Source organism: Clupea harengus, chromosome 3 (assembly GCF_900700415.2).
Source record: "Clupea harengus chromosome 3, Ch_v2.0.2, whole genome shotgun sequence".
NCBI lineage: Eukaryota > Metazoa > Chordata > Actinopteri > Clupeiformes > Clupeidae > Clupea > Clupea harengus.
Genome location: NC_045154.1, coordinates 2,782,184 through 2,925,204, shown reverse-complemented (window position 1 = coordinate 2,925,204; position 143,021 = coordinate 2,782,184). Strand labels below are relative to the sequence as shown.

Sequence of the window (143,021 nt, the reverse complement as noted above, 5' to 3'; positions counted from 1 at the left end):
TGTACAATATTTCTCTACAGAAGATTATACCAGGGGAACACAGGAAGAGCAGCAGCCCCTTCAGGGTCTGTGCTCAGTATACTGGTCTCTCTCACTGCTCCTCCTGGACCCTTCAGGGTCTGTGTTCAGTTTACTGGTCTCTCTCTCTGACCCTGAGCCTGGACCCTTCAGGGTCTGTGTTTAGTATACTGGTCTCTCTCTCTGACCCTGAGCCTGCTCCTCCTGGACCCTTCAGGGTCTGTGTTTAGTATACTGGTCTCTCTCTCTGACCCTGAACCTGCTCCTCCTGGACCCTTCAGGGTCTGTGTTCAGTGTACTGGTCTCTCTCTCTGCTCCTCCTGGACCCTTCAGGGTCTGTGTTCAGTATACTGGTCTCTCTCTCTGCTCCTCCTGGACCCTTCAGGGTCTGTGCTCATTATACTGGTCTCTCTCTCTGACCCTGAGCCTGCTCCTCCTGGACCCTTCAGGGTCTGTGTTCAGTTTACTGGTCTCTCTCTCTGCTCCTCCTGGACCCTTCAGGGTCTGTGCTCAGTATACTAGTCTCTCTCTCTGACCCTGAACCTGCTCCTCCTGGACCCTTCAGGGTCTGTGTTCAGTTTACTGGTCTGTCTCTCTGACCCTGAGCCTGCTCCTCCTGGACCCTTCAGGGTCTGTGTTCAGTTTACTGGTCTGTCTCTCTGACCCTGAGCCTGCTCCTCCTGGACCCTTCAGGGTCTGTGTTCAGTATACTGGTCTCTCTCTCTGCTCCTCCTGGACCCTTCAGGGTCTGTGTTCAGTATACTGGTCTCTCTCTCTGCTCCTCCTGGACCCTTCAGGGTCTGTGCTCATTATACTGGTCTCTCTCTCTGACCATGACCCTGCTCCTCTAGGACCCTGGGACTCTTACATAACACATTCTAAGGGCAGGATGGCACACTTACAGTGGGCAGAGTCCAGCACAACGCAAGCAAAGCAAATGATCCCAAATCTCATACCACACCAGGCGTACAGCTACTGAGAAAGTAACACAGTTTATATAGTGATTCTGGATTGCAGGAGAGGGTTAGGGAAATTTCCACTAGGGAGACAATTTATGTGAAGACTTTCTCTCTCTCTCTCTCCCTCTGTGTGTGTGTGTGTGTGTGTGTGTGTGAGGGAGAGAGAGAGAGAGAGAGACAAACCATCAACCAGAGATAGAAAATGGAGAGACATCAAGAAGACAAAAACACAAATAAAGAAAGAGAAAGGAAGAGGGTAAAAAATAAATAAAGAGAGAGAGAGACTAAAGTATGACCATGCTGGGTCGTCGTTTTTCTTCCCCATTCCTCTCTGACCCTGTCACAGATGCATCAGTGTTTGTTTTCCAGGAACAGGAGTGGAGGGGAGAGGGGTGAGGGGGGAGGAGGAGGTGGCAGGAGGAGGGCAACTGACTGTCACAGCACTCGCCGCTGTCAGCTGTCCTGGTTCCTTAGCAAGAGCAAGAGCTTTGAATAATTTACAGCCCTGGAGGGGAAGTACTGCATCTCCTCTTCAGATCAGGTTTGCAGCCACCTGCCAATACTATCAATGTGAAGATCCTTGCTACTGCAACCACACCAATGAGCCCGTTAAGTGTTGCCTTGATGCTGACCACTCAGACACACACACACACACAACATCACAGGGAGCTTTAGAAACCTTTCTCTCAGATTCAGGTGCTGTCTAGCCATGTTCTCAAGACTCAGGCCTGGCACAGCTCCCACCCCAGGATTCAACTGTGGACTGACCCAACATCCCAGAGGTATGACCTGGGCATCACGGACTGGACTGACCCAACATCCCAGAGGTATGACCTGGCCATCACAGACTGGACTGACCCAACATCCCAGAGGTATAACCTGGCCATCACGGACTGGACTGACCCAACATCCCAGAGGTATAACCTGGCCATCACGGAGTGGACTGACCCAACATCCCAGAGGTATAACCTGGCCATCACGGAGTGGACTGACCCAACATCCCAGAGGTATGACCTGGCCATCACGGACTGGACTGACCCAACATCCCAGAGGTATGACCTGGCCATCACGGACTGGACTGACCCAACATCCCAGAGGTATGACCTGGCCATCACGGACTGGACTGACCCAACATCCCAGAGGTATGACCTGGCCATCACGGACTGGACTGACCCAACATCCCAGAGGTATGACCTGGCCATCACGGACTGGACTGACCCAACATCCCAGAGGTATAACCTGGCCATCACGGACTGGACTGACCCAACATCCCAGAGGTATGACCTGGCCATCACGGACTGGACTGACCCAACATCCCAGAGGTATGACCTGGCCATCACGGACTGGACTGACCCAACATCCCAGAGGTATGACCTGGGCATCACGGACTGGACTGACCCAACATCCCAGAGGTATGACCTGGCCATCACGGACTGGACTGACCCAACATCCCAGAGGTATGACCTGGCCATCACGGACTGGACTGACCCAACATCCCAGAGGTATGACCTGGCCATCACGGAGTGCTCACTTACCCCCTGTCCACCCACGCAAACGAGGTGCTAGTGCTGGACTGGTGCTGTTGGAGTTGAAGTTGGTTCAACTTGCGACCCTCTGACCCACGTCATTACATCGCTGTGTACCTCTCCGCTTTCTCAAGTGCCAAGCACAACAACAACAATGGCTGACTAGCAAGCAAGCATAGCTACTGATTTCTCACATCATTGATTGGGTAATGTTAGCTGACCAACAGCTAGCTAACAAGCCATGAATGTTACAGTCACAAAGCTTTAGTTGGTTTTGTTGGCCCCCACCCCTGACAAAAGTGGTTCTTGGTTCTAGACCAGATTTGGTGCCACTCTGGAACCAGTTTTCCTGTCCGAGAGCCAGTTCTTTGGCTGTCAAAACACAAAGGATTGGTTTAGAGATTAGACACTGGCTCCGAACCAACTCTCAAACTGCCTGGGAAGAAAAGGGGTAACTGAGGACAGTGCAGGCCTATAGCCTGAGCAGGGTCAGGGGAAAGGTGGAGGGTCACACATTAACACACAACATTAACCTCCATTCTCCCTATGACAGCTGAGTGTAGAGTGCTGTATAAGGACATATCAATCAGCAGCATTCCAGTGACTAGACGAGACAGTATGTGTTTCAGACAGAGAAGATGAATAATCATTTATCTTGCCTTTATTTGATCTGATCATTTCATTACTGCCTAATATTGCCTAGTAGGGAGACATATATTCTTCCTGCTGCATCTCTCTCTTTCTCTGTAACACACACACACACACACACACACACACACACACACACACAAAATATAACTACAGATGCAACTGTAAACCCTGTGATAACTTCTCTGCTGACCTTGGCTAGAAAGAGAGAACTTGAAGGAGACAGAGGGGAGAGATGTGATCAGCTTTTGGGCAACAGTGGGAGTATTTCAGTGGCACATCTGTGCCCTTCAGGCAAACTAATCCTGCCCGCTGGGAGAGAAGAGCTTTGAGTGTACGAAACAGTATCCTGGACATCGGCAGCTCTGTAAGCCATTACTATCAGCAGCTTCGGGATTCTTGGGATTGCAAAAATAACGCTTCTATAAATCTATTTCAGTCCAGCATTTCATTGATCTCTTAACACAAATGTTCAAACATAATTCTAAGTAACATCTTTGTTTTGGACATTTTGCATTGCGTTAAACCTTCTACATGCTATTTTATGAATGCCATAAAACCCTACATACATGTGTACTTTGATTCAACATCAAATCTGAATACTTTCATGAAGTCTTCCAAAGTGACACATGACAAACTACAGGGCAGCAGATCTGCGGTCATCATTAATGTGATGCTCCAGGAAGGAACACAGATATGGCCATGTCACATCTATAACCCACATCGTCAAGCTGTTCATGCTGATCTCAGAACAGCCACATCTGTAGTAGGAGTACACTCACCAGGGTGCTGTGAAAACATCATCACATGACTCAGAGAAGTAGATGTATCTCACAAATGCATCAACACACACACCATATCGCTCTCCAAAGAGCAGCAAAGGGCAGCTGAATGAGTGGTCGAGGGCAAGGTAGATTTGGGTCATCTAAATGCAAATTAGAACATGCCACCCTCGAATTTCATTTCAGGTTACACGAAAAGATCATATTATTTTTTCCTAACAAAAGAGCTAGGGAACTCTGACAGAGACAAGAGAGACACAGGCGAGAGCTGCCTTCCTAATACTGGTCTTTCAGGTTGGCACATTCAACACATCCAACGTCTCTTGGGTTCCAGATACAGAACAGGGGGGGTTGGATATTTCTCTTCATTGGGGGGCTGACTAAGAGTTTAACACACAAAGGCAAATACAGCCGAAAGCACTTTTTCAATACTACTTCTCTCCCTAAAAGGAGCAGCCACAAGGGTGACTGCCAACCTGGCCAAGCAGTAATGGCTTTTGATTCCTCTCCTTTAAAATACTGACTGCTAAAGGCTGTTTGCGCCTCTAGAGATCGGACTGACATGTACCAGGCGCTGGTATAATGACGGGCAGTCCTGGCTGTGCCACTCTCTGGATGCCCGTTGGCCCACTGCTGTGCCCTGCTGTTTACCCCATTGCGGCCGAGAAACGACAACTCACATGGGCCCATCGATCTGGGTCCCAGCGATGCCCATCATCAACCTTGGTGGCGGCAGCAGCTGGCAGCAGCAGCCTTGCGAGCAGCTTGACCGGCGTCAACGAACAGTCAGCCACAATCAATCTCCTCTATCACCTTTCAGAGCCCCAAGATTGCCTCGCTATTTTTGCAGGTGTGCTTCTGAGGCTGCGAGACTTGGGAGGTGAACACAGTGCTGCTCCCTCTCGTTCAGGCCGCCCGAGCGTGATGAAATCGGCGTAATAGAGGTGTGCAGATTTGTGTGGAGGGTTATTTCTCAGCCCCAAAACAAAAGCCTTATTATGGATGTGGGACGGAATTACATCCGGGGCCTGGGGCTTTCACAAACAAACCCAAACAAATACATATCCCAGCAATCCCATCACACACTGAGCTGCCAACAACACCCCCCCCCAGCCTCCCCATCACAGAGTGTGAAGTGAGCTAGGACACCCGGGGACTCTTGAGGTTCTACAGCCAGCCTAACATTGACACCATGCTTTATTTAATTATCTGCACTTTGTCTCTCTCTCACTACTCCCTCTATTCCCCTATTTCTTAAATGAACTCCATAGTTCACAATGTCACTGTTTATATTCATGGATAGTATAGATAGTGTGGGTTCTTTGTATAGCACAGATGCAGTATGCTGACGGTGTCACTAACATTGGCAGATCAACAACTCACCCCACGGCTGACACCAGCAATGTAAGTTTATGGCTGTTTTAAGTGATGTTTTAACCAAAAAGCTTGTCTGGCACACTAGCTCCACTGCCTTGAGTATACAATCCCGCCTTTCAGAGTTCAGGAGTGAGCGGTGTATTGAAACGTTTCCCGGCCGCAGGGACTGTGTAACAGCACGCAGCTGCAGCGTGTGTCATGCGGCCCAAACCTCAGCCGAGCGGGAGCAGGAGCGGGAGCGGGAGCGGGAGCGGGAGCGGGAGCGGGAGCGGGAGCGGGAGCGGGAGCAGGAGCGGGAGCAGGAGCGGGAGAGCGCGCGCGAGCGAGTCGGCCTCCTCACACAGATGAGATCATGTGGCTTTGGTGAGGGCTGTCGGACAGCGGCGTGTTGTATTTCAATAACTCCAGCGGTGCTCAGGCCCCCCTTTGACCAAAAACCGCGGCTTTCGGGCTGCGAGCCAGAGGCCGTCATGACATCATCATCGTTGGGGTCGCCCCAAAAACCCCAGAGATGTGCTCTAATGGAGTCTTGAGGCCGCAGAATTACAGGCTGCAGACGAGCCTCCTGGGGCCAAGCACTCGGGACACACCGGGGTCTAACAAGCTCACAGGGACGAGTGAGATCCTGCCCATGGTGACCAGGGCCCGGTCCTCTCCAGTCACTGCTTACAGGAGCTTAATAATCACATCAACATTCCCAGCTCCAATGCCAACACAAGCCTAAGTCACCGCCTCAGCTCTTTGAAAAGTTTTGTATTTTTTCGTTTTAGTGGGTGACTGGGGGAGGGGGGAAGGAAGTCAGGTCTGACTGGTAGAGCCTTCAGGGAAGAAACGTTGTTTACGTTGGTGCTTCAATGCTGACATCATCCAGTTGGGTGTGAGGGCCAAATTCCAGTAATGTGGTGTTTTTGAAACCACTAGAATGTTCCATGCCATGTTTCCTGTCAAATCAAAGGATTCTATGGCACTAATGCCACTGGTTTTGGTCAGCTATATTAAGCCAATGCAGCATTGCAAACACCCTAATGACAATAATGACATAAACATTATCAACATAAGACGCTATCCAATTAACCTTCCAAACAGGATGCTAAATCATTAGATGCACCTAATGCCCAAACCTGCAGTCCTACATAAAAGTGTAAGTACTCTATAGCTAACTTATTTTTCTTCTATTTCTTCGTGATTTATCTTCTCCTGTGTGGACCACGAAGAGTCTTACTTCCATGGGAAAATGCCAAATGACTCAAGCCATTAAAAGCGATTAAATGAAAAGTTTCATAATGATTTCTTAATGCTGATTAAATAGAGCTTAAGCTTTTTTCAAGCTCCGCTGGTGGCAATGAATAACTAAATTAGCAAACGATGGCAAATGAGCCTATCGAGCACATTGCCAGCTCTGTCTATAAATACACAGACCAGGCTGAACCTAGGCACTTATAAACCACACATGCACACACATACACACACACACCCATGTTCACACCCAGTGCTTAATTCAGATTTATTTACACAAGATCTTGTGAGAGATATTTTGGTTTACAGCCAGTGAACATTTCATCATCTGTGTGTGTGTGTGTGTGTGTGTGTGTGTGTGTGTGTGTGTGTGTGTGTGTGTGTGTGTGTGTACGTGCATTGAACTCAAGTTATGAGTAACCAATGAGTCTATCACGAATCATCACATTAAAGTCCCATCTAATTCTATCATCTTTACATATGCAGAAGCAGCCATTACTATCCAGAACTATAAATAGCTGCTTTACATTGAACAGCAGAGCATTTTTGCTCTTAATCTGCCTTAAAGGCCTGTCTTGCAAAGCCTGACAACCGAAAGTAAGTGAGTGAGTTATTGAGCGGCAGCGTCCTGAAACCTAAACACTCGGCCAGTGGACCCCGCCGAGGCGGAAGCGGGCAGCGAGCAGTTTATTTTGGGAGCACAGGGGCCACAACCGCAGGGCAAATAACTGCTTAATGCCCCAACACCTCTGACCTTGTGTGCGGCAAGCGGTGACTTCATGCATCTGATTGATTTTAAAATGACTCCATCTCACATGGAAACGGAAGCGATCGTGCTGAGGGGTTAAAAAAAAATGCTGTTTAAGCGAACAGTAAACAATACTTTCGGTTGCTGTTTACAGAATGGGCCTTTTCCGATGGGATTACCTCACTGAACTTGGTTTAAGCCTGCAGGTCTTATCATAGAAAGAGCTGATAAGGATAATACACATGCACACGCGCAAACACACAATCACATAAACAAACCTTCCCAAACACATACAGACGGATTAGACGTAATTATGCAGAATGCTGCTTGTGTAAATAGACTGTGTGAAACCCCTTCATCGCACTGGATTAAAATGTCATCCACATGAGTGTTTTGTGAATGAATTCTCCAATGCATGTCTTTACATAATGCCAGGGTGATCTGAGTTTCAGCTTGTGGGGAGGCACATGTGAGCCTGGGAGATAACGACTTTGGCAAAGGAAACAGCATGAAGGCTGCTTCCGAAGGTAAACATCACGGCACCCCATCTGCATCCCAGAGTCTGAGTGATCCTCTAATATACTCCAATGTGACCTTAGCACCGCAGTTTCACCTTGAAAATCATTGTTGGATGTACTCAGCATTTATGTATTTATGCTACAAGGAGAGGTTTAATCCTCTACGAATATAGCCTACGGTACATAAAAGAAACAACAATGCTGCACATTAGCATAGTGTAGTTCTCTGAATCCATGTGTGTGGCCTGAAAAAAACTCATTGGCTGACTGCTCATGCCATATGGTGTAGTGTAGTGTACAGTAAGGCACCCCTCTGTTTCTCCTTCTCACCTTCCTTCTCTCTCTCCTCCGACCTCTCTCTCTCTCCTCCCACCTCTCTCTCTCCCTCTCTCTCTCTCTCTCCTCCCACCTCTCTCTCTCTCTCTCTCTCTCTCTCTCTCTCTCTGCCTCCTTCCCACCTGCCACTTCTCCTGTATAATTGAGCGTCGGCCGGCCCAGACCAGCCTGGCCAGGCCCACCTGTGTAACAGATTTCTGGCCGGGGTACATGTGGGGTTCTCTGGCAGGCCGTGTGGAAATTAAGAAGCAGGGCAGGAGGGCCTCGGGGGAGGCCACGGAGGGCAGATGGCTGGAGGTAGGCGGACTTGTCCCCGAGCCAGGCGGACGGACGGGCATGGGCATGCTCTAGTCGGCGGCACACAACAATACATGCCCCGACACTGCTGATGATGTCTTAAATGACGTCTTTTCTTATCCTGCCATTACCCAGTTTATGCTCTTATGTCATGTGATTTATGATCTTATGTCATGTGATTTATGCTCTTATTTCATGTGATTTATGATCTTATGTCCTGTGATTTTTGAATCGCTGAATGCCAGAGTATTTTGGCCACATCTCCTTTTCCATTGATGGTGACCAGCACAGAGCAGAGTGCACAGTATGCTTTGGATGAGCATAAGCGTCTCCTGCACCGAGGGTCCTGTTTGTTTCAGTGCCACCCTTCACCCTTCTCCAACACCCCTCATGGTGAACATCCTTCCTGTAGTACACAATTCCCACTAAATCACACACGCAATTGGGCAGACATGTTTTTTTCTCTCTCTGTCATGCCGTTTGCCAGTCACTCCTGGCCATGGTGTGCGTTGGATGCCAGCGTGCGGCGGCCCTGGCGTGACTGAGGGGGTCATTCGGCATCTGGCGCAGCGGCTGCATGAAGCATGCCTAACCGCTGGCGGGGCGCTCTTCTCCGCTCAGTGAGGCATGGCCTGCTGCTCGCCCTGCGGGACGCACATATGGCCTCAACAGGCTCCGGGCCCAGCAAGATGGAGCATGGTGCGTCACACGGCACGTCACACACACAGTGGAGGAGTCGTACAGGCTGGGCTTGAAATAGGAGCGTAGTGGCTTGCTGCAAGAGGCCTGGTGTGTCTCAATGGAAGGGCAGATGGTTCAGAAGAACTTGTCTGTTGCAAGGCGTGGACTCATTTCTTGAGATCCTGCAGACCCATAAATGTCGGTGATCATGTAGGTGATCTGGGGTGGATGTGGACACGGTCCATATAAGTCAGCAGGACGATCATGTTCGAGTGTGAGGGCCAGCTTGTGTTTATCTAGCAGGATGCTCATAGATGTGAATATGACTTGAGGCAATACCAGGATCCCATTCCTTATGTCTATTCTTCTTAATGTGATTTCAGCCACCAATGGTTGTTACGGTTCACTGGTTGTCAAAGTTCTCATTGGGTAAGAACAGAAACCTGTTCTTCTATACCAGCAGCATGACTCACTACTGTCAGGAACCAGGTGTGTCTTTTCCCAAGACGGTTGATGTCGTGTGGAAACAGCCATTGAACACATTTCATTTCGCCATGTCCCTGATATGATTGTCCTGTCACTCAAGACGGCCCACTCACATGAGAACTGTGTTTTTCCCCCTTTCTGAATGAGGAACTTCCTCCTCCAACTTCTTCTCATCTCATCCAGACATCTTTGCAGAAAAGCAAAAAAATCCAGGGAAACTTGCGAAACTAAACTTGCGAAACTAAAACTGAGGATTATCCATCAATCATTGGCACATCTACTTGAACAAGCACGTCACTGGAAGACAGGCCAACCTAATCCCTGCAAATCAGGCCATGAACAGAGCATTAATAAAGCGTGAGAAACTGTAGCAGATCAGGTAGAGAGTAGGCGGTTTGCCCTCCCTTGGAAGAAAGTGGAATGTGGGAGTGGGTGGCATTTATCTGTACAAAGAGTGAAACCTTTCACTGATAAACTAATCTATAAACCTTTTTTTCACTCCTGCCTTTATTTCACTGATAAACATCTATAAACCTTTTTTTACTCCTTTTTTACTGCCTTTATGTCTGGTGACTGCTACCAAACTACTGGAGTGTCCCTGTCATCGCATGGATTGTTATTTTTCTTTGATAGTACCTGCACTAGCTGAAGACATTAAGCCATTAAGCCTTACTTTGTGAACAGTGAGTAGGGGAGCAATTTTCCACACAGGTGTATGAATCACAGCCAAAGAGCATCTGGGAGATATTTAACCTACCCTTCAATAATTGCAGAGGAACTTACATTTACTTTGTGCTGAGTGGGACGGTTTGAAAGGTTATCACAGTGGCATTTGGAATCTTTGTTTAATGATTGACATGGCGGTGCTGGCAACAAAGGCTGCTTGGAGCGGTGTCCCTGTCACAGCCCCTGTCCCTGTCACAGCGCTCTTCTTCCTCTGTGATGGCTCCAGCGACCAGCTCACCTGCCCTCGCTTCCCCAGCGCTGGCCCCTGTCATGTTAGGGTCTCCCAGCAGCCATCACTCACCCATGGATGACTCGCTGTCTGTCACAGATAGAGAAAATAGAGGAAATTGCCTGTGTGGGCAGCCACCGACTGCTCACCGTCCTTTGCTGGCGGTATCACTCAGGTTAACAGGGGGCAACTGAAGGAGGGTTTGTTGTGACAAAGCAACAGGGAGTAGTTGCTCACAACTCCACCAGTCACAGGGAGGACACTGGAAGAAGACTTTTGAATGAGGAGAGCCTGTTATGGTGTGCTGATTCAACTGGCCATGCATAAGAGTGTCTTTTAACACCACACCTACACACACACACAAACACAGATCAAATCTGTCCTCGAAACATTGTTCACTCTCCCACAGTTAAGATAAGAGTTTCACACGGTAGGAAGAGAATGGCGACTTCCAGAGGCAATCGAAGCCCAATTGACGTTGCCAACGTTTGGTCATGAATAGCACACCTGTCCTTTCAGTGGTGACTCAGACTGTGTGATGCTCTCTGTGCGTGGCATGGCTCATGTGGCCTTGTGCATCGTGTCCTAGGGCCTGATGTCCCCTATCCCCTTATTTGCCAGTGTTAAGTCCAGAGAGCGATGCGAATCCTGCCTTTGATTTACGTGGTGGATACCACTCTCTATGGACATTTCTACGGAACTAAAACTAAATTGCATAAAACTGCTCCAGGGAAACCACCTGGTAAAAGGACCATCAGTGGGATTTAACAGATCAGTACAGGTGTAGAGACACCACCTCAAAATACACCAGGACAGAGAAGAAGGTAAAAGGTCCCTGCTTAGCACAGCTAACTAGTCAATAGAGCTCCAGGTTCCCTGATCATAACACCTCTCACTACCTCACAGAAGAGCTGACATCAACTGAACAGGCCCAACATGGGAGGGCTTCAACAATTTGACTGCGGTATATTACATTATATTACATCACACTTTTCTGGTTGTTTTTTTCTTTCAGAATGAACGCAAACCAAAATGCTGCCGCACAAAAGGTAGCTCTGACGTCGCTCTGTGTGCTCTCTTCACATTAGCTCCGTTGATTCAGAGGCGTGTCTCGGGACAAATGGTGACAGACCTGTATGCGATACGCAACATGCAGTGTCAGCTTCATGTGGCAGGTTGTCAGAGCCGGCTGTCCTTTTATCCCTCTCAAAAGAAGACTCCCTTGGGCGCCTTGTTCTGTGCTGTGCTAATTTCACTAGCATCTCTCTTTTAATTGCCCATTAATTCATACTGTTAATTTCCTGTTGACACACATATCTCATCTTCTTGTTTTGTCATCCATCATTTTAATCACAGACTCAACACACAGTGGTTGCTCCCCTCTGAGGGACTCGGGGAGATCATGGCTGCTTTAATTACGCTTCTAGAACGTTCCTTTAGGCAGTGCGTCGTATTCTCCCTTGTCCCCCTCCAGAGAGAGAGCAGGCAAACCAACAGAGCGGGGCCGTTAGAGGTGCATCTTTCTTGGAAATTAAGAAGTTTGCATCACAGGTTTCATCAGCTCTGGTGCCCTGAGGGGAGGTGGGGAATCTTCTCTTTTATGGTCGCTAATTTGATGGGGAGAGTATGAGACGTTTCCCTGCTGCAACAACAGCCTGCTGTTGTCTGGAGTGTAAAGTGGAACTGAGAGAGTTGCTGAGGGCTCTGAGAGAATCAGGAACTAATGACACAGTAATAATATGAGTCATATGGGGCCTGTTAGTCGGACAAGTACGCCAACCGAGCCTGAACTCCAGGAAAACCAACGTCATCAGTCACTCTGACACCGTTGTACCGAATCCATGATTTCAAACTTGTAACAGAAAGCCAAACCACTGTGTGGGACAGCCCAGGAAACTGGCTTCGAAACAGAGCACTCCTCAGTTAATAGACAGACATGTTATATGCGTGTGAAAAACCAGGCAGGGGAAAGATCCAAAACACAACGCAACACATCACACAAAAAAATATCTGAATGTGATTGCTGGATTTCAGTCACCTAACCCTTACACACACACACACTCCAGTAGAGAGGAAGAGTGGATCTGTGTCATTGTACTTGACGACAATGTCACGTGGTATTGTATCACCTTCACTCTCCATTCATCTCCCGTAGACCTTGGCCCGTCTATTCCTCAGTCCCTTGCTTTCTTCTCTCTCACTCACGCTTTCATTCTCTCTCAGTCCCTTGCTTTCTTCTCTCTCACTCACGCTTTCATTCTCTCCATCCCAACTGGAGAGAAATGAGGCCCATAAAAGGCGAAAGAGAGTGTGAGTGTGTGTGTCTGTGTGTGTGTGTGTGTGTGTGTGTGTGCTCATGTGTTTGCAATAAAAATGTCATGGGGTCTGAAAAAAAGACCGACACACACCTTGAAGTAATGTGCGCCAGATGCCAAGAGCAGCTCTACACAAAACTCCAGCAATCAATCTAACAAGACCCCTGAATTATGCCCTCTATTTCTGATACCTTTCCATACTTGCTGTAAAAGGGGTTCTGTACGGTATATGAACAATTATATAACATATAACAATTTGTATTATTTTTAGCTATGTTGTACAGGGAATATGTTTCAAACACTAACATTTGTGCGTGTATGAAAGAGAGAAACCCAGCGAGCGATCTGGAGAATGTATTTGTGTTTTAGGTTCTCTACGATCTTCTTTCAGCCGTGGAAAGGTTTTTTGCCTGGCAGGGGCCTCTACAGTCTGAACCGGCAGTGCTGCTACAGCTCCAACAGAGAGTAGGGAGGAGGCAGAGTCTAAGGCTTCACCCACTCATCCTCCAATACACACACACACAACCACACACACACACACACACACACACACACACACACACACACACACACACACACACACACACACACACACACACACACACACACACACACACATTCATTCACACACACACACACACAACCACACACACACACACACACACACACACACACACTACAACACACACACACACACACACACACACACACACACACACACACACATTCATTCACACACACACACACAACCACACACACACACACACACACACACACACTACAACACACACACACACACACACACACACACACACACACACACTACAACACACACGTACATGCCACAACACATGTTCCTCTACTGGGGCTTACAGCACACTGCCTACAGCTGCCTGAGCTGAGTGGGTGTGTAGGGGACTCTCCACATGCATTTATCAGCACGCACATGACAACTCAGAGATGCTCTTGTGGCTAGCTAGTATCTGTCAGCCTGGTGGTCATTTTAACCAGTGGGCGACAAATACTGTACACGTGATGTTCTAAATACAAACCAAGGTTTTCCTGGTGCAAAACAAACCCAGTGAGCCTGAAATCCTTGCTGCAGATTTGTCTGACGCTCATGCTGGTGTGCCAGGCTGGAAATATTTCTGTCGTGTAAACTGGAGTAATTAAATGGAGACTCTGCTAGTCCAAAAAAACAGAAGTCTCTGGAGCTTCGAGTGACTTCTGAGTTCAAGCCAACATGTTCTGAAATGTGGACTTTTAAACAAGGGATTCGTTTCATTTGTTCCAGCCCAGTTATGGCTGTCAATCTGCCTCAAGGGCAGTGCCCCTTTTTCCGTTGTTTTAGAAGTCAAAAGTGCACAAGTCAATGGGGCTCATGTTGATGAAACAGAGTTTGGTCACTCTGGAGCAAAGAATGCTTATTTTGTTAAGATGAAGTCAGATTGACCTCTTAGCATTGATTTGCAGCACTGTGTAGCCTACACGATGTGACTTATTTCCTGACTGGTTAAGCCCTATCCAGATGCCAGTTATCGCATGTGGAACCTGCATGATGTGGACCAGCAGAGTCCCGCACTGTGCAGGCAGGCGGGCGTGCTAGCAAGGAGGCTAAAACCCATGGGTGCTAACGCCTGTCGTTAGCACATCTCTTAATGTGTCGGTAAGTGAGGTTTACTCGCTGCACAACATTATACTCGCTGGCTACCAATACACACATACATGGACACGGAGAGATATTTCCGTTCAGTTTCTCCATCCTGTCAGTCATTCTGCCCTTGTCCTTGCTTGCTCTCAGCAACAGGGGCAAACAAACAATGAAACAGGCCTACAGCTGCGGGGCTGTCAAAGGCAAAAACTCACACGACTCCCTCCCACACGGCGACATCAACATGGGGCTGATTCTGCCAGGATGGCAGGGTTTATTTCTGGAGGTATTTACACATCCAGAGTACACACTGCATTCCAAACAGGTGTTTGTCAAGAAAAAAACCCTCACACATCCATGGCAACCACAAGCACACTTGTAAAAAAAATGTTCACTTATTAACAGACACACAAAATAACAAACTGCCACACAAAACACACAAAAGCAGATAAGCACACAAGCACACAAGCACAAGTCAGACGCACACAATACAATTACATTGGATGTTGTACATAACCTTCAAATGTAAGCTTTGAGATTACAGGTTAAAAGAGCATAAAGGTCACCATGCAGCTGCCACTGTTTGTGGAGACGCGTGTAAGGGATTAGCAGAGTGAAGGAATGGGGGATTCCAGTGGAAACATCCAGGCCCCACAGCAGCCCACAGGCAGCTCCCACACTGCACCAGCCAGCCTGTCACATCTACCTTCACCCAGCCCCCAGTCTGCCCTCACTACCACGCCACCAATTCTGTGGACTGGAAAACAACAACAGCCATAGTTCCGGAGCTTCCTGTATATGGTGCTGGTTGTGATTGCTGTGGGTTTGCGGTGGTGGAAGTTATGGTTAATCTGATGCGCAGTGCAAGAGGCTAACCTGTGGAAGGCTAGCGCACTGCTGTTGATGCTGGACCAGATTAGAGATTATCATCTGTTTGAATCTGCTTATGGGTTCAAAATGTAAACATGATGACATGATTCTCCACTCTCTCTCTCTCTCTCTCTCTCTCTCTCTCTCTCTCTCTTTTCTATCTCTTACTCTGTACTGTGTGTGTGTGTGTGTGTGTGTGTGTGTGTGTGTGTGTGTTTGGATGTGTGTGTGTGTCTGTTTGTGTTCATCAGTGGGTGGGCTGTGAGAAGCTGCGTAGATGAATGTGTGTGTATATCCGTGTTCACTTCACACACACACATGCCAGTGTGTGTGAGCGGACTAAAGAGGAGTGTTAAGTGTGTGTGAGCGGACTAAAGAGGAGTGTTAAGTGTGTGTGAGCGGACTAAAGAGGAGTGTTAAGTGTGTGTGAGATGAAGACATAAGCGGAGTGTTAAGTGTGTGTGAGCGGACTAAAGAGGAGTGTTAAGTGTGTGTGAGCGGACTAAAGAGGAGTGTTAAGTGTGTGTGAGCGGACTAAAGAGGAAGACATAAGCGGAGTGTTAAGTGTGTGTGAGCGGACTAAAGAGGAGTGTTAAGTGTGTGTGAGCGGACTAAAGAGGAAGACATCAGAGGAGTGTTAAGTGCTGCTCTGAGTCTGGAGGCAGTACCCTGTGCTCATGACCTGGCAAATCAGACATGCTGAGAGAGCCATCTGTGTTGGTAAAGCTCCAAATCTCTCCCTTGCATACAGCAGTCCCATCACACACACACACACAAACACACACACACACACACACACACACACACACGGATGACGAGACTTATTACGTGTCATTTCATTTGAAGAGCAGAGTCATACCCACAAGACATACCTGCACATAGTTTGAATCAAATTTCACAATCAAATGATTGTCCATGGTTAGAGCAAAGGCCTAAGATGGCCGCCATATGTAGTCGGTTCTGTTTCTAGAAATTACAAACATTCTGCCAACTGTCTGCCACCAACTTTCGTTCAAATCACATGCTTCTTCAAAACAAGTCTGACCATACGCAGCAATGCCAAGCGCCACCCTCAAACTTGTGGAACTATGGTGTTCGTACGCGGTGGGAAGGAAGTGTACCTTACACGGTGAAACTGGAAGATCCAAATGAATAACAATGCCTCATGTGATAAAGCCAGACAATTACTAATGCAGCCAGTCAGTCAGCCATTGGTCACCTGAGGCTGCTGGTCAGATCAAAACTGGTTGAGCAAAACATGTGACTCACTGGTGCTTGTTCAGTTGGAGCTTGTAAATTCCTTTTACCAAACGATCCACTCATCCTCCAGTGCACATGTGTGCATGTCACATACACACCATGACAGACTGTAAAGTAAGACAGGAAGTTCTCTTAAAGGGTACGTCTATTGTGTTGGATTTTCCCATGTCTGACATCACCACCCTCGCTAGCTTCATTCCTGCAATGAATTCATACTGGTTTCTGCGATTGTTATCAGCAAACCCGCTCATGGCAGACCCTTTGAGGAAACATTCCACTGCACTTAAAAGGGTCTTAAATCGAAGCTTCTCGTGAACGACGACGAGGTCCTATGGCAGCTAAAGACTAGCTGACACTGCCAGCTGTGGGGCTGGAGAGTTTCAATCCGAGAAGGAAGCACAGCAACAGATGAAAGGACTCGTGACGCCTGCCTCTGGCAGCTGTATCAGACAGAGACTGAAGAGGTTACGTTTCTGACTATATGTGTAATTGAGGTCCAGGACGGAGCACCAGCGGTCATCTCGGGGTCAGTAGGTGGACGGCTCTAAGAGTCCTGTGGAACTCGTTATCAGAGAGGGAGGAGGAAGGATGCAGAGGCCATTAAAGGCCCACTTTTTATTTTGGATTTTTCACAAGGCCACCACGCTGAGGTGACCTCAGCCCGACTGTTGCAGCTTCTAGTTTCCTGTCAGTGTGTGTTCTTCTCTGGCGCTTTAAACCAACCCTGATGTCCTTTGACCAGAGACAGAGAGGCCTTTTTACAACCCTCAAAATCTCACCATACTTCCACGCTGCGGATAATCTCACCCTTCCTGAGGGACATCCACAGAGATATAGCCATATATATAACCCCACACATTACAAATCAACATATGGCAATGTCATTGCGCACAAACTTGATTAATGACCTCACATTATAGAAAAATCCATGTACGATTTAGAGTTACTGTCTTGGTTATGGGCTCTAATTTGACTCTTCTGTATATGAGTAAAAATGACATTAAAAAAAAAGATTCACACACCTTAATCAAACATCCATGGTGAATGGATAGCTTGCCTTAGCTTGCCTTACCTTGCCTTACCTTGCCTTACGCGGTAAGAATTACATTTATATACATCACATTACATTACATGAAGATCTCTGGTGCCAAATAGACACGTTGTCTAATGTTTTACTGCTTGCTAGCTTGCCTGGACTACAGCTGCAGACTGAGTCTTGCATAATACTGAAACTAAAGCGATGAGAAAATGTGTAGGTTTGCTTCAACACCGCGCACACACACACACACACACACACAGACACACAGACACACAGACACACACACAGACACAGACACACACACACACACACACACACACACACTCACACACACACACACACACACTCACACACACACACACACACACACGTGGTGCAGTGCTGCTCTGAGCGGTTAGTACCAGGCTCCTTGAGTGACATGCAGTGTGGGAGGCACAAAGAGATCAACCAGGCAGGACAAGGGGATGGAGCTGTACCAGGTTCCTCTCTCTCTCTCTCTTTCTCTCTCTTTCTCTCTCTCTCACACACACACACACACACACACACACACACACACACACACACACACACACTCACTCACTCACTCAGTCTCTCTCTCTCACACACACTCACTCACTCAGTCTCTCTCTCTCTCTCACACACACTCACTCACTCTCACACACACACACACACACACACACACACACACACTCACTCAGTCTCTCACTCTCACACACACACACACACACACACACACACACACACACACACACACACACACACACACACACACACACACACACACACTCACTCAGTCTCTCTCTCTCTCTCACACACACTCACTCACTCAGTCTCTCTCTCTCTCTCTCACTCACTCACTCACTCAGTCTCTCTCTCTCGTTCTCTGTCTTTCCCTCTCTGTCTTCTCCTCCCTCTTACTCCGCTCCACTCTCTCGAATCCTCATCTACTGTATCCACCGAATCACACCCATGAACACACACACATAGTCCTGGTCAACATGATCCATTCATCCTGGGTCTAGTGAGGACCGCCTAAAGGGAGCGGCTGTGACACAGAGGGGAAGTGAGAGGCACTCGAAGGGCACCTGCCTCCACACAGATTAGCATCTCCAAAACTCACACCTTGCTAAATCAACCAAATAGCACAGTGGTCCAAACACACAATGCTAGAGCTGGCTGCAAAAGGTCTGACAAGACAGAAAGACATGTTCCCAGTGTAGCTGACCATAAATTATCTTGTTCAGCCTTGGTCAACTAGGACACAACACTGAGCACACACTCATGCCCCTTTAGACATTACCCAGCCCACGGCGTTTTGCTCTTTACTTCTATTCACTGTCAAAACCATCTTTATCTATCGCGGCTGCAGGCTGCACCACTGTGTTACATCAGCCTTCACTGCGCTCTTAAAAGCAGAGGCCTGCATCGCTGAAGCTGTGCCCTGCTGTTTGCCACTTCTTCATAACACATCTCTTCTCATTTCAGCAAAGTTAATGCTAATAGCCCCACTGACAGCGGGTCCTGTGCTGGCGCTAACCGACTCTATCCCCGCTCGCTATAGAGCTGTGCTCACTCTTGTCTCGCTCTGCGAGAGGCTCGTGTCATTGCTCACGGTAAAACCTAATGTCACTCCTCACGCTAATACCTGTCAAGCGGAGATCCTTGTGATGGAAGACATGTCTTCAGGCTTTGTCAAGAAGACGGATAGATGAATGAATGGATGGCTTGGTGGACTGGCAAGAGACAGGGAAAGAAATGGGGATGGAGAGACAGCAGAGAGAGAGAGAGAGAGAGATGCAGAGACAGTGATGGGTACAAATATGAAAGGGGAGACGGGCAAAGCGGAGGGGGATTGAGCGAAAAAGGAGGTGACAGAACAATAGAGAAGGACAGATACCACATGAAAAGTGTACAGCTTATCAGCAGTCCAGACTATTTTAATGACAAAGTTGGCTTGCTGGGAAGATACTGCTGGGAATACTATCATTTTTCCTGCCAGATACCGCATCTCACAGCTGCTGAGAAAAGACCTGTCCAGTCAGACCACACCACAATCCACTCATGGCATGGATGCAAGATCCAAACTCTGACACATGGACTGCTAAATCAAACCTTGTGTTACCCCAAATACACTCCAAACTCTCAGCTTACACATGGGATGGACATGACTCCAGCTGATTGCACACTGAAAATGAAGTCCCAGTATGTTTTTGTGAGTAAACATATTGTGGGCATATTTCGAGCCTACATGTGTTATTGTACAAAGAAGGTTAACATTCATACAAAATTGATCTATTATGCCCTGGAATGGTGTAGTTTGCTGACTTATTACAGCGAGAGAGTAAACAACATAAAAGAGAAAAGCTAGAAGAAACATCAGAAAGTGGACTTGTAAAAGATAGTGACTAAAGAAGTGGCTTTAAGACAAATCCGTGTGACGGATAAGAGCAAGGCCTTTTAATTAGGGAGCTCACCGCTGGCGTTCTTCCCGCAGATGAGGTGCTGATAAGGCAACAGGAGGCCCCATATCTCCGAGTCGTTATTAATGGACTGCTCCAACGACTCGAGCGAAAACTTTGGGATTCCGTTGTCTTTCTCGACCAGGGCTGTGCGCAGGGCGCGCGTGAACACCTCTCGGAAAAGGCTCTCCATGCACGCACACAGGTAAATGGCTGCGTGCTCGTGGACCCGCAGTGCGACCCTGCTGTCCACCATCCACCTGAAGAACTTCCCCACGGAGAACACCAGTCCACAGCGCTCCGACTTCCCACGGCTGAATTTATCCTCCGTGCTCATGTTATACATTGACAGTGCGCTGAGCGACGCAGTGATACAGTTGACGGAAATTGTCCAGGATAGAACAATCTTGATGGCACTTTGGATCTCATATTTAGTGCATTTGGCATAGCGCAAACTCAGACGCTGTGCCTCCTTGGCGATCCTCACCAGTGCTCGACTGACCAGCGCGGAGAGCCTCGCCAACAGGTCGCCAGGAAAGGCTCCGTCTCGGAGCTCCTCTTCCTTTCTAAGCGCGGTTTCCACCTCCCCGAGACTCCAGGGTACATCCTCAAGCTCGGGAAGTTTCGCACAGTGTCCGGCGCTCTCCAGGTTCTCGGCGTCTTCGACCAGAACGGTGTTGACAGTGTCAAGGCTGTTGTGTCTACTATGCATTGAGTCTGTTAGATGCCAACAGTTCCCTCCATGCGCGTACGATGTGTGCGCGTCAGAACAGCACAGCGACAAGCTGGACGACCTGAAGGAGTCTGCTGCTCCACCATAACCCGAGTCCAGCGTCAAGTCCTCCAGGGTTCTCACAACACACTTACCCCTTCTTGCCATAACTGCACATCATACTGTATCCCTGTATGAAACCACGGTCCCAAAATGCTCCGCTTCAAAAGAAAAACGCACAGTATCTGTCCTTAAGCGTCGGAAGCTGAACAGACTCAAGTCCCTTTAAAATGTGTGTAGCGTTCCAACAATGGTTATTTTAACTTTGTAAAGGCAGCAGCTATCAAGGCAGAGCCGCGCGAGCACCACTGCACCAAAGCCGCAAAGCTTTCTCTGTTTGGAGGAGGAGCCGTAGAAACGCCTACATCCAATGAACTTGCGACATAGGTCTGATTGACAGAACCTCTTGCCATGGATATGTTGCTTCTGTTGTGGAACTACAGCAGAGTCACTCTAGTTTTGAGAAGTCAAGGACTTTTCCGTAGTGTAATGAAAACATTAATGCGATAGTATCCCATCCCTGCTAAAAAAAACAAAAAACAATAGAAGCCATCATATCGAATGGTTTTCACTTCAAATATCATAATAAGCTGTTGTTATTAGACACATTCCAATTAGATTTACTGGTTTGCAACTGTTTACATTACATATTTGAACTGGTTTCCACTCAAAATGTAAATTTTAATACATACATTTTACCAATAAAGACCAACAGAGGGCATTACAAAGCCCATTAAAACCTATACAATTTCCATTGTAACCACAAATACCATGATGAATTATATTGCTATCATTTTATTTTGTAGTAGAGGTGCTCGTACCCATCGCAACGAATTAATGCATTGTACATGAAGTATACATATCATTGTATTTTAATGTTTTTAGAAATTAAGAAACGGTTATATGTACAATAAACGTCATTTTTCCAGCAAGGCGTATTTCAGGTATATATTCTACCTGGAGGCCTATGTATGAACGACAGCTTGATCTTGAAACGCCTTCCAGTAGAGATGCATATGTGTTGTGACTCAGAACATCTCGGCTACACCTCCCTCGCCTTTACACACTCCCTGTGCGATGCGGCGAATGTAACATGACGCGCCGTCATTAATAATGTATAGAATGTGTAATGGATCTCCATCGCTCTAGTCAAGGTCAGTCCTCTTAAATGATGAGACTCCAGCTCTAGATGTTCAATAGCTCCCATTCTCGAAACGCAGGATGAGAACGTGCTGGTGAAATGGTATTTTTCTTACCTTTTCATACCCTATTGAAACGTACGTCAAAACCAAAGTTGGATTATAGTATTGTGAGAAATGGCTAGAGTTTATTTTAATTAAATGCAGGACAAAGTTAATTGACACCTAAAGTGTTCTCACTACTGATATCAACCTCAAGTGGGTCCTTAAGTTATTGACGTGTCCTTTGTCAACAGCGACATCCACAGATAGCAAGTGTAAGAACATGATTTAGAGCAGTACAGTCTTTAGCTGACAAGATACTGCCACCTTATGGTTCTTTCGAATTCAAGAGTTAGGACACTACTCTAAATGTTTAATCACATCACAACTTTTGAGTCAAGTTGGGTTTAATGGTATTTTCTATTAACAGAATGGATATATAGATGACAGTTACAATGTAATGAACATAATTTGTCATGTTCCAATATTTTACCCAACTGGCTTACCATTGGCATAACATAAGGATGTTGTGCTGTGACGGCCTTTCTTACATTTTCGCGAGGTGTTCCATCCCGGACCACTGAATAGAGCATAAGACGGCAAGGAGAGGTGTATTTATCTATTTCCTATTGTAATGAATTTGAAGATGATCCCAAAAGTAGGCCTAGTTGCCAAAAATAGCATACTTCAAAAAGTGTCAACTTTTTGCATAGTGTTGCTTTTATGGTATGGTATGTTTCAACATGGGCCCTATTTTTAGATCTTTTGGGGTCCAAACGTTTACTAAGGACAATTAACAATCCAATTCGGTCCAATATTGAATTAGAACGCTTTCTAGGGATCCTTCCCATGTAGTCAGACACTTATTGTTACATTGTGAGTCTTGTCAGTGGCGGGAAAAGCGGCTTACTTTGACGTGGATGCATGCCTCGTGGGATTAACCATTGTCGGTTATAGCGTTCTATCTCAGCTCTGCAGGATATCAATAATAACTCTGGATGAAAAGGTATGAATGCATTATGATTTATTGATATTATTCATATGTGTAATTCAAAAGTCAACAGTAATTATTCTATACTGTATTCTATATACAATACCTATTAATTATGTTATACATGTTTATAGAATGTGGAATACAACATATCCTGTGCTTGCACATCTTGTGTAGGAGGCTGAATACTGTTGCTCCTGAAAATGGACACGCTTAACTTCCTACTATCTGAAACATGTAGCTGACATGTAGCTACATTGGTCTGTAAAGAGCTTGAGGCCATATTCCACCCTTAGAGAGTTGTGCAGAGCACAGCAGCAAAGCGCCAGCTTGTCCACTGAAGCTTGAGGCAAGTTAATGGTGGTGAGAGGGATCCGCCAGTGAATGGCTAATATGCCAAAGGCATTCTCAACTACTTGTCTTGCTCTTGACAGGTGATAATTAAAAACTCGCTGCTCTGGAGTAAGGCCTCTGTTTGTGTATGGCTTGATAATGTACTATTTAAGAGGGAATGCCTCATCAGCCACCCTGGCAAAGGGAGCCACCTGGTCAGTACCCCTGCAGTGGCTGAGGGTCTGGAAGGCTGGCTGTCTACCCTTCCATTGCAGCAAACATACAACAATCTGTAGTGACTATCAGCAAGGGCCATAAGAGCAACAGAACAGTTCAATTGATAGTTGTAAAGGGTAGAGCCAGCGGACGGTGGAGGTCTGATGGAGATTTGGACACTGAAACATAAAAGATGCAAATATGTGATCATAAAAAGATCCCTCCTATAATCCACCACCCATCTTTAACCTACTAGACCGTCTGATCTGTCTCTGTATGTCATTGTCGAATCAGGTAACAGTCATTCAGTCAGGCTAAAGTCGTGCTTCAAATGGCCCCGCCCCTTCTGGGGCTATTTGGGGCGAAATGAAAATCGCCCCAGACCTCTCCCATTGACTCCCATGTTAAATCCATTTTTTTCACAAAACAGAGCTCTCAATGCAAGCCTATACAAACGTCATACAGCTCGACAGAGGCATATTCGAGTGCAATAACTCGATTCGCTCTTTGACAGAAACTCCTTTTTAGTCGGCGTACTAATGAAGATAGATTGACAACAAAACATTTAGGACTTCCTAGACCAAATGTATTCATTCAACAGGTTTCTACAAAGGGAGGGAAATCCTACATCCAATAATTGGAACAAAAGAAAATCGCGGTCGTGAAGTGGCTAACGCGGTCTGTATTTCATATACCACTGTCACTTTTCATAGGTTTCACAGTATGTTTCACAGTTCGCTTCTTGCACTAACACTGAATCATTTTTTATGTGATGACTTATTTTGCTTTTGAAGCCAATACTTTCAAGATCAGTCAATAAATATTGTTGGTTTTGACTCATGTTACCCCTTCTTTATGTTGTTACTAGACATATCATGTGTCCTGTTAAGCTATGTTACATCATACAACATTTGAGACACGTGGATAATGAAAAAGTGGGATAATTTAATGTGGAGCCACATCATGTTTGCTTATGAAGGCTCCTGGATGCAACTTTCTTCCATAGCTTTCCACCTGTAACTTGCTACTCTAGCTATGTAGCAAGAGAGGACATATTACTGTTGTGTGCTGCCAATAGTGGACAAAAAGGTATTGCTGTATGAGTTAATCAGCTAACTTAATGTACCTACTGAATGGGTCGCCTTAATCATTATCAAAAAAATTGCCCCCCCTGAGAATTTCTTCAGGAGCCGCCACTGGGTTGGGGGTGTGGTGTTGAAGAGGGTTGCCTAGACACTATTCAGGAATTTCTGGCAGATCTTTATTCTCTCTTGAACTCCTCAATGGTATGATCATCATAGGGTGCAAATCAGGACAGCCTGCAAACTCCATTTCAGCATTTCCATTTGAATAGCTGTGGCTATCATGTGTTACACTAATCCCGCAATCACCAATGAATGAAAGTGGTGGATGGTGGATAACCTACATGAGTCCCACAAGCACCGTTGGCCTGGTGAGTTGGGGTGGAAAATTGCTTAGTCTTTTTGGGCCTATGTGCTCCATTTTTATTTAAAAGTCATACCCTGAAACATAAGCTTTGGAAAATTGTGCATGATCAAAACCGTTACTGAATTCTCTTCACCCATTGCTTGGCACAGGGCCTTCACTACTTCACACCATGTTAGGGGGTCATGGGCCGCCCGTTTGGCTTCCTCCATGTCATCCCTATATGGAGCGCAGTTCTGTCTCTAGGGTTCTCCAGGTGATGGCTGGTCATCCTCTCTTCCTCTATCCTTGAGGATTTCAGTCCAAAGTTTATCTAATGATATTTCTTCCACGCAAGATGTGGCAATCCAGTACCATTTCTTTTCTTTTATGGTGTAATAAATGGGCTGTTGGTTTGTCTTCTCCCATAGAGCTTTGTTCAATATTTTCTCTGGCCAACGTTATCTTTAGTATATTGCGTAGACATCTAGCCTATTTATGATGACCTGTAGCCTCCGTTCTACTTGCTTGGTGTGTTTAGATGTTTTGAACAGTTTTCACATTTGAGTTGAACATGCTTGGTATGCCTACCTATCCTGATCTTGACATCTTCATCCGATACTCTCGTTTTGTTAACTGTATGATATGAGCAGCTCTACACATCTTCAAAATGATCAAAAACTACCTCACTCAAAAAACAGCACAAATAGGTAGGCCAATATGGTAGTTAGCTGACTTTGCTGGGCAGTGGTTATGTTTTATGCTGTAAGTCTGGGAGATGTAGCGGGACAGAATATGAAAGGTCATTATGATCTAAGCTTGTCAAAAAAAAAGCACACACATCACGTTATATTTTGCACATATTTGTGCTGTTTTTTGAGGAGGCAATGCTTGTTGAAGTTGGTATCCTAGCATAATTTAAAAACATTATTACTGAGCTTGGTTGAGATCATATTTCAGCAAAGCTTGCTAAAAGTTAGATCAATGTTCATTTTGTTCAGTGGTAGAAAGTTTGGTATTTGTGGCAACCTTGAACACCCCACTGGAGAATGAATAAGTCTGACCTGACCCCTTGTGGACAAAGCATGATAAAGGTGAGCTTTGTTCTGTACAGTCTACCAATTTTTTTTTTATTAAAAAAATGATCGTTAGTGTGGCCTATCGGGTTTGATTACATAGCAATGCAATCGAGGGCATTCATAGTTATATGTATATTACATACATATATTATATGTTTATTAAGCTTAAAGTTTCCAAACCATTGTAAAGAACAGAACAGAAATACAATAACACAATGACTCGTCTACAGTATTTAAACAAACTGTTTTCACTCCATCCTAGTCAGATGCCCAGACAGTTCTGCACCTGAACCTTGGGAACCGCCTATCTCTATGTCAAGTATTACCATTGGTTAATTCTACTGTTTCTCCATGTCTATCAAGACGTCTACGTCATACGATAAGACAAATTGAGGAAGTTGAAGTTGACAATGACGTGAAATTCATTCCGCATCCAAATGTCAGGCTAACCGCTGATATTTACTTGGTGATATATCCTACTGGTTTAAAAACAAGTAAATGTAGTTGCTATAATACCTGAAACAGTATAAAGGTAAGCAGTGGCGGCTCCTGAAAAAATTCTCAGGGGGGGCAATTTTTTTTATAATGATTAAGGCGACCCATTCAGTAAGTACATTAAGTTAGCTGATTAACTCATACAGCAATACCTTTTTGTCCACTATTGGCAGCACACAACAGTAATATGTCCCCTCTTGCTACATAGCTAGAGTAGCAAGTTACAGGTGGAAAGCTATGGAAGAAAGTTGCATCCAGGAGTCTTCATAAGCAAACATGATGTGGCTCCACATTAAATTATCCCACTTTTTCATTCTCCACGTGTCTCAAATGTTGTATGATGTAACATCGCTTAACAGGACACATGATATGTCTAGTAACATCATAAAGAAGGGGTAACATAAGTCAAAAACAACAATATTTATTGACTGATCTTGAAAGTATTGGCTTACAAAAGCAAAATAAGTCATCACATAAAAAATTATTCAGTGTTAGTGCAAGAAGCGAACTGTGAAACACACTGTAAAACCTATGAAAAGTGACAGTGGTATATGAAATACAGACCGCATTAGCCACGCGATTTTCTTTCCTTCCAATTCTTGGATGTAGGATTTCCCTCCCTTTGTAGAAACCTGTTGAATGGATACATTTGGTCTAGGAAGTCCTAATTGTTTTGTTGTCAATTTATCTTCATTAGTACGCCGACTAAAAAGGAATTTCTGTCAAAGAGCGAATCGAGTTATTGCACTGGACAGGGCAGCCATCTTGACAGAATATGCCTCCGTTGAAGCTGTATGACGTTCGTATAGGCTTTTACGTCCACTACTTATGACAAGACCAGGAGGGGCGAGCCCTCCCGGAAGCCATAGAGAATGCATTGAGAGCTCTGTTTTGTGAAAAAAATTGATTTAACATGGGAGTCAATGGGAGAGGTCTGGGGCGATTTTCATTTCGCCCCAAATCGCCCCAGAAGGGGTGGGGCCATTTGAAGCGCGACTTTAGGCTGACTGAACGACTGTTACCTGATTCGACAATGACATACAGAGACAGATCAGATGGTCTAGTGGTAGAATCCGACAGAAAAAACATTATTACATTTAAATTTACGTGTCATTTACACGACTTTTTTTTTTTTTTTTTTTTTCCTTTTCCCCTAGGCAGTGCGTCGCCCCAATCGCCCTTATGGACGAGCCGCCCCTGAAGGTAAGTATGGTTTGTCGATTGTTGCCGTAATAATTGTGTCAGTGTGTTGGGTAAACGTTGGTTTCAGGGCCCAGCTAATAGTCAAACGTTAATGCGAGACAATGTTCAACGAGCTCCTGTATTACCTTATTGGTACAGCAACATCAAGTAATGTGGCGTTTTAAATAATGTAGCGTCGACCGCTGTCTGCAAAGCAACCCATTTTTAAGTGTCTGAGTCGTTGTATCGAATGTTGTTAGCTTGGTTTGGTTATATGAGTATTGGCAGGACACTTGATACGGAACTTTGTTGTGGCGGTGTGCTTTTGTTATTAGCACAAGGATTTGGTCCCATGCACCTGCTTCTTCCGTAGGTTAACCAGGCTCATAGACATGCAGAGTGTGACTCAAATGTAACGGTTATTATGTAATTGAATTTGTTGCCTCTTAAGATCTTGTTGGGCAAACCCAGATAATGTTATTATGTTCATGTAGCGGTAATTAAACCGAGCAGAAACTGACTTCTTGTAGCAGTGGAATGCAATGAACTATTATATACACAATAAAGTGCTTACTCCTTCAGTCACTTAGGAAGTGACTGTAGCTTTCGACCAGGAGAAGATGTCATCAGGTGGTGACCAACTTTCATTGGACGTTTCGACCCTGAACCACAACGCCCTCGAGTTGGCGGGCCGGCAGTGATGGCCAGTCACTGCCCATCTTCTCCTGGTCCCCAGCTTCTCTCCTCCCTCCTATTCCAGAGCCAGCAAGAAGCTCTCTCTGCGGCTTCCCCCAACCTACGGACAGCTGTCTTCCTCTCTCTTCCATTTATTCCCAGAGCTGTGAGTGTATTCCACACAGACTGTGCCGGGAAGCCCCTGCATCCGACCTCCACTGGGAATAGCCAGGCCTGCCATCCCTTGTCCCTGCATTGTTGGACAAGGTCCTGGTACTTGGTGGCTTTCCTCTCGTAGGCTTCACCGCATCCTTCTTCCCACGGGACAGTCAGTTCGATCAGGATGATCTTCTTGGCCTCTTCTGACCAAATGACCATGTCAGGCCTCAGGGAAGTTTGGACGACCTGGGGAAAGTGTAGTTTCCTTCCCAGGTCTACCCTCATCTCCCATGATGGTGCTGTCTGCACTAGGGCCTTCTTGGTCTTCTTGGAGGATGATGGTTTCTCCCCCTCCCTGATGAACTGGATGGATGGTGTTGGTCTCGATTGAGGCTGGTGCTTTTTCTGTCTCTCCTGCTCCAAGATGTCGGCTAGTACTCTGAGGACCTTGTCGTGGCGCCACCGGTATCTCCCCTGGCTAAGAGCAGTCTTGCATCCTGCCAGTATATGCGCCATTGTTCCTCTCTCCCCACATAACCTGCACTGTGGGTCCTCCCTCATTCCCCACCTGTACATGTTTGTTGGTGTTGAAAGGGTGTCGTACACTGAGCGGAGCAGGAATGAGATTCGGAAAGGCTCCAGTCTCCAGAGTTCGGGCCAGGTGATCTTACGCTTTGGTAGTTCCCACTTCGTCCAGGCTCCTTGTAAACCAAGCTCCACAGCCCTAGACCATCTCCCCTCCTCCTCTAGCTGCCGGACCTCGGCTTGGACCATGACTCTCCTCTGCCTTGGGTCGGCTTTGGTCCATTGTTGGAAATGGGTGGACCCTAGTCCCTGCCGCCCAGTGCACGGGTTCCCGATGATGTCCTTCAACTTCAGCAGGCTTTCTGCCTGTTCCACTTGTGTGGCTGCTGCCCATTTGCGCCCAGATCTTGTGGTGACGCCTGCACCTCTAACCATCTCGTCGGTGGAATCTCTGAGCATCATCACAATCCTGCACTTTGCCACCTTGAACTCCTCAACCACCGATGATACCGATGAGCTGTAGCTGTCCCGACCTGATGTAGAGCCCTACTAACGTGAAGCTTGGTGGAATACCAAGCCACTTGCGGAGATGTTTGTTGACTTTCCTCTCGATCCCTTCAACCGCTGTCATAGGTATCTCGTAAATCTTCAGGAGCCACAGGAGTCTTGGTAGCAGGCCATGCTGGAACAGCCAGGTCTTGAACTTGCCTGGTAGGCCTGAGCTCTCTATCTTTTTAAGCCACTCTTTTGCCTGCTTCTTGGTCCTTGAAACACTGCCTTTGTCCTTGAGAGATGAATCGTACCACTTGCCCAGGCATTTTATTGGGTTCTCCTCAATCCGTGGTATGACTTCCCCCTGGACTTGAAGCTGGAACCTGTTTGTAACCTTACCATTCCTGATCACCATGCTTCTTGACTTCTTTGGCTTGAGCTTCATTCGAGCCCAAGTTGCCACGTCGTCGAGTGCCTTCAGGATCCACCTTGTTTGCACATGGGTTGCCGTTGTGATGGTGAGGTCATCCATAAAGCCTCTCAGTGGAGGTTGGCGAATGCCAGACTCCATTATTGGCCCTCTGGATTCCTTCACTGCCGCTGTAATGAGTAGGTTCATTCCCATAATGAACCAGATGGGGGAGATGGTGCAGCCCGTTACGATCCCCTTTTCTAGGTCCTGCCACTGGGTTGTAAACTGGGTGGTCTGGAACCGTAACTTGAATCCACTGAAGTAGGTGGTGATCATTCTCCTGATGTGTTGGGGGATATGGTAATGCTCCATTGCTGTGTTGATGAGGTTGTGAGGAATTGATCCATATGCATTGGCCAAGTCGAGCCAGACGACTGTTAGGTCTCCTTTGCTCTCTTTGGCCTCACGGATCAGCTGGCTTAGGATGCTTGTGTGCTCCAAACATCCAGGGGAGCCTGGGATGCCGCCTTTCTGGATTGATGTGTCGACGTACTTGTTCTTCACCATGTACATGGTCAGCCTCCGTGCCAGGACTGAGAAGAATATCTTGCATTCGACGCTCAGGAGAGAAATGGTTCGGAATTGCCCTATTTCAGAGGAGTCCATTTCCTTTGGTACAAAGCACCCTTCTGCTCTCTTCCAAGATGTTGGAGTTATGCCCTTTGTCCATATCCTCCGCAACAGGTTCCATAGCCTGCGCAGAAGCATTGGGCATCTCTTGTATACCTTGTAGGGTATAGAGCTAGGACCTGGGGCAGATGATGACCGGTCTTTCTGTACAATGTCATGGACTTCTCTCCATGTTGGCTCTTTGGTGTCAAGCTCTTCCTCCGGGGTTTCACTCCTTCCAATCCTTGGGTGTACGTCCAAGGCTTGGCCTCTAAGAGTGTCACTGTGGCTTTCTTTAAGGAATTCTTCCACAGCTTCTTTAGGGCTGGTCAGTCTCCCAGATCTTGCTTCACCCAACAAGGTTTTGGTGAACCTGTATGGGTCCTTGATGAACTGAGCACGCTTGACCTCCTTCTCTTTTCTCAGTCTCAGAGACCTCTCAGCCCTTCTTAGTCTGCGCAGTTGCCCTCGAAGTTCAGTGGTCAGGTCTTTTATGCCCTCCTTCTCTTTGGAACTAGCCTGTTTGTATTGCTTGTTAAGAGTCTTGATTTCCCTTCTCAACTGCGTAATCTCTCTTGCCCTTCGGTTGGTCCGTTTTCCGGGGGCCTTGCTGCTTCCTTTCTTCTCCTCAGTGCCAAAGCGCTCTTTGGCCATGGTGTAGACAATTGCAGTCATGCTGTCCAATTTCCTTTCAGCTGATCCTGCCAATGCGGCCTCTAGAACTCTGTCGAGGTCTTGGTCTAGTTGGTACCAAGCAATGTTGTTGTTAGCTGGGGGCCACTTCACTCTCTCTCTCTCGTAGGTTGGGTGCCTGGGGTAGTGTTAGGAGAGACCCTCTGGTCTCCTGTGCGGTGGGGTGCTTCCTGACAGGAGTCCTCCTGCGTCTCACTGGGTGTCTCCACCATGCGCTGCATCTGTTTTTCCCCTCTCCCACAGGTGGTCTCAGATTGATGTATCTTTAGTCCCCTTGCGTTTTTGCAGATCTTCCCGCAATGGCACTTCACTTCTAACACTTCCCCTGTTAGTGTGGTCTGGGTGAGCCGTCTCGTTGTCCGTGTGATTTATGGTAATGATTTATGGCGGTCTTCCCATTTCTAAACAGTTGTATGCATTCCAAAATAATTTCGTAGAATACTATAATTTAGTAGAATATGTATTACCACTTTTAGTTGCTAAGCATGTGATAAATGGGTTCCTAAATTTGGTCAAATCAAACTGTTATTGCTTCAGCTAAATTAAATTAAATGTTAGATGAAATGTTTTCCACCTCATTGGACTTACCTCCCACCTGTCTTTTATATTTTTAGAATTGTTGAGGGTGGCTGCCTCAGTCTCCCACACTTACACAGGATGCTGATTTCTACACTGCTTTGGTTAGCGGTCTGCTGTGGATTTGCCGTTTCTGAGCACAGGGGAAATGACGCAGTTAAAGAAACCACACAAATGACCCATCCCCTACTGCTTGTATCCTTTGACGGTTTCCGGGCTGACTACTTGAAGATGTATCCCTTTCCTCACTTGCAAAAGTTTTTCTCCGATGGTGTTCTTGTGGACTACCTCACTAATGTCTTCTCAACAAAAACATTTCCCAACCATTACAGCCTGGTCACTGGGTTGTATGCCGAGAGCCATGGAATTTTGGCCAGCCGTATGTATGACCCACAGACCAAGAAGAACAGCACCGCTACATACTTCTTTCCCTATAACCCCAAAGTGACTTTCCAAGAAAAACCTAACCAAGTGGCTGAAGGATGACCCGGCAGTTAGATTTGCCGCTCTTTATTGGGAGGAACCGGACCACACAGGCCACATGTACGGCCCAGACAACACTTTAGAGATGACCAAGGTCTTGAAAGAGGTGGACAACAACATAGGCCTGCTCATGGAACAGCTCCAGCAGGCCGGCCTATGGGGGATCATTAATGTGGTCCTAACCAGTGATCACGGCATTGATTTGCCTCAGACATTTACATGGGCTTTGGGCCTTTATTAAAATGAGCTCTGCAGGCCCGGCCAACGTGCACATGCATCTGCGTAAAAGGAAGCTACTCTACCAAAACCTAAACTCGTGTAAACTGAAATGTTTTTTTTGCAGTTACGAAGCGGTACTGGTAACTTGTAATGACTGGTGACTTAATTGTCAACTGTCAAATATCTTACCAGCAGAACTTCTTCTGCACATTTAGGAATTCAAGATGAACATGTCAACACATTGCACCCAAACCACAAACTATGTTGTTGTTGACAAAATACTAGCATGTACAGGTTACTGTTTTCATGAGATGAGTAATGACAATGAGCAAGGATGGCCAACTGTGTGTCAAACAGTTTTCTGTTTGTCTTTTTTGCATTTGAAATGATAATTAAATCTACATTTACTTTTCATGATTGTCAGAGAAATGTTAATGATGTCAGAATCTTGTAGATAACGTATTTAAATAACCTTGAATGGTGTACTCTTACAAGTGTAAATGTCTTGGTTAAGTAGTATCCAAAACTCTGAGGAATGATTATGCATTGGAATTTTTCTTGTTTTATGCTTGAACCATGTCAACATCCAGACACCTCTTTTATTCAACAATGTGCACAGATGTTTCCAGGGTATACAGTCTACTGAACAAGTGCAATACCCATATGAGGGCCTACATGAAGGCAGACATACCACAGAGATTGCATTACAAGGACAATGAAAGGATTCAGCCCATCATCCTCGTGGCAGATGAGGGATGGACCATTGTGCAGAATGGCTTACTTCCTCGACGTAAGCCTTTCTTGCTGCCTACTATGATTTTGCCACATGTTGGTAGTGCTACTATCTGTGATGATTCCTTCACAGAATATCCACTCAAAATCCACAGAGGAAATCCTCATCAGATTAATTGGAGGTTGACTTCACACAATTGTACAAAATTGTAAAAGGACATAACAGATTTTTTTTTATCCTATCATCTAACTGCTTTCTATAACACAAACAGAAAATATGTGTTTTTGACATCACATCCTAAGTCATTATCAATTGTATCCTTCAGAAACTGCAGTCTAAATGAGATTGAAACAAATATGGAATGTTCCTTTAAGGGGAAACTAGGCTCTTATGGTTTAAATAGATTAAACTGACTCGCATGCTCTGTTTACTAGTGCCTTTTCATTTGCCTTTGCAGTTGGGGACCATGGCTATGACAACACCCTTCCTAGCATGCACCCATTTCTGGCAGCTCATGGCCCTGCTTTCCGGAAAGGTTATCACTTGTCCAGCTTCAACAGCGTCGACATCTACCCTCTCGTGTGTCATCTCTTGGGTGTCCCCGCCATGCCCAACAATGGCAGCTTTGTCAAAGTTCGCTGCATGCTCGTGAGTGAGACCTGTGCGGATCTTGCAGTGACAGTGGGCATTGTGATTGGAGTCCTCATCGTGCTCACCACACTGACCTGCCTCTTCAGGCTCATGAAAAGCAGAGGCCTTCGCTCGTCTTGAGCTACAGGACGACGACGATGATGATGATCCTCTACTGGACTGACAAGCACTTTTTTAATTAGGTACCCACATTCAACCAATGTTTCCAACCTAGTTTTCATCTCTGTCAGACACCATTCATACCAGGCTGCTGACTTGCCTTATTCCCAGGTCAAGGGTATTTACACCATGACCAGGGCCATTCAATAGCTAAATATTAATATTCCAATACAATGGGGTTACTTCAGTGTGCAGTATGGTGTAACTTTGTACAGTGCTTATGTTGTGCACAAAACTGCTATTAGTCGTGGGTATTATAATATTCTGTTAGATCACTTGTAAACAAATATTTAGTGTCAACCAATAAGTTTGTGTTGCATCTCACAAGCAATAACTTGGCAGAGGTTGATTCCTTTCAACCATGCTATATGGATTGATCCAAGTAGATCCTTTTATAGTAAGATTTGACCCACACAATGGAGTTTCAGCTCTTTCTTTGGAATGAAAAAGATGAGATCCCACTCCAACCAGAGACTTAAGTAAGAAAGTAAGTTTCTTGTGTGATAAAACCTAGCCATGTCAGTGAAGTTATCAGAAACAAACATTGTTTTTGTGTTGGAACAGTAATAACCATAGACATATATACTGTATATATGTCTATGGTAATAACCCCTCAATTGAAAAATTCAAGCGAAAATTTTGAAATTGCTATTTTCTTTTCTACTACAACTATGGTTTATTTTAATGGACTACAACTCAACTACGCCTTTCGTGCGCGCCTTTTATGCAGCGCGCCGCGCATCGCGTTTTCCTAGCGTTTTTTAGGCGTGCATAAAAGTTACAATATTCTCAACTTTTCAGCGCAAGGCGAGTAGATGCACAGCTCATCAATGTCACACTCGGCCCAGGCAGCCAATCAGATCAAGCAAGAGGCGGGCTTTACCATAGACATATATAGATGTGTAGATAGATACGACCTATATATGTCTATGGACTTTACCACTTTACCAGTTCCTTCCTGTTTTGATGCCGGTAGATGTGTAGACATATATAGGTCTATGTATGTCTATGGGTTAATGGTCTTTTTGGACATTTACATTTATCAAAATCCAGAAGTGGTTGTGACCATTTTGAGCCTAAAGGCCAATACCCACTGTCTTAATGTCTATGGTTGAGACACCGGCACAGGACTCTTGACACTCGAGACCCAGTCAAACAGTTCAAACAGGATCAAATATGGAGAGAATCAGAATCATCAGAATCAGGTTTTATTGGCCAAGTAAGTTTGCACAAACAAGGAATTTGACTTGGTAAAGTGGCTCCCAGTGTGCTTACACAAAATATACATTACAACACAATACAAAACAAACAGTGCAACAGTGCAACGGTCTAAGAAGTTTAAGGAAGTATATACAAGGCGGAATGGCTATATACAGAAGCTGTGAAATGTTACACAACAATAGTGCAATAGTGCAAAGAAGAAGTGCAGAGTGCAAGAAGTGCAGGGATAAATATATATGCTATATATGCTACAGTGGGTTAGCTGTTCAGTAGTGAGACGGCGAGGGGGAAGAAACTGTTTTTGTGTCTGGAAGTTTTGGCGAACAGTGATCTGTAGCGTCTACCAGAGGGGAGGAGTTTGAATAGTTTGTGTCCGGGGTGTGAGTGGTCTGCAGTGATTTTTCCTGCCTGTTTCCTGACTCTGGAGGTGTACAGGTCTTGGATGGTGGGCAGGTTGGCACCGATGATCTTTTCTGCAGACCTGACTGTCCGTTGGAGTCTGTTCTTATCCAGTTTGGTGGCCGATCCAAACCAGACAGTGATTGAAGTGCACAGAACAGACTCTATGACTGCGGTGTAGAACATGATCAGCAGCTCCTGAGGCAGGTTGTACTTCCTAAGCTGGCGCAGGAAGTACATCCTTTGCTGGGCCTTCTTGATGATTGTGTTGATGTTGGGTTCCCACTTCAGGTTCCAGGCGATTGTGGATCCCAGAAACCTGAAGGATTCCACAGCCAACACAGTACTGTTGTGTATGGTGAGGGGGGGCAGTGCTGGGGGGCTCCTCCTGAAGTCCACTGTCATCTCCACGGTTTTAAGCGTGTTCAGCTCTAGGTTGTTGCGACCGCACCACAGGACCAGCTGTTCAACTTCCCGCCTATATGCAGACTCATCATCATCACGGATGAGGCCGATGACTGATGTGTCGTCTGCAAATTTTAGGAGTTTAACAGATGGGTCTCCTGAGGTGCAGTCGTTGGTGTAGAGGGAGAAGAGCAGTGGGGAGAGCACGCATCCCTGAGGTGCACCAGTGCTGACTGACCGGGTGCTGGATGTTGTTTCACCCAGCCTCACCTGCTGCTTCCTGTCTATCAGGAAGTTTGTGATCCACTGACAGGTATATGTATCTATATATCATCATCATCATCATCATCATTGTTTATTCAGGGAGAATTGACTGAGCACAGGGCTCTTTTGCAGCAATGCCCTGATTGAGGCTACATAGTACAGAAGAACAATAAATAAACAAACCATAACAAAACAAAACAGACAAAATAAATAAAAAAAAACACATTAAACAACTCAGAAATTAAGTATAAAAAAAAATAACATAAAGTAAAAAAATGAAATCAGATAATCATTTAAAACAACAGCATTGAGGCACATCGTTATTATCTAAAAGGCTCTTAAATTGGTTGACAGACAAATACTTGGTTAATTTCAACTCCACTTGAACAGTGTTCCATTTATGGGAAGCAAAGAACTTAAAAGCTATTTTACCTATATTAGTTTTTGTAAGGGGGATTTCAAGGGAGATGAGGCTCTGTGACCGTGTATTATGACAGATGGATTTAAATTTTAAAAGTGACATGAGATAATTAGGCAGTTTTCCCACTAAGGCTTTATAAACAAATAAAAGACAGTGTTTTTCCCTCCTGTCTGCTAGAGGGGACCAACCAACATTCTTGTATAAGTTACAGTGGTGGGTCTTGAAAGCGTCTCCTGTAACAAAGCGAATAGCACTATGGTAAACAGAGTCCAGGAGTTTTAAGGTAGAGGGTGCAGCATACATGTAAACAATGTCACCATAGTCAAGAACTGACAAAATTGTTGATTGCACTATTTCCATTCGGTTTTCAAAAGTAAAACAAGATCTTATTCTATAAAGAGCACCCAGTTTAATTGTAACCTTCTTATATATGACATGTCTATGGGTAGATGTGGTAGGTCATAGACATATATACATGTATGTGTATGGGAACGGTGGGTCAATGGCAAATAAAGGCGAAAGGTTGATAATAGCAGTATTTCATTATGATGACTATATAATTAAATTTGGTTCCAGCGTCCCGATTTGATTTGGTTGCACGCAGCCCCGCTTCACAGGCGCACCAGGTTGTTTTGCCCGGCGCGCTTTGGCAAGCCATTTTTGAAGCGTCTGTGCCTGAAGCAACGCGTCTCGGTGTGAATGCGCCCGTGCACACAGGGCATATAACCAGGCGTAATTCGTCAGGTGAAATTTCATCCTGGGAGGGTGGTCAGAAAAATCACGTTTGGGCTCCCGAGACACCGCCATCTTGATTCGATTTTTTTGATTACTCTCGCCCCTCTGAACAACAATCACACACACCACGAACTGATTGGTTTTTATCGCGTGGTTCGCATTTGCATAAAGTTAAAGAATCGCCAACTTTGAATCGGGAGCAGAGGTGTATTCTTCGCCGTGACGGGCGGACAGCCGGGATTTCGTCTCCGTTTCAATCCCAATGAGAGCAAACGAATTAGGGCCGAAACACACCAAACGCGTTTTTAAAAAACGGGACGCTAGCAAATGCATTGTTTCCTATGGTACGGAAAATCGAATTTCTCCGCCACGCGTTGCGTCTTTCTGGCGTTTTTTAGATGCGCTTAAAAGTTGAACTATTCTCAACTTTCCAGCGCAAGGCGCGGAGGCGCACCGCTCATCAATGTCACACTCGGCCCAGGCAGGTTGCGCACGCAGCTCCGCTTCCTAGGCGCCGGGCAAAACAGCCTGGTGATCCTGCGAATGTTTTGCCCGCCGCACTTTGCCAAGGCGTTTTTGAAGCGTCTGCCGTTTTAAAAACGCGTTTGGTGTGTTTCAGCCCTTACGCGCCTGGGCATATGGACTGTGTGCACGGGGTTTACGAGGTAAATGGAACGCAGCGTTTCTACCAAGCAGACATCCAACCCAAATATGACGTCATGGAATATTTTTATTTAAATTTTTAATAACTGCATGATGATTGACCAGTAAGAAAATACAACATAATCCCATATCTTAGAAAACAGTGTTTTAGAAAAGCACGACGTTACGTAGCATAGCAAAATTATGACAGAAAACATACAAACAACTTCACAGAGCCATAAGGGGAAAATGGACGGAGCAGAAAGCATTAGAAACTGCTCAATTTTTCGAAAAATCACCGTACTGCCGGAGGTTAACAAGTCCACAATCAACATCTATGGCAGCAAAGCAGCCTTTGCAAAAGAAACAAAGAGGGCTTGTATGCAAACGACCTGGGTTATGCACCCCTACAGTTCATTCAGGTTAGTAGGCTAGGCTTAAACACAATGATTGTCCATAAAGTAGCTAGCTAGCAATGTAGATAGATAAGTGAAACAGAATTAATAGTCGTGGATGTTCTCTCTGTCTGGATATATCTGCGCAAGGAATTGGGCATGGTTCATACATTTGTCTATGTTACTAATGGTATATTGATATGGTATCCTAATGGTACAGAATCCTGTGGCATTAAGATTAGCACTACTGTCACAGTTATCAATAATAGTCTGCGTCTTTTATTTTTCAAGTGTATCGGCGATGCCGTGTTTGGCAGTTATGCTCTTGATACAGTTGACTGGGTTGACCCGCCCTCTTAGTTACTGTTGCTACGTCCGACACAATTCCCGGAACTGTCAACCCAAAAGCCATGGCGAGTACGGGGACAAGCGCTATAGCTATCAGTGTGAGTGATGATTTTTGGAGTAATACCTCCGCGATATCCTCCAGATCCAGGCAAAAGCGACTGCAATATGCAGTGGAAGAATATATCCAAAATATTAAGATCAACAACGAAGGGGACACAACAATAATCGAAGCAAAAGCATACAGGTCTCAATCAAAAAATGAGAAACCCCACGACCTCTTCATTAAATACAACCAGCACAACCTTTTAGACTAGTCATGTTCTTTCACCACTGGGTAAGATATGTATATAATATTTCAAGCTAGCTAATAACCTACAAAGATTCTTTATTCTTATTATTTATTCCGTCTCTGGCGAGAGACTGTGGAGATGTATCTATCTAGCTAGCTAGGATGGTGACAATCTAGAGAACAGTACAGTAACTTAGCAGTGTGGAGCAAGATAGCTGCTAGTAACGTTATTGTTCAAGGGATGTGTATGCATTTTGCTGAAAGTATTTCACAGTCACTGTAACTTGCTTGTAAAATGATGATCCTGATGTAATGCTATGGCTTTGTATCAGATCGCCAGGTTATTGCTCTCAGGTTGTGCCTTATGCATACCTTGGGATACTCAGGATTCAGGAGTAGGTTGCCCATAGCCTGACGATGTCATACTCATAATTCTAGTCAGAATATGAGTCTGATATCGCTCCATTGGGCTGTGATTATGGGGCGTGTTTCAACCGAACCAGGAGAAAAAATGCCTCTTCGCTCAATTGGTTACCTACAACCGATCAGAACAATGTAGTATGTGACCAGGGCCAGCTGATAAATTAAACTTTTACCGGATCCCGTAGGAAGGAAGGCAAAAACATCTTTTTGATTGACAAATGCCTTGATCGCGTTTCTTTGTTCCTCTTTCAAAATGAATGCACTGTCAATGTCTAAATGGACTCGAATCTATACATTTCAGCTCTCCAGCGGCAGCCATGTTTGTTGTAAACGAATTCAAACCAAGCGCCTTTTTATGACGTGGTTGGTTACGTTACTGTTGATCATCTGTCCATCATCGTATAAAGCCCGCCTTGACAATTTGATTGGTACGGCAATGTCTGTCCACAGATAATTTCTCCTCAATGGAGTAATGCCAGACCGAACTTCCCAACCAAAAAAATTGTGGGCGGGGCTAAGTTCGGTCTGGTATCCAGGCTAGGTTGCCCATTCACAAAATGCTACAAAAATTTAAATAAGTTCATAATGGCCTTTTGGGACGTTTTGTCAAACATTGATACTGTATGTTAAGCTAACGATCTTCATCCGTGGAGTGGACTCGACTCTGTGCGTTATAGATGAACTTTTGGAATTTAAATCAAAGCATGGCACAAATACGGGGAAAGATCTCTTTGAAGAGGTATCCAAATGTGTAAATTAAATGGGGCTGCCTTGACAAACTTGTTGGACTGACCACAGATGGAGCGCCTGCGATGTGCAGAAAAGAGAGGCATAAGAAATGAATGCCACTGATGTTTATTTTATTTTGAAATTTGATCTCTGTGTTTATAGGCAATAACTAAAAGGCTTAAGCTTTAGGCAGCCCATGTTAAACTTAAGTTCATGTTTACATATGAAAAAATATAATATATCTTTCTTTTTTTTCAAATAAATATTGAATATGTCCGGCCCTCGACTTGGAGGCAGTTTTTCATTTTGGCCCTCTGTGTATTTGGGTTTGACACCCCTGCTCTAGATTGTCACCATCCTAGCTAGCTAGCTATGCTAGATACCTCTCCAGAGTCTCTCGCCAGAGACAGAATAAGAATAAGAATAAAGAATCTTTGTAGGTGATTAGAAGCTAGCTTGAGATATTATATACAGATCTTACCCAGCGGTGCAAGAACACGACTAGTCTACAAGGTTGTGCTGGTTGTATTTAATGAAGAGGTCGTGGGGTTTCTCATTTTCATGATTGTGACCTGTATGCTTTTGCTTCAATTATTGTTCGTTGTTGATCTTAATGTTTTGGTATTCTTTCCACTGCATATTGCAGTCCCTTTTGCTTTGATCTGGAGGATTTCGCAGAGATATTACTCCAAAAAGAATCACTGACACTGACAGATATAGAGCTTGTCCCCATCCACGCCATGGCTTTTGGGTTGACAGTACTGGGAGATTTTGTCGGTCATAGCAACAGTAACTAAGGGGGCAGGGCTTTTGCGAACAAGCCATTATCAGTGGGAGTGAAGGATTGACTGACAGATGATGCCAGGACTGAGTGCCCCAAACGTTGCCAGCAAAAAAACAGCGTCTACGATCATAGTACTTCAATTATAGCCCACTGTTAACTGTTATATAAAGAAATAAAATAAACGTGGGTCAAATATTTCCAGTGGGAGTGATATGTTTGGATGTTCGATATGTTTAACTACATTTTAATAATAATAATAGCAATACATTATTATTATTATCGTCATTATTGTTATTCATTCATTGTTTTTTATTTAAATGTGTATTTTCTATTGCTAGTTTTGTGGAGGGTAATGTTCTTTTTTTTCTTCTTTTTTTTTTAAGTCGCTTTGAACAGAAGCTTCTGCTATACCTTAACCATAACCATATCCATGTTTATTATCTTGTATACTAATATCGAGCTAGCTAGCCAGCTCACTGTTTTTTGCACTCAGACACTTAACCCATGGGCCACAAATATGGAGGATACCTTGGCAACCAGTGCAAAATTCATCACCACAAACCACTCGTCCACTCTGGTCATTGGTCAGATGTGTCAGGGGCGGGATCAAGAAAGTAAATACAGGAAGAAGGTCCTGTGTTGATCATGGATCGATGATCTTTCATCCGTTGTCACTGCTGGCTGGCTGGGGATCGCTGCTTTTGGGGTCTGAAGGCTGTCACTCACTGCTGCTTATCGTTGGAAAGTCGTCATCACTTGAAGTGGCCGCTCGGAGGGCAGTCACCACTGGAGTCACTGTGTCTCGCTCTTTGCTGAACAATGCCGCCACTGCTCTTCTTCGCATGGCCGCCCAGACAGGGTGTCTGCATTAGCGTGGAGACAGCTTGGTGACGAGTTCTTGAACGTCATAGTCCTGCAGAGTCTAGAGCCATTGGGCCAGCTGCCCCTCCAGCTCTCTGAATTTCAGCAGCCAGGTGAGAGAGACATGGTCATTGCGCAGTAGAACCGTCTGAAAAAAGACACTGGTACCAAGAAAAAAAATTGACACGCACCCTGGCACAGTGGCTCCACCTGCTGCTTCTTCCCACTGGTTCGAGCTTCGTTAAGCCTGCCGGAATATTGCGCTTTAGTCGTGCTCCACTCCAGTGCAGTTCCCTGATGAGATCTTCAATCATCGGCGTCTCCATTCCTCTAGCTGGTGCTTTATCCCACTTCTGACACCAATGTAGCAAAGACACAAGAGTCAGGCTTTTTTTTTGGCTCTATGCTGTTTATTGGCGCAAGGCAATACAAGCTTCAGACTGATACCAAGCAGGGGAAAGGATCAGGGATCTTGTACGCAGACAGAGGTTACGAGGCAAATCATTCTCCATGCATTTTCTTATGAGATGAATGTTGGTTGCTACTGAACTAATGTTAGCTAAGTTACTCATTATACCTTGTCTGATCAACAAGAAAAGTGTTGACTTGAAAAGCTTACTGAAAAAATAAGAAAGCTATTTAACACATTGTTACTTCTTTTAGGAAATACTGGCTTGTCACTATGATTCTGGCAACTTTTGGGAATGTGGTTGTTATTCCTTTGAGTGTAAGCTTTTTCACTGAGGAGGTTTTCTACAATCCTGCATGGATTTCATTAAATGTAGCTGTGGACTTTTTGTTCATCGTGGATCTATGCCTAAATTTCCGCATTGGGTTTTTGAGTCATGAAAATGGAGTAAGTGACCATATTAATTTATTAGTATTTTGTGACCAAATTAAAGTGATGAAACTGGTTTCTGAAGTAACCATCTGAATGTATTATTATGTACTATTTAATGTTCTTGCTGTACCTTTTCTTTCCAAGATTGTTGTTTTGGAAACTGAGAAAATAAAGAATAAATATATTAAAACATGGTTCATCCCAGACTTAGTAGCTGTGATGCCAGTTGACTATGTCATTCTAATTACTGAGGTAAGTGCAAATTATTTGTTCATGACACTGAATTTGGAGTTTAGGTAGCCTCTTTGCTGAATGAGAATTTGTGTTCTCCAGGTTTTGGAAGTCCACACCAGTACAACTGGAATTGCAGGTGCAAGAGTGGTAAAACTGATTAAACTCACCCGATTATTCAGCTTGTTACGCCTACTGAGATTTTCCAGGCTGCTGCGATATGCTCACAACTGGGAAGAGGTAAGTGGATCTCATGTGTTTCCTTTTGTTATCATTACTTGAACATTTACCTTTGCACCTCGCTTTTGTGATGTAATACAACAGGATTTTCAAGCGTACTTTCAAAACTGCACACTTCCAACCTCTTCCAAGCTTGCAAGTCTCTTGTCCTCCTCTGCACTGTGCACTGTCAGAAAAGTAGGCACCCTAAAGGCCGCAACAGCAAGGAATTAGGTGATGGGGTTGTTTGTTTTGTTGTCACAGACGCTAACACACAAGGCCAGACATGACTTAGGCACTTTGTTATGAGAGTACGAGTTTTAGGACAGCCTCCATCTCAGATAATTTTGGTTTGTTGTTCTTTCCCTTACCTGCCCTTACCTTGACAAAAAGACTTGCCCAGTTTTATGTTTGAATATTTTAAACTCAGTCAGCACAAGATATTGGTTTGATTTAGACAATGCAAATGCTATAAACATGCCAAATTCCATGGTTGTACCTAGACATGTAATGTACCTCCGGTTCTAAGAGACTAGCTAGCCTATAACCTGTCATGTCTCATTTATGTATTTTACTGCATTTTCTTTTATTTTGATTAGTTTCATGGCTTGGATGTTGGAGCCATTGCTACTCTCCTTCAGTTTCTTCATGTGATTGTAGTCATTGTTCTGATGTGCCACTGGAGTGCTTGCTTCCACTTCATGGTGGCTTCAATCCAAGACTTCCCAGAGAATAGCTGGGTCACTCGGGAAGGCCTTCAGGTTGGACTCATTATAACAAATTGAAATATATATATATATATATATATATATATATATATATATATATATATATATCTTTTCTAGAGAATTTTACAAAACTGCTATTTTTTTCTTTCCTTTTTTTTTAGAACAGAAGTATGATTAGGCAATACACAACATGCATGTTTCGTTCACTTTGCCACATGACGACCCTTAACTATGGATCTCGTGGAGTTCCCAAGGGTGAGAAATTGAAAAATGTCTGTAAATAGTAAAATGTCCTTCAAGTACCTTAAATGGAAAGATAGATAAAGATCACTCAAAGAAATTGACAGACATAAGTAGAGAAATAAGAGAAGGCACATTTTTTCATATAACAAATTTAAAAACACCATATTGATCAAAGTGCTGCACAGTGAGTCACAAATAAAATGTAAAAAAGAAAGTATAGTAAGATTGAGTAAAACTGTACAATCATCATGTTCAATCATAGCCCACCTATCAATAGATATACCAAACGTTTGAGCTCCTCTGTTATTGTTTGTATACATGTTGCGGGAGATAATGTCACCACACCACAACTGCCACCAACCTACCTACCTGCCTTCATTGGTACATCTTATTTTGGAAAAACCATATAGGTACTCCTTCGGAGCGTACCACAGTGAATTGTATTGTACCATTCTGTACTACAACTGTAAATTTTTAGTGCACCGCGACTGTCATTTAAAAAAGGTTTTTAGTGCATCATTTATAAATGAGGCATCATATCCATCCTACAAATTTCATCCAATTCCAGGGGCTTTAACATTTATGCTATCTGACACTCAAAAACGGATGCATTATTTGGTGGGGGGTTATTGAAATGTAATGGGGTGCATGTACACGTGTTTAACAAACATACTCAAACCTGTAAATCAAAGAAACTACTCTTGTGGTGCCAGATGTTTATTACAATATTAGAAATATATGTCTGGGAGACTTTCTGGTTAAGACCTATTAGCATGTGAAGTGTATTTCAAACATTCTAAATCAATAAAGTGCCAAGTAAAAGGAGATTTCAGTGGTGGTGCATATTCAAGCAGATCATCAGTAAAGGTTAGTGGTGCCGTTACCAAGATATATCCCCAGGCAAACACAACCACAAAGGTCCAAAGGCACCTGTGAGTCTACAAGAGTACATAGAAGTGTCTGTACTTTGTGTTATTTCAAGGTTTGCCATGAATCCTTATCCTTTTAGGTATCACAGATCTGTGGGTGGATATAATCAGCATGATGGTGGGAACGGTTATGTATACCCTGGTCCTGGCCCGCATAACAGCCCTGGTAACTCACTCCAGGGTCAGTGAGAATGTCTACAAGAGCAAGGTGAGGTGTACCCTGCTTCTGTGTACCAGATAGATTGAGAAATGAGAAATGGCTTACTCTGTGAAGGTCTCTGTTAAAGCCGTTTCAGCATTATGGTTACACTTCAGCTGCAGTGCCCTTTTCCAACACATGAGGCCAGTATTAGAATAGTAAACAGATGTTTGTGAGTGACTTTGTGTATGTCCTATTTGGGAGATGGTATATTCCTCCTTTATTTGAGATGTGCTCATATGTTGATATTCTCTGGATTAATTTCAGCGAGCATTTAAATTCACACCAAATACACACAGTCTTAGATCTGCAGTGTCATAGGATGTACAAGAAACTGAACTGGTCACTGAGCATGATGTCATGAAACTGTGGTTAATCTTTAGTCATTAGATGTTCATTTGCTCCCTGAACTTCTTTTTCTCACACATCTGTGGTGACATGGTGAATTTGGTGCATGATGTGTAATCTCTGGCCGTTATGAACCTTCTAGGGGTGATGTTGCTGGAGCTGATTTCAGGCTGATTAGAAAGGCTGATCTCAGAATGTCTTTGTGTTTCCAGTGCGATGAGTTGTGCCAGTACATGCGTCTGTATCGCATACCAGGTGCCCTGCGCGAGAGAGCCATTTGCCATTTGGCTAGCCGATACCAGGGAAAGTGGTTTGATGAGAAGGCTATTCTGATGGAGCTCAATGAACCTCTAAGACGGGTATGGGAACTTTGTTCATGTCAGTCTACACAGATTGCCCTGTACCTTACCTGGTAAAGACACTTAGGCCAGTAAAGGTTACATGTCATGCAGTGTCATGCAGAGTGATAGAGACTTTTTTTATCTTTACCTCATGGTAAGATATTGCTTTTGTAAGGGCCTTGATTAATATGCATGAAATGTAAGACAAAAGCACCACCTTTTAATCACAGGTTACAATGTTTTTACAAAATAAAATTCTCTCAACGAGTTTGGACAGACAAATCCATTTGGGAACAGTGCATTTCACATTGAAAGTTAGGATGTTTATTCAAATAAATACAATTTGATTGAATTGAATATTCTGACTGAATTATTGAGTGGAAATTCCCCATACATTGAAATCAATTTGCCTATGTTAAGATGTTAACATATAAGTATGTGAAATGTGTGTGACATGTGCCTGGTTCTCCAGTTAAGCGTGAGAAAAGTGTATGTGTGCATGTGTGTCAATGCAAGGCTTACCAGTTAAAGTCACAAATGAATTGCCTCATTTGTATGGCAGACTGAATCGAAATTGTACTACTTGTCAGAGTGGCACTTGCAGGCACTGTTGTTAATGATTACTCTTTTTGAACATCAAGCGTATCATACTCCCTCAGAGAGGTTAATTTCACCTGCAGTGCCTGCATTTTTGCAACAGATAGTAATAATGGAGCAACAGTAACATTAAGGTCCTACAGGGGTATTATGCCTTCCATTAAACAGATATGATTTATCCTATATGGTTTGAGCCAAATTACTCTCTATGTGCCAGTGATCACAGTTTAAAAACATTGATTCAGATATAAAATAGATGCTCCTCTAATTGTGGATGATAGATTGACTCAATATTGTGGATGTTATTCTATTACATTGTGTTATGGCAACTGTACAGCAGTTTTCAGATGGGTGTGATCTGTTGTGTAAGGTGGTGTTGGATAGCATTTAAGAATGTATACTTCAGTTATAGGTAGGTGTGCTTTGTTACACAATTTAGTGGACAATTTTAGTTTTAACATGAGTTCTTGTTGCTTTTTCATGTAAGGGACATGTGTTATAAAGAAACACAATGGTCACACATATGTAAATTGGGTAATGAAGAAAAAACGATCTTGTGGTGACAAACCGCCCATATAACTTTTTTATCAGTGTGTCTTCTAATGAAACATCCACTTATATTTCTTCTGTTCAACAGGAAATCATAAGCTACAATTGCTCCAATCTCATCAAAAAACACCCAGTCTTCAAAGATGCCAATCCTCTCTACCTGTTAGAGCTGCTGGACAAGTTGGAGTTTGAATGCTATCAACCCGGGGAACTCATCATTGGGAGAGGGACCATGGGTGACTGCATGTATTTCATTGACAAGGGCGATGTTGAAGTGGACTCTCGTGGTTACACCCAAATACTGTCAGATGGGTCTTTCTTTGGAGGTAACGGCTTTCAACCACACAGCTTTGTTTTTCAGTTCCTTCCCTCAGTTTATGTCTTCCACAAACGGTCCACGCTGGAACTCAATCTGTCTGCCGCTCTTCTCCATTTTGATGTTGGCTTGAGAATTAGTAGACAGATTGGCTGAAGATGAGTGCACCCAATTCTATGGTTGAGGGATCAAGGGAAGACCTCTGCCTTCTCTCAACCTTTCAAATCAGACTTGTTCCACAGAATTCTATAGGGCATGTGTGAATATTAGCAGGTTAGAGGTTCAATAAGAAGAGCATTGCCTTCCTGGTAGCTGTATTCAATTTAGGTGTTCTTCACAAAGGGGGGTTGCTTGTGAGCATGCATTATGTCAGAGCAATACATTCATTTTTTGATCATTACAGAACAAAACAGAATTTTGCCAACTTAAGGGCCCTGTTTTGACTGTGGAAACGACTGGTGGAAACGGCCTATTCTGCCCGGGTGGGTTGTTTTATATTAAACCTTCTTCCGAGGCATGGATTTGTATATAGGCGTGGCGACATGTCATCTGACCGGGAACATTTGCATGCGCCAATCGCAAACCATCACTACTGTCTGTTTTATCTAGTGAAAATTATTACATTCCCTTTATTTAGAAGGGCTCCTTATGTCTACATATTTCTGCATTAGCAAGCAAGCAGGAGCAACCCTGTGCTATAGGTTAATGCAATGAATCTATCCTCGAAGTTAGCACATATCCTGGCAGGCTTTTAAAAAAGAATAAAATGTTTGTTTAATAGAATAAACCCCTTAAAAGACCGGGAGGAGGTAGTCTGTTCTGGTCGACTTGATTTAAATGCTCAGTCAGCTGTAAACGAATGTCATTCATACACAATAATGACGTTTCATGATATTTCTAATCACATATTCTAGTCTAATTAGACTAAGACAGAATAAGAGATGCCATGTCACACCAGTGCATTTTTCACGAATGATTTTGTTTTCTTGGCGCCAATGGAATGCGTTTTACGCATCAGGTTCTTTCCCTGTCTCTGGGATATCTCATCGTCAGTATATCAATACATACAGTCACCAGTAGCCTTGTGTTACGCAAATATATGCCTTTTGTATGTCCTCTCCTTCCCGTTAATCCAATGGTGAGCTAAACTGGCTTTCACTCACCTGTTCGGTGCTGCTTGGGTTCTGGATGCTTCGACTGCACCAGATAGTTTACAGTTTGTACCCAGAATAATTATAACTAAAAAAAAAACAATGTAAAGGATACAATTGCAATCTAATTAACGTTGAATCCCATAGTTACCTGAGGGGAACCTAATATGCAGTTGAAGTAAAGGCTTAAGATCCTTCTTTCGAATCACCACACCTTAGGGTGCTATTGCTCTGAACCTGCATAACCTGTGAAGATGCATTGGTCCTGTTAAAGATGAAAGGGTTTAGGGATCTAAAACTTAAGGGACCATTAGAGATCAGACGGAATGACAGCCAAGCCAAGGTGTCACTTTTTCACTACTTTAAGCTAAGGCTTTTACCCTAATTTAGGAGATGATAATGATCATATCAGGCTATCTGCCACATACAAATGATTTACACACTTTAAACACCATGTATTTCTCACCCTAATTTAGTGAGTGTTGAAAACATGATATGTACGTCCATGTTTTAAGTAGTGATAGAGAATACAGACAGAAAAAACTATGTTTCTTTCTTTGTCAACGTATTTCCTAGCGCTGGAAATAGATGCATTAAAATATAGAATGAAATGCTCTGTTCATTTGGTTTGTGTTTGTTGAAGTGTCAATGGAATGGAGTTTTATTTCATGGAAGAGTATGGTGGAAGAGCTTTAAAAAAAAAAAAAATTCTCATGGCAATTCTATTTGTCATCCTGTTGTTTCAATGAGAAGGCTGCAGCAATTAGAAACACGGTTACTGTGCAATTAAAACGGCTGCTTTCATTAATAATTTTGATATAAATTCATCATAACGGGAGAGAATGTTAGGCGCTGCAAAGGCGTTTCAATTATGTTTCTTAATTAGAAATGTCAATATTAAGAAATAATTAAACTCTGAAATATATATGTACTTCTTAAAAACAGCATGAGTATCTCTTGCATCTTGGCCCTTGTGGGATCTGATAGTCTCTATAAGACATATATCAAATATATACATACTTACTATATACACACTATATACATTCTTTCTAGATATACATACTCTATACTTTACATACTCTTTATATCTGATCGAATGCAGTGTACAACACATGTGATATTGTGATGTCTCATTCTTTCTTATCACATGAGCATAAAGAAAATAAATTGTTACTAAATTAAATATTCATGTCAGCAAATAACAGTGTGTGTTTGTTTGTTGTTCCCTCAGAGCTGTGTGTGATGACAGACATAACCAGACGCCAAGCTGACGTGAGAGCATTGACCTCCTGCCGCCTGTACAGCCTCAGTATTAGTAACTACGAGCACGTCTCGAAGCTCTTCCCTAAAGCCATGCATGGGATGGAAACACAGGCACAGCAGCTATTGCAAGATCTTAAAACAATTATTGAATAGATTTCATGATTTTTTGGAAAAAATAAATACGTTTGCTAAATACTTAAACTTTGAATGAAATGGTTCTTTCCTGTAAACTTGTGCATGTGACGTCTGTGATCTTTTGTCAGAAGCAATAGAAGAATTGCACTTGGTGTGAATTATGGTCAATAATGGTATGACTTTCAACGTTTGTTTTTCTCTGCATATTCTGATATTTTATATTGTGCATGTTGTCTGAGAAAGAGGGTTTATTTGTTTTCTCATGTTCTGATGTTTATTTTCAGTGCATAACCAAAACTTGATGAGGACAGAGCAGGTGCTTTTTTTTACACTGATCCCAACTCCTACTGCCTCACAATAAATGTTGTTATTCAAATGCTATGCATTTGTTTTTGACTTTTTAAAGCCATATAAGGTGCCTGATGTATGAAATATTTAAATTAAAACCTAAAATAAAGCCTGTGACACTATAGAAGGGTTAGGTTATTGTTCAACAGGTGAAAGATGTTTTTCAGGTGCACAGTAATCACCATTGGTTCACGCGTCTATAAGTGTTCTTTCCGAAATGTGGTACATTAACTTGTAAGCCAAACCAGTGAGAGACTGAGGTAGTGCTGTGGTTCAGTTTAATTTACAGAGAGGAGTAAATACATCCAGTATCATCAACATGCTCCTCTTGGGTCGATTATGTTATGACTCCACTGCTTTCAGCCATAACTGACACTTGCCTTTGATTTCCCCAGAAGATAATCATATACAGTCAACGTCACACATTTCACATCAGGCTAATGAAAAGAGCAGCGCTGAAAATAAGAATGGCCTCTTGCTCACATATTCACTCTGGAGGTACTCATTAGTACTGTAGGTATTAGGGTGACTGGAGGGTTTCACCGTTCGTTTGATTTGAATGAAGTTTAAACAATCTCCTGAAAACACCTGTTGGCGGCTGTGCAGCGGCTAAGAGAGGGACTTGAAAGTGTTCCCAGCTCAAAGGGAGACTCTTCTGTAATGATAAGATCAGTCTCTCGCAGCTCAAAGGGAGACTCTTCTGTAATGATATGATCAGTCTCTCGCAGCTCAAAGGGAGACTCTTCTGTAATGATATGATCAGTCTCTCCCAGCTCAAAGGGAGACTCTTCTGTAATGATATGATCAGTCTCTCCCAGCTCAAAGGGAGACTCTTCTGTAATGATATGATCAGTCTCTCGCAGCTCAAAGGGAGACTCTTCTGTAATGATATGATCAGTCTCTCCCAGCTCAAAGGGAGACTCTTCTGTAATGATATGATCAGTCTCTCGCAGCTCAAAGGGAGACTCTTCTGTAATGATATGATCAGTCTCTCGCAGCTCAAAGGGAGACTCTTCTGTAATGATATGATCAGTCTCTCGCAGCTCAAAGGGAGGCTCTTCTGTAATGATATGATCAGTCTCTCGCAGCTCAAAGGGAGGCTCTTCTGTAATGATATGATCAGTCTCTCGCAGCTCAAAGGGAGACTCTTCTGTAATGATATGATCAGTCTCTCGCAGCTCAAAGGGAGGCTCTTCTGTAATGATATGATCAGTCTCTCGCAGCTCAAAGGGAGGCTCTTCTGTAATGATATGATCAGTCTCTCGCAGCTCAAAGGGAGGCTCTTCTGTAATGATATGATCAGTCTCTCGCAGCTCAAAGGGAGACTCTTCTGTAATGATATGATCAGTCTCTCGCAGCTCAAAGGGAGACTCTTCTGTAATGATATGATCAGTCTCTCGCAGCTCAAAGGGAGGCTCTTCTGTAATGATATGATCAGTCTCTCTGCTCCACGTTGGCTACATTTCGCTCAAAGCACACATGTGACAGTTTTCTAATTAGAGTCCAATGTTCCCTCAAAGTTGTGGGATGTTATTAGCGATGTTATTGTTTTTTTTCTGGTTAATTACTTTGCGGTTTACCTATAGTGGAAATTAAGCAGAGAGAACCATAACCATGTACCTTTGAGTGTAGGACCATTTTTTATTTGGTATAACTACGACATTTGTCACTAGTAATGTATGACCACTGGTAAAACTGAAAAACATGTAATGTTGCAGAAAATATTCTTTATCTTCAGTAAATGTGAAATCATTACATTTGGAATATAATTTTCAAATAAAAAATATGAAAAGAATTATGCTTTTGGTTTCTGTTTTTTTTTTAAGTGGTTTTGCTTTTGCAGTCATATGCTCTATTAATGAACTCAACTACTAGCAGAATGTAATGGAATAGACTAAATGTTATTAAAAAACAATGTTGCTACTAATAAGTAGGGTGACCTCAGTTTTTGTTTTAAAGACAGTATTATGTTAGGTTTGCATACCATACAATACATCTCTGTCTCTCTCTAAACTTCTCCTATATATAGTCAATTACCTTGGTTCAGTCCTAGGAGAAGTTTAGAGAGAGACAGAGATGTATTGTATGGCATGCAAACCTAACATAATACTGTCTAGGGTATGAACTTTATATGACTTTATATAGTTTGACTTGACTGATGTTTTTATTCAGTCATACAGGATGACCAAACTGAAACTGTAGTGGATGAAGGAACTGAGGAGGAGGAGGAGGAGGAGATGGTGGGGGACTCAGGAGCACAAGGAAGGGGGAGTAGGGGAGATACAGGAGCAAGATCAGTGCAGTTAGAACAACGAGCAAAGGATGATATTAAAACATTCTACCAAAACACTGAACAAAAAATGTGAAGAATAAATTATGATTGTATTAGGTTTGAGCTGGAAAGGCAGGCGGAAGAGCTGTTTATATTTGAACAAACAATTTATATTCATGTAGGCCTGAAACTAAGTAAGCCTTAATATCATACCTTGAGGTAGTCCTCTCGTAAGACACTGTGAATAGCAGAAATAGCTTGCTTACAGAGTTATTGCTGGTTCTGCTCCCACCTACTTAAATGCTTTTGTAAGGGCAAATGTTACCCCTAGGATGCTGCGCTCGTCCAATGAGCGTCGTTTAGCACTGCCGACTGTGCAAGTAAGGTAATCTAGACTATTCTTATTTGTAGTTCCACGTTTGTGGAACGAGCTGCCAAGCACTACCAGAGCATGGGGCGTCCCTCTCTACCTTTAAGAAGCTCTTGAAGACCCAACTCTTCAGAGAGCACATCCTTTCCTAACCTGCACTTCCTCTCCCTTTTTCTACCTCTCCTTATCCTTCCTCTAATGCTATCTCTTCTAACTAGTACTTAACTGGCACTTACAGTAGTTACATTCCTGCACTTTTTTATTTCTTATGTAAAATAGTATTTATTGTTACACTAGGTCTCTATTGCTCGTAGCTTGAATGTTCTCTCCTTTGTACGTCGCTTTGGATAAAAGTGCCTGCTAAATGTAAATGTAAATGTAAATGTAGAAAATGTTTCTAGCGCTATGTGAACCACGGTTGAGTGCCCAACATAGACCAGGTAGGCCAAACTTTTGAAACTCTCCTAAAAACAATAACTTTCGTGATTAAAATGTAAGTGTACAATGTTTAAATTAAATCATTAAATAATTGTAAACCTTTTAACGTTATGGTTTTAGTCAATAGCAATGTTTGTACCAATAGTCGATACAAAAAAAACATCAGGTAGACAGGATAGGCATAAGATTAGCAGATAAGATGGAGACGACCCAGAGTGGCCAGGAAACGTACTGTACTCTAACGTAAAGACTGTGGTCTTATGATTCCATAACCACAGCCTGCTAATCACTTACTTCCCCAGTGTCATTTTTATCTTTTCAAAAAACCAATTTACCCTTTGATTGAACATGACTCCATATTCATCGCACAGCTGTTCGCATTTCTCTGGGCTTTTGTCTGGTTTACTTCCAGCCTCTCGGGTATGGACACAACATGTGTCTTATAATCAAATGCAGTTAGTCCATGAAAAGATATCTAACTCATGTGACTAATGTATATATATATACACAGTATATTTGTACTCCAGCAGTAACTCACACTATTTCTGCTTTGTCATCTGTTGCCTCACACCAGTGGACCTGCATCAGGTAGGCGATGACAAACAGTGCAAAATCCAGATCATGAAGCCTACATGACCTTCCTACCTGTCCAACCTAGGTGTCTATGCTGCTGCCATCTTGCAGCCTTGTAAGAAACAGCTTCAAACTGTATGTCCAGTGGTGAGAGTGAAACGGATGAGAAAGAGGCCATCGTGAAGCCCAGCTGGCGGAGGCATACAGATCAACAAGTGGGTGATGTCAACTAGCAGCACAGAAAGTCCCATATTCAAAAAGAACACAAGCACCGTCCTGAAATTCACCCATTGATTTATAAGAATTTGACACAGTTTGTGTGAGTTTGAACACATCCTTTTGAAGAATGTACAGTAGTAGTACTGTAACATTCTCAAGATACATACTGTAGATTCAAATACAGTTATATACTATAAATATACAGTCATTTACTGACAAAAATGTTTGCAGTAATGTGAAGAATACAGAAAAGAACTGTAAATATACTGTATTTCTAGTAATATACTGTAATTCTAAAATACACTGCTGTTAAAAATACAGTACTTCGCTGGTAAAGCTGCTGCCATTAAACAGCATGAAGTAGTTACCGCTCTAGTTGCACTGATGTTACGATAAGTGCCATGTGGCATGGTGTTTTGAAATGGCGGTCTATAACATTATCCATTGTGACTTAACTCCACGTAATATTATTAATGGTAGTGCATAAGTAAAGATTTGTCAGTATGCTGACTGGTTTATTAGTTTCAGTTATCATTATAATACAGGCACGTTTACTTCAAAATGTACAAATGTTTATTTAGATCAGGGGTTCCCAACCTTTTTTTAAAACTGGGCCATGAATCAATCTAAAGCAAGTTCTGGTCTTGCATATTACATCATTCTGGAAAAATAGCTGTACAAATTAAGTACTTCAACCCACGGTATAACCTGGCCTGGCATATTTGATTGCTTAAAACTAAAGTTGTTATAAAAAAAAGGGGATTATATTTGGCTACTACTTACATTAAAGTAAAAATCCCAGTAGGCACCTTCACTGTATAAAATCATAGTAAAGTAGATTACAGTAGGCTACATGAGCCAGCCCATAGAGCTGGTGTCCCTTGTGCACACCTAACAGCACAAAACAATGTATTATGAAATAAGGTGAACATATTTACAATGTTCGCCTACATACAGTGCACACATCAATGGGACACATGATGCAGTAGAGACCTTACTGAGCCCTTGCAGTTTGTCTCAAAGGATGAGGCGGCATGACTCATTGTCTTATTACTGTTTCTTTTCATTCTCCTTGTCAGATTCATCACTTACTAGTCTATCTTTCTATCTCTTTCTCAAGCTCTTTTCTCTCATTTGTCTAAACCCAAAGGCTCTTTTAAGAATCACTTTCAGTCAAATACACGAAACAGTTCCATGGAAGAAGGAATGGAGCCAGTACTGGGATAGGTGTAGAGGTGTGTGACCATCCTGCTCCTGTACCTACATGCCCCAGAGGTGTACTACTGTATAAACAGCCATATTCAGTCAGAGGTTAGACACTGTCATTGTGTGTTGTGTTGACACTTGGGTAACATTTGTCAATACATTTTTTTAGGCACTTTCAGGTTTCACCATGGTTAAAATGTGGCGTAAAGCATCGAGTGACACCGCACTTTCATTGTTGCTACTGTCCAGCAACTGTCATTAATCAGGCTCAGTTGCTGGCACATATAGGCAATCATTCAACACCTCTCAAGTCCTCGCCAGTGCCCCTACCTGGGTCCTCGTCAGTGCTTCAGCCAGGGTCCTCTTCGTCCACACCTCTGCCTGATTTCTCCTCATCTGCTGAGCATCCACTGTTTCATGCAAAGGCAGTTGGGTATCCACCGCATAACAAAGACGTCATTGAGGTCACCCCATCTGAGCCTGACGTCACTCCATCTAAGCCTCACTTCACGGAGGTCACTCCAACACAGAGAATCCACATATATACAGGGAATCTTTATGTCGTTCCGTAAGCAGCCTCCTGTTTCACAGTGACTATGAGCACATATATAATTAGTTTCACAGTCTGTTAGTTAATGAATTTGACTTTCTTTCGTGTGACTTTGCTGATTTTTTTTAGCAGTTGTGATTCCATGTTGATATATTTAAATAAAACATGAGGGAACATAACTTGAGGGAACATAAGTGCTGATGCTATCCATGGTTTTCAACCGGCATCCTTTCCTATACTCGTCACTGCTTTCTAAGACAATGGCAAAATAGCAACGCAAGTAGTGTGAACATGAGTACTGTGGTCACATATGGGTTACCATGTCACTGTTGGACTGTTTTGTAGATGTTAAAAAACATCCCTGCAGGTTGGCATCCATTTTCATCCAGTTGGCTTCCCGTTTGCAAACCAAGTACAAATCTACAAAATGTTACAATACATTTTTATTGGTAACTTTTACAATTGCAGTCCATATGTTTATTATTCACTTTCAAAAATGTCTAGAAATTGTCATGTAGTTGAACTGGACCTGAATTTAACTGCAAGGGCACAGCACAAATGATGACGACATGCATGGTACTACATGTTTAATTAACATGTCACCATTTGTTACCTTGTGCATCTATATCACATATCTTATACTTTTGCTTCTAAATCCTTTTGCAAGTACAGAATGAGTGATCAAAGGTTGAAGTATGATGTATTATCTAATTTTACAGATCTTTGCAAGTCTGTTTAATTCTCAGGAGACAACCATAAATATGAACTCAACTCTCACCTCTCTCTCATCACTTTACTATCAGTGACTGCATCAGCTTTGCTATCAGTCTGTCAGTATGTCATAGTACTGGAAATGATGTAATGAGATTGAACATATTTTAAATATGTAATATATTTTCCTATACATGTTGTGTGTGGGAGTGTGTGTGTTGTGTGTGTGTGTGTGTTTTGAGGGTTGATAACAGTGTCTTAGAATCATGGTCTGCAGGGCTCCACAACAGTCCATGGTATATGCATGATGGATGTACATGATACATACAAACATAAGATGGTATATACATGTAGAGCAATAAAACAGAACACTATGTTGATGGTGGCAATTATTTACATAACGGGTAAATAGGCTAGCACAGAGTTTGTAGGTGTATTATGAACATATACACTGTGTTTTAAATAATAATCTTAAGAAATATAGATAATCTTAGTATGTTTGATATGAAGGCACTCCTTAAGGCCATCCACAAAAAAAATGCATTTCTTTGCGCTGAACACTAGAGGGCATATTGCGTAGGGAGACAGGTAACAAGGGGACAGTTGTGTTGTGTAACGTAATGCGATGAAGCTCACAGACTAATGATGGATTCAGAATTTCAGTTTGTGTCTCAATCTCTGTTAAACGTTAGAAACATAAGTCGTCTTGTGGGGCAAGTTTTCGTTTCAGTTTTCGCAAAATTGTTGACAGGAACACAGGAACAGGTGTGATCATTGATTTCCGGATTTCCAGATTCTAGTATAATTATTAACTGCAAGCTGCGTAGCATGTATAAAAAGTAGGAGATATCGGCAATTAAGACGAAATTGCATAGTTGCAACGGCAAGCTAGCAAATGAAATAGGCCACTTTTGTGAAAATGTGACAGTTGGCGTCGTGCTCATCCAACACAACAAAAAACAACATAATTATTTTAAACATAGAATTGTGGCTTTAATCTTTCTACCGTTTAAAGGGATGAGTTTCCATGCATACACCTGTCCCTTCAGACAGCGCGACCCATAACTTAATAACTCTGCAAGTCTAATGTCACACACGAGTCTCATAGCCAGCTGTCAGTGGCACTACGCAAGTTGTAACTCAGACACACAGACGAGTGGGCAGGTAATAATTAAGTGTTCTCCCTTTGTTATCCGACAGTTTGATAGAGCGATTATAAAGATCAAGATATTGGAAATTGGCTTAATAAAAGTGGCCAACTACGACACACACCTAGAAGAGGGTTAGCTCAGTGTAAGTACACAGTCGATGGCTAAACCTCCTTATAGAAGAGCCCAATTGCTTTGTTTTGCTAGGAGAATGGAGCCATAGATTTACTACTGTGAGTTAACTTGCCCAGGTTTGTCATTGACCACGTAATGAGAATACCTCCAGTTGCCCCCAGAATACCCCAATATTATCTGTTACTATTCGGAGTAGGTTAAGTAGTCGCTACCTAGCCCGTTCACACGTAAGCTATTTTAGCAATATTGCATTTTAGTTCACTAAATAGGCTAGTCTCTGTCAGGACTAACAATCCAATGTGGTGTATGTTGCATTTATGTCCAAATGAAAGCAGTCACTTCTGTCGACTTTTTTGCAACAAGGCAAAACAACAAGTGGTGCAACTGTGCTCGGTCTCCTTATGTTAGGCAATAGGGCGTTGCGAACGACGCACAAAACTGGGGGAACGAAGTGTACGCCAAGCTCGCCTACTGCATGTGCTCATCCGGGACATTGTACACAAACCAAATCATCGTATTGTCAGGTACAGAAGGACGATTTTCACGCAATTTATGTCTTGTTTTACACGAACGAAATCACGCCTAATTATCTGTTTGCAACATTTACATATCTCAGGTAGTTAGAAATCTCATTATTTAAGCTTGCTGTTAATTGTCGGATTTCAAAGCTGACCACGCTACAAAAACGTGACTGTGAGGGCCTATATATGGGCGTCTTACTGACGAACTGGATGTTCTGATACGCTGTGGGTGGAGCTGACTGCTCGTGTCGTGGATTACATAAAGCCTACATCCATAACAACAACAAAATTCAAACCGCATACGGACACAAAGTCTTGGGTTGTGTGGACGAGTTACGCTGTCAAGGAGCCTTTCAATTCTATCAGCTTTTTTTTGTGTCGTGGGCAACTGTCACGTTATCGTTAACCAGGACATATTTACAAGCGCGCTCCTCACTGGGACATTGCGATTACACAGAACGTCCGTGACACCGGACAAAAGCTTTGTTACAGGTGTTACATCCTGTGCGCAAAAGGCAATTTGGCAGGTTTGTTTGCAATTTTTCCCTACAATAGCCTGTCGAGAAGCAAAGGAATCACAGCAACAGTGGATAAACATTTAACGGCGCTGAGTTCCTTGCAGCCATGGGAAAAGTTTTTCTTGAGCAAGGTTGAATACAATCAACACATTGCGCTTTGTTTTTATCATAGAACATCTACACAAGGCTTCATTTTTATTTGATTGTGTACATAATTGGTACAGGCAACCAGCACGCTCTAATTGCAAGGATATTCGTTAACTAACCGAAGAAGATGGTTGTGAATACAGTACACTGGTTTAGGAAGGGGTTACGACTCCATGACAATCCCTCGCTAAGAGACTCAATCAGAGGAGCAGACACCTTGCGTTGTGTTTACATTCTAGACCCCTGGTTCGCGGGGTCTTCCAACGTTGGCATAAGCAGATGGAGGTAAGTTGGAAGCCTTTTCCTCCTGGGACGAAACAAGTGATTGTTGTGTTTACATGTATCCTGTTTAATGATAGATTAAGCTTGTAGTCGTACAACCTAAGCATTTGTGTGTGTTCAGAAGCAAGAATTTAGTATAGATGGCAGTCAGTGAAGGATAACAGACACTAAAGGATAACAGACACTAGCTCCTCATAGAGAGTGGTGATATAACCTTGGTTGCCACCTCCTCCATACTGAGCCTACAGGAAGTGGGGCAGTGTGTCAAGCAGCCTCTTACAGCACTGCAGCGCTGACCTACTTTCCCTCCCATCCCGCACTCCTCTTATGGTAGCTGTGGCGGCAACAGGACAGTGAGTCCTCTGGAAAGTACTGAGGGACATAGCGCACATGCTGTCCTTGGGGTTGCCTTTCTCCCACCTCTCATGATGCTCGGGTAATTAGGCCTGGTGAAATGACACTGAACTGTCAGAGGTTTTCATTTTCACTGTTAGATTTGGGCACGTTTCAAAAGAAATGAGATATTTCATATGGTTGCCTATTGAGAAACACTCTAATGAGATTGCACAGCACGCAAAGCGTAATAGTTTGACTTGTTTGGGGTTCACTGAAATGAAAACTGACCAGTCCTTAAAATGAAAGAAAATGGAGGTCGGAGGCTGCTGCTCACACTGTGAGAACCACAGAATGCTCGACTCCAACCCCTGGGCATCCACCTTGTCTCATACCCAGAGGCATCCCCACCTTGTGTTCAGGTGGAGGACTGTCCCCCTAGACTGCAGGCGTTACCTGTCCTGCTGACCCAGTCTGCACTGGCAGCGGCCTGCCCTGGAGGACCTGGAGCTGGACCTGGAGCTCAGACAGGATCGCTTTAATCAGCTCTTGCTGCAGACTTCCCCGCACAGGCACCAACACTGCACGCTACTGTCGAGGGCCAGTCGGACATCGGTCATCTGGGCTTTTTAAAGTCTTGCATGTGATATTGCTGACTGAAACTTTCCCCACAGCTTAATTGAGATGAAATGTCTGTCGCCTTGACAGGCTGTGGTCTTATGACTGGAAAAGATTATTGTGGTCTGGTGAATTGGTTTTATTACACTGCTTTATAGACAATTATGTATGTCGAGATAACCTTTGAGAAATTATAAGTTAAAGTCCCTCTGAGAACAGATGTCATGCATTTGCACATCCTTTGTGGGACTTACTTTTGACATGACAGCAGGAGTTATTTTTCAGATAATATGATGTAATTTGAGCTGGAGGGTAGTCTCTGTATGCTCTCTCCTGGTTGAACAGGTCAGGTATGGACATTAGGGAAGGCCCATGTCTGTTCTTCATCTCTTTAGTCCGATGGAGCCCTCAATCCCCCACATGCCTCATGTCATGCTGCGTCTAGGCCTATCAGTTGCACTGCGAATCATTAGGTACTGCTTACTCTCTAAAGAACTGTCTCTCAGAACTCAGAAACTGTAATTAGTGTAATCGCACCAAAATGTTGCATTTAATAACACTTATTTAGCTGTTAATGAAATTAAAATGATTCTAGAAAAAAAAAAAGTTTACAGAAAATTGTGAAGGAAAACTAGTTGACCAAACACAAGAGGATGAGCTACTGGTGGCTTTGCAGTTGGCCATTTCTAGTCATTTTAGCAGTGATCAAACCAAACGAAGAGTGAAAATGCCACACGGCTGATGAAATCCAAGGGATGCTATACTATATCAGATATTATGAATAGATACTGTGTATGAATGTATGACCTCTTGTGACTACATACATAAAACATACTTTTTACAGTAGATCAGCTTTTTTGTAGATCAGCTTGTGAAGTACCAAAAACTGTTATGCAAGTAAATTTGGCACAGGGAATTTAGTTTTCACCAGCAATCACTGGCGTTATCCTCAGACTGCACCAACCTTATGACTGTCTGAGCTTGAGCTGTTCTGGGCCTGGTATTCTTATGTCTATGGGCCTGCCCATGTGAGTTCAGTAGATTCAATAGGATAAGTAGATACTCTCCCCTCATCATTTTGTCCCATAATAAATGCTGGGCCCTCTTGCATTGCTTAAGATTGAACAAGAGGAGGATTCTGATTGGAGATGCCGTTAGTCACGACTGTGGAGGCTTTAATACCAGCTCATGTCCTTAGCTGGAATAGGAGTGCCCTCAAGTGGCCACTTTTGACAACAACTTTGTATGGCTAAGACTGTATCACAAACCTAATAATTCAGTAGGGGAAGACCCTTTAAAAAAGGCGATCGAGGAAACGGTTTCTTCGAACAGTGGGAGTGAATGGGAAAAGTATAAGCTCAGACACTTTTGAAACATCATGAAATTTACTTTTATACACGTCACACATTTTTTTTATCTCAAAGGCAGTATTGCTTATCTCAGCTTCATGCTACAACACGACTTGTTCGGGGTTCCTTTCAGTGATTGACTTGTTTACCAACATCCCTCACACTCATCTGAGTAGTCTACAGAATAAACAGCAATATGCTCAAGCATAACCCGTCGACCCCAGAACAAATAGCTGGGTGGTTACTGATTTGAGCAATGACAGGCAGATATGGTGAAGGTACTGATTAGCTTAGACCACAGCTGGTGTAACTGCTGACCCAACAGTGACAACTCATTCTCTGTAAGAACACTTCATGTTGGCATCTCAATGCTGAACACCGCATGGATTGCCTTTTACATACCATGTCCTGCCTGTGTTGTAGGTTCCTGCTTCAGTGTCTGGAGGATCTGGACGCCAGCCTCCGCAAGCTGAACTCGCGGCTATTTGTCATCCGAGGGCAGCCCACGGATGTCTTCCCCAGGCTATTCAAGGTACAGTCCCCAGTCCCCAGTCCCCAGTCCCCAGTCCCCAGTCCCCAGTCCCCAGCCCCCAGTCCCCAGCCCCATCTGTTCTGTGGACGGAGTCGTGGGCGGCCTGACGGATCTCTGAGATCAGTAGCAGTTACATGATGAGCATGGGTGTAATTGAACCACAGAGGCTATTCTGATCTAAGTTCAGCTCTAAGCTGTTTACCCTCCTGAAAGGGACACTGAACAGACGTGTGGAACAGAGTTCAAAAGCCAGTGTTCATTTACATTTGACATGCACTTGTGCGCACCGCAGGAATGGAATATCAACCGTCTCTCGTACGAGTACGACTCGGAGCCCTTCGGGAAGGAGCGTGACGCGGCCATTCAGAAGCTGGCCAGCGAGGCCGGGGTGGAGGTGACGGTGCGGATCTCCCACACGCTCTACGATCTGGACAAGTGAGTGGAGCCATGTGCTCTGAGTCACATGCCCACCATTCCCCCCACACACACACACACACACACACACACACACACACACACACACACACACACACACAGGCGAGCTCTAGCACAAGCTAGTCATCTGACATGCACATGTTCCAGTGTGGTCCTCCTGGCCCATTGGGATCAGCTTCAGCAACATTAAGACGGCAGATGGAAAATCTGCAACACCTCCTTTGAAAATAGCATTCAAAATGAATTACTGGAAAAGCTGTCATGTGCCTTATGGTGTTCGAGGGTACAAAGACAAGAGTAGTTGAAACGTTTCAAAGTTTCGGCTCTGTATTTTAACTTGTCCTGGTTTTGTACTTGTGTTTGTTCCTTCTGCCACTATTGTATGGGTCAGTGAAATCTGCCAAATTTAGGTCATAATTGGATACTTAATACTGTCAGTCTGCCCCAGGGCAGCTGTGGCTACTGATGTAGCTTACCACCACCGGTATGACTGTGTATGAATGACTACTGGACTCTGGACTCTGTAAAGCGACTTCGGGTATTTAGAGAAGCGCTATATAAGATTGAATTGATTGATTGATTGATTGATTGATTAATGTTACAATTTATTTCATCAATACATCCTATTTTTCTCATCACTCTCTGTTAAGTATGTACTAAGTGTCCCTTTCTGTGCCCTCTTCTGCAGGATCATTGAACTGAATGGAGGCCAGTCTCCTCTCACCTACAAGCGTTTCCAGACGCTGATCAGCCGCATGGATGTGGTGGAGACGCCAGTGGACGCCATCACTCCTGAGCTCATGGAACGCTGTCTCACGCCCCTCAGCGACGATCATGACGACAAGTTCGGTGTGCCTTCCCTGGAGGAGCTGGGTGAGTGTGGGAATGAATGTGTCAGTGTGTGTGTATGTGTGTGTGTATGCAAGTGTGTATGCAGGTGTGTTTGAGAGTGTTTTAGGGCCACATTACCATTGTCCTATAGATGAGATGAGATACGTGTGTTTGGGCCTATTGGTTGTTCAGACGTGTATGCAAGTGTGTGTTTTGTGGAGCCCTATCGTGTGTGTCTGTGCTTGTGCTTGCCATACTGACTCCCAGTTTGCATTGTGGATCTGCAGGTTTTGAGACAGATGGTCTGAGCACTGCGGTGTGGCCGGGGGGAGAGACTGAAGCACTCACCCGTCTGGAGAGACACCTGGAGCGGAAGGTGAGACTACCCCCATCCCTAGCATCCTCGTGGGCGTTAGCTTCAGGCAGTTAGAACTGGCTATTATGGTGCCAAGAAGTGTGTTCCCCATTGACTGGTTTCAGTCATGCTGGAGTCCAGCCAATCAGTGCAGGGCTCTAGTTACGGTGGTGTCGGCATCGGCAGCTCAGATGATTGGCTCCTCATATTTTTATTCCAAAACTGAGCACCATGAAAAAAACATGTTGACAGTTATTTACATACCTCCTGTGGCTTGCATAGCATTGGCCATTGGAATGAATGGGAGTGGGAATATGCCATTCTCTCCAGGTCTGTTTAATACCTCCATGGTGATCATCTGGTGTCTTGTGTGCAGGCATGGGTGGCCAACTTCGAGCGGCCCAGGATGAACGCCAACTCCCTGCTGGCCAGTCCCACAGGCCTGAGTCCATACCTGCGCTTCGGCTGCCTCTCCTGTCGCCTCTTCTACTCCAAACTCACAGACCTCTACAGAAAGGTGAGCTTCAAACCCATATCTACTGCAGCATATAAGGGCCACTGTACTAATCGGTTTAATCACACACACACACACACACACAAACACACACGTACACACACACACACACACACACACACACACACACACACACACACACACACACACACACACACACAAACACACACGTACACACACACACACACACACACACACAAACACACACGTACACACACACACACACACACACAAACACACACGTACACACACACACACACACAAACACACACGTACACGTACACACACACACACACACACAAACACACACGTACACTCAAAGCTCTAATCTTGGCAGGCTTGATTCTAGTGCCAATGGCTTTTACAGCATTGACATTCAATAATCCTCACAGAGCACTTGCTGTGCTTCTCACCCACGGATTACACGAGCACTAAATCTGTCCTGGGCCTCTCTCTACAGGTGAAGAAGAACAGCGTTCCTCCACTTTCTCTCTACGGACAGCTGCTGTGGCGGGAGTTCTTCTACACGACAGCCACCAACAATCCACGCTTCGACAAGATGGACGGCAACCCCATCTGCGTGCAGATCCCCTGGGACAGAAACCCTGAGGCGCTGGCCAAGTGGGCCGAGGGCCGGACGGGCTTCCCCTGGATCGACGCCATCATGACCCAGCTGCGGCAGGAGGGCTGGATCCACCACCTGGCCCGGCACGCCGTGGCCTGCTTCCTCACCAGAGGAGACCTGTGGATCAGCTGGGAAGAAGGCATGAAGGTAGCGTACCAAGCTTCTCAGGATGCAAGGCATGGGTAGACCCAAGGGGCCACTTGTGTATTATAGCATACAACTAGTAAGAACTTTGGGAAGGGGGTTTGGTGTAAATGTCCAATAAGTAGGTTTGATGTCACATCTGGCTCTGCAAGACTATAACATGGGTTTCCAGTGAGCACATAAACCCGAACAATGTGTACGTTTGTATAAACATTTGTGTGTGAATGTGTTCATGTGGCTCTCTGTAGGTGTTTGAGGAGCTGCTGCTGGACGCTGACTGGAGTGTGAACGCCGGCAGCTGGATGTGGCTCTCCTGCAGCTCCTTCTTCCAGCAGTTCTTCCATTGCTACTGCCCCGTGGGCTTCGGCCGCCGCACCGACCCCAACGGAGACTTCATCAGGTCAGGGACCCTACCGCCACCCTCTGGCACTTGATTTTAGATATACAGTAGCTTTTGCTTCACAAGGCCAATAGTGAAGATTCTGCTTAGAAGCTATTTAAACTCTGAATTCTAAAGAATAGGAACAGTTCTTTTCTGAACAACATCCCTGGTCTCATTCCATTTTAATGATCTACAACTGTGATTGTTGTTCACTGTGTTGTGTATATGTTGTAGTGCACTGTATCATGTCTTCCCACTACCCTCATTCACAATCACTGACTTTAAGTCTACCCCTCTTCTCCTGTCTCAGGCGCTACTTGCCCATACTCAGGGGCTTTCCCGCCAAATACATCTACGAGCCCTGGAATGCTCCAGAAGCCGTGCAGAAGGCAGCTAAGTGCATCATCGGAGTGCACTACCCCAAGCCCATGGTCAACCACGCTGAGGCCAGCAGGGTCAACATTGAGCGCATGAAGCAGATCTATCAGCAGCTATCCTGCTACAGGGGATTAGGTTAGTAACTTACCCCACACACACTGCTCCTCCTATGGAGGGAGGTTAAGCACAGCACCACTGGCATAGCGACCCTTGATAGGAGACACTGTAAATTCTCTATGTACAAATCTCCATACAGCTTGTTCTCAGACTCTGCCAGGAAACATTAACACGAAGTGTTAAAGAAATATGGTGATGCGTCATGGTGTATGACGATCCTTCCTCTGGAGTCAGACATGGAGGAAGGTAATTGAGAGTACAAAATCCTGAGCATTCTTCCATGTTTCACCACAGAACTGCTTGCCACGGTGCCGTCGAACTCCAGCGGTGCTGCGGACGGGACGGCAGCAGGGGATGGCAATCAGGAGGGCACAACGACATCAGGTACAGTCTAGAATCAGAACAAGTCCCTCAAGCAGGATGTAACGCTCCCAGTGGCTGGTCATACCCATAGCTGTATTTCTGAACTTGGTGTTATTTTGGACCTATTGAGCATTGAGCCAGTCAGCCAGTTCATTTTTCACAAGTCCCAGATGTTTACCATTATGTTCAGTGTTGAGTAAAGACTTAACATTCATACTTGATAAAGAGTGGGCAGTGTGGTGTGATATGTGGAACCCATATGTATTCATTAGTAAATACTAAAGGAGTGTGTTGTGCCTGGTCCCAGCATGTACACACACACTGGTTAGACAGTCATTGTGTTGCTGTAGCCTCCATTTCACCTGGATTTGGACTGATTGGTGGCGTGTGCATTGTGATGTCACACAGGTAGATCTCTGATGGTGCACCAGGTCCCAGCACTCACTCAGGGGGAGGGGCAGGTGGGCACGCCAGCAGGTACCCGTGGTGAACCGTACCATACTGACACAAGCCACCACCAGCAGCAGCAGCAGCAGCAGCAGCAGCAGCAGCAGCAACAGCAGCAGCAGCAGCAGCAGCAGCAGCAGCAGCAGCAGGGTGAGTGCTGACTCTTGCCAGCATTACTCACCACACGTGCGCTCACGCTCAGGCCCAGGCCAATTACATCAGACGCCAGGCCAACAGACCTCCTGCTCAGTGACTCAGAACTCCCCCTCACACCCCCTCAACACACACTAACCTACTGCACTCAACCTCCCAGCCACAACCAAACCTACTGACATGAATCCCTGCCACTGATTCCCACATAAACACATAAAGCCATCAGTCCCACAACTATTATTGTATTCTGATACGTACAGCACTTCTACTATTGTTATGACATGCATGCCAGAAAGGAAATGTTATGTTAGCTGCTATTTAGAATGTGTGCCTCTAGTTGATTGTGAGGTTTGATTTCTCCGAGTTTTCACTGATATCAAGTGAATGGTTTTTGCAGTGTTTTTAATGGGAGAAACGGCAGCATCTCACAGACAGCAGGCCCAAACCACGACATCACAACGAGGTAAATGGTCCTCATAGTTCTTACATGGTGCACTAAATACCAACACACATGTGTTGTTCTCAACGTTCACATGTTTTTCGGTGTGACCTGTTCTTTCATGTGATTCAGTGCAATTGAAAACTGCTGTCTAGACTGGGTGCTGGAATTGTGTTTGTCTTCTCTTGTGCAGTGCGGGGCCCAATGAAGAGACCTACTGAGGACTATATAGCCAGCAGGTCCAAGATCCAGAGGCAGAGCATCCACTAACCACACCACCACACTCACATAGGGCAGCACAGTGGACACTGGAGGATGGGAAAGACTGAATATGAGAATATGAGAAAATACTGTACTTATGTCCATGTATTTATTGTAACATCATCCACCATCCATTATGGTGTTAAACCCTAGTTCAGGCCTTTAATGTAGTTATCAGTCGAGAGTCTCCATTGGGAAGTACTGTCGCCCAGTACTAGCCAGATTCTCTGTCTCGGACCCGTCCTGTATGTAATGTGCAGCTCATTCGGTACATTTTACTTTCTTTCTCCTCTAATTGAAGGTGCAAAGTAGTTTTTCTTATCAGAAGTAAAAATGCATCTAGACTTACACTTTAAGAAGTATATATTTTTGTATCTTGTCCTCAGGTCTGACCCTAACTCCACCTACTACATAATTTAAAAAAATGCTAAAAAGTGGGCAGGGGAGGGTCGTGAACTCTTTTGAATAATATATCTCAATCAGCAAATCAAAATTATTTTAGGACGTAGATATGTACCAACCAGTCCTAGTCAGCATTGGCCTGGCGTTTTGCGCCATTTTCAACACATAAAATGCCGGGTATTATAAGTTTGGTAATTATGCCAATATTAACACCAGCATTTTTGTGTTTCATCACAGTACAGTTATATATTTTAGTTTACAGCTCAAAAAGAAAGTGTACCCCAACTTTCCTGTGCATTTTTATGTCCAATCTTTAGCTGTTTTTGGCCTTTTGTATTTGTTTATATTGTTGTGGCTCTGGAAAATGTAACCTGAGCGAATGCACACCAACTCAGGATGCATTTAATGGACAGAAGAATTTGAACAGCTCTGTTCCATGACATTGCTTCTTTGTTGTAGGTCTAGAAACTATTTTGTTTTTGATAACAAAAATGTGCCTACTCTTAGTGTTTTTAATAAGACTGAGGAAAGGGATTAATGTGGTTATAATTAAAATATACAGTAAAACAATGACAATGGTTGAAGAAAGTAGGATTAGCTAGAGGATAATAACAATTGCAGACAACCAGCAGTTTTTCTATGAAAAATTTGAATTTTTTTCCTGATTGGTTTAATGTGTAAATTTTTTTACAGCTTTGTATATAACTGAAAACAAAAGATTTGTGATGTTGTCGTTATTTTTTTTAAGCTGTAACAGGAAACCTGATGTGTATATAAGTATGTAAATAAGTATGTAAATAATTTCATCAGTATATCTGTATATAAACTACATCTATACAACTTCACCCATTGCCTAAGCTATAAATTATTTCTCTGCGGTCCATATTTTTTGTATTGCTACAGTTCTCCGTGTACAGATGCAAACCATGAGACCAAAATGTTTCAATGTAATTATTGCTTGGGACAAATCTAATTTGATTTTCAGACCTTAGACTGAATTGTTTAAATAAAGAAACAGTCATACCATTGTTATCCAATGGAGAAGTATGTTATTTTCTCACGACGTGTACCTTGAAATTGGTTTGGAATTAGCTGGAAAGACCTCACGTGTCGACCCTGCACGTTTACAAGTATTTTTTTTGCCGGTGTTCTCACCATCGCTGCGCGAACTGAAAGCAATCCGCTTAAACAACTGTACAGCCGTTGAATTATTAAGCGATCAACGATTTTATAACGATGAATCGATAAACTAGCTGAACGCTCAGCGCAACCAATCGTAGGATACTTCCGAAAAGGGCGTAGAGGCGAGATATGTAGTTGACGAAGACGAGAGCAACACAATACAAATGCAGATGAAACCCATACGCTTGATAGCTGCAGCATGCAGTGATATGGGTATAGGGAAGGACGGACACCTTCCGTGGGATTTACCGTAAGACGCATATTCATACTTTGGGAGCTGTCAGGAAGAGGATGTGATTATTCCCAGCTTGTTGATAAAGTAGCCTAGGCCGACTGGTTAATATCGGTAGTGTACAGTTTAACAATCAAGCATTTTATTGTTTGAGTCAAATGCAGCATTATGTGCTCAAATATGCGCTACAAATACGCGATAGAATAGAATAGTTATAACTGTGTGACCTTTAGAGCTGGTGGTTGGTTAATAATAATGCATCAATCGATCATTGGCTCCTCCCTCTTGCTTCCCTAGGAAAGAATTTCAGTTTTTATTGGACACCATATCAACTGTATCCACACCAGGTACTGTGAATTGTTATCCAGATCCAAAAAACTTAATTTGGCTTAGATTTGTGGGAAAGTGCCAAAAGAGCTCACAAAACAGTTAAACTGAGTACAACATTTTGGGGTTACAGGGAAAAAGAATGTGTTGGTTTGGGGGAGAGTGTGCTGGTTCTCCTGCCCAGAGAGTGTGTTCCCCATTCCCAACACCATTCACGTGGTACTGAGCCGAGTACTAAGGTGAGGTCGATGGTCAATGGAGATCAACAAATATATCAGATATTAGCTGTTCATTGCTGTCGTTGCATACCTTTACAAAAGCAGTATGGCATGCATCTGTCATTATGAGAGAGTGAAATACACAGTATATCTGTCATTATGAGAGAATGAAATACACAGTATATCTGACATTATGAGAGAGTGAAATACACAGTATATCTGTCATTATGAGAGAGAGCAGTTAGTAGTGTGTAGCCAACAGTGCTATAGAAAAGCCCACAATTTGCACCAGCAGGCACATGGAAAGGTAGTTCAGTCGATTCACCTATATCCTTCAGGTCGTGTGTTGCCATTTTTCTTCTGTTGGTTTGTGCAGCTCGACGCCAGAGAAAGCACACTACCTGTGCAGTGACTTCCCCAGTGCCGTGCAGCTGGCCTCCCAGGGCGCTCTGGCCGATCTGGTGGAGACCATCTGGATCTTGGGAGGAACCTCTGTCTACAGGGTGAGGGTTATAGTCAGTTTTTTATTTACAGAGTTCTTTTTCTCACTTCAAACAAAAAATGGAAGGTAGAGTTGTGGACACTGGAAGTATGTCAGTATGTTGTTTTCTTTGTTTCCTGAGTCATAGCATGGGTCAGTCTCAACATCTGTACATAAATCCTCTGATGCTAGCTGCCTGCTATAATGGCGTGGATAGAGTGGTAATAAGAGTGCAGGGTTCCATGTGTTTGCAGAGGTGGGCCCTGACCCCATAATGGCTCTCAGTTGCTTTGACTGTATTCACGCATATGGCTTGTCTGTTCCTGTAGCTTAACTAGTATACGAAGGGGGTAATAACAAACGTGGCTAAATATTGCTGCTCACGGTTCATAGGTTACTCAGTAGAGCACAGGACTGGATACAATCAGAGTCATTGCTTGTTTGAAGGACAGGGAACATCATTTCAAAGACCGGATACTATCTAGATGTATTAAACCTTTGGCCTGAAGCATGGTATTTTGCTACATTAGCACTTTGACTACTGGGTGTTCATTAGGGAATTTTCTTTTTTATTTCTGAATAGGAAGCCCTAGAGCACCCCTGGTGTGACATGGTCTACCTCACAGACATCATGGCAGAATTTGACTGTGACGTGTTTTTCCCCCATTTTGACTGCAGTGTGTATAGGAAACAAGACAGGTATGGCACTTAAAATATAGAGAGGGTACAGAATTTCAGTAGCAATTCAGTAGTTGATGTTGTCCTCCTTAGATTAATTATGATCAATTTATCAATTTGGATCATTGATCCTATGCAATAGTCTGTACTCTAACCCTGAGTAGGACTAAAGCTGCACTCCCCCTTGTGTTTCAACGTCAGATTTCTTGGTGTGCCACATGAAATTCAAGAGGAGAATGGTGTGAAGTTTCAGTTCCAGGTTTTCAAGAAGACCTGACCTGCAGCCTGGAGGACAATGGACAACAAAATGAATAACAGTGACCTGGATGTGATCAGTCCTGTGAAACGCCACTGTATCAACCACTGCAGGAACTCTTGGTGAATACTGCCTGTATGGTTCACACCTGCCACCTTGAGGGACCAAATTAAATTAAAAAAATCACAAATTGTACATTCGTATCAGATGGTCTTTGTATTTATATGTTTTAGGCAGAAAATAATTTCTATTCATTCCAAAATAAACTAACACTATAGTTATTATAATACAGGCACAGAGAGCAGAGGCTTCGGTCATCAGTCGTCTCTTTTGTCAGATGAAATGATTCAAGCCTTACATGATTCATAGCTTACATCATCAGCATCACTGCTGCTCCGGTTGATCTTGCAGCGATTACACAACACTCCCAAGTAAACACAAAGGACTGGGCACGACCGCATCTCCAGTGACGCCACTGTGCTTAGTCATCAGAGCTTCCCCTTCTGTACTGTCACCAGGGTGAGTCCCATTTTCAGCGCGGAAGCGTGGCACAAACATGTGCCGAGGCCAGCCAGCATGTGACAGATTCTGAAAAAAGCCGCTGTTACAAATGCCTGGCACAGGGTACGGTAACATTAAACGGGGAGGCCACACATGGATTGAAATAACTCAAATATATTTATTAAAAAGAGTAAACTTAACTGAGGTTAAGTAAAGTCAGTGTACATTTGGGATTTAGAAAATAAAAGTGTAAAGCAATGAGAGTAGTGTCATGTAATGAATAAGCCACAAGAACATCCCAAAAGGGTGCTGGAGGGTAGGGGAAGCAGTGGCCAGAGACCTCCAGCCAAATTTGGAGATCCTTTTTTAAGCTCCAACCAGGAAGTAATTACTGTTACTGTGGACATATGCACCAAACTCCACCTGCAGGAGACAGTCTCACAGAGAAGAGAAGGAGCCAGGCAGGGCAGTGACGGCGCAAAATGCATCAGCAGATGGACGGGCGATGCAAAGGCAGCACCTCGTGTCTCATGTGCCTCCCTCTCCTGATCTGCCATGTCCCAGTCCATCAGACACGGTCAGCGGCTGAGTCACAGGTTACACTAGCGGATGAGCGCCATGACTCACACCAAGAGATGCTGCTTCTGTTTCTGCTGGGCCATGGGAATGCAGAGACTTCTCTGATTTCTCTGAGTCAATCAAAGGATCACAGGCCAGCCAGAGTCATTGGAGGGCAAGGGAGAGAGCTCCGCATGAAGAAGGGTGGATCATTGATCCTATACAATGCATGTGAATTGTTCAAAGAGGGAAGGACCATTCAAGTTCATCCTGTAGGGCTTGTATTGGTCCACTAGGGGGTGTAGGAGGGTAAGATTTCCTGGGACTGTTTTGGACTCGCTATCTATGGTGAATAACATTACATGTAATGTAGACAAATATAAGGATACTGCCACCTTCCCTGTCTTGCTTACTGAAAATTACAATTAACTCTTTGTTACACAGCTGTCATGGGTGTATATGAATATTGTATGTGCTGTATGTATATGTTTGTGTATGTATTGTATATACATGTATATTTTAAATAGGCAAAACAATAATGGCACTCTATAACTATTTGCGGTTAGTTGTGTAAAGATGTCAACAGGTCCTTTTTAGAAATACTGTGTACTGATATTGAGATCTGAATCGCCTTTGTAGGGACCAGGGTATTAAACCCCGTCGAGGCACATTCACTATGTCTACAGAAATGTATTATTTTTTAGAAACTATATTGAGGCCTGATTTGAGCCTAACGAAGAAGTTCAACCTGCAAATGGCCATGATGGTGCACTTTTACACCGCCATCGTTGAGTCCATCCTAACCTGCTCCATCACCATCTGGTATGCTGCCTCCACAGCCAAAGACAAGAGCAGACTGCAGCGTATCAGTCGTTCTACTGAGAATGTGATTGGCTGCAATTTTCCATCACTCCAGGACCTGCGTGCCACTGGGCCCTAAAGTGAGTAGGGAAGATTATGACCCCTCCCACCCTGGTCAGGTCTTTTGAAAGAACTCCCCTCTGGTAAGAGACTGCGCTCCATCAGGACCAAAACCTCACGCCATAGAACAGTGTTAGGTGAAAATTCACTCAAGTTACCTCAGGACTCCGGAGTTGCATATAAGTAAATTTATTAGACAAACAACAACAAGCTTGTTGGGCACACCCTTGTCCTGGCCCTGTCAGAGAGAAGCACGGGCCCTCCTTCAGAGAGAGAGAGGGAGCCCGGGCCTACTCCCAGCCTGCAGCAGACGAGAGAGAAGCACTATTAAACACATCGCACAAGGTTTATATAGACAAGAAGTTTATCTAATGCTGACGCCATAAATGTTTAACATCTCAGTCATTCTAGGTCCATGACTGAGCTTCTTCTTGTATCTGGAAACACTCTGTGTGAAAATGTTCTCCCTATGTGTATGTATATATGTTCTCCCTATGTGTATGTATATGTGATATATGTATGTATGTCGGTGAGGTGTATAAGTGTATATGTGTATAAGCTACTGGATGACCTAAATTTCCCTCGGGATTAATAAAGTATCCATCTATCTATCTATCTATCTTCTTGTCTTCCAAGGATGTCTGTTCTTCCCAGGGCCGAGAGCACATTTCGACCCTGTCACCAATGAGCTCACCCAAACATGCTCTTGCACATATGCAGACTACCTAACACACACACAGAAACTCAGAAAAGCCATGTTCCTGCTTACATAAGCACATGATTCATACAAGGTATATATTAATACAAGGCTTATGATTAATATATTCTGAAGTCATTAACAATGTTTCTAAATTATCTCCATCAAACAGTTTTTTACCGACAGCAGTCAGTCTTATCAACAATGCCCACAAACTCCTGTTTCATCCCACGGACAGCTATTCAGTGCTTCATATTGACGCAACCTTGCACTGTTGCACATTTCCAAGATTATCCTTTTAAATTCATATGTATACATATTTAGCTTCATCTGCAAAAATGTGTATTCATATTGTTATTCTATATTTGTCTATATTTATATTTCTTTCGTGGAATTTTTTTTTCTCGTCTTGTCCCCATTTGTGCATTTAACCAATATGTGCCACATTACCAAGACAAATTCCTTTTATGTGGAAAACTACTTGGCAAAAATCCATGGCATGTTAAGCCCCAGCTGAGTCACATACAGTATGCTTACAGTCTTCGCCTATAGATATACACTACGCTCCCTTATGTCTTCCTAACTGATATGGAGTAAAAGGTTACAAAGTCAAAGAGTAATTGTCATGTTTTTGCTTCTCTTTAATACCATTTGTGGAGCTGTAGGCCAAAAAAAGGATTTTTTTTTTAAGGAATTTTAGTTTCATTTTAGCCTATTCATAATAAAGTATATAGGCGCGTTTTATTCAGTAATGTATAGGATGTTCTATGACTCACAAGCAATATAAATGCTTCAGTGTACAACTCCATTATCAGCTGTGTGCCCCTTGGTGTGAAATGCAACTTTCTGGATGTGGTGATGTATTATTGATTTAATGTAATAGAGAAATGAATCACAGTAAACTACAAAAGACTAAATGTTGTGTAGCCTACCATGTCATCCCATGGTTATTTGCAAGATGAATCTGCTAAAATGACAAAATTCACAGATGCAGTATGCAGTGTATTTATCTAGACTGGTTTTCATCACACCAGGCATGGGCGGTCCTTCCTATAGGCGACATATGCGGTTGCCTAGAGCGCCTCCCAGAGGGGGGCACCAAAAACTGCACCCAGCAAAAAAAATATATATATTATTATTATCATTTTAATTTTGCTGGGCAGAGTTTTTTGCGACCCCTTCTATATCTCCAACCAATATTTTGACATTAAAAAAAGAAATCTAACGTAACGGAAAAATGAGCCAAAAATCTAAAGACGTAGGGGTGTTGTCAGAACATGCTAGCGCATTGATGGGTATGGGTCGAGTGTGTGTCGAAGCTAGCGTCGAGGAAAGAGACTAGAAAGAACTATGAAGAGGCAAAAGCCATCTGAAGCGCAATACAAAAGAGAAGAAAATAAGAAGAACAGGAACGTGCCAAGGAGAAAGGTATGCAATTTTTATTGTATTGTTAACTTTAGCGAATGGATCATAATGTCATGTAATCTTGCTAGTTAGCTAACGTTAGCTAGCCAGTGTGACATTCGTTATTACCATGCAGTCGAAACTGTCATCAGGCTATTTTTAACAAGACATAGCGCAAGTTCAGCTGTACCACGAATTGCGTCATTTTTGTTGTGCCATAAAATTTTAATTTGAGTAATAATAACAACGTTAATTTTGGTGTAGCGAGCTAGCCAGTTTAATCAGACCTGATTCAAATAATCTAGAGCTATGCCTATCTTGGAATGAAAGTATGTCAGGCTGTCCAATACACCAAAATGCTTAATGACTAAATAATAGCTACATTTGACAAATCAAAATGATTCAATGTTGATAATACATACTATGTGTTTATTTATTTGTTTATTTTGCATATTATTCTTTTAGAATCTTTTAGAACTGTAGAACTGTTCTGGCCCTGCATATGCCATGTAAAACGTTGAAACATTTGTCAAACACAATATTATTTTGACCCTTTTCGCTGCCATGTTGCCGTGTATTGTCGCTAGCTCCACAGAACTAACTAGTTCTATCCGTCACACAGGCAAATATTAATTACTGATGATGCCATAAAGGTAACTCCATGACAACCTATTATGACTGTTACAGTGGAATGGAGGGATTGCCTCCCAGGTTCTAGTTTGTGCTCAGTCTCTCTTAACAAGGTGAAGGAAATGCCACGCTTGAAGAGAGCTCTGCGTCTCTTATGCTGCATTACGCTAGCAGAGGATGAGGTAGTGGATGCAGATTATTATTATGAAGTACGACAGGACACATGGCACCGGGATCCACTGGCCCAATTAGAGATGGAGAATGAGGCACAGGAGCAGGAAAGAGCTCTGCTTCAGGAGGAACAGGAGAGGAAGAGAGAGGAGCATAGGCAGGCCTGATGAAGATCAGACGCCAAAAGTTGAGGAGGGCAATTGAGGCAGAAAAGGTCAGACAGAAGTAAATAGAAACGCTGTTGAGAGGATATATCCTAAAGGCATGTTCAGGACTGGTTAACATGTGTTTTGTCCTTTTGATCATCATAGGTCCGAAAGAAACTGGATGCTATGGTCCTCAAGTCTCAAGTCAGCAGTCCCATATTATGTAAGTGTGAACACCATAATAACCATTCAAGGCCATTCAGACACAGACATATTTACCTTTAGAAAAGGATATGGGATATTTCGTCATTAATATAAGCCAATTTGTTATGCCAAAGCATATGTGCCATTGAAGCAGATACGACATGTAGGATGTAGGCAAGGGGATCAAGGGGGTGACCAATGGTTTCTTTGTCTCTCAGTGATAAATCAGACAGGCAATGGGACATCCACAAATGTCATCTCGAAGGGATCCCTTGATGATATCACCGCAAGGTAAATCTATTTACCACTAACAGAAAAATCCTCTGGCTATATTCATCTGTTTCAATAGGCCTGGGAAAGAATAATAAACAACTCTGTATGTTTTATCTCTCCAGGGTAAGATTACTACCCTGCATAAGGGAGAGGACTTTGGGCAGCTGGCCCTGATGAATAAAATGCCCCAAGACTGTCACTTCCTCCAAGTAGGAAGACTTGACTTGAGCATCCTTGTGAGCATCCTTAAGGTAAGATTCTGAATGATAGTAGTGAAAGCAGAATGGGATTGGAATTATACATACATGGTGTCTTTTTACATTGGGCACTTTGTACATCTGTTTGGACTGAGTTGTGGATGTTTGTGCATGTCTTGACCCACTGGGTGTATTGAAGGTTGTGAAGGCAAACATGGTGCATGTGGAAGGGAATGGCAAACCTGCACTGATCCTTCAGAGGAGCTCTGGCCAGGTGGTTACCCCAGCCAAGATACTGCAGTTCATGCTGGGCTCCGATGACCGAATGGGTAAGACACTTTATGTGGGAAGCTAGTTGTTTTTTTCATGGATGACATTATACATTACATTATAGATGACTGAAATTTCTCTGATATTTTTCATGTTGAGGTAGAGAAAAATAAATGAGTGCACTTTGAGAGATTATGAGAATTGTCTTTGCCAGCAGATCCTTTCGTGCATCACGTCTTCATGAAGAAGCTGTGCTCCGCCCTGCTGAGTCAATATCTTTCCACAACAACTGTCACTGATATGGATCTTTTATAGTAACATTTAGGCAATGGGATTTTAGAGAAAAGCTTTCCCACACTGAATGACTGTTTTCTGTGTTTCTGAAGATGAAACAAACGTATCCACGGTTTCGGTCGGGTCAGAGGTCACACTTCCTTAATGATCATTTCACTTTCCATGCTGATGCCTCACAGGGCTCTGAGTTGGAGAGGGCAAAGAGAACTTTGAAGCTTGTTGTCCAGTGGGTGGCACTGTATGGCCTGCTGTTGATGGCCAACATTGGAGCAAGGAGACACATATTGTGAGTAACACACACGCATGCACATACACACACACGGAAACCTTAGCACCTGACAGAGGTGTAATCTTGTTCATTCTCATAATAGTATTCATTTTTTAAATGTTTTTCCAGGCTGAACAATGGACATCAGCCCTCAATTAGGGTAAGTGAAATATGCACCATATTCTCAGATTTATTAAACTACTTTTGAGATAACACATGAATGGAGTCTTCAATTACACTTACATGTGACAGCAAGTGTTTTCATTTTCACTCTATTGAGCAAAGTGTTGAAATAATGTATTATTTTGACTATTTAGTGACTTCCACATACATGTTCAATCATTTCTTCCAGGGATGCCATCAACTTTGTCAGTCCCTGGTCCGGATGAGCCAGGCAATCAGGGTGAAGGACAAAGGTGTGGTTTGAGAGTATTATAAAACAGTCCCCTATATATGACTGAATTCATGTCATGAGTATTGAACCTATTGATTGCAGTGCCTCCGTGTATGCACACAGAGGGATCAACTGTGCTCCTTTCATCACATGATAAAAAAGTCAATGAATGAAATGGCTCAGACAACCATCTTACAACTTCTTTTTTGCAGTCTTTTAGGTCTTTTAGGTCTTCCGACATGACCACGGCTTTGTTTCTGTGAGGATGTCCCTAAACAACTTTGTTGAGGATGTGGCGATGAAAACGTCAGTAGGAGACAACATGCTGGTGGACATGAAGTCCTCTGGAGGTAAGAAGAATGATCAGACACTATGTTTACGGGAAAATAATTGTGTTGCCCTCTCATTCCAACTAATGTACTATTAAGACAGCATTTTAGAGACCTTGATTGACTGTTTTTAACCTGCCAATTAACAATACTGATGGTGAAGGTCAAACATTCTATTCAACACACTGAACTTCAGAGGATGGGAAATATTAAGTTCTAGTATTTACACCAGTAGTGTTCTCTTGTAATGCTTTGTTAGTCACTGAGTCTTTAAATGCCTGTGCTCTGCCAGGGCCGTCTCCTTCTTTCTGGGTCTGTATGAGAGAGCGTTTATGTTCTCTGTCAACCAGGCTGACAAGCTGGTGAGTACGCTCTGAATCTGCTTGTAAACTCATTTATAGAGCCACACTATCTGAAATCAGACACTGAGATCTGAGATCAGAGTTTGAGGGTGTCCAAAGACAGCGGCTTGTTTAAACAAAGTGGTGAGTTTCATGTCATTGAAAATTCACGTTGATGGCACAAGTTTCTTTTTGTCTGGAAATTGGGCATAATTGCCTGCTACCACATTTCTTCTGATAAGACCTAGCATACTGTGGAAGATGCAACTGAATACATTGCCTCCATTCAGTTCTCAACCTTGGTGGAAGACCACATGAAAGAACTGATAGTTTTCTAATACAGGAATATTGTGTTCAGAGACTAAAGTGTGTGGCCCTCACAGACACCCCTACAGGAACAGCTTGGCACGGAGATGCCAGATGCATAAGCTACAAGGTCATCGCAGCTCATCTCACCCCCTATGACTGGGAATGCTTCGACACCATGCATGAGGTGGGCACAGTAGAGGAACTATAGAGGCCTGGGGAGGGGAGGAAAAGAGTTCAGTGTGAGAAGAACTAAATTAGGTTGATTTTGTATCTTATGACACTGTCTACCTTACGTAAGCTGTCAAAATCTTTTTCAGATATTCAAAATTCAGATTTCATTAAGATAAATGTAGAATGGTAAACTTCTGATGACTGATCCTCATTTTTATATCTGTACTTTTCTTCAAATAATATTTTCAACTGTACCTCTGAGTTGTGCTCTTCAAGGGCCATTTGGGTTTATCCAAGAACTGTACATTTCTTAACACTATCTCTTAACACAAGTACTCTGGAATTACCTGTTGAACAACTGGCTGATGGCCTTCAGAATGGCATAAAATACTAGTCTTGTCACACACTAGTCTCATTCGAACCTTAGTTTCTTCTCACCTCTCCCTTATTCCTACCCCACTACCCCATTCATTCAACTAGACGGAGCTGCTCTATAATGTCTTGGGAAGAAAGAGATCCTCCAACAGCCCAACTGAACTCCTACGGAGCTCCTAGTTCGCCACTTTAATGAAGTCTTCTACCGGCTACTAACGGAGCTCTGCCCGTTTGCAGACCGGGCCAAGCGGGCCTGTCTGCTGAAAACCTTCATCACAATGGCCATGATGTGAGTGTGAGCACATCACAACACATACATCATCATGCCCCATCCAGATGAATGCCATCGGCTACACAGCTAGTGAGATAATGGTTCTCTTGAGTAGCAGTGGAGAAGGAACAGCATTTTAAGATGGAATCATATGTAGTTACAGTTTGCTTTAGATGTACTTAATGGAAACTTCCAATACTATCCTTGGCAGTTCAAAACTTTGTGAAAAGTTTTAAAATGTCTTTTTGTAGTTTAGTTTTAGGCTTAGATTGGAGTAGATGAGTGACTTTGGTTTCTCCTCTTTGGTTGCTCCCCAGCCTACATAGTCAACACAACATGGGCTCATTCACTGCTGTGATGTATGGCCTGACAAACAGCACTCTGTCAAGACTGGATCAAACCTGGAAGGTATGAAGAGTATCAGAGTTGAATTTACTCAAAGTTAAAGATTTCATCATTTAATTAAATGATTCATGCAAAAACTGCTTTTCTGTGACAAATACATCTGGAGAATTTTTTCTCTCAATTGTGCCTTACAGAAAGTGCCAAACACAATGATGCAGACCTTCAGAAAATATGAGCACTGGCTGGTGAGTTCATCTAAATATCTCTCCAAATATATGATACAGGGGGAAAGTTCAGTGATGAGATACCATTTCGCCTTAACTAGATATAATTTGTCCTTAACTAGTAGGCTATTTCTATATGAGGCTAAACTGCTAGTAGTACATTTTAGATCAGGTTTGTGCTTACCTATGATTTCTAAATTTTTGATTTAGAGTGGTACACATTATGTAAATGCTTTGTTTTCCCCCCTTTTGACTGATTATACATTTCATGTCCTTGTACTCAGGATCCTTTCAGCAACCACGGCACTCTGAAACAGGTGGTTGGCAGACTGAGCCCACCTTATCTCCCTCTCATTTAAAAGGTAATACTGACACGGCTGATGGTAAACTAATGCATTTTATTAGATGTACAGCCATGTTCCATTCATCACATTGACTACAGCCATTACTCATACACATTTTGACTGGTAAACAACAGACCCGACTGGTGAGTGGTAACAAAACTGTACAAATCTTCAGCTGTCCAGCATAACCATGTTTCATGTCTGATGTCTAATAGTCGACTGTTTATGATTATTTATTTAACAATTCTTTCCACTATTTTCAACTCTTTACCTTCACAGAGCATGATGGCCAAATGGGAAGCTCAGTCAGCTGGCCGGAACATTGAGGCCTGATGTACCACAGGGGGGGGTTCTGTCAGACAGGGAAGAATCACCACAGTGAACTCTGTTATTTTCTTAATAAAGTTATGTTTTGCATCATCATAAATGCATTTTGACATTCATTCAAACACCTGGACATGCTGGTGTAATTTGGGTTAGCTAGTGAAGATGTCTGGATAGCCTACAGCATGCCACAGCTTCTGCTTGAGAGCTGATAATGTTTTCATAGAAGCTTCAGACTTATTTTATAGAAAGTATGCACATCAGAACGTTAAACTGAGAAAAAGAAAAAAAAACTCTCACTCACATATTTAAAAAAAAAAAAGCTCAGCCCTTTTGTAATCGTTTTCCTCCAAAATATCCTGAAACATCTTTTCTTCAGATGAAAATACAGGGATATTATGGACTCCAATTTGGAGTTATTATGGAGCCCAATTAACGAGTCAATCTTTTGCACAAGGCAATGGAGTCTAACGATTAAAATCAGGTGTTGGCAATTGCCTTCAATCAAGAGGTAGGGCGCACACTATAAAACACGCTTGCAAATTCCAGGCAACAATGCACTTCCTCCTGTTTAATATCCTAATCGCAGTAACCGAGCTGAGAAAGTAAGTAGACGCTTCAGCACGTGTTAATGTGTTCTAGATTGCGCAAATATTTGATCACTAACGTCTACTCTTTTAACGACTTGTATATAGCTATCCTGCCTTCGGTTATATTGAATTGTGTACATGGCTGTAGTCTATTAATCTTGTCCAACTCTATTTCCGTTTACTGTCTAATCTGGTTTTGAATGGTAAAGGCACGTTCAATTTGTGCTGTGATCTAACTATGTAATTTGCTCAACCATTACAATCGACGTAAGGCCTATAGCCCATTCTAGCCTATGTCATTTAGTGTTTGGTTGTCTTTCTGGTGTGTTATGACGTATACCTACCAACCATCTCTCCCAGAAATGTCCGGTCGTGGCAAGAAAGTTGCTGCTGTTACGGCCAAGACTACCAGGTCCCGCTCCTCTCGTGCTGGTCTACAATTCCCTGTCAGTCGAATCGCTCGCTTGCTGCACAAAGGCAACTATGCACCGCGTATTGGAAGCGGGGCGTCTGTCTACCTGAGTGCCGTCATCGAGTACCTGTGTGCGGAGGTGTTGGAGTTAGCTGGGAACGCCTGTAAGGATAACCGAAAAAAGCGTATCGGTCCACGTCACATCCAGCTTGCTGTTAGAAACGACGAGGAGCTCAACGCCCTACTTGGAGGGGTGACCATCTCTGAGGGCGGTGTACTTCCGAACATACACACTCAGCTGCTACCCAAGAAGATCGTGAGGGTTGACACAAGCAAATATGTTAATTCCCAAGAGTTTTAACTTACTGTCGTTGTATGTTTTACGCACTTGTTTTGTCTTTTAATAAAAACTTTTTATATATATATACTTCTGTGGCTGAATATTAGGTGTAATATTTATAACGAGGTGTCTGTCATAGTATGGGGGAAGAATCCTTTAATCATTAATAGGTGCCTTACAAAGATCCCAGGGTTAGGAGATGCCTAAAACAGAGAACAACCTAAGCGGGGAAAGCGCTATCTTTCTGAACCAGTCCTCTCCTCCTCTGTCCCCCGCCCCCTCCTAAATAACCAACCAGCTAAGGCACCTCTCCCCAGTAACCTTAGTGAAATGTATGCGGCTAGTGTATCTGAGGGTGGCTACCATAACAAGCAACTATGTAGCTATAACAAAGAATTTTGCAATTCAATTTATACTCTGCTGTCCCCTTCAATCCAATTAAATCAATACTGATACAATTCCATGACTTCAAAGGACCCTGGCCATCTAACCTTTGGTTTCTGTCCACTACATGTTTCCTCCTCCTTTAGTCTGCTTGGTTTGTCCTTGCTGTTCCCCAGCTGCATGATGCCCACCATTCTGTGCCGGGTGGTGTCATGTGACTCCATTCTGATCAGGTTAAGGCTGATCCAGTCGCTTTTCTGCGTTTCAAAAAGTCACATGGCTTTTTAAACCCTGTTACTGTGTCATAAGCACCTGTAGTTTAACCTAGCTCAGATTTAGGTTTATTTCAGTTGATGTGTCATGAAATCTCACAACTCACCACAACAGGTCACTTTTTGTGCGTTTTAGCTTAAACCTGGAGCAAATTTTCCCCCAGCATTAGACCGATATTACATCCATCACACAAATGGCAGGATTGTAGGCTATGTATTTCTTTTATCATGTAGGCCTATGTCATTTTCTAAGACTACTTTGACTGTGAGTTAAATGCTATAAAGGTCTTTTACGTTACAGAACAAGGATAACCGTAACGGTAGGCTGCTTTCTCTTCTCGCAAACAGACATGCTGAATGCAAATAGCACATTCTTTTTTCACTATGCATAGGCGAACATCAAGCACCATTGTAAATGTTGCTTTATCGGCTCTTTGATTTGAAATGACATTCAAACACAAGCCATAGTTGCAGGCAGTTTGGGCCATCAGGTAAAATGGGCCATATAAAGTTGAAGTGACATAGCTCTCTAAGATTCGACAGCCAACCACTGCTAAATTATTTTAACTGTTGTCACAACACTTCTTGACATGTATCAACCGATTTGATTGGTCAGAGATTGTGGGGAGGTATGGAATCTCTTTTATCTCTTTTATTTATTTATAAACACGGATGGGTGAAAATGCATGGAAAATGCCTTGACATGCTAAGTAGTAGCTTTAAATTATAAGGTAAAGGAACAAATGAACCACTAAAAGATCTGCATGTTTAATATTGTATTGGTGACTTGTACTAAATAAGAATGTTTATAGTTTGAAAATAGATTATTTACTTAATAAAAAACACAGTTTAAAATAAAATCATAACAACAATAATAATAATGAATAATTATTATTACAAAATAATAATAATTATTGTACATTTTAGCTTCACGTGTTAGATCAAATGGGCCACCCTCTGAATGGTCTTTAAGTAAATAATTAGGTGTTTTCTAAATTGAAAAACAAGAAAAATATTATAATAGTTAAGATTTAAGCCTATATGCTTTATTCTTATACAAATAGTAGCCTAGTGCCCATACGCATACAGTGCACATATCCCACTCATGCAAAAACATAGATTTGTGCTCTCTCACACAAACAAGATCAAGAATGCTCAAATAAGAGTTTAGAATGTTTAATTCAGTGAAGCTGTATTAATAATAATAATAATGATAATAATAATTTATTTTATTTGTAATGCACTCTTCATTCAAAAGAATATCAGAGTGCCAACATATTAAAAACTAACTATAATAATACAATAAAATAAAAATGAATTAACATAAGCATAATAGAAAACGTTTTAACATTTTAACATACGGTTTAACACAAGGCCAGAAATGCCTTCCTGAATAAAAATGTTTTTAGTCCAGCTTTAAAGGAGTCCAGCGTCTGCGTTGCCCTTAGGTGGTCAGGGAGGCTGTTCCATAATCGTGGCGCTGCCGAGCAAAAGGCCCGGTCGCCCATGGTGCGGAGCTTTGTTTTGGGGACGCGGAGGAGCAGGTGGAGGTTTGGGGAGTAATTCATTCTTGCAGGTAGGGAGGTGCATGCCCATTTATGCATGTATGGGTGAGTATTGTAGTCAATTTGTAGGACTTTGTAGTCAATCCGGAAAGAGACAGGGAGCCAGTGTAGTGAGTGTAATATCGGTGTTATGTGCTCATATTTCCGGACCCTCATCAGGATCCTGGCAGCGCTGTTTTGGATGTATTGCAGCTTCTGGATGTTCTTGCCAGTGATCCCATAGAAAAGCGAATTACAATAGTCCAGTCTTGAGGAGATAAAGGCGTGGACAAGCTTCTCTGCATCTGATAGGGTTAAAGTGGGGCGGAGTTTGGAGATGTTTCTTAGATGATAAAAGGAGGTTTTGCACAGGTGTTTTATATGGTCATTAAAGGTCAGGTGAGGGTCAAACCTAACCCCGAGATTAGTGACTGTGGAGGAGAGGGGGATGACCTGGCTGTCGAAGGTGAGATGAGTTAGGGAGGATGACTGAACCTGGTGTGGAGTGCCAACAAGAAGGGCTTCGGTTTTGCTACTGTTTAGCTGGAGAAAGTTGTTGCTCATCCATGCCTTTATCTCCCCAAGACAGGCGGTGAGACACGACATGGCTGCAGTGGGGCTTGGGGCAGTTTTGATATAAAGCTGTGTGTCGTCAGCATAACAGTGGAAAGACATCCCATGTCTGCTGATGACACGACCGAGGGGGAGCATGTAAATAATGAAGAGGATGGGGCCGAGGACCGACCCTTGCGGAACACCACAGGAGACAGGGAGCTGTCTGGACTTGCATCTTCCCAGTGAGACATATTCAGTTCTGCCAGAAAGGTAGGACTGAAACCACTTGAGTGCAGAGTCTGATAGTCCAATGGTGGTGTGGAGGCGCTCTAGGAGGATAGTGTGGTCCACTGTGTCAAATGCAGCAGTCAGGTCCAGGAGGATGAGGAGTGAGGGTGATCCTGCATCGGCTGTCATCAGCAGGTAATTCGTCACCCTGAGCAAGGCTGTTTCAGTGCTGTGGGCTGAACGAAATCCTGATTGAAATTTTTCGAACAAGTTGTTGTGTTTGAGGTGGTCCTGAAGTTGAGAAGCAACTACCTTCTCTAACACCTTGGACAGGAAGGCAAGGTTTGAGATAGGCCTGTAGTTGCCTAGAACCTCCGGGTCCAGGGTGGGTTTCTTGAGAAGGGGACGGATGACAGCAACCTTGAGAGCAGGTGGGACATAGCCAGACTGAAGGGAAAGGTTAACAACTTTGGTGATGAAAGGACTGAGAGTGGGGATGTGACTTGAGCAGAGCAGTGGGAATGGGGTCCAGGGTACAGGTACAGGATTTCATTTTTCTGAGGATTTCCTCAACATGGCTCTCCCGAACCTCAGCGAGATGTAGAGGAGACAGCACACTTGCAGATAAGGTGTTGGTGGCAGATGGAGCGCTGGACATCAGAGAGCGAATGTTGTTGACCTTGGATCTGAAAAAGTCAATGAAGCTGTTGCATTGCTCCTCTGTAGCCTCAGTTGAAGAGGATGGTTGTGGCTTCAGGAGATGGTTTATGGTGGTAAAAAGCTGTTTAGAGTTGCCAGGGTTTTTATTAATTAAGCTGGAATAGAACTGTGAATGTCATGCTATCGCTGTGTATTCATAATATTAGTGGCTTATAAACTGGTTATAGTTAGCAAGCATATCAGCTGAAAAAGCTGTGCACAATAAATCTAATTTATTTTTAATTAGAAGATTGAATACAAAAAGAATTTAATACAATAAACAATATTTACATTTTTTTAAATTAAAATAATGCGTATTTCTGTTTAATTACAATGGCCTATTCTAGCCTAATGCATGGCCTATTGTACATGATAACCACTGTGTAGGCTCAGACTTCCAGTGAGCTTAAGTTTAATTTAGCTTCCTATTTAACATAGAATTGTAGAAAGGAACCGACTCTTTGCGCTGAGTGAACTTTTGGTTGTTTCTTTACACATGTCATAATTTACCCGACTTCAACCTAAACTTCATGTAGGCCTAGCCTAATATTTTTAACTTTCTGAATATTTGACATTTCTGATTTAGATTGTGGATAACCAACACGACACAATGACAACAGTTTAACAGTTATATTCTTAATTTTTTTAAGGAAAAAATCTTACATTTCTTACATGTTGGTGGATATTTGCGCGAATCTAACTTGGTGATTCTTATGTTGTTGTACGTTTGGGATATTGTAGTTTCGGTTTCCAGAAGGTTTAGCAGCGTATCAGCTAAAACCCAATCATATTCAATTTAGCGCACAGCTGCGTGTTGAACGTTGTCGACCAATTCTTATCGTTTTGGGGTTTGTAGCAATTACAGAATAATTAGTGAAGATTACTGACACCGAGTGGACTGGAGTGTAACGAAGAAAAGGAAACGTTTCCATTTAAAATGTGTCTTATTTTTTAAGCCAACATCGCAGCGCTGCTTGTGGGTATCCAGCTTAGTTTCCCATGGTTGGACTATACGCAAATTATTTTATAATGTAGGCCAGCATATGCTACTAATTAATTCCTACTCCTTACCTTAATCTTTGACAGTGGGCCGACTCACACCAGTGCAATAACATGTTCACACATATGATTGGAAACCAACTTGTGGGAAGTGGTAGCCTAGTGGGTTGGTAACCTCTTCAACAGCAAGTGCATCAATGCTTACTATATAACTTCACCCCAGGAAGTGCATTGTTTCTTTCCTGCCTGCTGGTCATCTTATGCAGAAGAATGTATGAATCATGATTATCTGCCAAACCGGTCCCACAGAAAAAAAATACACCTTGAGATGCGGTCTTGATGTCTCTGTTGTGTTTCCATTTTCAGATTTTCTGAAAAGTTGTATTTGCTTCTCATAGCTGTGAGTATTTGTCTCAGAGAGTCTTGCAGTGGTAAATGATTAAGAGAGTATGAATTACATTAGTGAGCAGTTGAATTACATTTAAATAAAGAAGAGAAGCAGACCGATTCATTGATTGACTATGGTGGTAAGAAATATGTTCCCTCATTACAGTAATGCCTATCCTAGTCTGCAAGCACTTTTTCCTGTACTTGGCCTGGCTTTCCTTTCTTTTGTCTTTCTTTGTCTCCTGTCATTTTTCACCCTGGATTGCTTAGTTCTCTCTTTTGTCTGCTCAATTTCTCTAAAGGACACCTCCGTCTGAATAAGTCCTTCCTCAAGGTCTGCCTCTCTTGGATGTCTGTACAGACTTTGTTTGTTAACTAACCTGCTAACAAATTCACTTTGTGTCATCCCAGTGAAAAGTGGGGAGCAACAGGCGGGCCATAGTCAGAGTCAGACCAACAGAAACAAAATGACCAAACTGATATTACATAATAATTAAATATCCCAAGTGCCTTTTAGATCACTTTACTCAGTCTCTTAATTTTCTCTAATAAGCTCTCTTGATATTCCATTTGAACTATTCAGACATTGTTATTACAATTATACAGTTATAGTTATCGTATTTTGCAGACACTATAGTCCAAAGCGACTTACAAAACATTTTTGGGAAAGAAAAATGCAATATTAGCAACAACAACAAAAAAAATAATGCAACCACAAGGTGTTTTGGTAACATTAGTGACCAAATTAGTAGGGAGAAATGGATTTGAATGGATTTATAACATTGAAAGTGTTTATGAAATCCTGTTCATGGCATTAAAAACCTCAGTCTATACCTGGAATAAATATTGTTAGCCTATTTTATGGTGCTGAAGAACAATAGAAAGCTTAAAAACTAAAGCAGAATGAGGCAACACAGGAGTTAATATTGGGAAGAGTATACAACAAATTGTATTGATAACATTTAAAATAGACAAAAAGAGAGATAAATACACATAAATGTTCATGTATATTCCTTGACTTGCTGACACATTCCCAGTACATCCTCAGGCACCTCACTATTTTTGTTTAACCTAGTTGGATAATTATGTAATTTGAGCAATGATTTTATGTTTATCAGACATTTATTTACACTACTTACAAGTACACATAAATACTTAATCCCAGGAATACCTGGGACACACACTGTACTTGCTACATCTCCTTTTACACAACACATCAGACCTGCGCTTGTTCGTTCTATTTATTGGCTATGGCCATAGACTTTGGAGGCTGTACTTGCGGTTTCATTGGATGACAGCAATGTTCATTAAGGTTTTACTGTGTAAACCATGTTTGGATTGGCTGTAATACTACATGCCTTATTCCAGAGAAATGATTGGATAAAAATATAGGTTAGTGGTTCGACAGTCATCATCACGAAGAGAAGAAAGTAGGTCACAGACCGATGCCATTTATGTCACACATTTTTGTAGTAATGTTCTACTTCGCAAGTGAAGTGAAAGCTACATGATACGCCGTACTGTCAGAGGCAAGTATATGGATTTTGATTATTGAAAGTGTTCTCATGTCGTATCAAGTCGATGAACAATATTTTTTCTCCCCTGTTGACATAGCTAGCTATTGACTTGCGGGAGGAGGGGCATTCTCTCCAGGGTTCTCCCTCTGTTAAGTGCAGTATAGCTATCTTGCTAGCTAACTGGTAACTTGCTGTGGGATATGTTGTGTTTTCATAAATGCTAGCTAGTTGTTAGTCGCGAAAAGGGGGATACCTGCATTTGTTACAACTCATTGTCGCCGTAGCTAGCGAGCCTTTACATATCTGATTAGCTAGCCAGCTAGCTTCTGTCGAACATCTTGTCAGTTAGTTTGAAACCTGGCAAGAATTTTTTTTATCATCGCTAGCTAGCTATATTAGCTACACCGCTAAATTAAAATCTGACGAAGCTCATAATATCCTTGCCAGCACCCTGATATAGATGTATCCTTCATGGTATGTCTTTTGAGCTGCATTAGGTGCATCCATTGTGCTTTTACATCAGCAGTAGCTTGCGCTATGTTAATTTATTTTACCGATTTACTGTACCGATTTGCCATCAAAGTCTATAGGTAGCTGTGTACCTAACTTTAGATGGTTTAACTAACCGCGTATCGATAATGTAACTTTGTGGATAATGTTACTTTGTGTTGTAATGTGTCGTGGTAAGAATTTGATTGCATAAATATATTTTCTATTAAATGAATCTTCGCTGCACATCTGACGTCAGCAAGAAAGCCATAGATGACGTGAATGAGCGTGGTGATATAACAATAACGTAAGGTTGATAGTTTGTATGTTAGTGTGGGTACGAATGCACATATGATACCCACATTATCACACAGTCAGCCATTAACGTTATATATTTTTTTTTATAACGTTCATATATGTATCTTGATAAATGGCTTACGGTATGTAGTGACATTTGCTAACGTGAACAGAGGGCTTCCTAGATCTCAACCATCACAAGGGCTATGAAGAATGATTGATAGTGTCTTGCTACTCAGTGAAATACATGTTGCGAAGGTTGGGTGTTTTCTTCCCACATTTTTGTATCCGTCATTAATGTTTTGTAAGCATCGTACGTAGTTCATTCGGCTAGCTAGGACATACTTGTCCTGCTTGCATGTATGACAAATTGACAATCTTGCCCTTGGTTATTGTATGGACACTGTTGCGCATGGTTGCGTGTATTCAACCACGCTGTAGAGTTCCGTTTTTTAAAGCCCTTTGATATCAGTCAAATTCACTCCGATGTCCGTTGGCTACACGAGAAGTACAGGCCAAACCTATTTCGGCCAAATGTAATGCTGGAGAACCATTTAGTCAGACTTAAAAAATGTTGTACACTCCCCAGATAGGCTGATATGAATATAAATAACTGTAATAAAACTTTGCAATTAGCCTAATACAGTGAACAACGGGTTATGCTACCATAACCTTTAATTCCAGCTCGGTCCGGGAGAGCATTCAATACACAAACAACTAATCAGTATTAAGCAACTGAGTTCCTTTATACAAGAACATTTGATTTAAGAACCATCACAAAGCACATGAGCAACACAAAGTAAAGTAATGTAGCACAAAGTTCCCCTCACATGCACTCAAAGGACATCTGAATAAGTTAAACACCACATGCAGGGATGGATAACCTAACGGGCCTCCCGGGCCCAGACCCAGGGGCCCATGAGCTCAGGGGGCCCCTAAGCCAGAGCCTCTGCGTAAAGTCGGTGTTATTTACTTTGTTTGCTGTCAACTGTTTTTAGACTTTGTTTTTGTTAATATTAGAGGTGGCTTAAATGTATCTCTTATTTGTGGTTGAAAGCGGTGTATTTTGTCAATTTGCTGTTGGCTTTAATTGAGTGTACCTGCGCTGTGTTAGAAAATGTGTATGTGCGCTGTAAATCCTATTGAGGTACAGGTGAATTTAGTTATTGTGCTGTTGAAAAAAAAATTCATTACATTTAAGTAATGTTTTCTGAGCGCACAAGACTTTTTTTGGGGGGGGGGGGGGGGGGGGCTTTTACACATCCAGGCCCAGGGGCTATGGTTTCATAATCCGTCCATGACCACATGTGAGTTGCAATCTAAATAGAAAACCCCCATGGGATCAATCTGTCATTTCTTGTGTGGCACATCTAATAAATACAGTCTAGAAATATAACAGCTCATCACCCAGTGTTTTAGTCGAGTCATCCATAAACTATTAGATGGATTAAATCAGCCATAAAAAGAAAAGGTGCTCTTCATTAAATAAAGTTCTTTGCAGTATCTGTTATCTGCCATTAATGTGTGGTGATCATCCCACTGCCAGACTTGTTAACTTACATTCTGATTTGCGGTGGGAAAACATACAGGAAACCTGTATCAAAAACTACAAATTGTACGCGAATGTGTACACATATGTGGCTAAACTCATTATGCTGTTAGCTGACTAGCTAAACACCAACTGGCACCAACTGGCAGAGGTAACATGTAAAAATTTGAACATTTCTCAAAATAGATATATAGTTAGCGCTACGCACTTTATTGACAAGGGTCTGAAGTAGTTTTTATTTAGGTGTAAAATATAAGCACAACTTACAACCCTTTACATTCATGGAAACATTTGGGTCATCACTGGCCACTATATGATCTCTAGAGGAGTTCTGCTGATACAGACGCAGTGGGAGAGTGGGGGCGGGGTTGCGCAGAGAGTGTAAGAGAGAAGATGAGGGAGAACACTGGCAGTTTTACGGAAGAGAAGTTTTGCATTTGTACACTTGAATAATATCAATAATAATAATATGTCCTGTGTTCCTCTACATCAACTCTCCTAACAACACAGATGTCATGGGTTCCCTGGGAGCACACATAGTGATGAAATGTACTTAGGCCTATATATTGTCATGTGCTTTGAGTAAAAGCATCTGCTAAAATGAATACATGTAAATGGGTTCTAGGGGCTATTCTTACCAGCCGGATTGCCCTATAAGATGGCGGCATGGATTCCTTCAGTGCATGTGTGACGTTAAGGTCTGGGAGGGCTTGGATTTTCCAAGCATGTATGCTGTCTCTGCAGACTGGAGACCTTAAGTGTGACGGCCGAGAACCAACTGTTAGCAGGCAGAACGCCCGCGCTTGAAACCCGCTTGTTTTTAAAACACAGTGGAAATGAATGTTGATGGAAAGTGAACTAAGGTCTATTGTTGAAGAAAATTAGTTTTAATGTTGACTCACTTTCAAAAACAATCTAGGCAATGTATTGTATTTGAACTGTTCTTTGCCAGACTTTTCCTGGGTCATCCATGGAATGTTTTTAAAAGCCATTCATTATAATCACATGGAAAAAAACATGTTTAAGTTCTAAGTAAGTTTCCTAACCCCTTAATATGCACACAGCCTTTAAATTCAGACGTCAAAATGTGTCATGCCAACTTCTTATTGTGCTCTTGGCCTGTGTTACTAACAACCTAAATAACAACGCATGTCAATCCCATAGCAATGTCACCTGCATCTTAGAACACAGTGGAAGGAGATGTATGTTTTTCTTTAAGGCTCACAGTAGTGAGATGGGACTGATGTACTGTAAAATAATGGACTATCGAAAATATAAAAGAAGATGATCATGATGATCAATGCATACCCTAATAAATGATAAATGTAAACAAATGACAGAAAAATGGAATGTAAACCATAACATGCAAAACGAAGGAGGAGCAAAATGTTGAAATCGCATTTGCATTCAGTTTGGATGTTCCATAGTGTCTAGGTGTGCGTTATGCTGAAGTCATGGTTAAATAGATTTGTCATGGTTAAATAGTGTTGGCACCTCAGTCAAACTGCACAGGAGTGGGCAGAGACATCTTCCGAGTGGAAGAAATCAAAAAGATGTAAAGACCCCAAATAATAATTGCAAGGTTACCTATCTACTGCTGTCAACATTGTGCATTACAATAATACTCTGTATCAGGCCGCTGATGTCCGGTGTTTATCATGAAGGAATAGCCTAATATATTCAGTCTCGGGACCTCAAGGCCTCATTTCTATTTATTTAAATGATTACATTTTTTTTACTTAGGATAGCTTGTACAGATACGTATTGATATTAGTGGACCTCTACCAACATAATGCATAATGTGTGTGCCACTGAATTAAGCGCTGGTTTTAGAAGCATGTAGTGTGTGTGGAAGGATTCAAAATTTATCTTTTGAGGGGAACCAGTCTGGAAACCAAGCCATTGTGTAACGATTAATTACAGATTTTGGTCTAAACACAAAAACTGTTATCTTGAATTAAATAACTTGGTTTAGATGAAGTATTCATTTATCAACATGTTTGTGAACTAAGAATTAGTTGAAGGCGTAAATCCCACTGTAAATAACCAGAGGGGTTGTGCAGTTCTTTGTCCATAAAGGAGAGCAAATATTGTTGTATGTTTTTACTACTGTCTAAGTACTTTAAGGAGGCTATAATGGTGTGTTCCATTTTCTATATCAATTGTTGTTGCTAGCAATTGTTAACAGATGTTAGCAATATCAGTTGATAACAATGCATTACACTGTATTTGCGCCTACAAACACCATAGCAACATGTCCACAGATATAAGTTGGACAGTGCTGTGTGTAAGATTGATCCAATGTGACACAAATAAGACAGAAGTGCTAATAAAGCTATGCTAGGGTTGGTAGGGGCTCGCCCGGGCTCGCCCGACTTTACAAGTTGGAATTCTGACTTCAGGGGGCAATCCTGTTGAAATATTGGACTTGGAACTGGGAAATTGTGACTTCCGAGTACAACTGGAATGCACCATAAAGGTTATCTTCTCATGGACGTTTCTCAAACAAGTGAAGTGTTAGAGTTGTTAGACTGTTGTTTCTGTTGATAGGCGACTCCAGATTCAATATACCATAGAGATACCACAAACCTCATACGCCTTTTTTTTTTTTTTTTAAACTTGCACTTCTTCAATCTTTTATCTTGCTTCTTGTAGATCATTGACCCGTCGGTGGATGGAAGGACCTGCTTTGAGAAGCACAACCTGAATGAATCTCTGTGGTGAGTTTGCATATCTCACTGTTTCCTGCGTTAGCCCTTCTCTCCTGTGTCTAATTGGATATCTGTTTCGACTGTCAATCCTGCCTGTCCACAGCAGAAGTATCCATGTACTAAGTAGGAGATGGTAAAGTCTGTGCTGTTGTAATTGTTTCAGATCTAATGGCAGACCAAAGAATGGACATTTCTTCAACAATGAACGAGTTCATGTCCCCCAGCTCAACTGATCTAATCAGCAGCTCTATCAGCACCCCAGGCATGGACTACAACCGCAAGAGGAAGGGCAGTACAACAGACTACCAGTGAGTACATACTACACACATCTCACACGTGAAGTAGATGCTGCCTTTGCTACTGTCTGCCTTCTGTTAGTGCACATTTTAAGAGTCTGTTTTTTGTCTTTGTTTTGCAGAATCGATGGCTTTTCATTTGAGTGAGTATGGACAGTCAGGACACTTAAATAAATTGTGGTTCGTTTTAGAGGGACAGGAGTGTAGTTCTCTGTTTTTCTATGTAGTGTATTCCCTGTGGACTCATGACCCTCACAGTCACAACCTTCTACAATCTGATGTTCTAGTGAAATCGTATACAAGTTTAGGGGCTGTGTAAACTGCGTTCATGCAGCTACTGCTGACGGAGCAGGAGTGCACAGTGCCATTCCCTGCCGGCTCCCTGGTGCTACAGCTCCCTCTAGTGGCTGACTTTAGTGATGTTGTCCTGATAACAACCTCACACCCTGGTGATGTCTTAATGTGTGATCTGTTTAATTGGTTTCGGTGTGATTTAATGTATCCCCGGAAGTGTTGATGGCTGTATTAGCTTTCTAGCTGATATTTGATTTATTTTTTGAGAATCTTTTAACCAGCAAAAGGAAATTGATGTCTAAATACAAATTAAAAACAAGTTCAAAATATTAATATTAATTAAAAGATTCTTTTTTGGAGTTATAATTTTGGACAGTGAATTTTCACTTTGGGACAACTGAAATTTTCAGTCACAGTATTAGCCAAATGTCATTAAAATGTGGAAAATATGGTATACCTGCAATAAGCATGAAGTAAAATACAATTCTGTGAGACCTCAGTTATCAGATTTTGTTGTTTCTCATGTGTATTACATAATTCTAAAGCTAACGTGAATGTGTGTATGTTTCTTTAAGTGATAGCATGGATACAGACAAGGATAAACAGCTTGGGAGGTAAAATCACTAAGACCGTTTTCATAGAGTACACAATTTTGTGTGAGATTTCAGTGTCCTTAATGGTTTTACAAAAGGGTGACATTTTGATGTTTTTTCCCACTGTTTAGAGATGAACAACAAGGCCGTATTAAAAATGCCAGGTATGTGACTTATATTAAAGTTGTCATTTGTGTGTAGGCTTGTTAGTAGATGCCACTGAGCAGTGTGGTATCAAGTGTTTAGAGAAATCAGAGTGATATGTAGATGTATAGAAAAGTGGAGGGGATGCAGTCCAGACTATATTGTATTTTATATTGTTTACTAGACAAATATTGAATGTGAAATCGCAGGTTAACCTTCTTCATTTTTAGCTGTAATATATCTTAATATTCATAACTGTGACCGGTAGTCGCTGTTGAAACTCTTTGAGATGAAGGGTTTGGTAATGGATCGCCTCTGACCTTTGTGTTTACTCCCATCTCAACCCAGGGAGGCTCACAGTCAGATTGAGAAACGGCGGCGGGACAAGATGAACAGCTTCATAGATGAGCTGGCGTCTTTAGTGCCCACCTGCAATGCCATGTCTCGCAAGCTGGACAAGTTGACTGTCCTGCGCATGGCCGTTCAGCACATGAAGACACTCCGAGGTAAGACAGAATGATCCACTGTGATCATAATGACTGATGGAGAGAATGAAGGTCACTCTTGAAGAGGTAGTACTAAATCTGCTCTCTTAACAAAATGACTTGCAGTGATGAGTGATGACTAGCAGGTTTTTAGAGTACTAGAAAAGTGCGTGTGAAGTTAGCAACACATGCTAACATGGCTTGCACCAGCTTCAAATGGAGGATTCTCTCAATATTGATGGAGCACTAAGGAGCCCATCCTACTTTAACAGTCAGTCAGTGCTTGAGGTTTCCTCTAAGGATTTACAAACAAGCCTGGTCAGAAGTGGTGATAAATGCTGACGTTATGACCATAATATGACAGCTTTCCTCTAAGGGGGCGACAGTGGTACAGGAGGTAAAGAAGTCGTTTAGTAAGCAGAAGGTTGCTAGTTCAATTCCCTGTTGAAGCGTCCTTGAGCAAGACACTGAACCCCTAATTGCTCCTGATGTGCAGTGTGCCATCAGTGTAAATGTAAAATGTGTATACATTGTAAGTCGCACATATGTAAGTCGCTTTGGATAAAAGCGTCTGCTAAATGACTAAATGTAAATGTAAAGCTTTCATATGGTTATGGCTGCATGTCAGAAGACGCAGGATAGTCGTGACCTAGTACAGTTGAAAGTCCATTGCAACTGCAGTCAGTCATGAACTCCTTGCTGCCTTTTAGAGTTAAGGCTCTGGGGTCAGGGGTCATGGGTGTTCTGTTTTTCATGACCACAGCTGGTCACTGGGAGCCCTGCTGTGCGTCAGCCTCCATAACTTCCTGCAGCTCTCAACATGTATCATTTTTTCCCTCCAGGGGCCGCCAATCCGTACACTGAGGCCAACTACAAACCTGCATTTCTGTCGGATGATGAACTTAAGCACTTAATACTGAGGGTGAGTTGCAATTCACACCAGTCATTTTTGTATGTGTTTGACTTTTGGCAACCAGTGAAAAGATGTGTGACTGTTCCCACTCTCTTGTCTCCTGCAGGCCGCCGATGGCTTTCTCTTTGTTGTCGGCTGTGATCGTGGGAAGATCCTGTTCGTTTCAGAGAGTGTTTATAAAATCCTCAATTATAGCCAGGTACATATTGTGAGCCACGCGTGACCATAGAATTGAGTCTAATCATCATGCAGTTTCACCAGTGTCACTTCTCTTTTTGTTTCTAGAATGACCTGATTGGCCAGAGTTTGTTTGATTACCTGCATCCTAAAGATATTGCCAAAGTCAAAGAGCAGCTGTCGTCGTCAGACACCGCGCCGCGGGAGAGACTCATCGATGCTAAAAGTAAAGTATAGCGGCTCTCCAGCTCTTCTAATGCTAGGGTCAGACGCTGGGAAATGGATAAACCTGTCTCGCCCCGTTATTGCCACTCTGTCAGTTGTACAGAGAGCAATCTTGAGTGTCTGGGTACTCACAAAAAAAGAAAATTGTTGAGAAGCTTGACTGAGCTTTATAAGAAAAGTGTTGTTTTTTTTCGGGGAGTTCTCTTTGCGTCATCCTAAGGCTTGCTTTGTTAAACTGTGCAAAGATGAATCTTCTTTGATAGGCTGCCTTTTAGGTGTTAGAACTCAACTTAACGTTTAAAGTAGCTCTTCTGTTTTTCATGACTGGGAGTAAGAAGAAAATAGTTTCAGTATGGGCAGTGGTGGTGACTCTAACTGTAATGGCTGCTTGCTCTCTCTCTCTCTCTTCCAGCTGGCCTTCCTGTGAAGACAGACATCACTCCTGGCCCGTCTAGACTGTGCTCAGGGGCCAGACGCTCCTTCTTCTGCCGGATGAAGTGCAACCGACCCTCTGTCAAAATGGAGGAAAAGGACTTCTCCTCCACCTGTTCAAAAAAGAAAGGTTTGTCCTTGTTGCAGATCTTGACAGCCTTGAGGAGTTGTTGAGTGAAGGGCTGTGTGCTCATAATTAGTATCAATTAAATGGTGTTGTGTATCACTTTGTATTCGTAGGTTAATTACAGCGTCACACAATGATCACTCTTCACTGAATGGGGCATTGTAGGTCATGCATAACACTAGTCCAATTACAGAGCCTTGTGAAAAACGAGACTTGATTAATATTGCATTGTGCAAGGGACACGCCTGGTCATGTTTTTCCCCCCCTCTTGAAGTCTTGAAATGCCTTTGCTGTTATATTGCAGTGGCCATAGTTTACAAGCTAATCGCACTGCTTTCTGTTTGGACTTTCAGCTGACCGCAAGAGCAATGTTAATGTGTGTGTGTGTGTGTGTGTGTGTGTGTGTGTGTGTGTGTGTGTGTGTGTGTGTGTGTGTGTGTGTGTGTGTGTGTGTGTGTGTGTGTGTGTGTGTGTGTGTGTGTGTGTGTGTGTGTGTGTGTGTGTGTGCAGCTGACCGCAAGAGCTTCTGCACCATCCACAGCACAGGCTACCTGAAGAGCTGGCCGCCCACCAAGATGGGCCTGGACGACGACAACGAGCCTGACAATGAAGGCTGCAACCTGAGTTGCTTGGTGGCCATTGGCCGTCTGCACCCTCACATTGTGCCCCAGTCAATGAACGGAGACATTCGTGTCAAACCCACTGAATACGTCTCTCGCCACGCCATAGATGGCAAATTTGTGTTCGTTGACCAGAGGTGAGTGTGAAATGGTGTAATGATATTCTCTGGCTAGGTGGCCAGAGGTTTAACAGCATAGAGTTGAGCGCCATATCAGAGTCATAGAACTACTAGGTGCAAGAGTGCACTTACACAATGCCTGTGAAACACTCAGCACAGTGTTGTACTGTAGCTGGAAGTACACCACACACAGGACCACCACATTATGCAGTGGTAAACGCCACGACTAATGCTGTAACTCTTATTAGTCTGTGTTACTAAATGGTCCACAACTCGTCATTGATCAGATGATGATCATTGTCTACATGTCCATTCACACGGAAAAATCTGGAAATCATTTCCAAGATCCGCTTTGCAATGTGTGAAATCAATGTATCTATTTTTTTAATTGTCAATAATGGTTTGATGTACAATTAATGAAAGTTTTTGTCTTTTTATAGGGCCACGGCTATACTTGCATATTTACCCCAGGAACTTCTAGGTACTTCCTTCTACGAGTATTTCCACCAGGATGACATTGGACACCTGGCGGAATGTCACAGACAAGGTATCAGTATTAGTATTTTGATTAGCTTTATTTGACAAAGATTCAAGTAAAACTGTAAGACTCAGGTAGAGTTTTAAGTGCTCATTGTTTTAAGTCTTGGCAGTAGTGATGTGCAGGTCAGGTTGTTTTTAGTACCCACACCTATGATGGCATCCCTGTCATGGAGGAAGAGAAAATGTTTTTGAAAAACGTGTTTAAAAAAAAGGACAGACACTCGTCTAGACACTTAATGGAGCACCAGTGATGGCTTAATAGCCTGAGTGCAGTTTTGAATCCTCATGGGCTAATTCAGGGTAGTCAATGTAGTCCAAACCAGGCATTACCGAAAGTGAACCAACACACTCTCTCTTTCTCTTAAGCACACACAAACACTGAATATCCTTCACATCTGTGACATCTGTTCACTTAACAGTGAACTTCAGCAAAGCATTAATCTACGTGATCTGTTTTGGTGTTTTAGGCTAATCCAAACAGACAGCTACAGATACCAATGAAGGGGGGGAAAACTCTTAAGCTCTAAAACAGCTATGACCAAAACCACTATTGCAAATTGACTGCTGATGGGCTGCACTAGACTATGCTATAATTATAATTTAGGCTATATTATACATTATAGGCTAGTATAGCGAAAAGGTAGAAATCCCACTTTTTGGCTAGCCTAATACATAGACTTGCTACACAATCGGAGCAAGGCTGCCTCTTCCTGTAGGTTATTTCTACCTTACTCGGAACACTGCTCTGCAGCCTTTTTGACACACACACTGGTCCCACTCTGGTCTCACTCTCACTCTGGTCTCACTCTGGTCTCACTCTCACTCTGCTCTCACTCTCACACTGGTCTCACTCTCACTCTGGTCTCACTCTGCTCTCACTCTGCTCTCACTCTGCTCTCACTCTGCTCTCACTCTCACTCTGGTCTCTCTCCCACTCTGGTCTCACTCTGGTCTCACTCTGCTCTCACTCTGGTCTCACACTGGTCTCACTCCCACTCTGGTCTCACTCTCACTCTGCTCTCACTCTGCTCTCACTCTGCTCTCACTCTGCTCTCACTCTGCTCTCACTCTGCTCTCACTCTCACTCTGCTCTCACTCTCACTCTGGTCTCACTCTCACTCTGGTCTCACTCTGGTCTCACTCTGGTCTCACTCTGGTCCTATCTGCATTGTCAGTGCTGCAGATGCGGGAGAAGATCAATACAAACTGTTACAAGTTCAAGATCAAGGACGGCTCCTTCATCACCCTGAGGAGCCGCTGGTTTAGCTTCATGAACCCCTGGACTAAAGAGGTGGAGTACATCGTCTCCACAAACACCGTGGTCTCGTAAGTCACACTACATTCCGTTCCTAAGACTCTTGCAGATACATATATCAGTATGGTGTAGCGTGTCTGTTGTTAAAAGTAAAGTGAAGTTGAATATTTAAATGGAGAGTGCCTTTCAGCCAAGGCTTTACAATAAACATGGACATTTGTCCGCATTTATTTGCTTATGAATATATTTCCATAACCTAGAGTTGCTTTCAGCAGTCTTGCCTGTGGCTTAAATGGATCTTTAGGGTGTATGAATCTCAAACAGGTCTTTTTTTCACAGAGGTAGTGTGCTTGATGGAGCAGACCCCAATTACCCCCAGCCTGCTTCATCGCCTCAGAGTATGGACAGCAGCGTGTTGACGTCAGGCGGTGATGGTGAGTGTCATCCTCAGTCTTCATCATCTCCATGTGTTTTCCTCCAGATCTCTGGAGCTCTTCTGGCAGTGTCAAACCTTCTAGTCAGATCTTCTAGTTTGTGTTATAAGGAGTCTACGCAGAATCTGTATGTCAAGTGCAAACAAGAGGCCAAATATGTAAGGATTGTGTAGAGGCAGTAATATACTGTGTATCCATGATTGCCACACTAAAATTTTGGTTCCAAAGTAACTCCAAACTAAATGCTCTCGAGTTGTCTTGAGTTTAGTGATGCAGATGGCAAAAGAGGTTTGAGTTGTGAAGTGGTGTTGATGGGTCGGGCATGTGTGCTCACAGGTGGAGGGAAGCGTGCGCTTCAGATAGTGCCTGGCATTCCCGGGGGCACGCGTGCTGGAGCCGGCAAGATTGGCCGCATGATCGCTGAAGAAGTCATGGAGATCCAGAGGTGACAGAAAGATAAATAAGGGATCTCTGTGTGTGCTTTGATCTCTCGTCGCAGAGAACTGTGATGAAGTGTTGTATTCTCATAAAGCATCCCACCCTGAAGTGACCATGTCCTCCTTTGTGTCTGCTAGAATTCGAGGCTCGTCTCCCTCAAGCTGTGGTTCCAGCCCCCTGAACATCACCAGCACGCCCCCTCCGGACACCTGCTCGCCTGGGGGAAAGAAGGTGAGCGGAAGTGTGCTCTGGAGCTCCAGCTCCACACAAACACCACTGGAGCACCACACAAACACCACTGGAGCACCAGCACCACACAAACACCACTGGAGCACCACGCAAACACCACTGGAGCTCCAGCACCACACAAACACCACTGGAGCTCCAGCACCACACAAACACCACTGGAGCACCACACAAACACCACTGGAGCTCCAGCACCACACAAACACCACTGGAGCTCCAGCACCACACAAACACCTCAGTATGCTGCACTTCCCTGATTGGGATAGAAGTCATTTCCGCAAAGGCCTCATGTCTGATGGAAGTCTTTGCTGTATCTTGCTTACAACACAGATTATTGTGGAGCCTGGATTGTGGATTGCGGAACCTGGATGTGACCTAAAGTGACGTCTAATCACTCACTGTAATGTGAATATGTGGTGGAAATTATTTGGCAGGTGTAGGAGATGTTTTGCTTTCTCACCTTCTCATTGTTCTATTTTTTTGTATCTGTTGCAGATTCAAAATGGGGGAACTCCAGACCTTCCCTCAGCAGGAATGGGGCCAGATTCGATAGGATACCCATACTCAAACAACTCGATCATGAGTAAGTTATGGCATAGTGTGTGTGTGTGTGTGTGTGTGTGTGTGTGTGTGTGTGTGTGTGTTGCAAACTCAAAATGATCATCCTTGACATGTCCTTTTTCACCCCCCCCCCTCCAGGTGACAACTCCCACCTGAGTATTGACATCATGGATGACCCTGGCTCCAGCAGCCCCAGCAATGACGAGGCAGCCATGGCGGTGATCATGAGCCTGCTGGAGGCTGACGCTGGCCTGGGGGGGCCAGTAGACTTTAGCGACCTGCCCTGGCCCTTGTGAGGGGAGGCTGGAGGCGCTGCTGGACTGCAGGGAGTGGGGTGGGGTGGGGGGGGGTGGTCCGGGCTCAGACATGAAAGGCTGGCACCTATGGGGGCTATCAGCAGGAAGCATGCCCTGTGCTGCTGAGGATGGGAGGTGCAGGGCTGGTGTCCAATAGGAACTCTTCTATACACATTCACACACACATTCACACACACACGCTTCAGTTCACACATACGCCTTCCCCTGCCAGACGTACTTCCATACTGCCTGTTCACAACAACATGCAAGTTAAGGCCCTCCTGTCTTCTCTTTTGACTGGATCCGTCCTCTAATGCTCTTATCCCTTGAAGAAAGTCTCATTTTTGTTTTGGTGTTCTGATGTTTTTACACTACAAATGGTTTCAATGTTAAATATTCTTTATGTGAATTGTATCAAATCTTGTAATTCTATCATGTAAGAAATATTAATGCAAAGTATATATGGTAAAGTGTATTGTATCAGCAGTGAGATATTTTTAAAATAAAAGGTATTTGTTTCTCTTGCTATGGAAACGAAATGTCTCTTGTTCTTTTGTGTTGAGATACTGACGAGTAGCAACTACAGGAGTAAATATATAATATATGTTTCAAGATGTATCAGTTGGAGCAGTAATATTGTTACTCTAATTTTCATAACCATTTAAGTCTGGCTGATGCCAGCCTTCCCTCTGCCTAGTAACTGCATCGTGAGAAAATGGCCCATCTCCCTATTGGTGAGATATTTTGGTAATATGTTGCCATCCAGTGGCAGAATGCTGTGAGCGGTGAAAACAATGCGTCGCCTGGCAACATAACAGAGCGTTCCCGCTCAATCTTTCAGGCCCTTCATCTTGTTTGGTCTGGATCACTTTACATTCTCTAGTTTCATTTTTTTTCTTGAACTGTGACTGCCCATCCCGTCTATTCATGGCCATTCTGTTGGTGCTTGTGTTGGGAAGAATATACCTTCAACAAACTGAATGTTGTTCATTGAAATACTGTTGTTGAAGGCCAGATAACTGTTGTAGGATTTAAATGAACGCCATTTTAAATAATAATCCAGGGATATGAAACAAATGATCGACTGACCTAGATGATGTTCTCCTGGCATTGATTCAACCCCTAAAACGCATCTCTGTTCCTCAAAAGTGGCAGGATGCTGGAAGCCAGTGAGCGGTGAAAACGGTGCGTCGCCTGGCAACATAACAGAGCGTTCCCGCTCAATCTTTCAGGCCCTTCATCTTGTTTGGTCTGGATCACTTTACATTCTCTAGTTTCATTTTTTTCTTGAACTGTGACTCCCCATCCCGTCTATTCATGGCCATTCTGTTGGTGCTTGTGTTGGGAAGAATATACATTCAACAAACTGAATGTTGTTCATTGAAATACTGTTGTTGAAGGGCAGATAACTGTTGTAGGATTTAAATGAACGCCATTTTAAATAATAATCCAGGGATATGAAACAAATGATAGACTGACCTAGATGATGTTCTCCTGGCATTGATTCAACCCCTAAAACGCATCTCTGTTCCTCAAAAGTGGCAGAAAGCTGGAAGCCAGTGAGCGGTGAAAACGGTGCGTCGCCTGGCAACATAACAGAGCGTTCCCGCTCAATCTTTCAGTCCCTTCATCTTGTTTGGTCTGGATCACTTTACATTCTCTAGTTTCATTTTTTTCTTGAACTGTGACTCCCCATCCCGTCTATTCATGGCCATTCTGTTGGTGCTTGTGTTGGGAAGAATATAGCTTCAACAAACTGAATATTGTTCATTGAAATGAAGGCCAGATAACTGTTGTAGGATTTAAATGAACGCCATTTTAAATAATAATCCAGGGATATGAAACAAATGATAGATTGACCTAGATCAGAGGTCTTCAACCGGGGGTCCGCGGAGGTACTGCAGGGGGTCCGCCAAATTATTCCATCTGAAGCATTTTTCCCTCTTCCAAAAATTAAAAACGTCCAATAGGCTACGTAAGGGATAATGTATAGAACGCCGGTCATTATCGGGAAAATAAGCCCCGACAGGGCGAACAGCACCCCGACGCGAAGCGGAGTCGTAAACAGGTCGTAACAATTGCTTTCTATTCGTTTATAAAATAATACATAGGCTACCCATGAATCTTCACGCGATCATTTCATCACCATGGCAACATATGCACTTTTAGCTACATTTAGCTATCTCTTGCCAAAACACGTTACCTGCCATAACCATAAAATTAATTGCGGAAAGTTTAATACTGCCAGCAGCTAGTAATATGTGAAAAACAATGTTTGGGAAGGAAAAGCATCCCTTTGCCCGCCCTATTGATGAATTGGCAGCTGATGTGAGGACACAACTAGTCGCGAAACTCCCGAAAGCAGATTATTTTGCACTACAATTAGATGAATCCACAGACGTGTCAAACGACCCTCAGCTTTTAGCGTTTGTGTGGTTGTCGACCAAAATGAGATGCAGGAGGAATTTATATTCTGTAAGCCGCTGCATGGACGTACAAAAAAGCTCAGAGATTTTCAAAGTGATCGACAATTTTTTCCGTGAACATGATATACCCTGGCCAAAATGTGTCGCGATGTGCACAGACGGTGCAAGAGCCATGTGTGACGCACTGAATGCTTCATAGGGAGAATCTTGTTGCCAAAGACATGAGTGATTAATTGTCAAACGTCAGGCCTCTCACTAGGTATGAGATATTTCATCCATACTTAAGCTTCTCAAGCTACTCAATTCTTCGTCCCTCCCTCATTGAATACAGAGTAATGGCTAACTGTAAGGGAGAAAAAAGTCAATAATAAACGGAATAAAGTTGTGTGTTTATACAAATTATGTATAATTATGTTAAAACATGTGTAGGGGAGTGTGTTTGTGTGTGTGTGTCTGACACTTAGTTCCAGATCAAATATATGAATATATTAGGCCTAAATTTGGGGCGGCGGGGGTGGGGGTCCCTGCTCAGTGTCTCTCAGCCAAGGGGTCCTTGGGCTGAAAAAGGTTGAAGACCCCTGACCTAGATGATGTTTTCCTGGCATTGATTCAACCCCTAAAACGCATCTGTTCCTCAAAATTACATGAATTACTTATTTCATGGAAAAAAAAAACCTTCACAACCTTAAAATGACTTGGATTTGACGACACATCATACCTCATTGAGTATTTGCAGATTTGAGTATTGGCTTCTCCGTAGCCTTATGCTAGTGATATGTAAAGCCTCACCCTCAAATTGAAGGGATTGGTTCCTTCGGTATGTGAGGCATGAAATCCAGGCCGTCTGAGTCCGTGTTTTTGATCACACTGCAGTTCCAAGGTGGAAATACTCAGCCATGGTGTTGACTACTTATTTTGATCATGTCATGTATAATATATATATAAAATAAACATATGGACATGTTAACAAGTTTAAAAACTTGATTTTCACTGAAGGGGGTCGTTACATGTGCAACTCCACTGATCCCTAAACAGTGGTTAAAGCAGCCTTATCTGGGCATAACGTAGTACTGCAGTGCTGTCATTTCATTGATTTTCTTCAACTAATGTGTACCGGTCTCCAAATCATTCTATATGCTCCTCCTAACCGTCTAGGCTAAATCATTCTAGATGCTCCTCCTAAGCATCTAGGCTAAAGTTGGCACAATTCTCTTAGGAGTCCAACGCTAAAACTATTGAGGACATGGTCAACTTTTCTGATGCTAAAGTCCCGTAAATAAATTCAATGAGGGCGTTAAAGGAATCAAGAACAACTTCCAGAAGTAACATAGGAAGTTTCATTTCACTGCAACAAAAGAAGGTTTTTTATTGAAATGTGACATCATTTGTGCACGCTGCCTACATGGTGGATATGTTCAACTCTACTCAGCTGAGGCCATGCTTCAGTGAGGCAGCACGCATGCTGGGTTCCTGTCTGCAGTGCAAGAATGCGTTCACAAGAAAAGTGAACCTGAAACACGCACTCACTCACTCACTCACACACACACACACACACACACACTAATTTACACACTCACACACTGTTGCAGCACCACTGCACTAAATAACCCCAAACACTCACTGTCTCACTGTAAAAAAAAACACATAAATACTATCATTTCTTTTTTTTTAAACTCAAAATCTTTCTGAATAAAAGGGAGGGTGAGGCCAAGAGTGCGTGAGAAAGGCCTTGTGCTGCACAGGGGCGTTTGGGAGGCTGTAAGGCGGAAGAGCAGGTGCGAAGGCCACAGTGATTGGGCTGGCAGGCCGGCCGGCTCTTCGTGGCGGTGCTGGGTAGAATGCTGGGTGTCAGATGGCGGGTGAGGGGGCGTCGGGGTCGGGCTCATAGTGGTGGCTGGGCGGTGGCTGATGATTTGGCAGGATATCGAGTTCGTCCACCTGGGGCCCGGGGTGCATGACCACCAGCTGGTCATGAGGAATGTCAGCCGCAGCTGCCGCTAGATTGGTGGTGGACTTGCTCTTCACGCACTGGAAGTCCACGTGCCGGCTCTTGCCCTCCTCCTTCTCCCAGGACATGCGGATGAATGGCCGCTGCACGTAGTTGTAGATGACCTCCGGGCGACTTCCCGGCCGCTTCTTCACCTTCTCCTTGTAAGTGGGATAGCCTGCGAGGCAAGTGTTAACAAATTCATTAACAGCAACATCCGTTATTGCCATTCAAATTGCTTTGCATTTTCATGTCTCTAACATGACACATAACTGACTGATCATGTCTTTAAAATGACATGACGTCTCTAACAGACACCAAATCACTTTTCCTACGCACCAACATACTGTATACAGTTCTCTTACCTTCAATGCCTAATCGGATTTTCTTCAGTCCTCTCTCCTTCAAAACTGACTTGGCGACCTCTCGATTTTCGATGTATTTGAAAAACCTGTATAGTTTTGTGCTGTATATTACTGTAAACAAAAGGTGAAAAAACAAAATTCTGAGGTTTAAACAAGGACAAAACACATCAGTAGGTTTATTTGAACATGAAAGAACCAGATCTTTACCACTTGTCGATGAGCGCAATAAGGATTCAATGGCATTTCTTTCTATCTACACTATTTCCGGAACCTTCCAGATCAGCTATATAGACTTCTAGAGAGCCATTACTAGTTCAGGATACTGACTCTGTGAGTACTCCTCTCCCATCTGCGGCGGGTACTCCTCATCCCAGTCCACCACGTCGTCGTCCGTCAGCACCACCACGTGACACTCCCTCTCCCCACTCTGGGCACTGGCCACCATCAGCGGCAGCACCATCTCCTCCAGGTAGAACTCAAACTGACGCCTTGCCCCGTCGTTAGACAGCTCGTGCATCAGGGCACCTGTAACCCACAAAAAGTGCAGGCTTCGTCGATTAGCTTCCATCAAAAACACACACACCAACAACCTCAACCATGTTGTGATAATGGACATTAGCTTCACGTCATCCAGGAGAGCCAACACCAATCATCATATTCCAGCTCATCAATAAAACCTCTGAGCCATGATGCAAACCCTGTTCCAATGGAGGAGCAGCCAGAACACTGAATGCAGTATATCAGAGTTGCTGACCTACTTTCTGAATAGCCACTCACTGAATGATAAACACCTAACATAAAACCTGTCAATAGACACTCTTGTGCAAAAGAGGAAACGAGGATTAGATTACAACTACATCTAAAATGAATAACAACAACAACAACAATAACAGCAACAACAACAACAACAACAATCGAGTGCTATGTCTTACATTGCATCCTACTACATGCCATGCATATTTGGTGTTTTTCTAACCCTTGGGACGAAGCCTAGAACATTTACTCACTAAGATCTCTGCACTTGATGGTGCTGCAGTCGAAGGCGATGCAGAGGTAATCACATGCTTCCCTCAGCTCCGGAATGGAGATCCCATCAGGGCAGCGGATTATCCCCGATTTGTAGTAATCCTGCAGAGGAGAGAGTGTGTGAGAAATACAAACAGGCAGCCATTACTCCACCAGTGCAGGTCCTAGCGTCGCTACAAAAGCAGGCATGGAGCGACCCCGTTCCATCCCCTCCCACTCCTCTCCCCATCATGGCAGGTCCATTTGCAGTCAGTGAGGCAGTCCGATCGCTCAAGTGGAAGACACAACAGTAATCACACGGAAGCACGACTGCCATCTCATTGAAAATGCCCGATGTCTCCAGCAGAGCTTGTTATCCTCGCTGCCCTGATTCTGGCATCGCCATGGAGCACGAGCGCCTGCTGCTCGGAAGTGTTTACAGTTTGATCGCAAAACGATGAAGGAGATTATAAAATTCAAACACCCAAATAGATCAGTTTATGTTCCCCTTGAACAAGATAAAAAGCAGATCAATCCTATACAAGGCAGTGTCCAGTATCCCAGGCAACGCAGCACACAAAAAAAAGCAACACCTAGGCTAACAGCACCGATGGAGAAGCAGAGACAACAGGACGAAAAAAAAAAAAAAAAAAACATAGGGCAAATTCAAGCGGGAGAGAGAAACATTTCTGGCCGTTACCTCGCACTCCTGCTCACCATCCCCTAGGACATGAAGAGAGTGTCTCACGGCACAAATGAAAGCTCGGGCATGTTGCTCAGCATTAATAGTTGATCCTTCAAAATCTGTGTTATATAACATACCACGCATAATCTGCCACCTCATTCACTCTAGTGTAGCCGGTTGAATCAATTGCAGAATACTTATCCAGTGTTTAATGAACTAAAAGCAAACCAAAACACATAGGCTAAACACACCATTATAAAAACACACAGGGTTATTAAGGGTCATTCTGAAACAGTTTCTGGAGAAGTACCAATAATATACCAAAACAACCACTGGATACCAAATATTGCTGAGAGAAATAAATTATGATTCACATTCACCATAGAAGGATATTATAAAGGCTTACAGAGACTAATGTGGTTAAAAGGTTGAGTCAATGTTTTTTTTTGTTTTTTTTTGCAATTTTAGTGATTTTCAAATAGACACCCTCATTTTCATTTTGACCATCCTCCTTCGTTCACAATCATAACACAGAGGTGATGGACAGATCATTTTGATGATTACAGCAACCTAAAACATCAAATTCCTTTTGTCTTGAACATAACATTATCATTAACACTGTCGGTGCCCAAAATCATGATCTGGTGTCATGCTTTAACCACAAAGGTTTATTTTTACAATAGAAACCCATTATAATGATACACATTATATACCTAAAGTTCCTCTCCTGGCATTGACTAAACCCCTAGAAAATCCTCAATGTTCTTCAAAATAACATATCTGGTTTAAATGAGTTAAAGAGCAATACAGGAATACCACATTTGTTTCTGAATTTAGAGATCAAACATACTGCGTATAAGTAGAGTGTTGACTCCATAGTCTGACAACAATAAAATAACAAAAACAATGGTTATACTTGTAGAAACCATTAATGAGGAAATACCTCAATAAGACTTGGTGTGTTAAGAAAGCAACCCAAGAGCAGATCTAGCTTATTTCCCATATCTGCCAGGCAGACAGGACTCAGATCAGTAATGGGAGAGGGAAATGTGATGTATCGGGGTCTTATTTCCCATATCTGCCAGGCAGACAGGACTCAGATCAGTAATGGGAGAGGGAAATGTGATATATCGGGGTCTTATTTCCCATACCTGTCAGGCAGACAGGACTCAGATCAGCAAGGGGAGAGGGAAATGTGATGTATGGAGGTATGGATGTCTTAATTTCAATACATTGAAGCTCAATCAAGATTTATCCTTGTAATGGGTTTCAATCAGAAAAGCATAACTCTAACTGTGATTAATCATTCTTTCCATTAGACCTAAGCAATCATGTCAGCATAGAGTCACTACAGTATAATTAAATACTCAATGTTCCCATCCTGCTATTTGAATACACTAGCACACATTAAACTGCTTTTCCTACTTAGGAAAAATAACACAAAACTTTATGTATCCTTGACATTTGTTTTGTTCTTCTGGCAGTTGACAGCGTTCAGGATAAATTTCATGTGAACATAATTTGGTGTTTCAAATGCCTAAATTGCTTTAACAGTAGATTATTATATAAACTACTGCTAATGAATGTAGCAATTACTTTTGACCATCTTCTAAACTATGCCAGAGCTCACACTATGTAGGTACACCAGTGAAGGCTGCTCAGCAGCCGTCCTACAGGATGGGTTTGAACTGTGGAGCTGGCGTCAGTGTTTGAACTGTGGAGCTGGCGTCAGTGTTTGAACTGTGGAGCTGGCGTCAGTGTTTGAACTGTGGAGCTGGCGTCAGTGTTTTTGGGCTGTATTGGTCGATGGATGTTAGGTCTACAGCTTCATCTTGAAATAATTTGTATACATCACTTCAGTTTTTAGTTTAAGACAGAGAATCCATAACTTTTTTTTTTTTTTTAAATATCCCTAACCATAACTGTAAGAACACAGTGTTATTTCACTATTATATCCCAAACCATAACATTTGACCGAGGAGAAGTTTACATAACGTTAACTTTGCAAGCTTATCTACGGTAGTTCAAATGCCCCAAAAATGGGTAAATTTCCCATCAGCATTATCATAAGACAGGCAAGTTGATGGTGATAGTTAATTCACTGTAGTTTCTTTAAACCATAGGGCTTAGAGGGCTAATTTTATTATTTTGTATTTTCACCGCCATACCTACCCTATGAACTGCACAGCAAAGCAAAGCGGTACATTGCGATCAGCCCATACATCATTAATAAACAAGGTCAGACATCTGCAAACACAGTAAAAAAACTCAGCGGTTTCTCCTTCAATCTCAACTCATGTCACTGCGGAGTAATTCTACTCCAAAGCCAACAGGAACTCATGTGAAACTGTGAGGGGGAAAGTGAGCAGTAATCTGAGAACCCTCAGAAACCTCCTTACCAGAATGGCTCTGAACACGGTGGAGCTGATTCCCTCTGCAACCTCATACTCTCCTTTCTCATTGGGTCTGGTGAAATTGTATTCCCTTCCAGATCCAAACATTCTACAAAAGAGCAAGACAGACTCTTTAAGCGTGTCAAAATGACAAAGTACGGTCAAAAATGAAAGGATGTGTTCAGATGACTGGCCGCACCTGCCCAGCATGGTATGGGGTTGGGCCGTGAAGACGGAGGGGTCCACCACAAAGCGGGTGTTGTCTACTATCAGTGTGACGCGCTCACAGGTCCTGATGCTGCGCAGGCCCTCCTTGGCGCTGTCGTAGACGTAGGTCAGGTCGGTGGGGCTGTGACCTCTAAAAGGAGCGTCGGCACTCAGCTGGCTGCTGGTGGCTGCTCTCATGGGTCTGGGGCTGGTGGAGAGCGAGGGAGGACCAGACTCACGGTCTGTGGGGATTAAAGGATGCCATATTTTAACCCTTGATGCATGAGACGAGGACTTTTCAGGCAATATGTTAAGTGAACTGCCATATTCAACTATATAATGGTTAAAGCAACAGTAGGCAGCAATTTGACCCTTTTTTTAAATATGGTTTTACAAGCAGCTCATTTTGGCATCATCTTCAAATTCCTTTTGATGGTGTACAGTCATGTGAAGAGCAGATAGCCACACTCCTGGTTCACTCTAGCCCCCCAGGCTATGCACTATGGAGTTCTGTGGTCCAAGATGGACAACCCCCAGAAAATGTAAGAAAAGCTTTCACAATACATTACCAAAGACATTAGTTGGCATGCTAGCAAGCTTTTTTCAGTGCCAACTGAGCTGTTTTTGGTGTTCACATGCCTCTTAGGTAGTTACGTTTTTTTAGACCAAAACTCCTTACTGCTGCTTTAAATAATGTAATAATAATAAATAATTGAGAGCCATCAAAATATCTATAATATATCCAAAATATAACATTTGAGCACTGAGGCGGTATCATACCCTCTGGGCCCGCACGGCTGGCATGGGGTAGGTAGGAACTCACCACTGTGCAGCAGGCGAGTGGGTGAGGCGACGTTCCGAATGCAGGGTGTGAGCTGGCCCTCACCGCGCTCATGGGAGGGATCTCGGGAGCGGTCGCTGGAGCGCCGGCGCTCTCTGGAGTGCTCCGGGCCACCGCTGGCTCCCTGCAGGCTCATGTTGGCCAGCTCCGACTCCAGTGGAGAGCCACGTGACTGGGCACTGAGCAAATTAGAGAGTAACAAGGTTCACATAAGAGAGTAACAAGGTTCAGATAAGAGAGTAACAAGGTTCACATAAGGTCAATCAGGGGTCTCTCTGCAGCATGCAGTCCTTTCATTTATGTATGATGGAAGGTTTAAAAAAATAAATAAAAATAAATAAAAAGAGAGAGAGACACACACATTATATGGTAATTTTATATATTTTTTTTTTAGTAAACAGGCAAACATTACATAGTTACTGTAACCATGTGATTACCACTGAATGACTAACACATCTGCCTGGACAAGGGTAGGAACATTATGAACACATCTGCTCATTGTCAAGAACTAGGTAGCAACATCAGCACCTCTGTTTGTGCAGAGCGCAAGAATTGAAGAATGAAAATGTCCCTCCTCCTCATTAAACATGGACAATGACACGCTCATAGGAAGGGGTGGCTGTACAAGGGCACAGGACAAAGAAGCTAAATCTCAACTATCACTATAAAAAGTATCCAAATGCATCTACAAAAGTATTACAAATAGTAATACAAAAAGGGTTGCAATTTAAAGTTGTTACCATTTTTTTTTTTTTTTTAAAGGTTTAGTCCTTATCATGATGAGAGGTAACAGGGCTCAACTAGAATGCTCTTATGTTGCCCTATTCGACAGATTATTTAGGTAAAACACACTTTATATCTTAATACTTTAATCTTGCTTATCCTGTATGTCAATTTTTAAAAGAAAAATAGAGAAAATATTATGCCACAGCTTATTTCATTCACGGCTCAATACACACAGAAACTGCAGGGCCACAGCTTATCGTGTTCTTAGACTTAAGACCATATCACTATATCATGAAGACTATTCAGCCATAAAAATCCTCTTTACTGCTGTGTACACTCATCCCGACTACATTAAAGATGATGCCAGAAAATTAGGTCAACTAGATAACTGTCAACTGGATGTGCCCAGATATATGCTGGAGCCTCATGCAAGACACACAATGGAAAAGCATTGCGAGACTGAACATCACGTTTGTTTGACAATGTGGGGCACAAGTGAAGCGTTTCAGTTAGTGTTATAATTATTTTCCATTTTCATCTACAGAGCAGATGCCCTTTACTTAAAAGAAAGGTTCTAATCAATAATGCAACGCGCTGCTGACACAGGCGGGCTAATGTTACACTGGAATGCGCCTAAAGACTAAAGACTTCAAGGGCAGAAAAGCGAAGTATGTTTTGACTTGACTGCATCCGGATATAACTTCATTGCAGTATTATCTTAGTTTGAAACGTAAATGATTGAACGTGTTAAGTGATTCTAAGGATTAAACGATGTGTGGATTATACAAGTCCAAAGCATCAATTAATCGCCAAAACAGAAAAAAACCGATCACCTACCCGTCTTTCTCACAAGGCGCTTTAAAGACAAGGCAGCACCACGGAAAGAGCTGGGGGATAAGAGCACAAAAGACTTGCGGTCCTCCAAACAATGCGGGCTTTCCAACTGGTTTAGCATCCTTGGGCATTACTTTCCAACTCCAGCATATTACGCATAGTCCCTGACAACTTGCATGGTGTGCAGATAGCTGAACACGATGTCTTTGACACTAACGATCACAAAGGGAGGACACGGGGGTAGTCATTAAGCACCGTAACGGGAGTGCCGTAAGAAATGAATGGCCGTTTGTTTTATCCAAGAATATGCCATATACGACAGCCTTGGTGACGTAGACCGACCTTTCTTGCTGTATTGTAGCTATTCTGTGACCGCACAGGATCCTCCCCCCCATTAGCGAAGACAGTCACATTCAATGAGGTGAGCTGGAGGTGATGGAAGACTATCCAACACGACATTTAGCACAAGAATCCTTACAATACAAGATTTCTTACAATCGTATATTATCAAGGGGCGTGTCGTTCAAGATGTTAACAAATATGATACAGTGGATTGTCAGTGCCCTTTTAGAGTAGCCTACTGTCGAAGGGCGTGCATTTCACCGGGGATGGACATATCGTTTAAAACGTAAAGGTGAAAGATTTTGCCGAATTAGCCTACAGGGAAAAATGCATGACCTACTGGGCGATTTGAAGTAGCCTTCAAATCTACTATACTGGGTGGCTACATCATTCAGTTCATTCACTGTCTTTTTTCGTGGTGATTAAGGGAATGTTCATATTTATAATTCTCTCCGATTCAGTAAAGCAGACGAGAGTTTTAACAGTTTCTGAGTCGGGCACGACTAATTCAATCGACCAATTGAAGTATGCAGACGGGTTAGTCTACATTTATGACAATAACAGCAACTGCACCAAACCCTGTACCACAGGGTGGTGGAACAGACTTTTGATAATCAATATACACTAATAATGAAGGACTACTTCTCATTTATGGTAAACATTTTGGATAGTGCTATGTACCAAGTTCTCTCCCAGCTTGTTACATATAAGATTACGGAAAGTAGGGCAACAGCTAAGGTGTATGTGTTACAAAACAAACCCAACTAAAATGTCCTGGCACCTGACAAACCCCAGAGAGATGAGGCTTATCTTTTCTCACACCGCAGGATGGCTTTCTCCAGCCTCCCCGTATATCTTGCCCCACAACGAAAGCCCACGTGGTCATGGAGCCAAGCTAAGTCACGCCCCCTAGGCTGATCAGGCCCGAGAATACCTCCTTTCTGGAGTAGCCCAAAAATGTTCACTTATTCGTCCATACCAAGGAACGACGCCTGCTGCAGTAACCTGGTTCAAAACCTCGCACTATCTCTACACCACTGCCTTTCTCTGCCCCCCACAGGTTCCCCATCATTGCAACGGAAGGGGTAGCCCAAACCCACACGCAAGAACACAGCAGGTGCCAATAGTTCATTTCACAAAGAAATAAATCTATCTGAATTTAGGATTCATTAGTTCATGTGCAAGCTGCAAACTTGTCTGGATTCAGATTTACTTAAAAAATCTGTGGATGTTAACACAGCCTATGAATTCAATTGGGAAAGGGCTGTAGGTAATAATGCTTTGCAGACCCAGGCATGATTTATCACTTTGTTGCAGAAAACTCTTCTAAATTTTGATGCTGAATTGGGGTAAAAGCCAACACAAATAAGGCCGGTGTCGATCCTTAAACCATCCACACACATACACTTTACTTGGGGGATGCCCAGGTATATTAACAGCTGCCCAGGTATATTAACAGCTGCCCAGGTATATTAACGGCTGCCCAGGTATACTAACGGCTGCCCAGGTATATTAACTGATGTCCAGGTATATTAATGGCTGCCCAGGTATATTAATGGCTGCCCAGGTATATTAACGGATGCCCAGGTATATTAACGGCTGCCCAGGTATATTAACGGATGCCCAGGTATACTAACGGCTGCCCAGGTATATTAACTGATGTCCAGGTATACTAACGGCTGCCCAGGTATATTAACGGATGCCCAGGTATATTAACGGCTGCCAAGGTATACTAACGGCTGCCCAGGTATATTAACGGCTGCCCAGGTATATTAACGGATGCCCAGGTATATTAACGGCTGCCCAGGTATATTAACGGCTGCCCAGGTATACTAACGGCTGCCCAGGTATATTTGGCGACCAATTTTAGCCTTTTTTATTTTCATTTTTTCATCCGTCCAAGAGAACGCCATCTCCAATCGGTTAACTACTGGACAATCTCCCTTCGCTCTACCCCTCCCGTACCTGTTCGTTCTGCTTTCACAAGAAGGGTCTACTGACAGTTGCACATGCTCTGAACCCAGAGAGGTGTCCTTTGGTATTACATTAGAAGACACAGAGGATATTTTACAAGCACGGACTAGATAAACCAGCGCATTTTCACCCCTATTGTGTAAACAGTTCTCTGACTTAGAGTAGTAACTTTAAATTCTATGAAAGAAAGCAGCAACTATGCTACCTTGGTAGCTACAAGACTCAAAAGTGTATTCAACATACGTAACATGATCATTGCCCAACATGCAACAAAGTTGTCCTGACTATTGTTGTTTTGTCTTCAGGCTACAGCAGACTAACTCAAATAAAAGCCTGACAATTTGTAGTCTAACCATAGCTTATCAGATATGATAATACACTGTAATATGACAGCACCACAGGTAACTTAACCAACATTAGCATTTAGCGTGAAATTGAGACCAATCTAGCTTGTTCTCAATTCCGGTCAGTCAGTGAAGCTGCTGGCACAAGAAGTGAGAATGCTGAGGGAGACGGAGCAGCAGCAGCAGGTCCTAGTGTGGTAGAAACAGCCTTCATTCATCGCCCCTTCTACCTGCAGCTTGGGCGGCTGGGCCAGGCTCACAGACTCCATGTAAGCTGCATCCTGGAGGGTGTTCCATGTCGAGCCTTGCTCGGTACTGGGTCCACCATTTCCCTCATCCAGCCCAGCACACTACCTGGCTCAGAGAAGTCAAGACCACCAGGAAGATGTGTATCGTCGCGGTGACATGGAGAACTCAGATGAGGGAGGAAATCCTACGAGTGCTCATTGGAGGCCCAGTGGTCGAACACCCATTCTAACTGGCCATCATCCAGATTGGACTGGACCTGCTGGCCAGGTGGGGGGCTGCGGTGGATGTATCCTGGGCGCAGCGCCGTCTGGGTGCTGAAACCGTGGCCCTAGCCAGCACTGGGGAGAAAGAGCCATCAACCAGAGGGACTACCCTTACCTCCACGCCAGACCAAAAAGCGTCAAAGCTGCCCATCGATGAGAAGCCGCCCATAACCCAAACGAATTCCTGCACTGCCATCCTTGACAGAGACCACGCCAACAAGGGAACAGACTGAGCGCCAAAATCTTCAACAAGGTCATCGTGCCAAATCCATGCCAACCCTTGAGGAGCCTGCCCACTACGGTCCTCAACCAGGTCATCGTCAGCAGAGGACGGCCCCTGACGGCGCGCTAGCAGGGGAGCAAAGAACCACTGCGTCAACATCGACCACTTCGGGGAAGCCAGCACATCTTCGCTGATGACGAGGACACCGTCAGCAGAAGAGGGCTGCCCAGGGCCCACTGTGGGTCCAGAGATCCTTCACGTTGCCACACCCAATCAAAGGGAGGAATCTTCGCAAGCGAGCAGCCACCTCCACAGCCAGCAACAGCTGCACTGAAGAGCCACTCAATTAAATTCAATTGTATCTATATAGCGTCAAAATGATAAAATTGTCTCAAGGCACTTTACAGAGCCCAGGTCCTGAAGCATGCCGCTTCCGGAGGCCAACACACCGAGACCACCAGCGACAGCCGGCAGGTCATTGAGGAGCTGTACCAGCAGGGGGCCACAAGGGGCTGGAAAAGAGCCAGCGACACCAGCTATGAGAGCGTTCACAGACGTCTTCGCTGCCAGAGACGAAGACTGCATATGCACCAGCCTAGTCCAGCAAGACATCAACACTATAGATTCACGCCCCATCTGTCCAGACCGCCTGTCGCTAGCCAAACAGGCAGCCAAGCTGCATCAGTGTCTGAATGCTTGTGCTGTGTGTTACTTAACATCAAGAAAGCCAAAGACGCCTGACTCTGTGAGATAACTACAATATATTATGTGAAATGAAAAGAAATATTCAATTCATAAAAATATTCTGTTTATAATTACAGGGAAACAGTGTGCTAGTTGAACTGAGTTGACATGTGAGCTGACTAACATTACTGTAATGGACAGCATAGCAAATTCTAAAATTCTTTGGGCTTAAACCCATCTCTCTTTCGTACAGGGGTGCATGTATCACATTAATGTGCATTCACTGTCTCCAAAACAATCTGTTGGTGTATTCTTGTATATTCTGTTAAACAAAATATGTGTGCATATGTGGTTTGAAGACAGGTGGGTGATGAATGCAGTATTATTACAGGAAAATACTAACTGGGAAAACAGTTCAACCGAGTTGGTAGTGAGCACACAGAAAGCTGCCTTCCTTTTTCCTATCATAGTGTTATCGCAACACACTTTTTGCAATAGGATGATGCATACATCTTACCATATTATATAATCTTTTGCATGCTTTTGAGTTTACAAGGGTCATGGTGGCTTTTTTCATATCTCTGTCATCCATAAGAAATAACATAGCCCCACAGAGCATATCATATTCAGTTTGTCACTAGGCCTACATACATTTGAAAGAGGGCACTTGAAAGTTTTAAATGTTTCATACAACAGAAAATCAGATAGCCTATTGGATTTATTGATGTGTTGGCTCTTGTTTGTTTATTCCTTGAGCACCTTAGGCCAAGTAATTAGGTAAACAAAGTCTGCATTTATAGACAAGCATTTGTGTTAAGATTTTTTTTAAATAGCTGACATTGTTTTTCAATATATCACTTCAGTATTCATAATTGAGAACATTCCTAACAAATAAACATATATATAATGCATCCAACACTCATCAGGGCTCCTTTTAAGCATTTTACCAGAACACTGAATAAAAACCTAAATTGAATAAAAACAATAAAGGCATTTACCTTGAATGTTTACAAAGTTTGCAGTTTGCCTTATGATCCCAGGTTTCGTTATCACTGGAGTTGCTGTCATGTGACAGAGGGCATGAAGCCATTACACTTGCCTATGGGTCAAAGGGCTGGAAACCTCTTCAAAAACAACCATATCCTGCACAAAGAGGAAAAGATTTATCAGCAACATTTTCAGCAACAAAAACCTATTGTTAAACAGAAGAGTCCACAGTTGGGAGTGCAGTTAGGCCTGCCCTTGCCTAAATCTAAAAGACTGAAAATGTAATCCAAGCTGGCAAACCTATCCTCCTGCAAAATAGCAGGACATAACTAGTGCTTTGTGGCAGCGCAAATTATTTCTAACTGTATATTGTACAAATCGCATCTTACCAAAAAATGATGCCCTTTGTGATAACCTACCATGAACAAGGTTTGAAGTATGTTCAACTGTTAGTTGGACCTACTGATAGTAACCAAAGGGGTTCAGGCTTAGCTAAGGTTGCATTGTCAAAAACGTGGCCTTGCAGGGCCAGACATGACTTTAACACTTCAAGTACACATCTGGGGATAACTTTTCGAGAAGCTGGTCCTGGATTACACCCAGCTGGCTCCAAATGGATGATATTCCTTTAAAAGGCCATAATACCACCTTGAGGAAAGTATCATTCATCCCCACAGCAGTTTTCCTGTCTGAAATAGCACCACTACTTCAAGCTCAACCTTAAGGAAGCACTGGACAGGTTTAGACATTTCAGACAGCAAACCTCACTCCCACACTTAGGCCCAATTCCCAAATGTTTGGTCCCATACATGCATTGAAATGTACATGTACTGCTTACAATAGGTATACACGGGTTCATCTTTTATACACGGTAGTGAAATATTTGTGCGGTCATTCATTCATTAGATAAATCATTAAAATGCCTGCTATTTTTGTTAATGCTATTAAAGAGTAACGTTAGACCTACCTTAGTTCCTATATTACGCAACTTAAAATAACGAGCTCTGCGGTGAATCCTAAACAATTATGTAGTAATAACCTGGCAATTTGGAGAGAAATGTACACCTACTGACGTTCGTGTTACTGTTTTCATCACGACACAAACCTACATCTCCAATTGAAAGCTTTCCCCGCCAGTCGCCACCCGGTGTCGCCAAATACCCCAAATCTGCAAGCAGCACTGAAGCGTTTACTTTGCTTTTTCACAAACAAGTTATGCGGTGTTGACATTTGAAAGCGATTAGTTGTGCATTTTAAGCATTAATCTGTGTTCAACCAAGTTCAAATACAGCTTTCTGCTGTGTAGCATAGTTAGCTAGGCACAAGTTATTCACTTTTACTGACCTACCCGAGATAGACACTAGATAGTAAATAAACAGACTAACGTTAGACAACTCGACGTTACCATCCTTGGATTTCCATCGTTGACTACTGTAAATTAAAGGAAACATCTATCTGTCTGTCTAACTAGTTTAACATTGGCAAGGTTATAACTTTTTGTTGTCAGCTGACGTGGTAAAGAATATGTTGCTAACTTTACATCATCAAAGCATAAAGGCTAACATATTAGTTTTGCTATACCTATAGTTGAATCAGTGCCATTATTTCCCTTCTCGTACGAAGCCATATGAAAGAGCAATGTTTACGTGGCAGAGCCTTTCCCATACAGCCTGATCAGGTAGCAAGAATCTAACTTAGGATAGCTGAGTTAACGTTTATCACTGAAAGATCTTCCAAATAAGGAAACAGCTGGGATCATTACCCCACAGGCAAAGCTAACCAAGCTAGCTAGGAACATTACGACACCTAACGCTAGCATAGCTGGAATGGTGTTTGACAGGCAGCCAACCAAGTGACGTTAAACTACACAGTTCAAAACAAAACCTCGGATGTTCCTTTACCTGTCAGTTTAGAATGAAGCTTATTGTAAACTGATGCATGGTAGATCTGGGGGAACAGCGTATACCAGGTAAAGTTACAGTAAACGTCAATGTTAACTGAGAGTCCAAGCAACACTGCACTAGCTAACTAGCTAGCCATCGATAGTACTTGCACACTTCAAGTCATTCTCGCAGTCGCAGCAGGTCTTCGCTTCTTTAGCTATCAAGACTGACAATCACGTAGCCTAGTTCTCGCGAGGGCATGACGCCTTCGTAGCAGATACTTGGGCTATAATTGGAAGAATAATTTGTCAGTACACATGTCAGTAGGGCCTACTTCGGAGCAACTTCCTATCTTCGTCTTTTGAATTGTTTTGGTGTTATTAATACTTATTTTAATCCCTTTTGCGTTTTGAGACTTTATAGCCACCGTAACGTGGACGCCACAGCATACTCTTTAGAATAATAGCTAAGCCTACTGTTAATTTGTTTGTTTGTTTGTTCGGTGTAATTTGCATCTTCCTTTGCAGAAATAAAACGATGAACCAGTTTCGTTTTACTGGTTCTTAGGCAATATGGATAGGATAGAAAGGAGATATTATATAGGCTATTAAGTAGACCTGAGGCTTTTTTTCACGTAAGCCACTTGTTTCAGTGCGCTTCAGGGGACAAAGTTTTTACGTCAGGTTTCGTCTTTCCCATTATCCCATTAAACTCTCACTCGCATGCACCGTTATGGTTTGATGCCGTTTTGAGTGTAGACTATGTCAGCTGATCATTTTCAAGGTCACTGCTATACCATCCAGTTTTCAACTAGTTCTGAGAACATCTCTAGAACGTTGCGATGTCCATTGCAATTGCCCAGCATCAGATTGTGGCAAGAACTTCTTGATGTCAGATGTCAGTGCATTCTCAAACATACACAATGTTGCCAACGCAATAGGTTTCACAAAAGGAGTACTTTAATAAATAGGATATTAAACCGTCAATGCTGACACGACATGACAAGGTCACTCATATGCGTAAGTTGAATTAATCAAGCAATGAATACAAAATCGTTATAAATACTGAACACATCAACAATAGCTTTAGGAACAAATACTGTAGCAAATAACAATACATTAACAATAGGCTCTAACTTTTGTGAATCGTATGACGATATGAACAGTAAAATACACTGCAATGTTGCCCTCTGTAGCCTAGGCCTATTTGTGAGGTAACAGTTGCACATGACTGAACTTGTTATTAACTGAAATTAGGCTACTGTAGCTTCCTTAGGCCTACAGTATTTGATCTTTTCCCATTATCTTCATATAAATACACTGGTCTGTAGCCTAGACAAGATATCTCAGTAGATCTCAGTGTGCTGGCGGCTCTTATGTCATCACTAGTGGAGTAAAACATGATATGGATGCCTTGAACAAAACAGCTAGGCTTACATTTCCAAATCAAATAAAACAAGTATAAAAGTTTGGTCCCTCTCATCTTTTCTTGCCGAATGTCTCACTGGGGTTTACAAATTCATTAAAAGTGCAGCTGTTAGTCGTAACATATCATGGCTTTGCCATATCTGTACATTCAAATAGTTTAGAATTAAATGAATATAAATAAATACATGACAATGATGTATATAAATAAATAAGTACTAAATCAAAACGTAATTATTTCATATTGGAATATTCAACAAACCCTACAGAATTCCGCCATCAGGAAAAATTTAGCTTTTCCAAAATGTTCGGTTTTCAACATCACCAGGAGATAACTGTTCAAGTAAATCCGGTAAATCTTCTGGAAGCAGCTTTCGCGCTCTCCCACGGTCAGAGTTCCTGATAGCAGCAGTGTGGATGTCCCGAAGCTTCATCTGGAGCCAGTCCTGTCTCTCCTGTATGTGTTTTTGCACTCCGGTGTTGTGCATTAGCTGGACTTCGCTCACAGACCTCTTTCTATGGTATGAAAAATGTAACATTTAGAATTTGTGCAAATGCCATTACGAGCAAACAATTGATTTTTTTTACTTTTTTTTTTTTTTATTAAGACACTGGGAAATTAGGAAAGTAAGACGACAAACCTCACTGGCCTTCCGTCCGAGATAACTGAGTAGTATAATACACAGAGGATGAGAAATAAAGTTCTTCTGGTGGCTAACATTGTGGTTTGAAACCTGAAATGAAAAAGTAATGTTTAGCACAAAATCATCATCAACTACACGTTTTATTCTGAGAGCACATTTCAAAAAGACTATACGCATATCATTATTGATTATTCCACTTGCCTCTTGTGGGTCAGCCTTGTCTTGGAAAATCGTTTTGCTGCGCAGATTTTGAGGCAGTAGATGAACGGAATGAATCAGATAAGATTAGAAGCCTCGCTGAGTTCCTTTTATAGCCTTCTGCCCATTGATGAGCCGCCTTCATTATTGGTGTTGATGTCACTCCTCCCTTGATAGGGATAACCACGTGCATGTCAACACTTCCACAGGAGTTGGCTACTGCAGTTTTCATCACCTTGCGTGGTAGGTTAGAAGTAATTGTCTTGCACTTGAATGCCACCATTTGCGTGTTGTTGTTTGAGTGGTGCCATACAAGTAGAAATATTTAAAGCTCGTCTGTTACTGGTATTACCAGGGCACACATATGACTTGTCATATCTGTTTTCGAATGTCAAATTTTAGGTTTTTATCTTAACATAATGTAAAGTGGGTTTATATATGGCGATTGCTATATGACCGTTTCAACCAAGGAGGGTGTAGCGGATTCTTAAGGGATAATTTTGGCGAGAGAAACGCTAAGCCATAAATGAACCACAGTTTCATTCATTTTCTTTTCTTTTATTGCAGTCACTTGTGGGATGCTACGCGTCATTCTGTGGAGGTGATTTGTTGTTATTTTCCTTAGACGTGGCATGGAGAGCATCCGAAAATCCTGGTTTGTGATATGAAAAAAAATTCTAAGCATATAGTTGTTGTTTAATCATTCTGGTAGGTCTTAGAACGATTTCACAAAAGATAATGTTGTTTCATGAGGATGTAAAGGTCAGTATAATTAATGTTAACAGCAAAAACTATTTTCAATGCAACGTAACTGGTTATTGATCATATTATTAAACATTACTTTTTTTTCTAAACAGCACAAAAGTTGTCTCATATTCTTTGTTAATTTGGTAATCTCTGGTAAAATTGCATCATCATTCAGTCTGACCATTCTAATCCATATGAACCTTGGGCACTGAAGTCAGGACTCCCCTCTGCAGCTGCAGGTGTCTCAGGGGACATCGTGGGAGCTGGACCAGCCTGGCCTAGTTTTATGGCCTCAAGATGACACATTAGGTAACTATGACAGAAGTTTTCTAAATGTGGCAGAGGAATGGCTATGTCATGACACAGGGAATACATCCCAGAGAGGAACCAAACAGGTCCGACCTATAGATGTTCCCTTTTGGGCTGGTTAGGGTTTCTGTCAGAGCTGCAGGCATGCCTGCTGCCAATCACACGAGGAAAAAGAAGATGACGGCAGAGAGCAAGCAGTCCATGACGTTATACGAAGACTGTTATACGAAGCCTGTGGGACACAGAGGACAAGAGGGCATCACTGTCATGTAAACATATTCTGTGTTATGTTACAGTTGTATTATCAGATGCCCTTAGTGCACTAAGTAATGATATTGCTAATCTTAAAAGGCCTCTCATTGTACCTGTTGATGTGTTTATTCTCTGTTTTAGTGTCATTCTGTTAAACAAACTACACAGGTGTTAAGCAATTAAAGTTGTTTACATACCATATGTGCAAGATATATGGCACTGTGGGTCTGCACAGTAACGATGTTGACCCCCTTGTCATTTTAGGTAGTGCTGGTATGGCCTGCATTGGGTATGGCCTGTTTAGATGACACCCACCAAACAAAAAGACCTTTGGCCTTTGCATGAGATCCTAAACCCTGTCAATACAATCCCAGGCAGTATTTAGCTTCATGGGGGCAGGGGGGACCTTTCAACCTCAAAACTTCAGTTCTCATTACCTCATGCTGGATCAATGCATGCTATATATGTCACTAAAGGTATGTGGCATGAATGTGTAGGCAATTTTTATATGGATTAAGAATCACAAGCCATCATGAGAAGATATCCGACACTTCACCTAGAACATGGAATTATGAAGGTCTTTAAATGTAGTGTCGAATTAACTCATAAAGATCATTCTGTCCCTATTTTGGGGTTTCTCTCTGATTTATTGTTTAACATATTCTGGGTGATATTATTCAAATAGGAATAATAACAGTCATTTAACTTTACTGAAACAGACTGATGAGAATATGAGTGACTAGATGTATTCTTCCTTAGTGGTGTTGCTATAAAGTATTTCCATTTTGTGATTTTCTTGGTAGCTTGAAAGGAGACAGAGAAGTTCCTTTCCAAAGTTTTACAAGTATAAAAGCATGAGCTAATACAGTTGACATACAGTATATGCATTGTCCTTAACATACCCCTCACACATCTCCATTTGAGGTTTTATCTCTATATCTCTATATTCTTATTCAGCCTGATAGTAGCAAATAACAGTCATGTTTTACAGTAGTGTCTAGTTGTCTAGTGTGTTCCTATACCGGACATGTTTTATAGTAGTGTCTAGTTTTCTAGTGTGTTCCTATACCAGTCATGTTTTACAGTAGTGTCTAATCTTCTAGTGTGTTCCTATACCAGTTGAAAAGGTGATTTTTTTTATGTGAACGTGATACATATGATCATTGTTTTAACTTGATTTCACACATATTTTTAAAGCTTACAGACATTAATGAAATGTAGGAGAAAAAAATGGCAGGCTATCTCTAACCAAACAACAAATACGTCATAATAACTCCTTCATGCTGGCGAGAATAAATATAGGAAATGCGTAACATTCTAAAATAGTAAGAATTCCTGGACCTCTTTTGAAGACGCCGACCGCAATGAAAATAAGCCTTGCTGTGCAGATATGGAATGACGGAATATCCCTGCAGTGCATCACTACCAGGATCCAAGCATGAATGAACAGAAACAACATTAGTCTGCCTTGGACTGTAAATCCACAGTTCCTTATGACTGTCCATGGGCCCTACAACGGAAGGGGATTCCATTTGGTCATTTACATCATGTGCCTGGTCCTAACGAAACGTAGTAAAGGTTGAACGTCTGGGCAGGAAAGTGTTTTTGTTTGACACACATTAATGTGTCGAAGCTCTGAAAGAACTTTAGACCTCAGTGGTACCATCTATCAAGGATCTCATCATAATTCATCACTATTGAGAAACCATTCGCCACCCACTATACTCTCACGTGTCTCAGTGATTAATGTTTATATGACAGCAAAAGCGTGTGCCATTTCAAAAGCTAATTCTGGGAAACAAGTGCTCATGGAGGTGTTATTTGCAGCCTGTCATGGGCCTAAGACTTTCATGTAAAGTGGCCAGGCCATTATAAACACCTCTGGACCTTCACACCTGAGAGAAACACATGCTGGACTTTGTTCTGCAACTGAAACACAACAGTCCTCCCAGATGGTAGCCTAAAATAGGACAAAGCACATTTGCAATAATGTAAAACACTTTTAATATCCAACACGACCAAAACTCAAAAAGCATGTATTGTCCTCATACATCCTCAGAGTTGTAATGTTTTGTAATATAGCTTTACTGTAGCAATGTATTATTTGTCAGTGGTTGTATTATTACTTCATTGATTCCATTATGTTCATTATGGTGAAACAAAACATATTATTTTGCAATCTCCTTAATTTCCCTGAGATTATATTATAGTTCCTCACTACCTTCCCTGTAATAAAAAAAGCATTCACTTGTTGCATGTTGGTAAACAACTAAACAGGCACAAACAGAGGTCAGTGGAGTTACTGGGCACAGACTGTAAAGCCAGCTAACAAGGTAATGGGCAAATAACTTATTTGAGCATGAGTTGGCCTATACTACATTGCTTGTTAGCAATCATAACTATACTGTTTTCATGGCTGTGGTTCTATCTGACAATTGTTTTAAACAAACCTGGCAATTTCTGGTAGGTATCTATGCAGTGGCGTAAAGTAGTTACGACGGGCCCAGGTGCAGGCTTTTATGACGGGCCCTAGTCAGTGGCGTAAGGCAGTGGTTCCCAAACATTTTACAGTCCCGTACCCCATGTTTGTAACTGCCGCTGCCGCCACGCCCCCTCCCCCTGCGCAGATATTTTTCTTGGGCACGAAAAAACCCCGGCTACAGGCCCCCAAGACCCACGAGCCCAGGTGCAGCCGCACCTGCTGCACCCCCTATAGTTACGCCCCTGTATCTATGCAAGCTCATGGTGAGTTCTGGCAGTCTTGGTTAACACCAATGGTATGTGATTTTTTTCACCATCTCTTACACTGAAAACAGTTATCTAAAAAGCTCCAAAAGCATTTAGCTTATCATGGTTTTAGCATTGGAATATAACTTTGAGACAAAACTTATTACTACTAGCTTTTCTACTTTTTTAACTCAATATTTCATGAGCACCCACACATTTGCATTAAAACTGAATACATTTGTACATTCGTTAGACAACCTGTGATCATCGAATCTAAATTGAGTACACCTGTGATTTCCAATTAGCCTAATTGCATGAGCATGGTTGTAAAATGACTTGTGAATACCAGAACCTTATCAATGGACTGTATCTATTAGCAAGTGTGCAACATGGCTCCGCATGGGAAAGAATCAGTACGCTACTTGCACAACCTAACTCTGAAAAACAGACGGTGAGTGCCTCAGACTCGGCACAGGGGTTGTCAATGGAAATGTAGGTTTCTGTTACAGCTCAGACGACAACCTCTATGGACAGCGTCCAAGAAATAAAAAACCTTGCTTGCTTTTTGGCACAAAACTGCAAGATTAAACTTGGCTAAATTGCATGAGAAGAAGCTTGATGAATATTGGGAGCACAATCTTTGATCAGATGAGACCAAGATAAATTCGTCTCAGATGGGGTCCAGCATATATGGCAGGAAGCTGGCCAGGACTACCACAGTCAATGTATAGTCCCAACAGAGGTGGGAGTGTGATGATATGGGGCTGCATCAGTACAAAAGGTGTTGGGGAGATGACATTTATACATGGCACCACGAATGCCTGAAGATGTACCAAAATATTGGCTGACAAGACGGAAACATTCCAGCATGATTAGGATCCAAAATAGACGACTAAAATCACTCAAGAGCTACTACAAAAGGAAAACTATGACCAGGCGAAGTATGTCACCTGACTTGAATCCAACGGAAAACACCTTTGGGGTGGTTTAAAGAAAAGAATAGGGCAACACAACCCCTCTAGCAAAAAGCAACGGAAAAACCTGTCTCTGAAGAATGGCAGAAAATACACTGGTATCCGCCACGCCGAGGAGAATTTAGATAAATCATCAAAAATAAAAGATTACAGTCTCAGTAATGAAAGGTGTATTAACTTTTGTAACATTGAGTTCTTACTGTGCTGCCTTTCTCTTGAATATAGTAAATCTAAACGGTTAGTCTTTAGGTTTACAGAAGAGGCAATACATTTAAGTAATATTGCACAGGGTTGTACTCACTTCTATTGTATACTGTCTGTACAAACTTCTATTATGGTTACTTGATATCTTTATGATCAGATTGTATTCAAATAGATATCTGTACTATAATAACTATGTTGTATAATCTAAAATCAGAAGAACTTAGATATAAAACCAAGACCCATAAAATACCAGTTGATGGAAAGACTCATGATTGATAGCATTGGAAAATAATGCACAATGACCTTCTGCTTAATTCAGGGATTTACAGAGAGCTGTAATGTCCGCTCTACATTGACGCCATTTCGGAAACCACTCACGAGCATGGCGTTAACCAGTCTGGCCATGACAAGACAACAAGAAGCACAGCATGATGGTGTTGTAATGTGACATTAACAATCTTGCAGATTATCAGGTTCTTTTAATAGCAGGGTCCAGCTTGGTTAGAGGCTCTGATGAATGAATTATGACTTTTAGTATCCGGGCCCTCTGCTGAGGCAGTGAAAAGCTTGTGCTACAACCAAGTGTTTTAACACTTAAGGGGTCATGCTGCTTTCCAAAAATAGGTAAGGTCTAAGGTTTAACATTCAAAACAACACAAAACAAAGATAAAACAAATCCCTTGACTGTGTTGGATATTCATTATGTCAATGGACCATCAAAAGAATAAATCAGATGAGAATCTCTGAAGTCATTACCTCAGTCAAACAATAAAAATGGTCAAATATGAATACATCCTGAACATCTGGTTCAATCACACCACAACACCAAATAATTTCACTGTATATATACAAATTGATATATTACATGGACATATTATGGAAGTCAAAAAAATGTAATGTAATGCCACCACCAGTACCAGTAGGCCTATTCCGTTTCAGTCATGTGCAGTTTCAGTCATGTGCATTATGTTTGACGTTTGACGCTTAGTATTTTGGTGATATTTGCAAATCTCTCTGTGTTACAGAGATTCACTGCATCTGCTCTCTAATACCTCAGCACTTAATGCCAAAGCCATTAACAACTGTTGTACTTCATTCCACAAACAGGAAGTGCTTCATTACAGCAGCTCACTGACCTCCTGTCGGCTCTGCGTATTACAATAGCAGCAGGTAAAGCCTATCATGTCTGTAAATCACACTGACACCACAAAGCAACGCAAACATGTCTGCCAACATGACATCAGCCCTCCTGCCTCTCTAACTCCCAGGGGGTAAAACTCTATTGCCTGACCTAGTCACTCTAGTAAATTCAACAACATACATTGTGGATATAAATATAGTACCTTCCATTATGTCCAAACGTTTGCATCATGTATTTATATGAATCAATATTCTTTACGGATGATAAAATAAAATGATTGAGAAAAAAAATGTATAGGCCTACAGTGCTTCTTTAAATGTTACAATGGAAAATAATTAAGAAAAACTTGAACAAACTGATTCTACGCAATGGCTATGACTAAACAACGCTATCAGATGTATTACAACAGTTTTTAAATTATTATCGTATTATGTATGTGTAACTAAAGCAACAGACGTCTCACTTGATTTCCTGCAGTCTAGGGAATAGGAAACTGTCAGCCTTCAAAATAAACCAAAGTCTTGAGATAATTTCCTCTGGCTGTGATTACAGCTGTGACTAGCGAGAACCAGGCGATTTATGACGCAGAAATGCCAGAGAAGTGATCAATGAGGGTCATAGACATTTGTCTGCCTATGATGAGGGTGCTTGACCACGAATCTGAAAGTATGGTAATAAAGTTATTAGCCTATACTTTGAAATTTAGATGCAGTCACATAATTTTCCTCTTTAGTAAGCCAACTGTAAAATAGAAGGTCAATATATTTTTTTATTTTAAGTATGCAATCTAAAAAAGCGAAATGTATTAAGTCACATATTTCAGAAGTGTCTACATTTCCATAGAGGAAGTTTACGTCATTTAGCTTTACTTGTCAGCTCAGTCTCCCGCCACACACTCAATGATAAAACACAGCTTTATCAGAACTTCGGAAATTGATGAGACGAGCTATATAGAACTTAAACAGGGTAAGTTACTATGAGGCTTTAGCCTCATATCTGAAAATGAACTGAGATTAACATTACTTTTTTGAGCTGCTATAATGTAAAACTGTTTACTGTACAGTCCTTCCAACGATTTATTCAGTAGTAGGCTATGTTACAATGTATGCCGTGACAATGCAAGTTAGCATAGGACTGACCTTACAGTGGTTAGAGCGCTGTCTGAAAACAAAGCTCAAGTAGCCTACTTATCTCCATAAAATGATTTAAGGCAACCTGTACATTCTACCATGTATGGCTATAAGTTAAGCCTGTAAACTAAGCTACAGTTTTCTCACTGCTTTCGTGTGAGATTTTGTGTAGCCCACGTACCGACGTAGCTTTAAGTCAACAATTCAAACAGTTCCAAAATGTCCTACAAGTTGAAATTTTAGATGTATCAATACTAAGTGCTGCAAGTAGCATAAGCTGCCTGGTAGAGTACATGGTGGTCACATTTTCAAAAAGCTCTTGTACATTAAACTAATGGTGTTTATGGTCCCTTTAGCTGACGATTGGAAAAACTCGATGATCACACTGGCCTCCGGAGTTCGCTTTCGGGAAGAGCAGATGGCCTGCGAGTTGTACTTGGTAGGTAACGCCTTGGTCGCCTAACTGTGAATCCTTATAACTGACAAGTAAAAGAGCCTGTTGGCTATTCCCTACATACATGTATAACATTTTGAGTGTAGCTATGTATTTTCCCCTGCCATGTTAGTAGCTAGGTTATATGACTAAGCACAATTTTTGATCACAATTTTCACACATTTAATCAGTCCCCTGTTGAGATGTATGTATATTACTCTTTAGAGAGAGATAGCCAGCTGCATTGAAGAAGAATGCCCTTCACTCAAGACCGCAAGGAAGATGGAAAGTAAGAAAAAGAAGAAATCCAAAAAAATGAAAAAAGAAAAGGACAAAAGCAAGGGGAAGCCTTCACTCTGTCTTAGCTATGGTGAAGACCACCACTCAAGGAAGATAAAAGATCTGGAGAAAAAGAGAAGAAAGGATAAGAAGTTGAAGAAGAAGAAAAAATCAGCTTTACAAGACAAATCTGCACTGCAACCAGGCGATATACCCACACAGTCAAAAAAGGTCAATCCGCCTCATGAGGTAACTGACAAGAGATACACAGATCATCACCCCATCCAGACCCAAGAACTTGGAAATATGAATAAATGTGTACCAAAGGCTATGAAATATGTTGGTCAAGATATAAATCTTGTCAAAGTCCGACCTAAAAAGAGAGTTCTCTTTGATTTGTCACCAATGGGTTCAATGGTAACAAAATGCTGTGATGCACCACGATATTGCTCCAATACCACATTGATTGGCACTGGTAAGGAACATGAAGCTAATCCACCTATATTCCAAGCAGTCAAGCAGTGTGAGGAATCCCAGGGAAGCACTGAATACATAAATAGCCAGGATCTGTTCATAACACAGAATAAATTTCTATCTCCATCGCTTATCTCAGGGCCCAGTGATGAAGTGACTTCAACACCTGAGTTCAAACAGACAAAGTCACAACAGCCATTTCAAGAGCTACTGGCAACTGTTGCATGGAAGTCAACAGTTGAAACTGCCACTCAGACAGAGAACTTCTTCACATCTACAGAACTGTCAACCTTTCTTCATTTTCAACTCAATACAATGAACAAGTGCACTGAGCCACCTGTTGACCTGAGCTTGCCCCACAGAGAACGAGGACAGAAGACTACCAGCATAGTGAGAGAGGAGAGTGACATGCATCAGCGGAACAAAACAGATCTTACTCAGCTCAAAGTTGTGCAAATGCGCCTAAATGAATCCTTCTTTTTTAAGATGAAAGGAGAAAAAAAAGAGTCCCCAAAGTCACAATGTCCCTTAATGAAGCTCGAAGAGGACTACGGGAAGAAACATAAAAAGTGAACATTTACTGAAAATTGATTAGCTTGATTTCTTCATGACAAATTCAACATTTCAGAATTAACATGCTGGTTTAGCTTTCGTTTCATGTCATTTTGAAATAATTTCAAACACTTCCATTTGTTATGTTAAATGTGATTTAAAGTGGTTCTTAATCAAGTTCATGTTTTTGAGGTTGTTTTTTTTCATTGCCTCTTATTGTAATTTCACAACCTTACTGAGTTGTTCAGAAGTAGGCTATGGTTTTTGGCACAAACGAATGGTATACAGTAATAAAACCATTTATTTTTGTTGTTTGTACATTACAATAGTCCACATTTAATTGTGTCTGAATAACTTGAGTCCCATCCATTTCCACAGGTGGAAAAACACATAGACAGGGATCGTAACAGGTAATAGGAGACTGTAAAAACACAAACTTCCGGTGCTGGTACAACCCTGGGGAAAGTTTTCGTCCATGGTTGCAGAACACAGAAGTCCCAAAAGGGAAATGACAGGGATTAGAATGGTCAGCGTAGAGAGAGTTACTAGCATATTGGATGATATTTTAAGAATCAAAGCAACTAAATAATCAGTTCGTTAGTTTAAGCTTGAGGTTGATCGCCTGGCGATGATGTTTCTGGGCTCTTTTGAATCAGCCTAGCATCCTGAGGAATCATATTTGGAATTCCATCGACAATGGGGTAAGCAATGCAAAGCTCGTCGTTTACAAGTTCGTTGTTTTTTCCGTCGTATCTGAGGAACAGAAACGTTCATGAGAAATTACATTACCAAGTAGGCATAATGATATTCCTTTCATTCTGAATGTCACCAAGACAAATTGTTAAAAATCAGATGGCAATGTCATTGTTCTTGACCATATTCTCACCTCAGCTGTTTTTTTGACAGTGGGCAAACAAGGAACTCCAGCAGGGATGTGTCGAAACGCTCTGTGCTGGCCTTTCCCCCTGCGTTTTCAGATAACATTTGATGTCTTTCAGATGTTGTTAGGGGGCTAACGCCATGCAAAAATGAATCGGTATGGCCTAATCCTCGAAGATAGCTAATTTTGGTAACTAAGCGTCGACACACAGCCATGACCGAAGGAAATGCCCTACAGCGAAAATGGTTTGGCCAATCGTGGGAAGACGCATTGTGCACCTACTTTTAAATCCCCACTTGCAACTGAGTCATTAACTTCAGTTCCGACTGAAATAATCTCACGTCAGTTTGATAATTTCTACAGAGTTGAGTTCGATAATAAAATGGGGGAATATTTTGCATACAAATAATGAAAACCTGATTAAGGCACATAGGCTATAGCCTATGTTTTCTGTTTTGACCTAAAAGCGATACTAAGGTACACCCGGGCTTAAGCTAAATGAATGATACAATTCACGACTTCCGTTTGAGATGTGACAGTGTTAAAGACATGGAAGTGTCCATACACGAATTCATCCAATATGCATCCTGTAATGATACTGGGAACACGCACAAAAGTAACCTTAATTAATGGAAATTCCAACATGCCCAGGACACAATGCATCTTACTACAGTACTATCAAAGTTATTTTAGTCCATCCCCTCCTCTGATTGAACTGTCAGCATATGTCTGATGTTAGCAGTGTTTTAGTCCCATGGTTGACCTTCTGGAACACAAGTCTTAAATTTTAATATACAAGCCCTCCTTGACCGTTTTTGTACTAGTTCGCACCACTGGAGGTACAACTTTTACAACAGCTGTCGTTTCTGCATCCAGCTGAATTTTGATCGCCACAAGATGGCAATGTAGTGGTAATAGTGAGCTCTCTGAACAGTATCCAATCATAGCGTTAACTAATAGTGGCTAGACTCGCCAACAAGCTAGACTTTTGACTAAAGTTTGGACAATATTGTAGTAGGCGCTATATAAACTTGACCAATTACTGCCTGTGGTTTACTATTTCAAACAACTAACCAAAGATGCATCTGCATCACATTTAGTCTCACATATAGCCTAATTTTTCAATTTCAGTGTCTTTAATTTCAATGTCAAATACACTGAGTTGTGTCACATTTTGTTTTCTGACATAGTGATAGTGTGGATGCAGGTACACATTTTTGCCACTGATATGGACGGATTACATCAGTATCTCCCCCGAAAAGATGTCAACCGTCCCCAGCATTATGGGGGCAGGCCAGCTGCTGCCTCAGACCAAACCTGATATCTGATGCTTGATGCTCAAACAACAGAGCACAGACTGACACAATTACAATCCTTGCATTTCCTGAAAGAACAGAAACTACATCAAGGTTGTGATTACCACTGTATTTTCTCATATAAGCACAGACATAATTTCTTCAGATCATGCAACCTCTTGGTAGTAATACTACTAAAAAGATTACTGTTATGTAAATAAAACATCCAAGCTGAATCATTCCGACTCAACAGTGAAATCAACAAACAATGACAAAGAATCCTCAATTTTTGCACCAACTGGGAGTTTATTGATAGAATCAGGGAGTTTTGGTTTAATTAAAGGCTAAATCTGTGATTCTAATCCCATACCATTTTTGTCAAATTCTGCTCATTTCTCTTCATGGTCCTTTAGCTGTCAGTTAAGTATTTACGCAAAAAAAACCCTGGTGTTCGTACACAGTCTTGGCTCTGTAAATGGGTAACAAACATAGTGACTCGGACCAAGCCATAAACAATCCTAGCCTATCACAGTGTTCTTGGAGCGTAGACGGGAGGGTTGTTATTTGATTGTTTATTGAGCTCAATATCAACATCCTTTCACAAAACCATCTTTAAGACAATTTATCAAACTGAGTCTATTTACCATCAGGTGCATCTCTGGTTAATGTAGGATAGTCCCCTTGCCTAAGTTCCTCTGCTTAATCAACAGTTAGCTTGAAAGGTCTATTTTTGGTCTTTACCATAACATATCCATCAATCAATACATTAGAAATGTTTGACTATTTAAATAGTAACATAACTTTTTGCTTAACCCATATTCAGCCTGCTCAAATTAATTCATTGACAATATGTTTATACATAATTTTATAGTTTGTCCCACAACATGTCACAATCTAAAGCAGTTTGAGTACTCTCAAAGTCCTATCAATAAAAAGCAACCGGTCTCAGAATTGAGCTTGTTCCAGCCTTGACAAAAATGGATCTATCCCAGATAGCAGACGAAATAGGAATGGATCTGTCCCTGATTTCTCCGGTTCTTTCACAGATCATGTTTACATCCACCCCAGAGTGAGGTGCAGTGTGAGAGTGGATCATCAAAATATGATAAGGCTATGACGGGCACTACATGGACCTCTTGAGCAGACAGCAGCAGCTTATAGAAGGCTGTAAAGTGTTTAGTAGATACAATTTCTTTCCAAAAGTGGTACAATTAATTTAAGCATAGTCAATTTTCACTCCAAACCATTACAAAGTTTTTGCAAAGATCAATTCTGCAACTCACATTTTAGTATTTGGCTTGCTTGCTCTATCAGAGGTGGTGATCCACTTTGACAGTTATCAAGTCCTCTGTTCATTATTTTTTCTATGTAATCTGTGTTGTTAATTCAACAATCAGGGATTCATACTTACACTGAAAAAATAGATTCCCTATTCTTCTTTACAGTGAGGTTGACACATAGTCAGTTCTTTGGCCCAATCCGTGACCAGTGGCTTGTTTTGATAGTTTGTTAGGAGGCAGGCACCAGCAATGGTCAAAGGGATAATAACAGATAATAGTGTCAAACAGTTTGTTCTTTTTGATGCGCCTCTCCACAGGTATCCCTAAATGTGCAATGTTCTGAGTGACCAGCACTTGGTCGTGGGACAGCTGTGACCTTTTACTGAGAAAAGGTGGTCTGTAAACTGTGCAGGGCACTATGCCGTTGATTCTGATTCCCTTGTCCATCCCTTGTCCACCATTACAGCCATATCTTTATCCATAAGAGGGATAATGCCATACTGCCTGAACAATAGTCAATAATGACTTGGGTGTCAGAGTACTTGCCGAACACACTCGGCATCATGGCACTAATTGTCTCAGGAGACATCCATATCCCAATGGCGCCCAGTAAGGTGTACAAAAAATGTGCCCAAGTTTTGATTATCCTGCCTTTTAAAAACAAAATAGGATCTGCAGTCTTGTCAGCAGCTGCTGTGGTGCTGGAAGTGGACGACTGTGTACAAATACAAACGATTCTCTTCGTTGCAGGTTCAGTCTGTCTCCAAAATGCCCGTAGATGGCAGTAGCTGGCCAATCTAAAAGAGTATTTGCCGTACACAGGCCTACATTTTGCTCCTGATTTGCAGAATTTAATGTTGACTCCACTACAAATTGCCCCTACACCAGCAATGTTTTGACCCAAATTCTTGTTTCTAATAACTTTTTTATGGCTGTATTTTATATTTGTAGCTCATCTTTCTTTTGTTCATTTAGTTTAATATGTGACCACATCCAGCCTGTTTCACAGCTCTATCACCAGCTGCTGGGCCTGTATTTCCTCACATGCTTTATCTTAAGGTCATGGTTCTGGTTTTGCATCATAATCATGGCACTGAAGCAACAATTCAACATCCATCTTTCACTCTTCAATCTCTTCTGGTCGTTGTGTTCTCTCCCAGAGGACAACGCAGACACAGCCCCAACACAGGCTGTCTCCTCTGCCCTGCTACACGGTCACCGTGATGTCTGGAAATAATTCATGAAAGGATAGCGCATTGGCTGGTATACGCATGAGGATGTCAGCCAGAGAGACTCCTGTGGGATCATCTTCAAATTTCACACGGTATTCCTTGAAGAGTTATTCTCATGTAATGTGATTGTGGAAGCCCCAGGGTACGTGTTTGGCAAACAAGTGAGCCAATAAGAAATGTTTTTTAAACTGAAATGGCTTGTGCTATTTCATGCAGAATAGATTTATAAGGACACCCCAGACTGAGAATTACTTTAGTGGATTAAAAGGCATAATTAAGCCTAATGGCAACAGAAATAGTCAGTGAATTAACTAATGAGCTAATAATCTAAATTACTGGTAATAATTTAATGTGATTGTTCGTGATAACGTATGCAAGTTGATCAAAGAACATTGCTTGTCTACATTTTTATGGTCATATATAATAAATAAATACTTAGTGATATATAAATAAAAAAATCTCTTATGTTCATGTTGTCGATAGATTACCTTTGATTCAGACAACAAGCCCTGGAGAATCCTCCCATGCTGTCAATTCTCTGGAAACTCTGTGGTGAAACTTACAACTTAACAACTGCAGGTGAAGCTGAGGAAACCCAAAGTGTGGCTTGAGATTGGCTGGCCGAAGCATGGTTCCCCTGATCATGGCAATGTTCCCAGCAGAGCTGTGGCCCCTGCCTCCCGTGAGGTGGGCTCTTGTAGCGCAGCCCAGTATTGTTAAGAGTCAGTATGGACCATATTCTGCTCAGGTTAACCCAGTATGTTCTTGCGTTTCAATGTAGTGTCACAGCACAAACCCAGCGGTCCCCAAAAGCAATGCTATTTTCTTGTTAGTAAGGCACATGGCTGTAGCTCTCAAGGCTGACACCAACATGTGCAGAGAGTAGTAGCACAGAATAGCAGAACGTATTTTCTGCCTTAACATACATTGATCTGTGTGCTGAATATATTACTGTATTAATAGTTGCCCAGTTACCTTTAGAAACACAGCGACTGTATTGCTGCTCTCTCTATATTGGAGAGCAGGGCTCTTTAATAATGCACTGAAATATAGTAAAAAAATGTATATCTCTCTCTCTATATATATATATATATATATATACTCTATCCTTTCAAATGTATACCGTTTCTTTGCCAAGACTGTACTTGTCTTGTACTTTCCTTGGATGTGTGGAGGTGGGAGTTAGAGTACACTATTATTTTAATGCTGTATTTACTAACCTAGTGGAACCCTCTGAACATTGAGTCCCTAGAGGTCACCTGAACAAGAATTATACTATTCCCTGAGCCATTACTAAAGCTAAAGAAGGATTCTGAAATTAGCTTGGCCACACTAAAGTAAGCTCCTTACTTGACCAAGGTAAAACAAACTCAAATGCATGATTTGTCTGTAGTTTGATCAACTGCCACTGCTTTCATATGACAGTGGCGCCATCTGCTGATAATACAGTGAGTGGCAAGTTAGTCTTGTCTTTGTAAGCGTACAGTGGTCAGTAGTAGTCTTGGAAAACATCGCTCATTATTTACACTGTGTTGTACCTGTTTATTATAAATTCATTATCTTAGGGAAATTGATTTGGATACCCCCAAACCCCTAAAACGGGAACCGATAAACACCCCGTATATACTTCATTCTTCATGACGGCAAGATGGAAGAAGGGATTATGGCATGGGTATTTATTTATGTCATCTTACATTCCAGTTTATTTGGCAATTACTATTATTTATTGTGGTCCTCATTTATTTTATAATTTAGACACTTACATTTGTTGTTTACAATTAGGTCGAAGACCATATTAGGTCAGTGGAGTGTATGCCATAGACAAAAGAAGAGAATAAGAGGAATGTAATAGTCATGATTATAGATGCATCTTAACTCTAGACTCCAAAGTTAAGAGATAGTTAGGTATTCAAAGATGCAGAAAAGAAGTTGATGCTTGGCATCAGAAATCAGAAAAGAGTGCTGGTATTTATGTGAGATGTAAGATATGATATCAGCGATGCCAACAAAACTACGAAGCTGCTGAAGGTGTTTAGCAGGGCAATCAAGCCGACACTGCTTGCATACAACCCAGAAAACTTTCTTGCTAAGGACTCACGTGTGGGGAGGCCCTTGGTATCCCAGCTTGCTCTGGTTTGAAATAACTACAATACACTGATTTGAGGACATTCCAATCACTGGTTAAAGACTGCAGAAGAAAAGCTGGGAAAGAAAGGACAGAGTGTGTGTGCGCCTGTGTTGGTGTATACATTTCACAAACAAACAAAAGTCATCACCTTAACATAAAGCACTTGGAAAAACAACAGTACAGTACATCCACGTGATAAAAGGTTCCCGCTAGAGGTCCGAAATCTGTTCATGTTCATTTGATACTTCAAGCGCTGTGCTCCCAACGACGAGAGCGAGACACAGCTCAGCTGGGCACTGAATGCAGCGACTCTCAAAGCGCTAGCTTCCTATCTGTGTGCTCCGCTCGTCCGCTGCGCTGGTGTCGCACCTCCAGGTGTTTGCTCTGGACGCGGTCAAAGTGCTGGAGCAGCTCCGTGTAATCCACATGGGCCTGATTGGAACGCTTGATGTTGCAGGACTTTGAATCATCCCTGAAAAATGACAAGTTTTGACAAGTTACATAAAGTCATTTCAGTAACTGATTACTGATAATGCTGAAATTGAGTTGAGATGTCTTCATTGCTCAGCAGCAGAAGAGGTGTAGAGTACTTGTGGTGTGAGAGTACTTGGATGGTGTGTTATGTAGTTTAAAGGGGAACGGGTCATTGTATGTTTTAGAGGGATTGCTGTGTTTACAGGGGTTGTGGTAGTGTGATGTGCTTGGGGCTGTGGTGTGATGTAGTGGGATCATGGCCTAGTTGAGTGGGTTTAGCATACTTACACTGTCCTCATAAGGCCTAGTTGAGTGGGTTTAGCATACTTACACTGTCCTCATAAGGCCTAGTTGAGTGAGTTTAGCATACTTACACTGTCCTCATAAGGCCTAGTTGAGTGTGTTTAGCATACTTACACTGTCCTCATAAGGCCTAGTTGAGTGAGTTTAGCATACTTACACTGTCCTCATAAGGCCTAGTTGAGTGTGTTTAGCATACTTACACTGTCCTCATAAGGCCTAGTTGAGTGAGTTTAGCATACTTACACTGTCCTCATAAGGCCTAGTTGAGTGAGTTTAGCATACTTACACTGTCCTCATAAGTTCTGGGTTGGGAACACAGCGCAGTCGATGAGACAGCAGCTGGAAGGCATGGCTTTGTGGCAGCAGCATCAGAAGCCCATACAGAGCTTTGATCAGATACGGGTTATTCTGCACATCCAGGAGCTGCAAACGTAAGTCTAGAAAAGAGAGTTAGGGAGATAGAGATCTGTTAAAGTCTAGAAAAGAGAGATAGACAGATATCTGTATGAGTCTAGAAAAGAGAGTTAGGGAGACAGATATCTGTATGAGTCTAGAAAAGATAGTTAGGGAGACAGATATCTGTATGAGTCTAGAAAAGAGAGTTAGGGAGATAGACAGAGATCTGTGCTGTGCACCAACATGGACTTGGGGATGTAGAAGTGAGGCGGTACAGAGGCAGATTAAGCACTTACAGGTAAAGATTGGACTCTCAATAAGCTGCACCAGCTTGTCCACTTCCATGAGGAAATCTACTGTCACCTCCAGGTCCCCACTGAGAGACATATCTTAAGGAACCATTTCATATTTAATCCAGTTTAAAACATAATATTCACAGAAATATCTCACATATTTCACATCTCCCATCTCACTTCCCTCCTGACATAGACAAAGGCAGAGGCTTGTGCTTCACTGCAACAAGTGAATATGAACTCAAGGATACAACTTCTGGATGAGCTCATAGGCATGGCGGTAGTTTTGTGTCAGGAAGCAGAGGGACACCGTTGCCACGGGATTGTGACACCAGGATCGGTACAGACAGCAAAAGAGAGCACAACTCTCCTAAAAGACATGACATAGGAAAGGTGTAGAATATAAGAATATATTGCACTGTGCAAAAAGAGAAAAGTAGACTTTCGGATGTAACTTTTCTTCTCAACTGCACTCATGGAACATACGGGACTAAATCTCACCTGAGTGTGCAGGTCCTTGAGCTGGTTGCGCAACTGGAACAACTCTGCTGATGTGAGCAAGATGGTGTTAAGTGTCTGCACCATGGTCGAGGCAAACTTAAGGTCCTCTTCCTTCAGCAAGATATCTGCCATGGAGTGAAATATGTTCTCTGCATGCAGAAGCAGACAGAGCTGTCTGGGGGGGGGGGGGAACAATCAAAAAACAAACATTGGCACGGGATGAGAGAGCTCAGAAGATCTCCAAAGCATCATATAGGGATCTGAGAAAAGGTGCTCGTGTCTGGAGGGCGTCATCACCTGATGATGAAGGCTCCCCTGGTCTCCAGCAACTTCCTCTCCAGACTGAAGCGCTTGAGCAAGTTAATCATGAATTTAGTGAAGTAGGAGTTCATGCTGGGGGTGGAGGGGGAGGCATCAGCCATCTTGGATCCTGTGTGAGACAGAGGTTCAGCTACTTCTAATAAACAGGAGGCAGGTATTCAAATGCATGCTAAAATGCTAATTTATGGCAAACAATCCACAGCTGCTGTTCCCAGACAAACTTAAAAGAAAACACGTTGTTAAACTTTTGCATGAACGCCTCACCAACAACCAGCTGATGGCCAATATTGCTGTGCTCAGGAACATGGAGTTCTGCTTTGCTGTCAGAACTATCACACATCCCAGAGTTGTAAGTCTGTCCGGCTGGTGATGACGCAATCTCTGCAAGCACTTCCAGATCCTTCAGTATCACCTGAGGGATTAAGAGGTGCAAGGATACAGAGAGAAAACGGTTTCCCCACAAATCACATAGCATATATTCAGTGAACAGTATGTACTCCAACAATCAAATCATACCTCATCAGATTCATCAGAAAGGGTCTTCAACAGCATTGGGAATAGACTGTCTGTGTGTCTGAACATCTATGAAGAAAATGCACAGGAACTTTTACAGTGGAAGATATAAAGCATAAAGACAAGGTCACGCTAGCAAGAAAAGTGGTATATACTGTATATTGAGCACATGCAGTGAGCAACAGTAAAGTGAAGACTTTGCTCACCTTCCGTGGTGTCTTTATGTAGAGGTGGTACAACCATTTGAGCACAGCAATCCGAGTCATCATACCAGTGGACGAGTCATGCAGGTGGTGATCCAAAACCTGAACGATTCCATCCAGATCCAGAGTCACCTGCGCCCGGTCTAAACTGGGATAGTAAGATCACGTCTGACAGTGAGTAAAACACAGTCATGCTTAAACAGTTTCCCTTTTAAAACCTACTGCCCTGGGGTGCGTTTCTCAAAAGCATCGTTGTCTAACCACTGTCGCAATCTCCATGGTTCCAACTGTGGTTCAGCGGTTTAGTGTTGGATTGGAACTACTGCCCGCGACCAGTCGTTAGAAGCGTCGTTCCTGCATCAAACTCTTCTCACACTCATTAGAAGTTAG

General features: G+C 42.7%; 10 protein-coding genes, 1 long non-coding RNA gene and 1 pseudogene across 17 annotated transcripts in view; 8 read left to right on the top strand and 4 right to left on the bottom strand.

Moving 5' to 3' along the window:
• btbd11b (BTB (POZ) domain containing 11b) overlaps nt 1–21,647 on the bottom strand; it is a 70,209-nt gene extending 48,562 nt beyond the window's left edge. For both annotated transcript variants that reach the window (XM_031564217.2, XM_031564218.2), the window contains exon 1: nt 20,177–21,647. In XM_031564217.2, coding sequence (XP_031420077.1) covers nt 20,177–21,041 — 865 coding nt within the window. In that variant the 5' untranslated portion in view covers nt 21,042–21,647. The remainder of the gene's footprint in view (nt 1–20,176) is intronic.
• Nucleotides 21,648–27,798: 6,151 nt separating this feature from the next.
• Nucleotides 27,799–31,539, bottom strand: LOC105902371. Its single transcript, XM_031561854.2, is given in 2 exon segments — nt 27,799–29,707; nt 29,709–31,539. Coding segments are annotated over 2 exon segments (2,898 nt in total). The 5' UTR covers nt 31,443–31,539; the 3' UTR covers nt 27,799–28,543.
• A 657-nt stretch (nt 31,540–32,196) lies between these two features.
• On the top strand, nt 32,197–34,662 carry LOC105895593 (annotated as a pseudogene).
• A 3,633-nt stretch (nt 34,663–38,295) lies between these two features.
• Nucleotides 38,296–50,353, top strand: LOC116219964 (potassium/sodium hyperpolarization-activated cyclic nucleotide-gated channel 2-like). 2 transcript variants are annotated; one of them, XM_042707484.1, is made up of 10 exons: nt 38,296–38,790; nt 41,720–43,053; nt 43,183–43,290; nt 43,372–43,509; nt 44,088–44,249; nt 44,378–44,471; nt 45,469–45,596; nt 46,148–46,294; nt 47,511–47,748; nt 50,121–50,353. In XM_042707484.1, the coding sequence occupies exons 2-10, from the start codon at nt 42,880–42,882 to the stop codon at nt 50,303–50,305; spliced, it is 1,374 nt and encodes a 457-aa protein (XP_042563418.1). In that variant the 5' UTR covers nt 38,296–38,790; nt 41,720–42,879; the 3' UTR covers nt 50,306–50,353. The 2 variants fall into 2 exon arrangements, with proteins under 2 accessions (XP_042563418.1, XP_042563419.1); XM_042707485.1 differs by lacking the exons at nt 41,720–43,053; nt 43,183–43,290 and having other exon boundaries at nt 43,372–44,249.
• Nucleotides 50,354–59,358: 9,005 nt separating this feature from the next.
• Nucleotides 59,359–69,248, top strand: cry1b (cryptochrome circadian regulator 1b). 2 transcript variants are annotated; one of them, XM_031564230.1, is made up of 13 exons: nt 59,359–59,728; nt 62,449–62,557; nt 62,850–62,992; nt 63,681–63,865; nt 64,111–64,199; nt 64,555–64,695; nt 65,153–65,464; nt 65,710–65,861; nt 66,154–66,356; nt 66,633–66,722; nt 67,110–67,255; nt 67,698–67,764; nt 67,934–69,248. In XM_031564230.1, exons 1-13 carry the CDS (start codon nt 59,571–59,573, stop codon nt 68,008–68,010), a joined length of 1,872 nt encoding a protein of 623 aa, XP_031420090.1. In that variant the 5' UTR covers nt 59,359–59,570; the 3' UTR covers nt 68,011–69,248. The 2 variants fall into 2 exon arrangements, with proteins under 2 accessions (XP_031420090.1, XP_042563417.1); XM_042707483.1 differs by having other exon boundaries at nt 67,110–67,298; nt 67,699–67,764.
• Nucleotides 69,249–69,380: 132 nt separating this feature from the next.
• On the top strand, nt 69,381–74,219 carry zgc:153031. Its single transcript, XM_031564237.2, has 6 exons — nt 69,381–69,835; nt 70,115–70,164; nt 70,278–70,383; nt 70,739–70,865; nt 71,427–71,542; nt 71,723–74,219. Exons 1-6 carry the CDS (start codon nt 69,750–69,752, stop codon nt 71,796–71,798), a joined length of 561 nt encoding a protein of 186 aa, XP_031420097.1. The 5' UTR covers nt 69,381–69,749; the 3' UTR covers nt 71,799–74,219.
• A 2,203-nt stretch (nt 74,220–76,422) lies between these two features.
• Nucleotides 76,423–77,476, top strand: LOC122132823. Its single transcript, XR_006152334.1, has 4 exons — nt 76,423–76,873; nt 76,971–77,028; nt 77,228–77,300; nt 77,405–77,476. It is a non-coding gene; the product is annotated as an uncharacterized LOC122132823 (long non-coding RNA).
• Nucleotides 77,477–82,235: 4,759 nt separating this feature from the next.
• LOC105895657 (histone H2A, sperm-like) lies at nt 82,236–83,165 on the top strand. The gene is made up of 2 exons (XM_031564240.1): nt 82,236–82,343; nt 82,689–83,165. The coding sequence occupies exon 2, from the start codon at nt 82,691–82,693 to the stop codon at nt 83,099–83,101; it is 411 nt and encodes a 136-aa protein (XP_031420100.1). The 5' UTR covers nt 82,236–82,343; nt 82,689–82,690; the 3' UTR covers nt 83,102–83,165.
• Nucleotides 83,166–89,535: 6,370 nt separating this feature from the next.
• On the top strand, nt 89,536–103,440 carry arntl1a (aryl hydrocarbon receptor nuclear translocator-like 1a). 2 transcript variants are annotated; one of them, XM_012822289.3, is made up of 19 exons: nt 89,536–89,677; nt 94,656–94,720; nt 94,875–95,019; nt 95,130–95,150; nt 95,877–95,915; nt 96,026–96,058; nt 96,387–96,544; nt 97,366–97,445; nt 97,543–97,635; nt 97,722–97,839; nt 98,251–98,400; nt 98,908–99,154; nt 99,577–99,683; nt 100,852–101,002; nt 101,271–101,365; nt 101,702–101,810; nt 101,941–102,034; nt 102,545–102,632; nt 102,749–103,440. In XM_012822289.3, exons 2-19 carry the CDS (start codon nt 94,708–94,710, stop codon nt 102,904–102,906), a joined length of 1,899 nt encoding a protein of 632 aa, XP_012677743.1. In that variant the 5' UTR covers nt 89,536–89,677; nt 94,656–94,707; the 3' UTR covers nt 102,907–103,440. The 2 variants fall into 2 exon arrangements, with proteins under 2 accessions (XP_012677743.1, XP_031420089.1); XM_031564229.2 differs by lacking the exon at nt 89,536–89,677 and adding an exon at nt 94,455–94,479.
• Nucleotides 103,441–106,672: 3,232 nt separating this feature from the next.
• On the bottom strand, nt 106,673–121,561 carry btbd10a (BTB (POZ) domain containing 10a). 3 transcript variants are annotated; one of them, XM_012822291.3, is made up of 9 exons: nt 121,343–121,561; nt 119,453–119,597; nt 112,798–112,994; nt 111,967–112,216; nt 111,774–111,876; nt 108,692–108,812; nt 108,012–108,209; nt 107,685–107,795; nt 106,673–107,497 (listed from the first exon to the last, which is right to left on the bottom strand). In XM_012822291.3, exons 2-9 carry the CDS (start codon nt 119,542–119,544, stop codon nt 107,181–107,183), a joined length of 1,389 nt encoding a protein of 462 aa, XP_012677745.2. In that variant the 5' UTR covers nt 119,545–119,597; nt 121,343–121,561; the 3' UTR covers nt 106,673–107,180. The 3 variants fall into 3 exon arrangements, with proteins under 3 accessions (XP_012677745.2, XP_012677746.2, XP_031420091.1); XM_012822292.3 differs by lacking the exon at nt 121,343–121,561 and adding an exon at nt 121,023–121,290; XM_031564231.2 differs by lacking the exons at nt 119,453–119,597; nt 121,343–121,561 and adding an exon at nt 114,379–114,784.
• Nucleotides 121,562–129,834: 8,273 nt separating this feature from the next.
• Nucleotides 129,835–132,945, top strand: LOC122132822. Its single transcript, XM_042707486.1, has 3 exons — nt 129,835–130,910; nt 131,431–131,513; nt 131,733–132,945. Exons 1-3 carry the CDS (start codon nt 130,844–130,846, stop codon nt 132,831–132,833), a joined length of 1,251 nt encoding a protein of 416 aa, XP_042563420.1. The 5' UTR covers nt 129,835–130,843; the 3' UTR covers nt 132,834–132,945.
• A 6,215-nt stretch (nt 132,946–139,160) lies between these two features.
• vac14 (vac14 homolog (S. cerevisiae)) overlaps nt 139,161–143,021 on the bottom strand; it is an 11,339-nt gene continuing 7,478 nt past the window's right edge. Inside the window, exons 11-19 of the mRNA XM_031564228.2 lie at nt 142,635–142,779; nt 142,432–142,497; nt 142,180–142,327; nt 141,892–142,024; nt 141,595–141,769; nt 141,345–141,463; nt 141,097–141,176; nt 140,691–140,841; nt 139,161–140,099 (exon numbers count right to left, since the gene is read on the bottom strand). Of these exons, the coding sequence (XP_031420088.1) occupies nt 139,940–140,099; nt 140,691–140,841; nt 141,097–141,176; nt 141,345–141,463; nt 141,595–141,769; nt 141,892–142,024; nt 142,180–142,327; nt 142,432–142,497; nt 142,635–142,779 (1,177 nt within the window). The 3' untranslated portion in view covers nt 139,161–139,939. The remainder of the gene's footprint in view (nt 140,100–140,690; nt 140,842–141,096; nt 141,177–141,344; nt 141,464–141,594; nt 141,770–141,891; nt 142,025–142,179; nt 142,328–142,431; nt 142,498–142,634; nt 142,780–143,021) is intronic.

What these genes read in the sequence shown, in the direction of transcription:
- LOC116219964 (XM_042707484.1), top strand. Translation starts at nt 42,880, where the DNA reads ATGATTCTGGCAACTTTTGGGAATGTGGTTGTTATTCCTTTGAGTGTA. An exon ending in ATGTCATTCTAATTACTGAG is followed by an intron (nt 43,291 to 43,371) that starts GTAAGTGCAAAT and finishes TGTGTTCTCCAG; the next exon opens with GTTTTGGAAGTCCACACCAG. An exon ending in ATCTCGTGGAGTTCCCAAGG is followed by an intron (nt 44,472 to 45,468) that starts GTGAGAAATTGA and finishes TTATCCTTTTAG; the next exon opens with GTATCACAGATCTGTGGGTG.
- cry1b (XM_042707483.1), top strand. Translation starts at nt 59,571, where the DNA reads ATGGTTGTGAATACAGTACACTGGTTTAGGAAGGGGTTACGACTCCAT. An exon ending in ACGCTCTACGATCTGGACAA is followed by an intron (nt 62,993 to 63,680) that starts GTGAGTGGAGCC and finishes CCTCTTCTGCAG; the next exon opens with GATCATTGAACTGAATGGAG. An exon ending in CCCAACGGAGACTTCATCAG is followed by an intron (nt 65,862 to 66,153) that starts GTCAGGGACCCT and finishes CTCCTGTCTCAG; the next exon opens with GCGCTACTTGCCCATACTCA.
- zgc:153031 (XM_031564237.2), top strand. Translation starts at nt 69,750, where the DNA reads ATGCAGATGAAACCCATACGCTTGATAGCTGCAGCATGCAGTGATATG. An exon ending in ATCAACTGTATCCACACCAG is followed by an intron (nt 70,165 to 70,277) that starts GTACTGTGAATT and finishes TTGGGGTTACAG; the next exon opens with GGAAAAAGAATGTGTTGGTT. An exon ending in GTGTATAGGAAACAAGACAG is followed by an intron (nt 71,543 to 71,722) that starts GTATGGCACTTA and finishes TTTCAACGTCAG; the next exon opens with ATTTCTTGGTGTGCCACATG.
- LOC105895657 (XM_031564240.1), top strand. Translation starts at nt 82,691, where the DNA reads ATGTCCGGTCGTGGCAAGAAAGTTGCTGCTGTTACGGCCAAGACTACC.
- arntl1a (XM_012822289.3), top strand. An exon ending in GGCAGTACAACAGACTACCA is followed by an intron (nt 95,020 to 95,129) that starts GTGAGTACATAC and finishes TTTGTTTTGCAG; the next exon opens with AATCGATGGCTTTTCATTTG. An exon ending in GGCGGAATGTCACAGACAAG is followed by an intron (nt 99,684 to 100,851) that starts GTATCAGTATTA and finishes CTGCATTGTCAG; the next exon opens with TGCTGCAGATGCGGGAGAAG.
- btbd10a (XM_031564231.2), bottom strand. Translation starts at nt 114,506, where the DNA reads ATGCCCAAGGATGCTAAACCAGTTGGAAAGCCCGCATTGTTTGGAGGA. An exon ending in CACTCGCCTGCTGCACAGTG is followed by an intron (nt 112,217 to 112,797) that starts GTGAGTTCCTAC and finishes TAATCCCCACAG; the next exon opens with ACCGTGAGTCTGGTCCTCCC. An exon ending in AATCCGATTAGGCATTGAAG is followed by an intron (nt 107,498 to 107,684) that starts GTAAGAGAACTG and finishes CTTGCCTCGCAG; the next exon opens with GCTATCCCACTTACAAGGAG.
- LOC122132822 (XM_042707486.1), top strand. Translation starts at nt 130,844, where the DNA reads ATGATAAAACACAGCTTTATCAGAACTTCGGAAATTGATGAGACGAGC. An exon ending in CTATATAGAACTTAAACAGG is followed by an intron (nt 130,911 to 131,430) that starts GTAAGTTACTAT and finishes TGGTCCCTTTAG; the next exon opens with CTGACGATTGGAAAAACTCG. An exon ending in TGGCCTGCGAGTTGTACTTG is followed by an intron (nt 131,514 to 131,732) that starts GTAGGTAACGCC and finishes ATTACTCTTTAG; the next exon opens with AGAGAGATAGCCAGCTGCAT.